Genomic DNA, 144,179 nt, shown 5'->3' with positions numbered 1-144,179 from the left:
GTTAGGTGTTAAGGACCCAAAGATAAACAAAGCAAAATCTCTGCATCAAGTAGTTTACCTTCTAATAGGTAAGAAGGAAAAGTGAAACCAAGATTAGCACAGAGTGAGATACATTTCATAATGCAGATAAGTATAGCAGATGACAGAGCTAACAAATTTGAAGTTGGAAGCAAAGAGAAAATCAAGACTGGTTTCTCAGGTGAAAAAAAATAACAAATGTATATCTACTAGCATACTGATACAACATTCCACCTAAACTTATTTTGTTTTTTGGCCCAGCCCTTCAGAGCATATGTTCTATGAATTTATCACTTGGTCAAATTCTTCTAAATTTGGGGAAATATTATAATCTACATTTGGAATTACCAGTTAAAATACTTTCCTCCCTTACCTTCTATTCAGTCTGAATTTAAACAAATTTGGTGTTTATTTAAACATAACCTGAAGTTATATTTAAGCTATTACTCTGCATATTTCTTTTCTTACCAAGGAATTTTTAGAGTCAAATACTATAAATTATATGGCATTAAATGTTGCAGATAATTATTTACAAGTTAAATTTCATTTTAAGCTGATTCCACTTTGAAGTAACTTTCTATGCCCTATTACTTTCATTTCTGCATTTCTGAAATTATGAACATATTCTGGTTTTTTAACAGATTAGAGACTCAGTTATAAACACAAAGGATCATATTAAGTCCCACTAACATATTCAATAAGGTCATTCCAGACAAATATTATAAGGTCAAAACCAGAACTAAACCAGTATTGTTTGAGTAAAAGGCCAATGAGTAGAAAGCAATTTTGACTAGGTTTTTAAAGTTCTTATATATTTCAAGGAATCCTGAAGTGTCCTTCTTCAGAACAGTCAATAAAAACAATTTATCTCCACTGAAACATTGTAATAAATGCAACGGAAATAAACCTGCTGCTTATAAAAAAGTTTTAGAAAAAAGTGATTGTATAGAAAGAATACAAGTGGGAACTAAACCTCCCTGGAAAAATCTTCAAAAAGGTATAAGATAACCCTTATATTGTTGATTCCATTCAGGTAGTTGCCTTGTTGTGCACATAAGCTTATCGGATGACAAATTTCATTATTAATTTCAATATAAAAACCCTGCTTTTGTTTGAGTCTGGTCATCAGTGAAACAAAGAAAACCCCTTCTCTGGCAATGCACTGGCCCAGCTTTAACTAGCAGGAAATATAGTATAAGTCACTGCTTTTAAACAAGAAAACAATGAGGCTAAAAACAGAATGAGAGCCAACAATCACAGTGTGTCTCCTAGGATGAAGAGCTAATTTAATGCTGCTCTTTCACAAGTAAATAGTTTTCATTCATGCTTTAATTAATCAGATTAATGTAAGCACTATTTGGATGGAATAAATGTTTGTCTTTTCCATTCTTGTGTGTTATGATTTGCTTATTGGTATCTCAGCTCCATTTCAGATAGCTTAGAGGAATAATTCTGCTTATTCAAGCATGCTGGCAGAGCTGGTTCCAAGAAGAAATATCTCTGCATTCAGAGTATGGCTCAAAGGTATCTGCAGAAAAAAAATACCATTTCTATTCAATCAGGCAAGAACATTTTTCCCAAAGTGATGAATCAAAAAAGTAATCTTTTATAAGGCTCAGACTGCATGTTCTAAGAGACTTTTTTCTTATACTATGATATTCTTTATGGTAAAACACCACCATCATCTCTATTTCCTCATTAAGTTTGCTTTAAGAGTCACCTCTTTCTGAACTTGTCCTGACTACCTTGGTCCACTTTGACTTCCTACTTAAACAATGCATTTTTTTTTCTTGCATTGATCCTGACAACAACAGCATGAGTATATGTTCAATACGTTGATGTGTGCTAAGGCTAAAAAAGAATGTGGGCTTTGGAGCAAGATAGTGCTTGAATGAAATCTTGGTTCAAGTATTTACTAGGCCTGTGACCCTGGACATGTTACTTAACCTTTCTAGTGCCAGTTACCTCCTCTGTCATATTCATCTGTAACTATCTTATAAGGTTGCAAGTTAAAAAAAGTATGTAGCATACCTAGAACACAACAGATATTCCATAATGTCATCATAGTTTCTATACAAATGATGTCATAGACTATGATAGAGAAGGTTTATTCATGTTAATTATATATATAAATTCTTTGAATTTCAGTGAGTTAATGTACAGTGTAATATTAGTTTCAGGTGTACAGTATGGTGATTCAACACTTTGTCCACACAACACCTCATCACAACAAGTGTACTCCTTAATCCCCACCACCTAATTAACCCATTCCCTTACCCCATGTTAATTATATTCTTGATTAGAGAAAGAATATATTTTTAGGTATAATTCAAAAATCTATTCAATTCCCTGAGTCTTCCAGCAAGACTATATATTAAATATTCCCAAATGGCCCTTCTGAAATATTAACAGATTCACTTACTTGTTTCTTGTTTAAGAGACTACTATTTGAACCCTAAACCAAAATACAGGAAAAGCAAAGTTTGCCGTACGCTCACTCTTTTTTGATCCACACAAATTTCACTATCATGTCCTACCCTCTCTCTTTCCCCTCAGTAGGACCACTTTCTTCATTGAGGCACTCAATCCTTTCCACATCGTATACTTGCTTCCTGAAGAACCAATCAAAATGGTGGTTTCTAAGAACTCAGTCTCACAATTTTTGATAACTGAAGAACTGCTCTTCAAATGATTTTCCTTTTAAACATTTAAATCTTTATAGAAAAGTCTGTTTCATGAATAAGAATTTTAGACACCACACAAAAAAACATGGTGATTTATGTAGATGAGATTAAATACACACACACACATACACACAGACACACAATATCTAGATCTAATGTATACCTTATTAGTTCTCATTGTGCCTAAGTCCTAACTAAGGCAGAGGCAACAGGAAGGAAAGAAGAACAGAAAAGAGAGATATTAAAAATACATACTGCACAGTATTTAAAAGCAAGACAAGGGTACCAAGAAAATTCATTGATCCTTTCAACAAATGGTGCTGGGTCTACTGACTATCCACATACAAAAGAATGAAGTTGGACCACTTCCTTACACCATGAAGAAAAAGCAACTCAAAATATGAACCTAAATTTAAGAGCTAAAATTATAAAACCCTTAGTAGAAAACACTTAAGTAAATTTTCATTACCTTGGGTTAGGCAAGGCACATGTAACAGAAGGAAAATTTTAAAATTCCACTTTGTCAAAATTAAAAACCTTTGTCTTTCAAAGAACGCCATCAAGAAAATGAAAAGAAAACCTACAGAATGGAAGAAAATATTTGAAAATCATATATCTGATAAGGAACTTGTATCCCAAATATACAAAGAACTTAAACAACTTGACAATTAAAAAAAAAAAAAAAAACAATAAAAAAACCTCCACTTCCAAATTGGGCAATGGACAAAGGACTTTTACAGATATTCTCCAATGAAAATACATAAATCATCAATAAGTACAGGAAAAGATCTTCAACATCATTGATTATTAGGGAAATGCAAATCAAAACCACAATGAAATACCACTTCACACTCACTAGGATAGCTACAATAACAATTAAAAAAGATAGACAAGTGTTAGTGAAGACATGGAGAAACTGAAAACTTTCATGTGCTGATGGTAGTGTCAGATGGTTTTGGGAAACAGTTTGGCAATTCCTCAAAAAGTTCAACATTAATGTACCATGTGATCCAGCCATTCCATTCTAGTAAATATACTAGAGAAAATTTTGTATACCATATAAAATCTTTTACATGAATGCTAACTGCAGAATTATTCACAATAGCCAAAAAGTGGAAATAATTCAAAAGTCCATGAACTGAGCAGTGGATAGTCAAAATGTGGTAAATCTTTATAATGGACTATTACATGATAATTAAAATGAATGAAATAGTAATACATGCTCTATGATGAATGAATCTTGAAATCATTATGCTAAGTGAAAGAAGCCAGTGACAAAAGACCATTTAATGTGTGATTCCATTTATATGAAACATCCAGAATAGGTAAATTGATAAAGTCAGAGAGTAGGTTAGCAGTTGCATAGGGTTGGAGATACAGGGGTGGAGGACTGGGGAAAATGGAAAATGACAGCCACTAAATATGGGGTTTCTTATTAGAGTGATAAAGATGTTCTAAAATTGATCGTGATGTAATTGCACAATTCTTTGAATATACTAAAAACCATTACTTTGTACATTTTAAGTAAGTGAATTGTATGACATGCAAATTATTTCTCAATAAAGTTGTTTAAAAATCAAATCAAATATGTTGGGGAAGGAATATATATGAGGAATAAGTTTAGGCTGCCTCTGTTTCTGGCTTAGATGACTAGAGACCTGACACTAAAAAACACCAAGGTAGGAGAAAAGTCATTGAGATAAATGTTTTCACCAAAGACAACAGAGAGTAGAATTCTACGGAAAAAGAAGTCAAGAGTACAAAATGATAGAAACATCAAATAACATAAAAAAAAGGAATATGCCCATACATTTGGTAATCATAAGACAATGGTGACCACAAGGAAGCTGGTTTCTGAGGAATGAATGGTAGGGTGAAATCAAATTGCAATAGTCAAGTATTAAACAAGGACTTGACCAGCCATTTTGCTATCCTTCGTAGACTGAGAGAACACATAGGCCAAACATAATGTCTAGATGATACTTAATCTTCTTTCCTTCTCAACCTAATTTAATCACTACCTTTGTTCCTCCTCCTCTGCCACATTGCACTCAGATGTCAAGAATTAGAGGCCTTTCTTTCTATACCCCTCCTATACTCTTTCTATACCCTTCACAATCCTCAACTTAGAACCCGGTCATAAATCCTGGATCCAAGAATTCTAGGGTGCATGCCACCAACCTCTGGCTTTGGGGATGGGTAGAAACCCTGAGCAGAGAGGACTGTGGTATAAGATGAACAAAACATTGAAGCTTAATTTTAATCCAAATCATAGAAGATGAGATGTTAGAGGGAGAGGGACAGAATGGTTAATAGAGTTAAATAAACAATTTGGTCTTGGATATAGTAAAGTCTAAATTTAATCTTAGGATGAGGTGGATTGGTTTTAATAAAATCATATCTGAAAAAGAAAAATGGAGCATCTGGCTTCTTAGAATAAATCTTCAAACTAAAACATTATAGTGATCGTTCTCTTTGGCTCTCTATATTATCACTTTGGTATTAATGCAAAGCAAGTTTAATTTACCTAATAAAATGAAAAACTCCCAGGGGAATATTTCAGATGAAATGACAAATGGAGAAACACCCTAAGAATTGCAATTTCTACATACAAGTATGTTTTTATTGTTTTTAATCAGAGGTATATCAAGACATAGGAAGATATTGCCTAACTGAAATAGAGTTTGGCTAAAAATTGACCTGAATTTGGGATAGGGAGAGGGACTGTCACTTATTTGGGTGTTCAGCTGCCACATACACATACCCTACAAGATATAATCTTTCATAGAACTATTTCCAAGGAATGTAATTTTAGTGGCTTTTAGATGTCACCACAAGACTCCCTGTCTTTGCTTCACCATCCTCTTCCTAGACTGACCAACAGGAGAAAACTCTACAAGGGGTACTTGCTGTACTTGCCACTCTGCACATATCACCTCTTTATGCCTGTACCCCAGTCTTTCTTTAGAGATCTTTCCCGCCCAAATTTTTGGTACTTAGATTTTGTCAAGATCCTGTATTCTTCTGGACACCAAACCTCATTCAAGATGGGACATGAATCTCAACCGGAGCCAATGGATTGAAATATCAAAGTTTTAGAACTGTCTGAAAAGAAGGACACTTCCTTTTTAACTGGAGTTAACTTAGAGTTGTGAGAATGTAAACCTGGAGCTCCTGGAAGCCATTTTAGCGTAAAAGAAGAAACTATAATCTATGAATAAAGCCAGTAGTGGAGAAAGAAAAGGAGAGAGCTGGAATAGAGCTTGGGTCCAGCCAATTTCATTTGATCCCCTGGGCACAGGCTTGCCTCAAGTCATAGCATCTTCTGGACGTTCCAATTCTCTGAGCCATAAAGTATTTTTGCTTAAGCCAATTATGAGTATTCTATCACTTGAAGCCAGATAATCCTGACTGATTTCTACATCACTGCTTCTAAAATGCCTGCTTCTTGGCAGGAAAAACAAAACTGAACAGTCTTTTTTATAGCCAGCTAAGGACCCTATGTAAAAATAAATTGTAAACTCAGTCTGGCTTACCAAACATCTTTTCTTTCCAAATGATATTGATTATTAATATGATTGACTTAACTTTGTATAAAACACATAAATGGAATAGCACAATATTAAAGAAACCTTTTTATTTGCAAGTGCTCTGGGAAAACATTATCAGATATCAGATAGGTCTCAGAAAGTAGTTTTAGTTCTAGCACTTGAAATTCGTGTACTCAATTACAAATTTGGTTTATTAAATGGCAATCTCATTTTACTTGCTTTTACCATGCACTGGGCTTTGCGTTTGCTGGTGCTTAGGACACATCCCATGAATCAAGCTTTAAGGAAAATGTCTTCTATGCTTCGATTGACCTCCGTATTCAAAATGGAATGAGGACGGTCCAATAGACAGAATGTGTTACCTAAATGCAATGCCTTCAACTTGTGAAAGAGACATGCCAGACAACCTTGCTTTGTCACCTCATTTATTTCCCCCAATTTTATGACTTACAAAATGAAGTCTTTCAATGCTTTCTTTATTAGCAGCTAGCTTGCTGTTGTGTGGTAACACAGAATTGTAGGACTCAGGTTTCTAGAAGTTACTTAATATTTCTCTGTAGTTAAAATTGTGTGTATGTGTTTGTGTGTGTATAATTGTAGTTTGTCTACAACTTGAATCATTAGTCTTTCTCCATGTCACTGACCCATCATAATCAGAATAGACTTTTTTTCTGGCAGATCTTTTCTGTCTAGCTTATTAAGGGTGATCAAGAACTTAATTGATTTAAGTGACTGTGTGCTTTTAGTTCTGTCAAACTCTGGGGTTTGGAAGTGGGACTTTTGGAGATGAGAACTCTGGTTTATGAATATGGCTGTCTTTTGCTGGTTAATTTGTCTACTTTTCATTTAATGCTCTTTATCACTCATTTACTAAAAATTATCAAGTACTTTAAGAAGTAAAATATACTTCCTTAATCTTTATTTGTTCTTAAAGTATTGCTATAAGTTCGGGAATTTGTAGGACAAATTTCTTCAATTAATGAAGAAAAATTGCTTATGCTACTCCATCTTAAAAAAAAATGAACTGGGGTGCCTAGGTGGCTCAGTGGGTTAGGGCCTCTGCCTTCGGCTCAGGTCATGACCCCAGGGTCCTGGGATCGAGGCCCACATCGGGCTCTCTGCTCGGCAGGGAGCCTGCTTCCCCCTCTCTCTGTCTCTGCCTACTTGTGATCTCTGTCTGTGAAATAAATAAATGGAATCTTTAAAAAAAAATGAACTGCATTATTGGAAGTTATCCTTTACATCATGTTGCCTGTCAGTGATGATAAAAACAATCCTAGTATAATTAATTCACAAGAGAACTCTGAAAACAGGAACACAACAAGGACAGGATTATTGGAGTGTCTAATCAGTTTTGCTAGTGAAAAGTTTGGCGGATTATGAAAATACTGGAAAATAAATGAGGCTTTATAAAGATCCAACAGCTCACTACAAAGGATTTGGAGATAAAATAGGTATGGATTAAACAGAGTAGGTGAACCAAAATGTTTAAATTGGAAAACTGAAGAAATAAATTTAATGTTATATTCCAAAGAACATTCCAGACATCCATATCTGAATGAAGTTTCATGACTCTTACAATCTTATACCTCAAAGAAACAAAATTTGGTCTGTGGAAATTACAGGGGGTTTTTGAAAAAAAATTATCTTTGAAACTCCTATTGATTAGTTTCTAAAACACCTTCCAGCAAAAGAGAAAGATGGAGGTAACCCCTTCTTCACCTCAAGGATAGTTGTAGGCATTTCAACAGAGTCAACCAAGGAGCTTGATACAAGTCCCCAGGATTTAATCAGTGCACAGAAAAATCTAAAATGCTGCTTTGCAATTGTTACTCTTCCAAAGCATGAAAAGTGGTTTCTGCACTGGAATTGGAGCCTATCCACAGAAATTGTTAGGGGAAAAAAAAGAAAGTAAGAGTTTCCAGGTGGTAGAGACAGTTAATGTGGAATCAGTTTTAAATCTTTTCAATTGTTCACCTGAAAAGTCAATGAGATATGGACAAATAATCTGCATGAGGTGGGTCACCAAACAAACAGGAGCTGAGAAAGCAGTATTTTTCAGGGGAAAATACATGCTTTGTCCTTGTGAAGGGAAGGGCAGTCAAATATTCTCAAATATTCCCTTTAAAGAAGCACTCTCAAAAGAAAGAATTACCTCTAACCACTTGGCAAATTCTTCAGATGATGATACGTTGAAGCTGTCTTACAACATTATCAGCCAAGTAAGAACTTTCCTTCCACTTTCCATCTTTCCCATCTTTAATCCAAGAATGGCATGCTAGAGAGAAGAGGTGGAATCATAAGGAGGGAAAAGAGGACTGCATTCCTGTTTACACCAGATAAGGAGAAAGTTTTGTTTCAATCAAGTTCAAAGTTTTATTTTCTAAGTGGGTCTAGATATACATAGTGAATTGAGAATGTGTTCATTACAAAATGAGACTACAAGATTTTAAGTATCTTAAAAGTGACCAGAAAAATTATTGAGCACGTCCAAGATTTGAACCATGAACAGAGGAAGAAATTTTTCCACTCTGTATCTTTTTAAAAAAACATTGAAGATGGGTCTGCTGGGGGTCTCAGTTGGTTAAGCGTCTGCCTTCAGCTCAGGTTATGATCTTAGGGTCCTGAGATGTAGCCTCACACATCGAGCTCCCTGCTCAGTGAGGAGTCTTCTTCTTCCTCTCCCTCTGCTGTTCCCCCTGCTTGTGCTCTGTTTCTTGCACACTCTCTCTCAAAATAAAGAAATAAAATCTTTATAAAAATTGAAGATAAAAATGCAGTTCTCTTTGATATCATATGTTGTGAACCCTGGCTTTTCAATGTATATTCTGGCTATGAGTATTCTGTAAACATATTGATGGTCTAGCATTTACAGTGTCATTATGTATATAAACATCCTTACTCCTAAAACTCCTGAATGTAAGTTTTTGTATATAATTTGTTTAGGCCTTTCAGTAGCCACCGATCTCCAACAGAATGTTTATCTTATTTCGAAGGCTTCCAAACAATGGAATAAGTATGACTAACTTTGGGGTAATTAACAAATAAACAATAAAAAGACATTGGAAGAGACTAGAGGAATCTAGGAGTATGAAAAATCCAAATGTTAGTTTTCTTGATAGTATAGGAAGCTAAATTTCCACAATAGATGTTGATTTTTCTAATGTTTTCTATGAGTATATAAAAGGAAGATGTAATACAGTAGAAAGAAATCTTTACGCAAAGTTGAGTAAAAACATATGTTTGCAAAATAAAGTCTGTGAAGAAATATAGTGGTTGACAGTTTAAAAACAATTCTGTCCATCTATTTATCTTGCCAACAATCCCATGAAAGAGGTAAAACCAGAAAAATCACTACACTTAAAAATGATATCAGGGCTGATCCTGAGATTTTCACTAGTGCTCCCGGTAATTCATTCTCACTATTCATAAATCTGGTTGGCTATAAGCTAGGACCTGCAGGAGTACACCATGTGCACACGGCCTAAGAAAGAAAGCAGCATAAAAGAAACTGAGTCAAAGATGGAGGGAAAGATTCCAGAAGCCATCATTTCAGGACATGCACCTACATGCACCCAGAGCACCTCTAACTCCTACAATTTTTAGTTCATGACCTTGTTATTGTTCCAACTGTCTTCTTTTAAATCCATAGTGCTCTAAAATGCAACTGGTGGCAATATAGACACATGATTTCCTTAGACATAGTTTTCTAGAAGCACCCATTAATACACTTCACAGAGATCATTCTGTGTAAGGTGACCGACTTCAGGACATTTACACATTTTAAAGTCTGCTATCCCATTTTGAAGCCATTCCTATGTAACATAAAAAAGAAGGAATGATTTTTTCTCTGAAGGGCAATTCCAGTCATATGTCCTCTAGCACCTGTGCAAACCTCTATCTACTAAAACTGCTGTAGGGGCGCCTGGGTGGCTAAGTCTGTTGGCCGTCTGCTTTCAGCTCAGGTCATGATCCCGGGGTCCTGGGATCGAGTCCCGTATTGGACTCCTTGCTCAATGGGAGTCTGCTTCTCCCTCTGCCAGTTCTGTCTGCCACTCCCCTGCTTGTGCTCTCTCTCTCTCTCTCTAGCTGACAAATAAATAAATAAAAATCGTAAAATAAAACTACTGTGTTGTCACTCTCTCTCCCTCAAGCTCCTTGAGGTCAAGGCCAGGTTTTATACTTATTCATGTTCCACCATCAAGTAGAATGAGCGGCATATCTTAGGCTTTCAATAAATGCTTGTTAAGTAAGCTTCAGTATTTTTTTTATTTTTTTAAAGATTTTATTTATTTATTTGGCAGAGAGAGAGAGATCACAAGTAGGCAAAGAGGCAGGCAGAGAGAGAGGGGGAAACAGGGTCCCTCCTGAGCAGAGAGCTCAATGCAGGGCTTGATCCTAAGACACTGAGATCATGACCTGAGCCGAAGGCAGAGACTTAACCCACTGAGCCACCAAGATGCCCCAACTTCACTATTTTTAAAACATCGAAAAACATCAAAACATCAATAATTATTGCAAATAATTCCCTTTTAAAATGTTTTTATGTTACATTAGTCACCATACAATACACCAATAGTTTTTGATGCAGTGTTCCATGATTCATTGTTTGCGTATAACACCCAGTATTCCTTCCTTAACACCCATCACCAGCCTAACCCATCCCCCTCTCCCCTCCCCTCTAAAACCCTCATTGTTTCCCAGAGTCCATAATCTCTCATGGTTCATCTCCCCAGCTGATTTCCCCCACTTCATTTTTCCTTTCCTTCTCCTAATGTCCTCCATGCTATTCCTTACATTCCACAAATAAGTGAAACCATATGATAATTGTCTTTCTCTGCTTGACTTATTTCACTCAGCATAATCCCCTCCAGCTCCACCCATGTTGATGCAAATGTTGGGTATTCATCCTTTCTGATGGCTGAGTAATATTCCATTGTGTATATGGACCACATCTTCTTTATCCATTTGTCTGTTGAAGGACATCTTGGCTCCTTCCACAGTTTGGCTATTGCGGACATTGCTACTATGAACATTGGGATGAACAATTGGGTGAATGTGGCCCTTATTTTCACTACATCTGTATCTTTGGGATAAATACCCAGTACTGCAATTGCTGGGTCATAGGGTAGTTCTTGTTTTTTTTTTCTAATTAATTAATTTATCAGACAGAAATCACAAGTAGGCAGAGAGGCAGGCAGAGAGAGGAAGGGAAGCAGGCTCTTTGCTGAGCAGAGAGCCCAACATGGGGCTTGATCCCAGGACCCTGGGATCATGACCTGAGCTGAAGGCAGAGGCTTTAACCCACTGAGCCACCCAGGCACCCCGTATAATTCTATTTTACCTTTTGAGGTACCTCCACTCTGTTTTCCAAAGTGCCTGTATAAATGATTCCTTAAGCTTCGAAGGTGAGGTTCCTTCTCTCAAGGTACTCTTTTAACAGTGATATTACATATTATATTCTTTACACAAAACACCCTGAGCATGTCTCTGATCCATTATAATAATCAAATAGCACAGATGAATGATGTGATTCTTATCTTGATGTTTCTATTCCCAAGAAATAGAGATAATCTGGCTCTACACTATTATTTATGTTTACAAACCTGCCCAGATCAAGTGACCCACAGCCTTGCTTTAACATGTTGCTACTTCCTCTGCTGTGTTCTTAAACCTGCACAAATAAATAAATAAACAGGCTAGATGGAGTAAATTAGTAGTATCTACCTGAAGGCTGGGAAACTGACACTCTTAAAACAGTGAGAATAAATCAACAACTAGTATTTATCCAAGTGCTTACAATTGTCCAGCCTAGGCAGAGCACCTGCCTTGGTGTTAACCAGCATTTAACTACTGTGTAAGTGGCTGCCAAGCCCTACTTACTGCCAGGAATTATTTTAGAATCTAAAGTCTGTGTTTGCATTATCAGTCCTTCTATTTGGCTCCCTCCTGAGCCTCCCAGAGCCATGCCTGCCCACCCACTCAGCAAAGCTGCCTGGCACAGGAGCAAAGCACTGTGCTAAGTACATTTATGTCCCGCAGGACAGCCCACCCTCATCCCACCTGCTCTACTTGAGACTGAACAATTGGGTCCAGGTGTGCAGTGACCCATAGCAACAGGGACCAAAGCCAGCACCACCTGTCTTGCTGGTTAACAGAAGGAAAGATTTTTCTAGAAGACTACACATAGCCAATTTGGGTAAAATTAATGTCTTTACCTGGAGGAACACTTTGCAAGGGAAGTAAAGGCACTACTACTGTCCAGATAGAGATTTTTTTAAAAAGAAGAAGAAGAAGAAGAAGAAGAAGAATTAGTGTTGCTAGAGATAACCTATTGCAAGAAAAAGAAGTATGCAGTTGTCCTCCAAAAAACTTTAAAAATACTTAGTGTTAGCTATCAAAGGGGAGATAAAAATCATTTGGATCTATCCATACAGTTGAGTAGATCTATGGTAAATTACAGTTTCTCTCCACAGAACCAAACTTTGTATGCTTCAAGTTACTTCTTTGTCTTTCTGTTCTCCAGGCTTAAACACTATTAATGTAGTTAACATTTCCTAATAGGATTTGTACTCTGTTAACAATTGTGTGTGCTATCCTTTTCATTTTGGTCAATCTTGAGAATCATTATCCATAAACTCTGTATCTTCCACTTTTTAAATTATTTGTCTCCACACTTGGCAATTAAAAATTTCTGATATAAGCACTCCTGCTGTCTATGGTTTTTAATTTTACCACTTTTTTCCCCAAGTTCCTTAATTAGGTCTCAGATGAAAAATGTTGCAGCATTACAAAATGCATTACCTACTTTGTCATCAAAGAAGTAATCATTGTTTCAGAGATATCTGATTGTAATTTGTTTTATGATTTTGTCCCACTCATTTCCATAATTGTTTAAAACATACACTGTTGTGTACAGGGGACCCCATTAGAAAATTTAGAGATTATTAGGATAAGTAAGATATTTATGCTTCCATGAAACTTACAATCTACTAGGTGATTTAGATATTTAACAATTATAACATATGTTTATACATAACAAATGCAAAAAGTGAAGTTTTTCTAAATCCTTTACTGTAAGAATCAAAGCACAGCGGCACCTGGATAGCTCAGTTGGTTAAGCATCTGACTTTTGATTTTGCCTGAGGTCATGATGTCACAATTATGAGACTGAGCCCTACCTCGGGCTCCCTGCTGGGTGTGGAGCCTGCTCAGGATTCTCTCTCTCTTCCTCTGCACGTGTTCTCTCTCTCTCCCTGTCGCTCTCTCAAAAGAGAAAAAAAAAAAAGTCAAAGCTGTAACTTTGACATTCCATTTCAAATTCACCACCTGTGTAATCTTGGTCCAGTTACTTGACCTCCTAGAGCTTCAAATTCTACATCTTTAAAATTAAAATGAAGGCAACACCAACACTTAACAGAGAGTTATGAGATTAAGAGAAAATAATACATGTGAAGCACTTAACACAGTGCCAGTCACTGTGTCCACTAAAATGATTAATATTATGGTCATATATTTTTATACCAAATTATCAGAGAGGTTAAAGTTCAGATACAAGAATCAAGGAAAACCTAAGAAGCAAACTGATTAAATAGAAAACTGATGGCATTGGGTAGGACCTTGGAGACATCACTTCTGTGTGATAGGGGAGGGAGACAATAAATCCTAAAAGTAACAGTTTGAATTACCTATCACTGCAGTGGGATGGGGCACCAAAATCAAAATAAAATATGTACATAGAATGTAAGGAAATGCGGTATTTCTTGCATGCCCAGTTTGTAGACACTCAATTGAACTTACTACTTTTGGTCAAGGTTGATGTTATGGAAAGCTAACTACCTGTATTTAGGGTTGCATCATCTAGTCACTCAGCAGCCATTCAGAAAAGCAGATTCCCCCTAATTTGAATATTGTGGTGTTTGTTTCAAGTCCAAAGGAGGGAAACCTGGTCTAGTTAGTTAGGTATCAAGTAAGAGAAAGGAGAGTTGCAAGGGACTCTAAGAAAGGACACAAGATCTTCAGCAAATGCCTCCCAAAACTTGTCACAACTGCTGAAGCTAGAAAACCAAATAGAAAATAGTAGTTTATAAAAGTACAGTGTGAAGGAACAAAGGAACAAAGGAACAAAGGAACAAAGGCTGGCGTTTGAAAGAATGAAGACAAATTTAAAGAAGCAATTGGAAATGAGAGGTTTCAACAGAGATCCCTTGAAATGATGTGTAGATTGAGAGTAGTAGGTATTTGAGAAACAGGAACTTGGGCCCTTTTCTCTAGTAACAGCCTGAAGAGGGACCATGACTTTAAAGAGGAATGGTTGATTTTTACCATCCAAAAGATGTAACCCAGGCACCTAGATTCCCAGCTTCATAAAATATTTTGACAAAATTTGCCAAAGACATGAGCCATTGCTTAAATGTTATCATCTTAATAAACCCTCTTGCATGATTATCCAACTTCAAATTACAACCTCCTACCCCATTGACTATTCTAATCCATTTCACTACATTTTAATTTTTATCTACTCAATACTAATCATCTTCTAACATATTATATAATTAATTTATTATAATTATCATTTATTGTCTGTATCTTCTCTACCTGTAAAAACAAGCTTCAGGAAGGCAGGGATCTTTGACTTTTTCACTGACATATTCCAAGCACCAAAAGCAGTTCCTATCAAACAGCAGACACTCAATAATATTTATTGAATAACTGAATTATCACAACCTATGCAAATATATAACCAAAGATTGACCCCCTCACCTCCGTCTTCATGTCTCAGTCCCATACAAGACTCTGGAACTTTGATAAGATGGGTAGAGGTGCCCTGGTAATCACTGAAGTTGAAATTATAATCAGTATTATTTTTCACATGCCTGAACATAGATTGAAATTCATATATACAATATAAACTCTGTAATAGCTTTCAAATCCAAATTCTTTTGTCAATCTCCACTTTCATCAGCTTATGCATACCATTATCTCTCTCAGGTCTACAACAGTAACATTCCATGTTTTCTCTGCCTTTCATCTTGGCCTCTGTTTATTAGATGCAGTGGTCTAGCTTCTTTTCCAGATTTTTCTTCATTAGCATCTCCCAATTCCTCCTCCCCATCGCCCATCTTCATACTTTTCTTAACAACTCCTCTCCCTGCCCACAGCACATTGGAAAGTTGCACTAGCCTCTCTACTTTTGTAAGCTTACAGCAATTTTCTGAAATGTGAATATATAATTTCAATTATGATTAACCTGATTAAAAAATAATTTCTTTGATTTCTTTCCTCCACTAATAAAATGAACATACAAACTGTGAAGGATTTTTTTGGGCTAAATTCCTCCTTTAAAATTGATAATCTAAATAAAAGGTTTAATAAAATAAAGTTTTTATAGGCTTCCATAAAATAAAGTTTTTCAAAGATTTACACTCTCTAAACTTAGAAGATATATTGTCCAAGCACAGTTTCCTATTTTTAGTTTCCTATCTTATGAGGTAACACTGAAAAATGTTAAATAGTAAAAATTTAACATAAGATCAAGTAAATGTTTAAAAAAAATGAAAGAAAGCCTTTCAAGTTAAAATTTTAATTCTTCCTATACTGACTTAATCATGTATAGATTTGAACATAGTTACCTGTATGCACCAAATTTTAGAAGACAGAATGAGAGATTGTATAAGTGAATTTTCTAAGTGCTTGCTTATAATTAATACTAAATGCTAAGAGCTCATGGAAAAAACAACACTACATTTTTTCCTTTAGCTTAGCTGATCTGGTAGACTGACAGTGTCACACTAGCAAAGTTTGTGTAGGAAAAAAAAAAAAAACAACAACTGTTGCTTAGTCACAAAGCCCTAGAGTGCAGAGTGTATGTGCATATGGGTAATTGTCCAGTGATCTTTCCTGAGAGCAGCAGAAAGATCTATCTCCAATACCCAGCCTTATCTGCTTCACATCTGTCTTTTCCTAATGAAACCACATGGTAAACAATGGGCATTTGCAAGCATCTAAGAGTATTTAGTCATCTGAATGGATGACACATTCTCACTTCCAATAATTTGTACAATAGTATGAGAGATAAAAGTTATAGTTAAATTGATACTTTGCACTTAAGTATAGGTACCACAGTTGTTACACTATTAGTGAGGTGGAATAAATTTGCCTACCTTTTAAAAACAGAGTAAAATCTTATTCTAATTCTGGTATTCAATGATAAGGCCTTCCTCACTACTGGCTTTCTGAATGGAAGAGGTAATTAGTACACAAAGGTATTCCTAGTCACACAGTACCATCCTATGTGTAACAGATATTTATTGAGCACATGTTATGCGCCAGGCATTATATTAATAAAGAAAAGGATATAAAAAGGTATAATGCTTGCTCTCAAAGACCTCATAGTCTCGTATAGGAGTGTTGAAGAAAATGACTGGAAACAGATAAGCCAACATTTACAATACAGTATGAAAAATGCTACTATATAGTATGACAAAATATAACCAAGTAATAAATGCTACCCACATATTCTGAAGAATGCAGATAAGGATTTGTAAATCATTTATGGAGAAAGCAGGACAGGATATCAAGTTTATTATCTTAACTGAATCTTTAAGAATAAATAGTAGTTGGCTACATGCTGGAATGAAATGTGAATGAGAAAGGCAATGACAGCAATTTCAAACCCAGGAATAGCAGGTAAAAAGGCACAGTGGCCAACATACCTTCTGAAAATTGCAACTACATAGTTGTATAGCAACAACATGGAGGGGAATCTATATTAGAAACCACTTGAAAATGGAATATTTTTTACTTTTTTTAAATAAGGGTAAAAATATTTTACTATATTTTACTGAATCAAAGCACACCTTATAGGTAATATTTTGACAGTTAATGTATCTGAGATATTTGTATCCTTGATATAAAATCACTTTGTCTACTGAGTAGACTTTAAATTGACAATTATCTTGTTTTTTAGACTGATTTTTACCACCATGTAATTTTGCTTCTCTGTACTAATTTTTGCCACCTTAAAAATGTGAAAAGTAGCTATACTTCTCAACTTTTAGAGGTGTTATAAAGTAAAAAAAAAAAAAAGATGTAATGAATGTAAAAATATTGCATTATCTCTTATCAGAAAAAGACCATTATTCCTTTTTATAATTTACAACACCTTATATATGAAACACTGGCAAACATGAGTTAGTTTCAGTATTTATCAGCGGAAGATTAAGATCTAAAATGGACTCTAGAGGTATAAAGGTACAGAGAACATAATGTGAATTATGTTTACTTAAATTAATAATAAAAATAAATGCAAGCATAGTGGTAGGTAGCTTTGTTACGAAGGTGACTAAAGACAGAAGCACAGGAAGCTGAATGTAAGTATGAATGAGCCCTTCTGGAAAAACTCAGGTTCCAGGATCTCTCAAACAACAAAAAGGATCCATTCCAGACTCCAAAGGGAACAACTGAGGGACAAATAAATGTAAATGGCATGCAGGTATATATTTAATGTTTTTAATATCTTAAATGTTTTTAAATTACGCTAATAATGCACACACATGTAATTGCACAAGGTTCAAACAGAACAGAAATATAGACAGAGCAAATCCTGAAATTTCCATACATTTCATCCTTCATTCCCTTCCTCCCATGAGAAGTGACAACTGTTAAACCCTTAATGTGCCTTTTAAAAAATTTCAGTATAACTCACATACAAAACAAATGCCCCTAACATAAATGCTGGACTCAATTAATGATTATGAATTGAATCTCTGTGTTACCTCCACCCAGGTGAAGATATAAGATGATACCAGCTCCCAGATCAGCCCCAATCTTAACCAATTCTTGCCAAAGACTACCTTATCTCAAGGTGATTCACTATTCTTACTTCTAATATTAAAATTCATTTTACCTGTTTTTAAAATTTAATAAGAATAATCACAGTGTCTTAATTATGTGTGTCTGCCATCTTTCTGCTCAGTGTTATATTTGTGAAATCCATCGTGTTTCAGGGAGGAGTTTTAGTTCCTTCATTTTCATGTATGTACAATATTATGGATTAAGAATATATCAATTTTGTATCCATTCTCTTGTTGATGGATGACGCGGTTCTACTCCTTTGAACAGTTTTCAATAATGCTGTACTCTTGCATTATACATTATTATATATATGCACACATTTCTGTCATATATATACCTAAGAGTATAACTCCCTGGCTCACAGGCTACATTTAGGTTCAGCTTTAGTTGATAATATCAAACTGTTTTTCAAAGTGATTGTACTAATTTACATTCCCATGAACAGTATATGAGAGTTTCTGTAGCTCCAGGTCCTCACCAATACTTAGTAGTATTAGTCTTTATAATTTTAGCCATTCTGGTAGGTATAAAATGGTACCTCATGGATCCAACAAGATAATAGTGTTCCTTTAAACACTGTTTTGGAAATAATAGTCTAGGAAACAGGAAAATGTGGCCTGGGTCTGGGAGTTTTATTATAAAGTTTATAGGTGTTCTGAAAAAGGGTTATTTGGCTATAAAAGCTTATGAAATTGAAACAGAGCCAGTAGAGTTAGAGCTCTATGCACAAAGTTTTTGAAGATCCTGAGGAACCAGAGGCTGAAGGAAGAAAGAGATCAACTCAAAAGTCCTAGCTGACAGTTATTAGCTCTATTCTGTTAATAATACCTATGATTTATGCAGGATATGTTTACAAAGTGTTGTTAAATACCACCAAGGTTCCAGAAGCCCTATATTTGTAACCAGTAACTATTTTTTTAAAGATTTTTTTATTTATTTGACAGAGAGAGAGGTCACAAGTAGGCAGAGAGGCAGGCAGAGAGAGAGGGGGAAGCAGGCTCCCTGCTGAGCAGAGAGCCCAATGCAGGGCTTGATCCCAGGACCCTGGGATCATGACCTGAGCTGAAGGCAGAGGCTTTAACCCACTGAGCCACCCAGGTGCCCCATAACCAATAACTATTTTACCTAAACCTCAGGACCCACTTATCGAAGACCTGAAAATCACCTGTCCTTCCACCTGCAGAAGGAAAGCATATAAGCCACAACAAAGCTAGAATCATAGCAAATTATATCACCCTTCTGGTCACTTCTCCTTTTTCTCCTTTGTATTTAAAGTGTTAATCCTGCTCACATAATGAATTCCTATAGCAAAAAAAGAGTGAAGATCTTTTTACTGACATTTATTTTTCTTTTTGCTGTAAGGTATATTGGCACAATAATTATCATTTCTTTTTCTTGTCTTATTCAACCAATATTAAAATGTGGCCTACATCAGTTCAACATTCAAAAATGAATTAATGCAGGGTGCCCGGGTGGCACAGTTGATTAAGTGTCCGACTCTTGGTTTTGGCTCAGGTCATGATTTCAGGGTCATGAGATCAAGTCTCTCATCAGGTTCTACACTCAGCACAGAGTCTGCTTGCGATTCTCTCTCCCTCTCCCTCTGCCCCACCTGCTTGTGTGCTCTCTTACCCCCACCCCAAAATAAATAAAGAAATCTTTAAAAAAACAAAAACAAAAAACAAAAATGAATTAATGCAATCCATCACATCAACAGGCAACGAAAAGGAAATAATCATCCCATTTGTGTTTGATACTTACATCAGATTTCCTTTGTGGATATCCTTTGTTTCCACCTTATAATGTGGACTGACTTATTTTCAGCCTCCACAAAAATTTGATTCTGGGATAGGATGTTACTCCTCACTAGGCAGATTCACAGATGAATTTGAATGTTTTCTGGATATCGTGTCTTTGTCTTCCTTGGTTTTCTTTTTCTTTCTTCCCTTTCCTTTTTTTCTTTGGGGGGGATAAGTTAGCTGGAGTATATGCTCAAATGACTTTTCAAAAAAGGACATAGAGAAGCTAAAATTTTATTGGTTAGATTATCTCAAATACCTTTATTTGGTTCTCATACGAGATTTGATTTTCTAGCTTGGCTGGAAACAAAACTATAAAACAACGTTCTCTACACCTTCTGATATCCTTCCTTCCTTGTTTCCTACTATCACTGTTAGTAAGTCTGAAGGTAATCTGATTTTTTGTTTTCTTATTTTTTATGTTTTGAAATTTTATAGTGCATCTTAATGTATGTTCTTTTACATCAAGTGAATCCTTAGTGAGTCTTTTCATTTCTGGAAAATTTTCTTGTAATACATTTACTCTTTTTTTTTAAGATTTTATTTATTTGACACAGAGAGAGAGATCACAGGTAGGCAGAGAGGCAGAGAGAAAGGGGGAAGCAGGCTCTCCGCCGAGCAGAGAGCCAGATGCAAAGCTCAATCCCAGGACCCTAAGATCACGACCTGAGCTGAGGGCAGAGGCTCAACCCATTGAGCACCCACAGGTGCCCCAATACATTTACTTTTTTTTTTTCACTTTGGGGATTGATGCTTTTTTTTTCTTATCATATTTTCATATCCTTATGTTTAGTTCAACTTTCTAAAAGGTGTCTTTAATTTTTCCTTTCAGACTTCTTGTTTTTCCTCTGCTTTATGTATGGTATATATAATTTATGAGCACTCTTTATTATATTATATTATTCTCCCATGACTTCCCATTCCTGCTTCATAGATGCAATATGTTTTTATTTCTCCAGGATACTGATTATAGTACATATATATTTACTGTGTCTCCATACATTGTCTTGATTCTTCATATTTACATTTATACTATTTGTGCATTTGGCCTAGACCTAGGGGACTACCTTTACAAATTGTAAGGTAGGGATGGAAATGAGTAGGAGATATCTAGAAACACTTTATTTTTTTTAAAAAGATTTATTTATTTATTTGACAGGGATCACAAATAGGCAGAGAGGCAGGCAGAGAGGCAGGCAGAGAGTGAGGAAGGGAAGCAGGCTCCCTGCTGAGCAGAGAGCCTGATCCCAGAACCCTGGGACCACGACCCAAGCCGAAGGCAGAGGCTTCAACCCACCGAGCCACCCAGGCGCCCCATATCTAGAAACACTTTAAGGTGAATTCTGAATTAGGTTTGGACATTGCAATAATAATTGTTACTCACTGGCAGATCTAGTGGAGCAATTAAAAATATTAGCAATGAATATGTAAATCAGAGGAAACTAATACTACCTGTAAATTATTTTAAATTTGGCATTATAATATTTTTATTTTATATTAATGTTTATTATACTTAAATAATTCTATTAAATTTTTAATAATTCTATTAAATTTGTGTAATTCTATTTTTTATAGAACTGCATTGTTTTTCTTTTTTTTCCTCAAAATTTCATCCTATGATAATCCCATCTTACTCTGCTTAGAGTAGTTTAAAACACACACACTTACATACTCATACAAAAATTAGCTCCCCATAAAACACTATGAGAAAAATCTTTGGAGTATACAGATATGATCTTTTGCGTATATGCCCCAAATTGGGCATCAGAATGAATATACTTTTAATTATTATTATTGGTGGGGAAATTAGTATAGGGTGTTAGGGACTGGCAGAATTAATGAACATTTAGTAAAGTAGTGGTAAGCAAGGATGCTTTGGCTGTGACTAGAGAAAAAACATAAAACTTCCCAGAGAATAGAAATATTTCATGACAGAAAACTTACAAAATGAAAGAATAAAATGTCAAGAATTTTCATTAAATGTGAGTAGCAGTGGTCGAAATTAATAAAAGCTCATTTCCTTTATGCTTCTCCAGGACTCGGTGCATACTGGTGTCATACATCTGGTGATATGACATATGAAGTACTAATTAATATATTTTTACCTCCCTCCATAGTTTTTTCATCTGTAAAATGTGTATAGTTCTTCCTATAGGTGAGGGTTAAGTGAATATACTCAAAGTTCTTAGAAGAGTATTTGACACATAATACTGCATAAACATTGGTTTTTATTATTGTTATTATTAATGAATTTCTTCATTATTGCCTGAAGATCTTCCCTCCCCCTCCACTGCCCCCAAATTCTGGCCAGATACCAAAGTTATTATTTCCTAAGTGAAATTATCATGGGAAACAGATAAAAGAATCATCAGATTCTTGCATTTTAAATTCAAAGGTTTTGGTCTTAAGCGTTATAAGCTAATTTGTGTCTATCCTTCTCCTCAAAAAAAAAAAAAAAAAAGGTATGTTGAAGTGCTGATCCCCAGAGTCTCAGAAAATACCATTTTGTGGAAATAGGGTTTTACAGAGATAATCAAGTTGACATAAAATCATTAGGCTGGACTCTAATCCAAGATGACTGGTGTCCTTACAAAAAGGGGAAATTTGGACACAGAAGCAGGCATAGTACAGAAGAAAGACTATGCCCAGAGATGTAAGGAAAACAGCATGGAAAGATGCAGAGAATGCAGTTATGCTGCCACAAGCCCAGGAATGTCTGAGCTGCCGGAAGCTGGAAGAGGTAAGGAAGCAGCCTTCCCCTACAGATTTCAGAAGGAGCAGGGCCCTGCTGACACCTTGATTTAGGACTTCTACTGTGAGACAACAAATTTCTATTGGTGGGAGCCACTCTGTGTGGTATTTTGTTACAGGAGCCCTAGAAAACTAATCCATTATGTATAAGACAGAAATATTTGAGAGGAAAACTTACAGAACCAGTTCATTACTGGCACAGCAGGAAGAGAGATGGAAGCAAAACTTTCGGGGGGCTGGAAAGGAAGTTTGGGGAAAAGCAAGGGAACCCAATTGAAGAGGGTCCCTAATGGGGACCCTACATAGCTTGCTCACCTAGGATTAGCTAAAAACGTAGAGAGATGAGAAGTTGGAATATTCCAATGGAGCAGACATGGTGCCTCACTTGGCTGAAGCCCGCAGAGCACCTATGCTCCACGAGATGAAAACAGTAATAAGAGATTGTGGTGTGGGGTACCTCAGATATGGGACTTTGTCAGTCACTTATAGCCCAGAGTGATCTGGAAGCCTGCTTGTTTTATTTCTTCCTTCCTTCCTCAAGGTTAGGAACAAAAGTTACCTGAGAGGTGGAGCTGACAAACCTGAGGTAACTAATGCCTATGAAAGGGGATGCTGCCATGCAAAACCAGATGGATGGTGTTTTGGGGACCATAGGGAAATGCGGGTACATACATCCTGTATGTAGAATCATACAGGATTCTACACCTCATTGGCTGCCCACATAGAAAATCAGGAGTCTGGGAACCATACTCTGCTTTCTCCACATAGGTAAGCATTCCTGGACTTAAACCATTCCTGTGTAAGAAGATGGAAAAGGAAAACTGTACATTGGTTTAGTATAAACTTGAAATCACTGCGAAAAGCCTCAAGTGACTCAGTCTACCTCTAACTGACAAGATTTATTTTCTGACATTAGGCAAAATATGGATGGAATAAAACACTAAGTAAATAACACTCCTTGAGCACATAGCTTTCAAATATGGTACCAGCTATATTTGTCTCTTCATTATACATAGGTTCCTTGATGGCAGGCACTGTATGTGTTTATCTTTGTCTTTTCACAGCTAATATAGCTCTTAACATATATTAGGCTCCTCCATCAATATCAATATACTTTGACCAATTAATGACAAACTAATAAAATTATAGTTGTTTGCTCTAAAGTAAATATAAAAAGTCAAATAAAATGGAGAGTTTTCTTAGTTGACAAATATCTTCAAATAAACTGACAAAAATCTTTTTCATTTTGCCTATGTATTGCATGCTTCAGCGTTCTTATAAACAATGTTTTCTCAGTATTTTAAAGACATAGATAATAACTGATTTGAATTATCTCATGTAAAGTGAATTTAACTGTTCCTCATGTCATATACACACGCCAAAATAATCCACAGATCTAAATTAGCTAGACCTCGCTAAAGTTTAGAATACTTTTCCACATTCAGATAACATTTCTTGCAAATGTTTTACCAAAAGCAACACAAAGACTAACAGTAAATGTGTATTACACTGTTATTTACTCACTCGGAAAATAATCCATCCCGCGAGAAGAACAAATTTTCAGAAGACCAGCACAGACCACAAGAGAGATTTTTGTAAAACTCTACATGCAGAGTGTAAGGTAATCTAAAAACACAATTTTCAAACAGATACTTGTAGGTTTTATGTTCATTGTAGTAGATTATGAGTGAACAACCTTTGTAAATTTATAAAAAGTATTGGTGAGGTGCAAATAAGTGAGTATGGGAAAGAGTCTTTTTGTACATACTCATATGCAGGGAAATGTTACATTTTACCTTATGCTAAAGAATAATGAGGATGTTTTCCCTTTTGTTCAATTTTGTGTGTCTGCCAGTAGATGGCGGTACCATGTTGAGTGCTGTCAGCCTTTTTTTTTTTTCTTCCCCCCCTCAAAGCTGTTTTCTGATATATGTTGGGTACCATAGAGTGAATCTCAGAACAGGAAGCGGAGGCATAAGCAGAGAGGATTCTGGAAAGGTCTCTTTGTTTTCTTGTCCACAGAGAAAGCAAAGAAAAAAAACACTGTAATTAATTTGTAAATCTCTGTGGCCAAAAATCTGAACAACCGCAGAGGAAGGCACCTTATACTCTAACCATCTTGGATACGGGGCTTTGTTATGCTGTGATCTGTAAAGCTCTGTTTTATCAGGTAAGCTGGCAAAACATTTAATTATCTGCACCATAGAATCTAGCCACCAGATCGTTTTTCTTACTTTAAACTTATCTTCATGCTGCTATTTTTAACATAATGCTGTTTTAATGTAAATTACAGGAACCAAACTCATCATTTGATGGGTAAACTGCTTACTATTCCTTTATCTCTCAAAGGAAATAGAGCCTCTGTTAGAAATGGTGACTTATGGTAGAGACTAGGCATTACTGATCTCGTGCTTTTGAGACATGCAGATTGTTATGATTCATTGTATTCAAGGAAAATATTTTTTATTGCACAAAGCTGACCTAATGGATTTCATGGCTGTACATCATTTATTTGAATGTCCAGTGTGCCACTATTTTTAAAACATAAATGTATAGTGAAATTGGAACTATCATTCTTGTGCTTTAGTCTTTTATTTAACATCTTTGCAGGGTCCATGTGTATAGGGAGTGATAACAATATAGAGGTGTAATAACCTATTTTCATGGAGGGAAGAAGATAACCAATACTAACCATTAAAAAGAGATTTACCTTTTAATGATAAAATGATCCCTATGTGCTCCATAATGTGTTATTTCTTTTATATTTTAATATGTTCTTTTTTATATTAAGTATTTATCTTTAAATTTATTGACTTAAAGGGAATTATATTTTCTTGAATTATCTCAAAAGCTTGATATATTTCTGTTTATTTTCTTCTGTGTAGATTTAACAACTGGTTGTTGTTATTATTATTATTAATTACCAGGGAGAGCCACTTCAGCTATAAAACAATTACTTACTTAAACTATAATATATATTTTCTATAGTTTTCTTTAAAATATTTTATAGCAAACCACAAATTCTGTATTCAGTTAGCAATCACATACTTAGAATAAGAAATTATTCTTATAATTTGTAGGTATTAATTGAAAGAAGGGTTTTAAATATCATAAAGTCGTTATTTTTTAATACAACAGGTGGTGTAATGTAGCATATGAGGACAAAGATAAAGGCATAAGTGCTTGTAGGAATTTGCATGGAAAAATTTCAACACAACCACTCCAAGTAGTGTATGTCCTATGTGAAATAAAGACCTCTGATTTTAACCTGGGCTTCCAGTCTGTATGGTCAAAATGGCCTAAGGATAGAACTTGAGTATTTAAAAACAATTGTAATTCCTAATGATATGGCAAAATACTGACTTCTCAATATTTTACACTGAGTATCAATTATACTCCCCCTAAAAACGTAAAATAGTGGTTGCCTCAGAGAAAAGCCCTGAGTCTTATGTATTTCGGAAGAACTCCTACCATAGAATATGAAGAAAACCATTTCTTTGAAAAGGGTTCCCAGAAATGGATGTTAATTGGCTTCAGTGTATTGTATACTCCGTGCTTCTCTACAGGGGACTGCATTTGAGTAACTTTGTTCTATGTAAACACAAGAGCTGGTCTTGATTGAACTGTTTTACATTTATGAATGAATGCTTATATTTCAGCCCTCAATATCAGCAATTTTGTCAGTATAGTTGCAATAATCACTTATTTGTCTATATATGTAGTCATGATGTGAAGAGTATATGCACACAGAGTTCTTCACAAAACTGGCTCTTAGAAAATTTTTGGAAATCAAACCTGTTTTGAGTAAGTGATATATCAAGTAAGTTTGGGCATCTTACTCTCGAGAAGAATCTAACAGTGACTTCATTTGTAAGATCAAGAAGAATACTGTAATTTTCAGAAGACCAGCACAGACCACAAGAGAGATTTTTACAAAACTCTACATGCAGGGTGTAAGGTAATCTAAAAACATAATTTTCAAACAGATACTTGTAGGTTTTATATTCATTGTAGTAGATTGTAAGTGGATAAGATTTATTTATTTTAGAGAGAGCACAAACAGAAGGGACAGAGGGAAAAGGAGAAAGAAGCTAGAGCAGACTCTGTGCTGAGTGTGAAGCCCAATGTGGGGCTTGATCTCACCACCCTGAGATCATGACCTGAGCCAAAACCCAAGAGTTGGACACTTAACCGGCTGAGCCACCCAGGCGCCCCAAATAATACTGTACTGTAATTTAATGATGCAGTAGAGATAAATAAGTTGAGCACTGAGCTGGAAGGCTCAATTTCTGATTCAAGTTCTGCTACTCATAAGCTATATCACCTCAGAAAAGACACCATATATCACTGAAGTACATTTTCCTTGCTTGTATGGTTATTAGAATAAAAAATATATAAGAACACTTATCATTTTTAAAATTTTATGGTTCTATTTTATCTGCATTTTCTTCAGTTGATTTCTCAGCTTAACTGTAATATGATATATCTTTAACACATACTGAGTTGTATATTACAACTAATGGTGACAGTGGTAATATACACTATCTAAGGAGATAGAAAAATAGAGGACTAGAGATGTTTTAAAGGTCCTTGGCCAATTCCTTCTGTGGTGGAAATGACCAGGAAGCATTATGGAGAAGTGAAGAAGAGCAGAGCTGACAGACTGAATCTTAGCTTCACTATTAAATGACAAAGTATTTAAACTTTCTAAGCCTCTATTACATCATCTATAAAATAGGAAGGAGGGCATCTAATGCTGCAGGACTGTGTAAATAAATAATATCTGTTTGGTGTTTATTATACATCCTGGGACAGGACTGAATGCCCACCCTCCCCTTTTCCCCGGCTCCCCCATTATTAGTGATGGTGATATAGTATCCTCCACCACAACAGGAAGGACAGACTGAAACTGCCAAGAAATTCCGTAGCTGAAAATGATAATTCTCATCCTGGAAGAATGCCCTTGCTGAAACAACAACAACAATAACAAATGTGCTCCCTACAATAATATCTATTAGTGTTAACATCCTGAGCATTTCCTGCGAGTTTAAAAAACTTCCATAATACCTTCTAGAAAACCATTCTTTGGCCCAATGATATATTGTCATGAACTCCACTTCAAAGTCTTTCTTTTTTTAACAAATTAGGGGCAAGGAGCTTTTTTTCACTTGTGCCTTAACAGATACACTTATCAGAAAAAAGTCCTCTTTGACGATTCACAAAGAAAATTTAGATTTCACCAAGCACATTTAAATACCCCAAAATTTCTACTATAGCCATCAAATTACAGAGCCTAAATCCCAGAAATGACCACATGTGTTGGCTATGTGATCAACTCACAAACTCTCTCTTGCTTAAGTCCTATTAATGATACAATAAAAGGTGGAAAGGCAAATTGTGCCTGATGAAATTGTGGACATACTGCAAAACCTCTACTTCCCTCCAAAGGTTTTCTCTACATGCAGTTTTGTGCTCTTGACAGCTCTGTGCTCCTGGGATCTTTGGGAGCTACAGCTGGGGTGCCCATTCAGCACCCCAGGCCTCCTAATCCTGCCCTTCAGCCACCCTGGGCCTCTCTACACAGACTCAAGTAACTGCACTGTCATTTCATCTTTATGGCAGGCAAGATGACTTAATGGGCTCATGACTAGACAGTTGTGAGAAAGTTTGGGAGACTTAAAGATATGAGGGGAAATTTTCTCAATTAAACTGTGCTCTGCCTGGAATTTGTGGGTTAGTCTGTCTGCCTTGATTCTAGGTAACTCCAGCCTTTGTGATTCCTTATCTTTAGGGTTGAAATTAACTGAAAGCACTCATAAATATAAGGATATGAAGACAAATGCACCTTTTTTTCCCACTAAAGAATGAACATGTGACTAGATAGTGAGATTTCTTTGTGTGAGTGGCTGTACAGATTACTTTTTCTCATTATCATTCATGTATAGGAATACTGTGAACTCACTGAAGGTTGGGAATTAGTGCTTTGTCATCTAAAAATATATTATTCATTCTACCTTAATACTGATGGTTGTTTTCCAGATTTTCCAAAGCTATGAAGATTAATTACCTACCTGCCCCTGAAATATAATTTAAGATATTAACAGTACACTTCTGCACTTTCGGGATCTATTTTTAAATTTTGATTAATTTCAACACTAAGTTGTCTTTGGTTCCACTTGAATTTTACCCCAGAAACAACTTTAATGGCAATTCAACAGAGAACCTGGTATCCAAACTGTTACTTCTTGAGGTAGATTTTTGTTTGAGGTAATTAAAAAATTTGGGAAAGACAAAACCCAATTGGATTATTGCTTGTGCCGCAAGGTCATAATATTTATCTTTGATTAGGATGCTACTTTTTATTTCAGTTTTACCTGATGATATTTTTCACCCTGGGGTAGAATTAACACATTCTTCAGATACATCTTAATGGAATATTAACAAGTGTAGATACCTATATCAGAGCAGAATAGTGTTAATTTTCTTTTACTTGATTATGTGGTAATAGAGAAAATCTGGCTCTCCTATTATGCAAAGACATACTTTGTTCTATGAACTGCCTGACAAGTATCAACTCTTGGGGTACCTAAAATATGAAACTACACCCAGACGTATAGTTAGCCACAGTAGAAAAATTCTTTAAAATTTGTATGAATGCCTCCTGGATACCGCAAGTTTTAATGTGCCCTATTTATTGATTTTTTTATACTCTACCTCTTTTCTTCAGGATTTGAAGTGATAAAGGACCTTGTAGAAAGAATTTTAAAGATATATGACTAGAGAATAACTGCAAAGTAGCTTATAAGCAGGGTTTACAATATTAAATATATGTATTCCGTACAAATAAAGTGCATATAAACATATGCTAGCTGGTGGTTTGGATAAGGGAATTCTCAGGGGTTGTTTCAGTTCAGAGAAACCTTTTAAAAGTCTGGAGTTATTTCTGTAATAATTGAATTAGGTGTTCATCCTTTTGGAGACTGCACATAGGGAGCCCTTCATGTGATTAAGCTCTGTGCTGGCGCAAAGTGAAAGAAATGATGGTCCTTAAATTATTAAACGGTGGTTGAATATTGTTTTATTCAATGGGTGAATTCACAAAGATGGGAAGTCACTCTTTAAATAACTTTGGCCATTTTCTGCCAAGAAGCTCACTTTGGGGAATTTTAATCTCCTAATATTCAGAATATTCTTACTCGGGTTGTACAGAACATTGTGTCCTTTCCTTTCCCAAGAGCTCTGACTGGAATAATTCACTAAATCCCGGTTATTATTACTAAGTGACATTGTGATTCTGATCTAGAACCCAAAATATCCTTGCATAGGGCTTAACAGGACACGTTTTTAAGGGCTTAAGCCTCTAGTTAAGAACCAGTCATCTGTTAGTTTCTCTGTCTCCTCGGTGTTTTTGCTTGTGACATTTATTTTTCTCTCTGTAAATTATTTTTGTTCTACCTAATGAAGTGTTGAGCACTTTCTTTTCATGGAACTTATATCATGTTGGATATAACCTTGCAAATAAATTCTTAAGGAAACAACTCCAAATTTCTACATAGGCAGAGTGGGTAAGAAAAAGAGTGAAGCCAGCCAGGTTGAGACTACAGAACTGGACAGCCATAAACAACCGTATCCTTTCCAAGGACAGGAAGCCCCATCTTAGGGCTAGGAGACTGATGAATCAAACGATTTCTCTAAAAAAGCTAAAAATCCAAATTTTTATTAGAAATCTCCCTCCTGCTGTCAAATAAATAAATAAAATCTTTAATAAAAAAAATCTCCCTCTTATTAAATGTTGTCATCTATTTCAAATTATTTACAATACTGGGTATATCCAACAAAACATACCTATAGGCAGGATATGGCCAAGGGGTTTGGCCAGGTTTTTTTGTTTTGTTTTCCTTTTGCCAATCCAACCAGTATTTTCACCAGTAAGGAAAAATAAACCTGATGGAGAGGAAATGGCTTGACTGCATTTCGAGGCACAGCCACAATAACACTCATATTTCTTATCTACTATTCTAGGCCTTAACCAACTGCCTGTGATTTTCCTATTACATTCATTTCAAACCGTTGAATATTCTGTGTATTGCCTTCCATATTTCTGTTTTTCCTGCTGATATTTAAGTCACCAAATTTTACTTATCATCATAGTCATTTTTATCCCAGTTTTGTTGTTATTAGTGTCGCTATCATGTTACTGATATGATAGTTGACATAGTATGTAAAATTCCCACTTCTGCCCTGTTCTGAAACTACTGAATCTGTCTTTGAATTAAAATTCAAAAATCAATCCTTTAATAGGATATTTACATGTTCTTGAGTCCCATATGGTCTCAAAGTTCTAAAAGATCATATTAAATGATCTTTAATCATAGTCAACAATGATTATAGTTCAAGTAAATCCATTCTTAACGTTAGTTTTCAACCACTGTGTTGGGCTCCACTACCAATCTATTTATACCAAAAATTAAAGTATATTATTATATCAGCTTTGGAAGAACAGACAAAAGTATAATTCACAATCATTTTGCATTGTCTTTCATTGACATGAACATTTGGTAGCAGGGTGCCTGGGTGGCTCAGTGAGTTAAGCTGCTGCCTTCCGCTCAGGTCATGACCTCAGGGTCCTGGGATCGAGCCTCTCATCGGGCTCTCTGCACAGCAGGGAGCCTGCTTCCCTCTCTCTCTCTGCCTGCCTCTCTGTCTACTTGTGATCTCTCTCTGTCAAATAAATAAATAAAATCTGTTTTAAAAAAAAAATTGGTAGCATCAAATAAGAATACAAAACAGATACATGCTCCTGGAATGAGAAATTCTTGGCCAGTAAATGGAAAATGGGGGGGGGGGAGGCAAAATGAGAAATGACAAAAAATTGATTTTTAAAACCTCATTAATAAAAATGACAGAAGAAAAGAACAGTTGAAGGGAAATAGATATGCAAACATTCTGAGAAAAAACAGAAAAAGGTACAACATGATAAGCTTTAGCTGCACACTGGATTCACCTGGGAAGCTTAAAAAAGAGCAATGCTGGCTCCACGTTAGACCAATTCAGTTACATTCTCTGGGGCTGAGCCTGGGTATCAGTGTTTGTTTAAAAGCTCTGCTAGTGTAGTTCAAATATGTGGCCAGGTTTGAAAACCAGCTGACTGAAGGAAGGCGGAGAAAAATAAGAGAAGCTAATGAAAGGTTGGCTGGTGAAGTAAAAGAGAGCTGAGAAATGACTTTCAAAATAATTTGAAAATTCTAGTAAGTGGGCGTGTTAGGTAAAAAGACTATGCAAATACTTAGGAAAATAACAAAAAATATATTCGTGTCCACTTCTTTGGTTAGCAAGGCTAGTATTTATTCTATATGTTTAAGCAGTTTTATATTTCAAATTGCTAATTTCCTACCCTTACCTTTATCTGAAAGTTGACCCAGCTGCTGGCTATGGTATATTCAGCAAGTTAACAATACAAACAATTGTGCAGGCTCAGAAATAAGCATCTGTGAACTGCGATTTGTACAACCAGAGATTCGCTCTCTTTTTATTCTGTACCTCATAAATTGTTCTTTTGAAAATTAAGTCTTAAATAATCAAATAAGAGTTTCTATTGAAAGATACTCTTTGAATGTCCAGGTCATCCAACTGGGAAAAAAAAAAAAAAACATATTTGATTTCTATTTTTTGAAACAGCAACTGTGACAGATTGAGAGGAAAGGCAGACCAGTAAACCAACAAATTTCTTAAATTCAAAACGCATTCAAAAGTGTATTTTCCAGAAAGCGATATTTATAAGAAAGAAATGAATTAACCTAATAGCTAAGTGGAATTAATAATGAATTGTATTTCTTAAAAGGAATTCCATTACTAAGGTGAGTCAGCTTTTTCAACTCTTTAAGAAGACATTTGCAGGGTTAACACCCCAGTCGTTTTTTTTAATGTTGGCTTCTTGCACTGCAGTCCTTTCCACAGCTGGGAGGAGACTGCGGTAGCCTTTAATAAAACAATCTTCTATGGCCTCCAGGGCAAATTATACCCTAAAGTCTTTCCTCTAGATAAACATCATTTAATATTTACTACTTAACTCTGTTTTCTTCACAACCTCTACCATTCTGTCAACCTGGTCAGTAAAATTACCCCATAGAGAAAAGATCTGTTAAATCTCAAGATGAGAATATCCATATTTTAAGGCAGGAGGCTGGTGCTTCTATAGTAAACTGAAGAAATACAATAGTATGTTTGAGGCTAGATTTATGATGGATGTCTGTGAAACAGTGCCTGGGATCATAAACTGGCATCGGATCATTTACTTAAAAATAATTGATGTGCTATCTTTCCATACAAAGTACTTGGGTAGTAAATAACAAAAATATAAAAAACAAACCAGGGAAATGTTAATAAGAATTAAAGCCTGAACCAGAGAAGAAATGTTTTTCAGAGAAGGGTCACCTTAAATTATTCCATGAGTACAGAAAGTGAAAAATTTATCATTGATATAAACATTCCCTCCACCAACATGGTGACAACTGTGATAACTAACATGATTCTTTGGGGAAAAGCATTTTAACATGTCATTCAAAAGCATTTAGTACAATTGAAAAGGGAAAGAGTAATGCTTAGGAGTAAATAAAAAGTGGCAGAGCACATCCAAATTGTGATGCAGATCTTTATGCAAATTAACACAAAGGAGTTAAGCTACACCACCAAAGCCACAAAAGTGAGCTCTCTCTCATACCTGTGTTAGTCATGTTGTTTACTAGGTGTCTTAAAATTACTTGAAGACACTATAAGGCACGTTTCTTTTAAACGTCCATTAAATGTACAATAGCGATGACATGCCTCAGACAACATACTATGAGATCAATTTAATCATGAAAGAATACACATTTTCTTTCAACAATCCATATCCCTCAGGAAAGCTAAATTTAGAGAATTTTATGCCTGAGAAAATACTTTCTATTTATTCTCTTGAATTCTTCTCGAATAAAAAGTCTCAGGGCTAAATATTTAAAGCAATTAAAAGGCACACTTAATGTGGGGTCTCTTTGTACCTTCACAACCAGTTTTTTTGTAAACCTAGAATGGCTCTAAAAAGAGAGAGTCTACTAATTTTTCTAAAAGGGGGTGACTTGAAGAATTAGTGAATTCAATGCCCAATATTGCAGAGGCAATTTTATCAGAATCCTGAATGACCCACCTCTTTGAGATAATTCAGGGGCACACATGGAACACTGATGGAACGCAACCGATTCCAGTTCTGTCCTTCCTAGCATCTTCTCCCTTTAGCTTTTACATTTCTCCTTGTGATTGTTGTCCTCTCTAGCCAGGGCCTTACTTGCTAGATCTTCCACCCTGGGGAGAACTAGGATGGACAAGCTACACCCATCTTGGCTCTCATTAGCTGTTTGGTTGCTGCAAATCCTTGCCTGAAATACAAGCTTGCATCACATGTAATTTTTTCTTACCTGTGGCATTCTGGTTGTCTTTAGCCTCAACAGAACTGAGCACTAAACAGCATCCTTCCTGCCTTTACATGCAGAGACCTTCCACTGTGTGTTCCTGCTGCAGTAAGTGGCATCATTGACACCTAAATCAGGGCACTGCACTCAGGCCCTTGCTCTAATTTTGGTGCCAATGATGTGCTCAGTGGCTGGAAAAAAACATTGACTTTTGGGGACCCGAATTCAGATCCTAGAAAAATATTTTCAGCTTCTCTTTACTTCAAAAGCCCCTATTTGGGCAGGATGCAGGGTGGAGGGGGATTTAACCAAGTGACTTGTCATATTCACTGAAAACTAGACAATGTTTTGTGATTTTTTTTTTTTTTAGACTGCTATTTGTATAAATTTCTCATCTAGGAAGAAATTACATATATAAGAGTTACATGAAGAAAACACAGGAAGAAATCATGTATATAGAATTGAATATACAGATTTAGAGAGGATGTAAGGGGTAGTTCTTTTCAGCAACCAACCTCCCAGCTATGTTGTACTCAGGCATTCATAATATTTGTTTATCAAAAAAACATGGTTTAAACTTGATCAAGCCCTTACTTCATGAAAGTATTCTGAAATGAAGATAGCCTCTAATAGGTATAGTCCAGCCTAGCTCAGTTACATGATTAGTCCAATATTCAATAATCCTTGCTCAGAGTACAGGACTATTGCTGTATCCATCATTCCTTCCCAGAGGGATGGATGTTGGAGTGTATCTGGTACTGAGTTTCAGAGTCTGGACACTAGAACTAGAGTTTTAGAAACCAAAGAGGCACTACAAATGAGCTAGTCAATTTTCCTCCTCTACATCTCTTTTGTAGATGTGGACAATGAACACCTAAGATTTGAGCATTCAATATTTCATAGCAAGTGATGGCAAACACATTTGTATCTAGAATACAGGTTCTCTGAATTGCAGCTTCCATTCCCCTCGTGTTTTCCTCTCTCTCTTCCTTACCTTTTCATTAAGTCTTGTTTCTAAAAAGATTAAGCAAAGCAAACTTTTCCATTATGTTACACTGTCTTCTGTGGTACCATCTTAGGTTGATCAGAGTGTAAGGCATTATAATTATCTATTCCTGGGGCATGCTTAATAGAGGAGGTCCCTCACATGGCTGGGTTCTGATGGATGAAGAATCACTTGACAGTCAAAACTCAGCCCTGCCTAAATCAACCTGTGTTGCAGTGGAGTTTACCCGCAGAAGTGATCTGAAGGCAGTGATTACAACCTCTCTGCTCCAGGCTAGGTAAATCTCAGTCCTCTGTATTTTAAACCTCAAAAGAATGCAGGTAACATGTAGAAAAGTAAGCATCACCATCTTGAACGAACGCAAGTTGTACCTCAAGATCCTCGTTCTAAGTTCCCTCAGGTTGCCAAGTGAAAAAGGCAATCAACTCTTAACACTCGGTTGTGAAAACAGTGTGCTGTCATTTTGATTACATTCAGTAAACAGTCTGTGGTTGCCTGGAAAGAAGCTGCCTAAAGCACACGGCACCAGCAAGCAGTAGGAGAAACGTGGCTGAGGGCAACTCAGAGAGCTCTCTGTTATGGCTGAAGCAGCACTTGTTACCCTGATGTTAGGGATCAAGGATTTATAATTGGTCTGAGAATGCGGTTTGCTTTCTGTTTGCCATGATGCCAATTTATTTCAAAATAGAAAGCTTTCTATAATTCTGCTATATTCAGATTGAAATGTGGTCTCCTCTCCAGAAACACATGTGCCACAGGCACACACCCACACAAAATATTTGCTTATGGACAAGTAACTTTTTCACTATAGCGTTTCTTGGTCCCAAATCCTATGACATAAGGACAAAAACAACAATCTAAGTAAAATAGAAAAATTATCCTTCCAGAGAAAGCCCCCCACCCCTTTCGAGCATCAGGAAAGAGGATGGCCTCCCTTTTTACTTTTTAACTCATGTGTAGGTTCATGGGTTTCATCACTTGGAGGAGGATTGGGGTGGGGGGGTGGGAAGGAGAAAGGGATATACCAGACCAGCACTATTCAATAGAAATATAGTGAGTCTAAAAATGTACTTGGAGATTTTCTAGGTGCTAAAAAAATAAGGCAAAATAAACAAGGGAAATTAATGTTACTGATGCTATGTTTTATTTAAGCCAACATGCCCCAAATATTATCATTTCAAGATTTGGCACTAGCCACATTTCAAGGGCGCAATTCCTGCATCTGGCCAGTGGCTACCACACTGGACAGGGCATTTGTAAAATTTGTAACTTCCTGCTTACTAATAGCTAGTCAATAAAATCTTTATTGACTCAAGGAATTTAACAGTGATGTTGAAACATAATAATCCTTATTCCTCAAGGAATTTGATACGTAAAGGTAGAAGCAATAAGGCACATCCTTAAGAACAACAGAAGATAGAATATTGTAATTATTATATGAATTTTAAAGACAGTATATGTGTGCTCTGGGAGTTTAGAGGAATGCAAAATCACTTCTGGCTTTGGAGTGAAGGTAGGATATTAACAGGCAATGACTGGTGGTAAACGATATTTCAGGCAGAAGGAATGTTTTTGAAAGCCCGAGGCCAGAGACTGGGAACTTTCAGGGAATGGCAAATAGATCGGTTTGACTAGAGAAGAGCATATATATAGGAAAATATGTAAGATGAAACTGCAGAAACAGATGGTAAAATATTTTTAGAGAGAGAGAGACTCTGATTACTTTTTCTAAAGAAAAACAACACTGGATTTGGTAGCACCATTTACTAGCCATGCAATCTTGGACAAGTTACTTATCCTCTCTGGACCTTATAGCTCCTTTATCTGCAAAATGAGGGCAATAATCACATTTATCTCATAGGGTTATTGTGAAGATTAAATGAGCTAATCAGTGCCTATCGCACAGTAAGTGCTTAATGTTCTTTATTATCATTATTATTTCTTCTCAAGGCATTCTGGAGTGGGCAATTCTTTGAGTAAAGCATTCAGTCTTCATTTTGCTTTGTTTTAAAGAGAGTCTAGTAAGCTTGGCCTATTTATACAATTACCTTTGAGGTAAACAAGATTTCAATGCATGTATTTTGATCTAGATTAAACAGGACTACGTAATTAGGAAGTACAGTATCCATAGAGAATTTGGCTTTCATTGCTGTCTTTTTGTTTTATCTTGTTAATGGTTGTGTGATACAAAACTAAGTTACTTTATTTACTTGTCCAATCTCCCATTAGCAGACATTTCAGTTTTTCCTAGGCTTTGTTATTATAAAATGTGCTGCCCTGGGTAGAACACAAGCCTTTTTAAAGGGTACTTGTAGGTTGAAATAAAAATTACTAATCTGGGGGAGGAAACCAAAATTAAAAATCCGTTTATTCAAAAAAATGTCTGCTGAATACCTACTATGTGTCATACACTGTTCTAAGTACTTGGTTTTCACCAGTGAACAAAATAGGCCAAGAAAGGCCAATATTCTGCAAGGCTTATATTCTACCCAGGAGAGACAGAACATGAATAATAAACATTACAAATAAGTAAATTATGTAGCACATAATAAGGGGACATGCTTTAGAAACCAATAGAATGCGGTAAGAAGCTGGAAGGGTAGCATAGTAGGCCTCTTTGAGAAAGTAAACGTTTGGCAAAAACCTAAAAGAGATGGGGGAGTTAGGCATTCATCTACCTAGAGAAAGAACATTCCTGAGAGAGGGAACAGTATATCTGTGCCTAGAAGTTGCAGAAGACAGACAGAAGCCAAGCTTGACTAAGAAGCAGTGAGGGAAGGGGAGAGCAGGAGGAGATGAACTCAGCTAGGTAACTGTAAGCCCATATCATAAGGCCTGATAGGCAACTGTAAGGAGTTTGGCCTTTTCTCTGGGCAACTCCTGAAGGCTTCTGGTCAGAGGCATGACATGATTTGATTTCAATTTTTCCCAAATTGCTCTGACTGCTGGTGAAAATAGGCCGGGAGCAGGGAGACAGGAAGCTATTGCAGGCTTTTGTGAAATACTGCCATAAATCATTCCAAGGTTCTGGGTTCAGAGGATTACACCACAAGACATTAAATGAATGAACAAATGAGACTGAAGAAGCTATGACTGTCTTCTCTGAGAGATCCTAAAAATGAAAGCAATATTAATGGCACATATATTTCTAACTTCAAAAAGCAAATAAATAAAATTATGGTTTCTGTAAGCCAGTCATTGTCCAAGTGTGATTCCTGGGACAGAAGCACCAGCATCATCTGTGTGCTTGTTAGAAATGCAAAAATGCCTCACTCCTATCAATAGAATCAGCTACTCTGGGGTGAGGCCTGGCAAGCTGTGTTTAAACAAAAAGCCTTCTAGGTGACTCTCATGCTAACTATGAAGAACCACTACTATAAACTTAAATGGTGAAAATAGATGGACTGACAGATCCTTTTCAATTTTAGGATACTGGATTTCCAAGTTTAATTTTTAACATTTATTTTCATAATAAAATTAAGTATATTCCTTGAGAAAAATAATTCATTGTAAGAAGCATAGACCCAATCTGAGGGTTTTGAAGAGGTGGGGGGTGGGAGGTTGGGGGACCCTGATGGTGGGTATTATGGAGGGCACATATTGCATGGAGCACTGGGTGTGGTGCATAAACAATGAATTCTGTTACACTGAAAAGAAATAAAATAATAAGAAAAAAGAAGCATAGACTCAGGCTTACAAAGAAATAAATCTTTTAAATCATGTAGAAAATTTTGACATTTATTATATCCCATCTCTTTATACAAATATGATGGGAAGTGGTATATTATTTTTTAAATCCATGTGCAATAAGAAGTTGAAGACAAGGAGAATGGACAAAATGGAGGTGATAAACTTGTTAAGACTGTGGATTAATGAAGTTACTCTTTTGGAATATACATTTAGCTCTGGGCCTCCTGGACGCAACATTTTTAGAGGAAGGCAGGAATGAATTTTATAGAACTCAAAGAAACAGATACCAGATTTTAGATTAATGTGAATCACCATGAAGCCTTCTGATGGTCAAATCTGATCTAGGAGAATCTTTGGAGTACCCAGAGGAGTGGATGTATGGTTTAGTTTATAAACAACCTTCTGTGTTTCATTTCATAGTATCTTGGTGATTTGGCCATTTGGAATTGTCCCCTTGATAAGGGCCTCAAGTCTTAAAACCAAATGAGCAGCTGGTAGGATAGGATGATTACATACATTGGAGAGCCAACCAGCATTCCCACCCAGATGGAAGGCTGCCTCTTCCCTGTGGGGAAATGCTGCCAGAGACCGGCTGGCAATGTCTTTGAGTTCCTCAATAAGAGGCTTTGGATCTGCTTCAGCCTTTGCACAAAGAGCTAAGTCCCCAGAGTTTCACAGCTAATGCTTGACAGAAATGGTTTTGATCTGGAAAATTCTAAGACAGGTACATCATATTATGAGTATAAAGGAAGATGGATGTACTGAAAGAAAATAGGTTAAATGGTGAAAAACAGTGAAAAGATAAAGATAAAAAGGAAAAATGATGGTCAAAAACAATGAACCTGGAATAAGACAAAAAATTTTTTTAAATCCTGGGACTAGGTCTTAAAGATAGACCTAAATAGAAAAGAAAAGATAGAAAAGATAAACTAAAATACCACAAAAGAGGAATATAAACAATTAAACTCACCTCTATAAAATTCAGTTGTTGACATTAGTATTATAATTAATAACATTAATATAAATTGGTTAAGAAAATTAAAATCAAAGCAACTTTGTCCAATTTTCATCAGCTGGTGATGCCTACCCTTTTCAGGGTAAAGCCTTATTGCATTCTTTGATCTATCACTTCCTCATCCGTAGCATGAAGAACTTCCCCTTAATTTCCAAAATGCTGATATTCTATGAAAATGATTTCAAACTTTGGGGGCGCTCTCCTGGGCCAATACTTGTATTAGATAATCTGAAAGTAAAGTTTCTGAACTGTCTTATTTCAGTAACTTTTTAATGGATTACACCAAGTTCAACTAATTTTAGCCATTTGTAGAAGACTTATTTGATTTAACCTTGTTTGGCTCTTTTGTGCAATTACATTCAGAACATCTGGTAAGCATGTTACCTAGTGTTCCTTGTGTTATGTCCTAAGCAAGATTTCTTTTCCAGGTTTAGTTCTCAGAGAAAGTTTGTCTTTTTATACACAGCTATTAGGAATTGTTTTTGTTTTTTCCTAAATCCAGTGTGCTTCCACTTTTTCTTACCTATTGGGAACATTAGAGCTGAATTCCAGCTTTACTGTGTAAAGTACCCACCTCAAATTTCTAGTAACCTCAATTCATTTCCTTCAGAGCAGCTTCCTCAAATTGTAATCCACATGCTACATGCACCAATTTCATTTAGGGAGCTTGTTAAAATGCAGATCTCCTGGCCATGCCCCAGACCAACTTTTTCAGAATTTCCAGAGACTGAACACAGAAATCTGCATCTTTGACAAGTACCCCAAATGATTCCTATGCTCAATGAAGTTCAGAACTACTTTAAGGAATCCTCATGCTCTAAATAACTAGATTAGGCCAATTTTGTATTGGTGAATCTGTAAGCCATGGTCTGCTTTTAAAGATGACTGAGAAGAGATCTGAATAAGACACAATGCCATTTGAAGTATGAGGCCTAAATTGGAGCGTGAGGCCATATACAGAAATCGCTACTATTTCCCATGTGTATTTGGGGTTGGCAAATCTTTCCTATTTGGAGTCCAGGCCATAGGATATATTCTCTCTGATCCATCAATCAGTGATTTTCACAATAGAGAGAGGAGAGAGAATTCAAGCAAATCAGAACTTTTTGGGATGTTTTCTCAAACTACTTTCCTGTTCCTCCTTAACTCCTTGGTTTCCATGGATATTCACCTTCCCTACCCCTCCCTGTTCCCATACTAAAAGATGATAAATAGTTTGGAAATATATCTAAATTGATATTCTGGTTTTTCAACATCATGCTCATTATATGTCAGGCTGGAGATTAAGGTATTTAAACCCAGTTACAGTTACTTGTGTTCTGGGGAGGAGAGGCAGCATTTATTAAGCTTGTGGCTGTAAAGTAGAGGGAACATTTATCGAAGGGCTATACATTTATTTAACAAATCATTATTTCAAGCTCCAATGCATGGGTCTGTCTGATGTGTATTATTAGTAGTACAGTAACAGCTCTAAGACTATTATTACTATTATCGCGTCTTCTTTTTTTTTTAAGATTATTTTATTTTATTTATTTGACAGAGAGAGAGAGAGACAGCAAGAGAGAGAACGTAAGCAGGGGGCAGTGGGAGAGGGAGAAGCAGGCTTCCCACAGAGTGGGGAGCCCTATGCAGGGCCCGATGCCAGGACACTGGAGGGTCAGAATGGAAGACAGACACTTAAAGACTGAGCCACCCAGGCACCCCGAAGTATTGCTACTTCTAATAATACTAAAACCTCCTGCTTTTATGGGAAATCTACTTTTGCCAGCTCTTGTATGAGTGACTTACAGCCATGTACATGTGTGTGTGTATGAAATATAGATCTCATTTAATTCTAACAACAGCCCTGTTTCATGAGGTATTGAAATCCCCATTATCTGATGGGAAACTAAAAACTCGATTGGTTGGGTAACATGTTCATTGTGACTTAGCTAGTGAATGACAGAGCTAGATCTGTGCTATTACCAAATGAAAGGTAAGAGAGGAGGCAGAGGGAAGGTCATAAAGGTGCCTGCATACTATAAGTCATTGAAGGCACTGACAATTTTTAATAAGGGTAGGATATGTATTTTAGAAAGATCACTTTGATGACAGTAAAGAAAAGATTGGTGGCTTAGGAATGAGTTCACATCTGAAGACAAAGATTTTAAAAGACAGTGTATAAAAGAAAAAGGTGAGACTTAATGGTTTTGTTTATTTGTCATAGTAAATTGTAAAGGGAGATTTATTGGTGAGAATCCATTACCAATTCAGCTTATGAGCATTGAATAAGTGAACTGATGTAAACATTGTTTTAAATATCAATTGCTGATTTAAAAATTACATATATTGTCTTTCAAAATAATGACCAGTTTAACTGGGTTAAGTTATTGCTAACAGTTATAGCTGAAAGGAATATGATATCAGACTGTTATACTTAGGTTAATATTATGTCTTGGCTTAGCATAATAGTTTTTTATTTCTGTCTAAAATTTACTCTTAGAAGCCACTGAATAAGGCTTATTGGTCTTATCTTAGCTAGCCAATCAGATGGGGTTTTAGGTGGAGAGGAAAAGGAGCGAAAAACAAACTAGAATAATGACCCACAATACCACACACTCCACTGGTCTACCTCTTTGGTGTTTTGAGAAAGAAAGAAAGAAAGAAAGAAAGAAAGAAAGAAAGAAAGAAAGAAAGAAAGAAAGAAAAAAAGAAAGGAAGGAAGAAAGGAAGGAAGAAAGAAAGGAAGAAAGAAAGGAAGAAAGAAAGAGGGTGCAAAGAGGAAAGAAGGAAGAAAGGAAGTAGAAAGTAGAAAGATACTCAGGAGCTCTGGCATGTCTTCAGAAAGAGTAATTAAATCAAGGCTGCCCAAGAAAAGAGGCCCATCCCCACCCCAGGATTCTGGCAGTGGTTCCTGGCCCCATCCTTCCTTGAGCACATCAGGGCTTTCAGATCCAGACCCAGACCCAGAGCACCCATTTCAATCCAAATGCCAAAGATGCTAGAATAACTTCACCTGTTTCCCTTTCTACACAGATTATGGAGCAAGAAAGCTGACACCAAGTCGCAACAGAGTACATCAGGGATGAGATATCTGTCAAGGATTTGTGGCAGAGTGGCTTACAGGAATAAAAATACAGAATCTCTTCTAGAGATAGTATAAGAACAAATGAGATAATTCCCAGAAGTGGCCTGAAGTTTTTCCAGAAGAACGTGCTGTAATTATCTAAGGTATCTAAACTACCAGTGGGTATAAATTTGTGTTTGTGAAGGTAAACTAAAATCTCTATCAGCTAACAAGGTCAGCTGTTTCAGGGGGCAGGGGGACAGGAGGCAAAAGACTGATTACCTCCCTCCCTGATAATTTGTTCCTCCAAAGAGGCAAACACTTAGATACATGGCAGAGATGACCTACAAGAGTGGAATGGTGCCAAAGGCTATTGATTTAAGAAAGAGAAATTAACCTAACTTTTTATTTCTTTTTCTTTTAAGAGAGACATGCATTCTGTGCATTTAGTAAACTAACCAGGGCTGTATTTACTTGCATTTTATCATATTTATTTGGTGATTGGATGCATTGCTCATCTGTTTGCATGGGATAAAGGACATCCAAATATGTGGTTAGTATTTATTTGGTTGTAAGGTGGCTTCTGAACTGGTCAAGTTTTTGTAACAACCAAGGAGTATTTACTTGTCTGGTGTGTCATCTGCAACTAACTAGAAATACTGTCTAAAACTGTCTTAGTCAAGAAAGATGCTTATTGAATATAACAAGAAGTGCAGAGGTTGTTTGGGTCCAAGAGCTGAGCGGCCCATCAAGAGCCCAGGGATAGATCTGTCTCTGTGATCTGACACCCTCAGTGTGTCAGCTGTGCACTTAGAATGGCATCCCTTCTGGATATAAGTTGACTAAAGTAGTCCCAGTATCATACCGCAATGCAATAAGGTCCAGGGAACAGAGAATTCTGTCCCTCCTTATCTCTTTATTAGGAGGAAAGAAAATTTCCATAGACATACACTTAGCAGGCTTCCCCTCACCTTTTGTTGGCAGAACTAGGCCACAAGACTATTCGTGAACCAATGATTGGCAAGGGGCTTAAAGAAGGTATTTGGAGTTGAATGGATATTGGGGAGTTGAACATGCAATTGTGTTCACTTTGAAACCATATAGTAGAAAAATTGAGGAGCTAATAAAACAATTTGTCTATTACAATGTTGGCTTACTTGTTATTACTTAGCAGTTGTCTCTCTGAGCTTATAGTTGTTTGATAAGGAAAAAGTCACTGAGAACATCAACACCTAGAAACTAATTATTAATCCCAAGATAAAGATTGTTCTGATGACAGAAATGAGCTCATTCTTTCCTACTCAGCTACCCCCCCCCCCCCCCCCGGAGGTATGCCATTGAGTCCAGGTAGAGAAAGGCAGAAATAGATTCTTTTATTAAAAAGTTAGCAAATCAATTAATAACACTTATTTGTGGACAATCATGAGTTTAGCTAACAGGAAGGGAACAATGACAGTGAAAGTTTAAATTTCATTTATATTTGGCCATGTCATAGTGATATCCTTGCCATACAGTTACTTTCTTGATAGGTTTACTCAGACCAATAGTATTGCATAATTCCTTGACAGAACAATGAGAGCAAGAGGTAATGATATATAAGAAGCTAGCCTAGGCTTTCTTTTTTTTAAAGATTTTATTTATTTATTTGGCAGACAGAGACTGCAAGTAGGCAGAGAAGCAGGCAGATAGAGAGGAGGAAGCAGGCTCCCTGCTGAGCAGAGAGCCCGATGCAGGGCTAGATCCCAGGACCCTGAGATCATGACCCAAGCCAAAGGCAGAGGCTTTAACCCACTGAGCTACCCAGGCGCCCCTAGCCCAGGCTTTTAATTTATCTTCAAATAACTCAAAAGTACTTAAAATATATGTCAATACGTACCCATTAGATGTGGGTTTTATGTTTGTTATTAATTCATTCCTGTTTATTTTCTACATTAAAAACAAAGGTGATGACTATATTGCTCTGTTTCTTAGATTGTACCACTCCATTCTTCTTTTTTTTTAAGATTTTATTTATTCATTTGAGAGAGAGAGAGAGAGAGAGAGACAGAGCACAAGCAGGGGGAAGGGCAGAGGGAAAGGGAGAAGCAGACTCCCGGCTGAACTGGGAGCCTGACATGGGGCTTGACCCCAAACCCCGGAGATCATGATCTGAGCCGAAGACAAATACCCAACCATCTGAGCCACCCAGGTGCCCCTGCACCACTCCATTCTTAACATGAGGCTGTATACATAGTAACTTCCCAGTGAGGTAGTGGACTTATCTCAATTCCATTTCAGAACACATGAACTAAAAATCTCATTCCAGAGGCTTAGAACCCAGGCTATTTCCTGAGCTATTTGAGTTTAAATCCTGTCTTCTTGACTTACTTCTGGAATTTGGACAAGTTATCCAACCTACCTGTACCTAGGTTTTTTGATCTCTAAAATGGGAATAATAAGGTTAAGTAAGATTAGATGATTAAACTTCATAAGATTAAGTGAGTTAATGTATATAAATTACATGTCAGAGTATCTGAGACATAACAATAGTGTAACAGTTTTATCTATTACTATTGTTTAATTCTCAAAGCCACCTAGTTAGGTAAGCACACCAATCAGATGTTATTTCAAAAATCTTCTAAAATATGGAAAATAATGTTTAATTCTGTCTTGGAGAGTGTCCAGTGGTAATCATTATAATTGCCAGATGCTCTGTATATGCCCTTAATAAATTATTATTCTCTTTGTCACATATGCTACCTGAAAATATAGTAAATACCAGATAATCACTAACCCAAAATGAAAACCCCTTTAGAAAATATTAGTGACTTTATTTAAAGGAAGGGTAGTTATCCAGTCCATTTTGTCTTTTAGATTATGTCCTTCATACAATAGTCTCTCATTGATACCAAGAAAACATAGCATCCTTTCCTTAGCAGTGGACTCAATCTTTTCCCAACAATTTGCTCTTCATCATCAAGGACATGAAAATACATTGTGGGGATTTATTTTCTGATCTCTCAAGTTGTATGACACAGAGCAGCTTTCCATCCTTGAAGATGGCAAATTTACAGCCTCTGACATAAATTTTGTCTCCATGGGAACAGACCAGAACTAATTGATTTTTGTCTGTAACATAATCATAAAGATCCCTACACAGGGAGAGAGAAACTATTGATATTAACAGGTTATAGGCCAATGCAATTTTCCAAACTATCTACTATTCTTGAAATTAGGCAAGATGAGAACTCACAGGCTATATAAGTAATGGGGAAAATAGTACTTCTGTCCTTGCCATGTAATGTCATGGCATATTCCAAATGTTAACCATGCCCCCTTTTTCCAGATTCTGATTCATTAACAAATATTAGCTTTGTATTTGTATTTGTTGGTTTCATATAGTTTTAGAAGCTTATGTTAATATCAAAGCATACAGATATGTGTATATGTGCCTGGAAAACTGAATTGAACTACATAAATCTATTTTTCTGTAGTTATTTATATAAAGCTTAGGTCTTTAAAATCAAATCATACAATAGTAAGATTCAAGATAAAAATGTCAACTATAATAGGAAAAGTCAGTCAAGAATAGAATGTGTGGAAAATGTTTTGCCTCAGAGCAACAATTTGTGTTGTCAGTAGATGTTTTGGTGAAGGTTACTTAGCTTCTCTGTTCCTGTTCTTCATTTATTTTAAGTGCAGGGAGTTGACTAATTGTCAAATCCAATATATGCCTTTTAATTAGCATCTTCAAAATTCCTCTTTTGGCATCTATGTAACTGTTCTGACTTCATTGTCTAATTTTCCTCTCCTTAAAAACTGGTAGTCACAGGAGTCCTGCCTTTTCATCTTTCCAGTTTTTCCTAGACAGTGTACTTCATATTCTTATTTTCAGTTTCAACCAGTGACTCTTTAATCAACATTTTCCCAGCCCAGACAGCTTTCCGATTCTCAGACCCATATTTTAATTACATACCCAGCTGTCTCACAGATATCTCAAACTAAATGAATTCCAAACAGAATTTATTATCATGCCCTACAACCCTCTCTACTTCTCTGTTGGGTTAATGACATCTTGTGGCTTAAACCATTCTGGGATTGAGCGTGACCTCATATGTCTTCATCAAGCCACATATCAAAACATCATAAAATGTCGTTGATTTTCTAATTTTGCACTGAATACAGTCCTCTGGCTATGGTTTGTTTTCTAATTTATTGATGGCCTACTCTCTTCCAGGCATTGTGTTCACCTTCCAAGAGGATTTTCTCATTTAATATCACATTAACTCTATGAAGTATGCGCTATCATTGTTCTTATTATGCAGACAGAGAAACTGAAGATTATGAAGGATAAAAAAAAAAAAAACCAAAAAAAAAAAAAAAAACCAAAAAAAAAAAAAACCTACCCAAGGTCACACTGCTAGAGAGTAGCAGACCCAGGGCTTGAATACAGTTCTGATTGCCAGGTCTAGGCCCTTAAATAGTACAGCTATAGTCACATTTCCTCGTCCTCTCCTTTAGACTCCTGTTGTCCATCTGTTTCCTTCTAGGGAAGTCCTCAAAGGGTGGTTTGTGGACAACTGGGGGTTCCTAAGTCCCTTTCAGGGGGACAGTAAGTCAAAACTATTTTCCTAATACTAATCCTAAGAAGATCTTTGCCTTTCTCGCTGATGGCACAAAAGTCATGGAGTGAAACAGTTCATGCCTTAGTAGGAAGCAAGGGAGTGGCATCATTCTGTAGGGTGAATCCTTGTTTTCTTCACCACCACACACTTTCAGTAAGAAAAAAGTGCCAGTTCACATAAGAATGTCTTTGATGAAGCAGTAAATATTATTCATTATATTAAATCTTGACCTAAGGAACATCTGTTTTTAATATTCTGTATGATGAAACTGGAAAAATACATGAAGCATTTCTGCTGTGCACTACAGTACCATGGCTGTCTCAAGGAAAAGCACCTGCGTGATTGTGTGAGTCAGGAGGTGAAAGAGCCACTTTTTCTTTTGTTCATGGAACACCATTTTCACTTGAAAGAAGAACTGACAAACTATGGAAAAGCCTGTCACTTCAGGAAAAGCAAATGACAGCATTTGTTGTCGATGTTAAAATTGGAGCTTTCAAGTGGAAATTGGAATTTTGGAAAACTTCTACCTGCTGCTGGGAACTAGACAGCCTCCCAATATATTATGACTTTTCTCATGAGATCAATGGTGATATTAACACATGTGATCTTTGAATGTTAATGAAATTTGTCAAAGTTGGGGAAATCTGCAAAACACTGTGCCAATATTTTCCAAATGATCCATGCATGAAGGCACAAAATCCATCCAAGAGGCAAAATCAATACAAGTTCCTGATACAGATTCCATACTGAAACTAATACAAAAATTATCATTTGTAGAGTTCTCGTGTGTATCAAAGAATATTCACAAGTGCCTGAAAAGACAAGTAAAATACTCCTTCCTTTTTCAGTTACATATATATTTTAGGAGGATTTTCTTCATGTACTTCAATCAAAACAACATATCTCAACAGATTGAACTTGGAACCCGATAAGAGATTCTGGCTGCATTCCATTATGCCAGACAGTAAAGAGATTTGCCCAAATTTAAAATAAATTCCTTCTTTTCACACCATTTTTAAAATTTGTGATAATATAGTTATTTTTATTAAAAATACATTTTATATGTAGACATACAAGGGCTTATTATTACATTAATAAAAGTTATAAAATCTTCTAATTTTTAATACGGTAAATATGAATAGATAAGTTGCCTATAAATAAAAGCTCTTTGACATTGTAATTTTAAGAGTATAAAAAGGTCCTGAAACCAAAATGTTTGAACCATTGTTCTAGGATCAGCCCACCTGTTTACCCTTCATTACTGCCACTCTTTCTTCTAATCTTCAAGTTAATTCCATCACTCCTATCCATGGCTTATGAAGTGTGCTCTATAGAGCTCTAAGGAGACCTTTGGTGATTATATCCTGCCAGTATTTCAGTCCTTGCTCTTAGCAATCCCTTTTGAGCAGGTTGTTCTCTACCCATAATGAACTTCTTTTTTTTTTTAATTTTTAAAAATTAATATATAATGTATTATTAGCCCCAGGGGTACAGGTCTGTGAATTGCCAGGTTCCGTAGAACTTCTTAGTTATTCCCAGGCCCTCCCTGCTTTTTCCCATGCGTATACTGTCTCCTAGTCTAACATGTTTCTACTGATAGGTCTTTGTCCCAACTTTGTCCGAACTACTACCACCACATTAGTTGGTCAAATCCCAACCAGTCTAATAAAATTTCCTCAGGGAAATACCCTGATTTCCCTTCCTATCCTTACCTGGGCAGAACAAATTGCTCCCATTTATGGAACTCAGACAATAACCAGCAGTACATAATTGTATTATAATTATTTGTGTCCACATCTCTTACTCTGGATTGTCAGCTCCTTAAAAGCAGGGACCATGGGTGTTAATCCAAACATAGTATTGATACACAGTAGTCCCTCAATAAATATTTCTCAAATAAATGATCCTTATCCTTCCAGGTTTAAAATTCTATGGTCCATCCTATAATAGGATTTTTTGAACTACAGTATTCTTATTGATTAAGAGAGGGATGCATTTCCTTTACTCATCCACATTCACAGACACACTTTGGTTTTTAATCAAAGAGATCACCTCCTTAGTCTTTTTTTATCTTTTTTGTCCTTGTAAGGAGAGTTCTGGAGAAAATCTGGCATATTAAATTTGATGTATTTTAATAAATTATAATGCATATATATTCATTAATAATATATATCCCACACCAAGGCATCAGTAGGAATTAATTTTTTAAAAGTCTGCTCTAATAGGAATATAAAATTATGTAAGAGGTCTATATAATAGGCTTGCAAAGAATAAGAAGGAAGGGGGAAAAATTAAAATAGAACTGCCATGGAACTATGAGATGTTTCTAAAAAGCAAAGCTGCAGAAGAAGCCATGAGAAGCTCCCCTCACTGTGATTTTTTAATGTCTCAACCTATCCAAAATATTGGGCAAACCTTAGTTCACCTTAAAGGAAAAGCCAAGAGTCTGGAACTGGCCTACCTTTTCAGGATTTAGAGACAATAGTGTGGCAGTTTCAAAGAGACTTCTTTACCTCTTTTTGACTAAGACTCAAATTCTTTGTTCTAATCCTTGATAAGTGAATAGGAAGGTAAAAAATTATTTCTGTTTAAATATGTTTTTACAATTTTTTGATACCTTGCTCCATGTCATCTCAAAGAAATCAAAGTAATCTATACAGATTATTAAAATAGCTCATTAGATATTTTTAACCTAATTTCATTTTAAAAGTTAGGAATTAGGAAACTCCAGTTAAATGAGTATGATTGGTTATTTCTTTACAGCAAAGTGTTGTCACATATTGGTAAGGTATTTCAATGACACTGAGGTTGAAGGGAGTTAAATGTCATAAGCAAACTGTTAGTTACAGCCTCAATATGAACCCAGAACTCAGATTCTGATTGCTGCATGTTTTTCATTCCATTGTTAATAAAGAAACAAAAATTAGTTTAACTAAATGCTCAAATACAAAAGTAACCTTTTTTTCCTCCCATAAGAAAGCAACCATGTTTCATAGAAATGTCTTAAGATAGCTTTGTCATGCTGTTGCATTTTTTTTCTCACCATAGCACATACCCTCCCTAACGTCCATCACCCAGCCACCATATCTCTCCCATTCCCCCCCAGTCCAGCAACGCTCAGTTTGTTTCCTGAGATTTCATTTTCATTTAGCACTTGGTAAGAACCAAATCCATTCAGTTGATGAAAGGTGATGAGAGATAGGTGGATTACACATCTCTGGGTATTTAAGGCTTGCAGTTAATGTGCAAACTCCTTCCACATTCAAAAGTATAAATGCGATTATCCCATACAGCTTAGTGCTGGGTTATGTGAACATCAAAATGGCCATAAAATGGCTAAAAATTTTAATTCTAGTTTGTGCCATCTGCCATGAATTTGGAAGGTACAAATTAAATAGCTGAATTAGAAGGTTTGAGAATACTTTTTCAATTTTAATATAAAATGAACCAACTAATTTATTTTGTGCCTTCTAAATTCATTTGGTAGGGTACAAAACAAAACAAAACAAAGCAGCCCCACCCCACCATAAATCAGAAGTTATTTTTCAGAGCTAGTGGCAAAAATGACATGGCTTTCTGATATCTGATATTTTATAACTTACTTGGAATATACTTTCATAGTAGCAAAAAATACAGCAATGTCATATTATAAATACTAATTCAATGAAAAGACACAACTATTAAAAATACTTTAGTCATTGGAATAGACCAGGGAACTAGTAATTCAGATATAAACTCAAAAAACTTATATAATAATCTATAATCATTTTTAGTCTCTATCATTTTTCTTACATTGCTATAAAATCTAGAGTTCCTCACTCTCTGTAAGCTTAGTATATCCATGAAATAAACAGCTAAGAATTAAAAGGTCATTTAGGGATAAACTACTATGGAGACCAGAATAAGTGTGGGAGCAGAGATGAGGTGGGTGGTTGGGATAGGGAGAATGTCACAGATGACTTTGATGATTACCCCGATGTCATGGTTGTAGACTGTTCTATAAGGGACTGATGTACTCACTGTATTTTGTTGTTACTGTTTCTTTTTTCTATCCTAATTTTTTAAATGTGATTTTTGGCACAATGCAAAATAAAGTTAACTGTTAACTTAGATTTCCAAATACAAGAAAAATACAATAATCTAGCTTGGATTTCTGGCATTTTTGACAGTTCTGTCACATTTCTAGCAGATTTTTTTTTTTCCCTTTCCTGGAGAATTAAGCAGGTGTCTGCCTTCTTTCCTTTCTAATCCCAGGCAGTTGCTTGGCATGGGTGAATATGACCCTGTACTCTGTACTTCCTAGCCCACTCCAGGAGCTCACTGGTCAGCTGTGGTTCCACCAAATAAGGGCCTTACTTAAAGGAGAGTGGCTTGAATTGTGAGAATGCCTGAAATCACAACAGAGGAAATACTGAAGGAACGAAAGATAATTAGATTATGATAGATGACACCAACACAGTGCACTAATCCCAAAACGATTCTAGACACTTAATGTAAATTAATTCATTTATTCCTTATGATAACCTGGGAGGTCAGTTCTCATAGCATCCCCATTTTATAAATGGACACTGAAGCACTGAGGGGTTACATTCTGCAAAGTCATACAGCTCATCAGTGACAGAGCCAGGGTTAAGAACAGGGGCAGTCTAGCTCCATAGTCCATGCTTCCAACCACTACACCAAATGGAAGATTCAGAAAGAATATGAAAAGTGTCTTAGAGTAGTTGAGTAACAGCAGACTGGAAAAGGAAATACATTCTGCATTGCCTCAGAAGATGCTTCAGAAGGATCCAAGGTGAGAAGCTGAAAGGAAATAGTTTTGGGGGTACTTGGGTGGCTCAGTCAGCTAAGCATCTGTCTTTGGCTCAGGTCATGATCTCAGGATCCTGGGATGGAGCCTCACGTCAGGCTCTCTACTTAGCGGGGAGTCTCCTTCTCCCTCTCCTCTTGCTCCTTCCCCCGGTTCATGCTTTCTCTCTCTCTCTCTCTCTTTCAAATAAATAAAATCTTTGAAAAAAAAAGAAGAAAAGAAAATAGTTTTGACTTCTCTGTCGCTACTGACGGTCAGGCTTTATTTGGATAACCAATGCTCACTGATGATGATGGTGACAACCAGAACAGCAGTTGGATTAGGCAAAACTTCTTTTCTTATTCTGAGATTTTAGGAGTCAGGCATATACCAGTGTATTTCTTTATTTGGAGAGCTAGTAAGATGTGATAAAAGGTGTGAGGGTGGGGAATGATGGGTCCTTAAGTAATTTCACTGACAAGCATTACTGACATTACTCTTTTTACCAAAGTATACTATAATATGTTTTGGTTCAAAGGTCTCAGACCAGACTTTGATAGACTTATAAAACTAGTTTATTGAACATTAGACTGGATAATGATGCTTCCGGGTTAAAATTTGTAGTGCAGCCCTAAGATGTTTATACTTTTAAAAAGTCACCAGAAGAATCCCCAAAGGAACATTGTAAAATGTTTATACTGCATACTGAGAAAGAAAAGAAGTCTATGCATTGAAGAAGAGAAGTTTTTTCCCACCAAAAATAAATATTCATTTATTAATATACTACCAAAGAAATTGCTAGAAGAAACATTAAATGACATCTTGGCTGATTTTCTTAATCCCTCTCACTCACTTGCTTTCCTATCTCTCATGCATTTTTTTCCCTTGGTAGGCAATTCTTATGCAAGAAGCTAAACGTAATTAAATGTGCAGGATGAAAAGATGGCACAGGCACTGCTGGTACCCCCGGGGCCTGAAAGCTTCCGCCTTTTTACTAGAGAATCTCTTGCTGCTATCGAAAAACGTGCCACAGAAGAGAAAGCCAAAAAGCCCAAGAGAGAACAAGACAATGATGACGAGAACAAACCAAAGCCAAATAGTGACTTGGAAGCTGGGAAGAACCTTCCATTTATTTACGGAGACATTCCTCCAGAGATGGTGTCAGAGCCCTTGGAGGACCTGGACCCCTACTATATCAATAAGAAAGTGAGTGTGGATTTTATACTTTCAAAAGTTAAGTTATATTTCCAAATTTAAGTCTTTAAACATTAATGTTAATATACTTTTCTCTGGCTCATATACATACTGCATCGTAAGTTTTCTACTGTTAAAGACTTTGTACTTTTTATTTCCACTTACTTTTAAGCACAGTAGCCAAAGTCAAGATTTGGCTACAGTGAAGAGATATGATAGATAAACAAATGCTTTCTACAATTTCACAGTAACTGAAATAGTCAAAATGAAAATTGATACTTACAAAGCAAAATATGTTATCACTGACATATTTCAGCACATGGTAGACAACAGAAGAAGAGTCATGTAAAAGAAGAGTTATGGGCATATGTACTTCTTATTTTTTAGTTATTAATTGTCTTGAAGTTTGCTCACAAGAGATTTGTATTCTAGAGGATAATAATCTTACTTAGCATCCTCCTATAAGAAGATAATACATTGACAAGCACAGTCACACCTACTCAGCGAAAAAAATGTCAAGAACAAAACACAAAAACCCCTCAAGTTTTCTCTATCTACATATGACTTTAATCAAGTTATGACTATGCCTTCCTAATGCTATAATAACAATATAATTCTGTCGGAATTAACTAGTTTTTGAAGTTAAACCAGCTGTGCAGAGTTTTATAGCAAATATTTTTTTCTTAAATGGATGATAGATACTGCACCATCTAATTGGGTATTTTGGCATTTTATAACACACAATTTATATTTCACATTCATAAGCATAAAAAAAAGGTCTATATAGAAACTAGAGATAAATAAATATCACCATAAATTGATAGTTTGTGGTTTAAAGAAGATACTGAATGCCTTTATTAATCAGATCCAGTCCTTTTAGAAAGAATAGCTAAGGAAATTGCATTCTCTAAGCACTATGTGATTTAATCTTATAAGATCAGTGATGGGTAAAGAACCTGACAGTTAACCATCCAAAGGTGGAACTAGCCCTATTGCCCTCAAGGAGGGCTTCTCAAACTTGCATGTGTATACACATCATCTGAGGATCTTGTTAAGATACAGATTCAGATTCCAGAGTTCTGTGGGGCCAGAGATCCTGCATCTCTAACAAGTACTGGGGTGAGACTCCTTCTGCTATAATACACGGGCCATACTTGGAGGAACAAGCTCTAAAATGCTTTCTATAAGTCATAAAATAAACTTAAATAGTTAAACAGGCCCTTTCTTTTTCCTTTGAAACTAGTTTCATGAAAGTGGCATTTAATTCTGATTCACACATTTTTGAAAGTCATTTGTTCCAGTACTCTACTATAGAAGTGATAAGGAAAATTTTGAAAATTTGAAATTTAGTTACTGTTACTGTTATACATGATGATGACAGTGAGACCTCCCCCCAGAAACTAGAATAAAATTCTCCTTAAAATTACTGATTCAAAGTATATATTTGCAAAGATGTCTTTAAGAGACAGGGATATGCTCACTCTGACATACTTAGAAGTATTAGCTACTAAAAGAAAGGAAGTATCCTTAGGAAAGGAAATTGGTAAGATTAAGGGGTGGGGAGAATAAAAGAGACAAACACTGGCATTTTCCAAAGGAAACAGGTCTTTAGAGTAGCCCTGAAAGCATTTTCCTCCCCAAATCAAGGCTATTTCATTGTAGACGAGCTACACGGGGCTACCTAACAGAGGTGTCATTAAACATTGTGCAGCATTTGATTAAGTCGGCTTGTTTGGACTCCACCCTCTGCAAAGAACCTTCTTATTATAATTTGTCTTCCCACAGATCTGCCTGAAAGGAAAGAAAATGCTGGTTATGCCACTGCAATTATTTCAGTCCATGTGACAGTAATACATCTCATTGTAAATAAGTAGATTGGCATTCTGATTTTGTATGTGAGGCTTTCAGGCTTGGTTACTGTGAGTCCGCTGCTAAGAAACAGAATTGTTCTGTGTATGCTAACAAAGTCAGTTTTTATGGCCTTCCTGTCTGAGAACCAGACTTGGACCTTGATTTATTCCTAGTGGCCATGGCCCATCTTGCGAGACATCTAGACTATTCACTTTTTACTGGTGGTGCACTGCCTTTCTTTATGAAGTACCTATAAAAATGAAGACTGAGATACTATTGAAGAAAAAGGTAGTTTGTGATTGTTAGGATTGAAGGAGCTAACGTTAAGAAGCTAATGGAAAAGTTCTGGAATTAAAAACATGGTATGAAGTTTATGTTAATTATTTGAATAACGCAGGTAAAAGGCACTTCAAAACTGTAAAGCATTACGTAACAGTTTGTTGCCATTAATTATGATATATTTTACATACCTAATTTAATCAGATAATCAGATGAGCCACCTCACAATGCATTTCAATGGTGTTTAAATTGACCAGGTAACAACTGAGGAATAGTGACGCTGATAATCATAAGAAGCTAACGTTTGTTGTGTTCCTACTTTGTTGGGCACTGTTTCAGTGCTTTAAGTGTCATAATTCATTTAATATTCCAAGAACCAGTCAAGCAGTACTATATTAGCCTCATTTTACACACAGGAGGTCAAGCCCAGAGAGGTTAAGTAACTTGCCCAAGTCACACTCCGTAAGTGGTGAATTCAGGGATTGAAGCCAGGCAGTCAGAACTCTTAAGCACTAAGCAAAATTATATATGGCATTTATTAATAAAATGAAAGAAAACGTTAAAAAATTGGTTGTATGCTGTTTTGAATTCTCTATTTGATAATGTCCTATTCGCAGATATAAAGCTTACTCTTGCCTCAAATAGTAAACATTTTAGTGAACCTGTAAGATGTATATTCATCTGGGAAAAAGCAAGCAGCATTCCAAAGTGAACAACAACTAGTTAGACATACTTACATTATAACATTCATCACCTTAGTACTAATAGGTAATAATTTTTTTAAGTCACATCATTATTTATCATTACTTGAAGACCAGATTTTGGACTTGACACTATTTATCCCTCCTCCAATTATCTGTCACTCTCTCCAGTAATTTTCAGTTTATGCCCATCTCTCAATAACCTGAGTCCCAAACTTCAAGTGTCTTCCTTGTAATTATTTCACTATACAGGATATTAGTATTTTATTCTTCATTTCTCAGAACTCAAGGTTTTGTGTTAGGTGGTGTTCACCAGAAATAAACTTGAAATTGTGCTCTTAAGGCCTGCTCTGTTCCAGAACCTGCAAATTCAATGAAGATGCCCTTGACATGTCATTTTTAATCCCATTAGTTCCATGAAGGCTAAGGCTAATCTTTCGGGAGAGCAGAGGATTTCATGTTTAAAGGGACATTTCACTCCTGTCACTCTGTTTTTGGAGATTTTTCAAAATAAATTCCTCTCCTAGCTTTACAAGTGGTAACTGCTTTTTCAGGGAAACTGCCTCAGAATGAGTAAACGCACTTTTAATTATTGTGAAGTTTACATCATTGAATGCCTAAATGTATCTAGATTGTTTGTAATATTAAATGATCTAATCCTGTGAATTCAAGAAAGTCCTTTAATGCATTTGTGCTTCGAGGGCAGTTTTCCTAATATCCAAAATCCCTTATGGATGATCTCAATGCTCATAAAAAAGTTTACTTGCCCTCCTCGTAGAATTGTTCAACTTTATAGATTGCTATTCATGGAAAATGGTTGGTTAGGTAATGTTTGGCTCCATGGTCTTGAATACAAAAGGGTAATGTATGGAGAAATTGTTTTCTCTGTCCTTTATACTCAAAATATAAGTTTTTCTGTCTACCTATTCAAACACTACCATGTTGTCAGTGAACATGATTGTAGGGGATACAGACCTTAGTTTAAGAGTAAAAACATATTATTAAGCAAATGGATGTACTGATGTCTTAAAGGTAAATGGCATCTTAAAGGTAAGCCTGCCCTTAATTAAAACAAGTGTTTATTTACAAACCACACTATTAAGTACTGTGGGGAAAAATGGAGAAAAAGTAGATTAAGGCTTTTATGCTCAATAGGTTCCAACAACTTCTAACCTAGTCCTCAGTGGAGTGAACCCTACATGTAAATTGCTACTTGACTGTAATTAAAAGCAACATGCCAATGTGTGCAAATTAATATACTAAGACTTACTGGTAAAGGGAAACAATTAGAAGTGATCAGAAGGCAGTGATTTATCTGGAAAGGCATGATGGAGGAGGTGATTTTGATAACTGAGGACATTTTTGAAAGTAGGTCTTTTCAAACCTGGCTGCATATTAAAATTACCAGAGGAAATTTTAAAAATAATACCCATGGGGCGCCTGGGTGGCTCAGTGGGTTAAACCTCTGCCTTCGGCTCAGGTCATGATCTCAGGGTCCTGGGATCGAGTCCCACATCGGGCTCTCTGCTCAGTGGGGAGCCTGCTTCCTTCTCTCTCTCTGCCTGCCTCTCTGCTACTTGTGATCTCTCTCTGTGTGTCAAATAAAATCTTTAAATAATAATAATAATAATAATAATACCCATGTCTATGCCCATCCTCCAGAAATTCTGACTCAATTGGTTTTGTGTGGGACCCAAATATTGGCAAATTTAAAATCACCTCAAGAGAATCAAATATACAGAGAGGACTAAGAACTTTGATTAAATAGTTGGTAGGACCTCATTGTCAGGCCTGTTATGGACCTGAAATGGGGGGAGTTTATATTAGATGACCTCTCAGGTACCTCCTTCTTCTAGGATTTTATGACACATTTTCAGAATCAGAGGGCGAAGCTGACAGGTTGTGAGTTAAATTGACAGGTGGACAGTCAATTTGTTGGAGAAGAGACGGCTTAGTGGGAAAAACTAAAAGTTGATCCTGGAGAGATGTGGTGGGTAATCACTGAGTAACATGGCTTAAATGTTAAATTGATGGTTACAGGTTTCAGGTCATAGAATTTTAGCTACAGAATGCCCTTTGAAATGATGTATTGAAGGCTAATTCTCAATGCAGCTTTCCCTTCTTAGTATTACCAGCAGATCTACAGAATCAGCAAAACCAGGTTACTCAGCCTGTTTGAACATTTTAAAGTAGGACAACTTCCATAGGGAAAATAGAGAGGATTCATAAACTTTAGAGTTCAAAGACTTGAAATAATTAAAATAAAAAAGATTATTTTTGTAGCAATATGTACAGAATAATCTGAAAAAGTTACTAAAACTGGAGACAGATGGTAAGCTTTAAATAAAATTGGAATCTGTAAAGTTACAATTTGATAAAAAAAATTTGTGTAGGATCATCAGTTTATATCAGAAAGTTGGAACTCTAGAGACAAATTAGGTAATAGTAAATCATATGTTTACTATGTTAAGTCAGGCGAGAAACATCTAACATGTTTATAGTTACAATAAACCAATTTGTTTAAACAAACAAGTTTGAACAAACAAATCAGGTAAAAAGTTCTTCATCTGTTTAAGCTCTTCAAGTAAGCCACATGTCTAATCTAGTAATTTTTTTCATATTTTCTTTTTCAGACTTTTATAGTATTGAATAAAGGGAAGGCAATTTTCCGATTCAGTGCCACCTCTGCCTTGTATATTTTAACTCCGCTAAACCCTGTTAGGAAAATTGCTATTAAGATTTTGGTACATTCATATCCTTTTCATGTGATTGAATGCTGGTACTTGATTTTATAGAAAATGTCATTCTTTTATACATATTTTTATATATTTATATTTTACGTATATTGTGTTATATATTATATATAATTTCTTTAATATTAATTGTGACATTGTTATTTAATCCTTTCTCACTGATTTTTCTGCCACTTATTAAAATATTAGTATAGAATGACTATTATGATCCTAGAAGTAAAAATGAACTATATTAGTGAATGTGTAAATGAAACATACTGTGTAGAAGGAACAACAGCAAATCTACTTCACACTTTTATTATCCTCCAGACCACACATAATTATTGCTAAAGAAACATAGTCTATTGTGGTTAGTATTATTATCCATATTACCAAATATTCTTACTTTTATGCCTTGATTGGTTCTGTATCTTCAGCACCTGGATCTGTCCATCCTTCTTTTACTAAATATTTATTAAACTATATATGTGCCTAAATATCTAATATATATTTAAAAATAACTGAACTTAAGACTACTTACAATGATAGTCAAAAACCATCAAACAAGGACAGAATAGGTGTGGATTTCAACAAATTCTCCAATAGGTAATGATAAAATAGAAAGGTATTCAGAGGCTGTGTCTAAGAACGGACATTTTTTATTTTTTTTTAAGTTTTTTATTTAAGTTCCTGTTAGTTTAACATACAGTGTAATATTAGTATCAAGTGTACCATTTAGTGATTCAACACTTCCATACTGTACCCAGTGCTCATCACTAGTGCACTCCCTAATCCCCGTCATCTATTTAACCCACCCCCCACTCACCTCCCCTCTGGTAACCATCAGTTTGTTCTCTGTAGATAAGAGTCTATTTCTTGGTTTGCCTCTTTTTCCTCCTATGATCATTGGTTTTGTTTCTTAAATTCCACCTATGAGTGAAATCATATGGTATTTGTTCTTCTCTGATTGACTTGATTCAATTAGCATTATATCCTCTAGCTCCATCCATGGTGTTGTAAATGGCAAGATTTCAATCTTTTTTAAGGCTGAGTAATATTCGCACACGCGCGTGCGTGTGTTTGTGTGTGTACACACACACCACATCTTTACTCATTCCTCGGTTGATGGACATTTGGGCTCTTTCCATAATTTGACTATTGTAGATAATGCTGTTATAAATACTGGGGTGCATGCATCCCTTTGAATTAGTATTTTTGTATTCTTTGGACAAGTGCCTAGTAGTACAATTGCTGGATTGTAGGGTAGTTCTATTTTTAACTTTTTGAGGAGCCTCCATATTGTCTTTCAGAGCAGCTGTATGTTTGCATTCCTACCAACAGTGTAAAAGCGTTCCTCTTTCTCTACATCCTTGCCAACATCATTTGTTTCTTGTGAGAAGTTATCATTTTTTTTTCTTTTTCAAATTTTTATTTAAATTCTAGTTAGTTAACATACAGTGTAATACTGGTTTCAGGGGAGTTTAGTGATTCATCACTTACAGGAAGCTCCAATGCTCAACACAAATGCCCTCCTTAAAACCCCTCATCCATCTAGCCCATTCCCCGCGCACCTCCTATAGTTAAGAGTCTCTTATGGTTTTTTTCCCTCTTTTTCCCCCCTCCCTTATGTTCATCTCTTTTGTTTCTTAAGTTCCACATATGAGTGAAATCATATGGTATTTGTCTTTCTCTGACTGACTTATTTCGGTTAGCACAATACACTCTAGTTCCATCCACGTCATTGCAAATGGCAAGATTTTTTTCTTTTTGATGGCTAATATTCCATTGTGTGTGTGTGTGTGTGTGTATACATACCACATCTTCTTTATCCATTCATCAGCTGATAGACATTTGGGCTCTTTCTATAATTTGGTTATTGTTGAGAATGCTGTTATAAACATCATGGTGTGTGTGCCCCCTTTGAATCAGTATTTTTTTTTTAATCCTTTGGGTAAATACCCTGTAGTGCAATTACTGGGTCATAGGGTAGTTCTATTTGTAACTTTCTGAGGAACCTCCATACTGTTTTCCAGAGTGGCTGCACCAGTTTGCATTCTCATCAAGAGTATAAGAGGGTCCCCTTTTTCTACATCCTCACCAACAACTGTTGTTTCTTGTGTTGTTAATTTTAGCCATTCTGACAGGTGTGAGGTGATATCTCATTATAGTTTTGATTTGTATTTCCTTGATGATGAGTGATGTCAAACATCTTTTCATGTGTCTTTTGGCCATCTGTATGTCTTCTTTGGAAAAAGTCTATTCATATCTTCTGCCCATTTTTTAATTACATTATTTGCTTTTTGGGTGTTGAGTTTTATAAGTTCTTTATATATTTTAGATACTAATTCTTTATCATATACATCATTTGCAAATAATCTCCCATCTGTAGGCTGCCTTTTAGTTTTGTTGACTATTTCCTTTGCTGTGCAGAAGCTTTTTATTTTGATGAAGTCTCAATAGTTTATTATTGCTTTTGTTTCCCTTGCTTCAGGAGACATCTAGTAAGAAGTTGCTATGGCTAATGTCAAGGAGACTACTGCCTGTGTTCTCCTCTAGATTTTAACGGTTTCCTGTCTCACATTTAGGTCTTTAATCAAGAATGGGAATTTTATACAGATAGATTCAAAATAGCCTCATTAAAAAAAAAAAAACTAAAAGAGAGACAAAAGACTGGTTAACCTAGAGATAGGGTAAATAGGACCGAACTTTTCATTTGAATTCTTTTCATTCTATGGTTTGATATTAGCAAGCATTTATATTTTTAAATTAAAGATTTACCCCCAAAATAACCATAATATTCATTAGAGTGAGGTCTGATTGAGATCCTAATAGAAATTAATTACAGCTAATTCTCAGGAAGTTTTCAAAACAGCACTCATCTGTTTAGGAACAATGTGGACTAGATACAGAAGGATATCTAGATGGTCCATTAAGTTCTCCCACAGTCTAAAGAGAAAATAAAAAGTTAGAAAACAATATTAACTTATGAGCAAAAAAATTCTCTCTTCCTTTACTCTTATAAAACACTGAAAGAATGAGTCACATCACAATAAGATTATTAAAAGTAACTGATTACAGTACAATTCTCAATCAATGTAATCCTTGAATATACTGGGGTATTCTTTCTCGGGTTTTTATATTGCATTCATTAATGTTTTATCAGTCAATGGTGATTTTAAATTATATCTGAAGTTTGTACTTCAGATGTAATAACATTTATACTTTTCACACTTTTATTTTACACCTACATTGTGAACTTACTAAAGAATGGTCATTTCTCCTTGCAGTGCTATTTCACATAACTAATTGGAATGCAAAATTCCCATTGCTTGAAACAGAGATCTCTTTCCATTAAATTCAGTTCTGTGAAGTTTTACATTTCATGTAAAATGAAAAAGAGTAGACCAAGGATGTATGACAGGCTTTGAAGCTTCTTATTACTTTTGCCATTGTTTTAAAACAAATAAGACATATTTCACAGTAACTTTGATAATTTTTTTTGGTATTGGGTTGTTTGTAAATGGTCTTGATAATATACTAGCATTTATTCCTTAACTATAATCTACTTTATTCAGCATGCTTATCATGTGCACTATTTTGACCAACTGTGTATTTATGACCTTGAGTAACCCTCCAGACTGGACGAAGAATGTAGAGTAAGTAGGAATGACTTCTTCGAATGAGAAATGCACATTCAAATTACCTAGCTTTGCCTTATGGTTATGGTCTGACTTAAGTTTTACACGTTTCTGGAGTCAGGCTAAAAACTTCTAAGAAAGAGTTATTTCCATAACATGAAAGAACATAAGGGAAGTTCTTTGGGGGAGCTTCTCTTCTATGAGGTAAGTATTCTTTCCAAAAAATGCATGATAGTATCTGTTTAAGAAAGGTTGTAAAGAGTAAATACACTAGCTGGTAAACTAAACCAATCATTTAGCATAAAAGTTAAAATTCAATAATAGGTATGCATTTTAGATTTTTTTTTTTAAAATGACCATTTTGGGCACCTGAGTGGCTTAGTGGGTTAAGCACCCAGCTCTTGATTTCAGCCCAAGTCATGATCTCAAGGAGCTTATGCAGAGCCCCACATCAAGCTCTGCACTCAGCAGGAAGTCGGCTCGTGGATTCTCTCTCTCTCAAATAAATAAATATTTAAAAGAAACAACAAAGCCATTTGAGTAATATGAAGAATAAAATTATTTTATGCTGGTATATTACTATTATTGTTATATTCCCATAAAACAGATTTAGGTGTTTAGCATAATATTATTATAGTAGGTATTTTGGTTATATGTTATATCATTATAGTTGGGAAAATACATTTAGGTGTTTAAGTAACTTAGATATTTAGTTATACTTAGATATGTAGTTTATTCAGACACAGCATGTGTGCTAAAACACCATAGATGTGTTCCATAAAAGAAATAAAACATCTCTACAAAATCATAGCTCAAAAAATAATAGGGCTTAAGGGGAAAACATGATTAAGAGCAGATCACTCAAAACTTAGGAAACTTTGTAATTAAAACACTAATAAAAACCATACAATCCCAATAAAAATACTGGCCAAGTGAAAGCTCTATAGACATTTGTACTTAAAATCATAGCCAGAAACTCCTTTGCAGTCTCACAACCAGGTTGTGGCCTTTCTGCCTTAAAACGAAGACCTGGGGACATTTCTATCATGTCATCAAACTATTTGATGTATTATTTTAATACAAAGGAAAAGGTCTAAGCACAATATTTCTTGGGCATTAAACTAGCCCCTGCTTCCACTAAAGAAGACTCTTATATGTCTGCATTAGTACTTAGGTCTCCCTTTAATGCTAAAGATGTTTTATTTAAATGTAAGGATAAAAATGCCATTAATTGATTCAAAACATCAATGTGCTGAGGAAATTTTTGCATTAACTAACATAATTTCTCCATTATAACAGCATTATTTCCCAAGTTTTCTTTCACATGTGAGATTATTCATGACAGAGAAACATATTATTTAATGAAACAGAAGGTGTTTATGTTATGTAGGTTATTTATGTATTGTATAATACAATGATAACATTTGGTAAAAAAAGGTTTTTAGTATGTTCTTTTTATTGTTATATTTTTTAAAAGTAATATCTAATAGGAGATAAGTTATTACAACAAATATTGCCACTTCTATATATTTTTATAGACTTCTATTGGGGATTTAATGCACTATTCTAAGCCATCATTTGTCAGTTTAACACATTAAAGATTTTTTTTATAGTAGCTTGGAAATGTTCCTTAGAAATAATTTTAGTAGAGAATCCAGTTCTTATGCTGAGGTAAGCAATTTAACAGAATTCTTTGTTATCATTTATAATTTGTGGATTAACAAATGGACATACCTATATAAAGCCAATCTATATCTACTCTTCCTAGAAGAAATTACTGAAACATTTAAACATGTACAAATCACATTTATTTGTATAATATTATTAAAAGAAAGGTAAAGAGGACATTTGAATATTATTACTTGAATATGCACGTCTCTCTCTTTTCTTTCTTGGAGGCGGCAAAAGGGAGGGGTTAAGGGAAAGGGAGAGAATCTTAAGCAGGCTCCACATTCAGCACAGAGCCCAATGTGGGCTTAATCTCATGGTCTCATGAGCAGAAATCAAGAGTTAGGTGCTTAATTGACTGAGCCAACCATGTCCCTCAGCAAGTTTCTCTTTTTAAGGTCATTTTTAGAGATAACTATATCCATTATGAAAATGGTCTTATGCGTACAAAAGGTTTTGACTTCGTTTGGTGGGAAAACTTTGTACAATTATTAGGGTCATTTATCACTTGACAGCAAAGTAGCAGGAAAACAACCAAAATTAGTGGTTATAGCCTGTAAGCCAAACCAAATAAACAAGAGTGCAAAGAAGATAGAAATCAGTTATGACATGAAAACAGGTCACTGATAGCATAAACAGTCCTGGTACAAAGAGGCGATATGCACAGAATAGGCTGAGGACCACATGGTATAGTGAGGGTCATGTTATGAAAGGTAGGCACAGATCTACAGACATCATAATTACAGGAAAAAAAAAAACTGGGTGACATGGACAGAATCAACAGTATGATCAGAAGCCTAGTGAGGCAGAGGTAAGAAAGATCAAGGTCCCCTCGATTCTCACTTACTTGTTTTATCTAGTTTGCTAATAGGCACTTCTGAACACCTGTTCTGGGCAAAGCTCTGTCTCACATGTTAAGCTCCAGGACACTCTTCCTTGGATAGGTATCCACAAAAACAGGGTAGGGACTTTAATATTAGATAACTTAGAATTGCCTAAGCATAGACCATAGGGCATTAACCATTAATGTGATAAATAAAACATACATTGAGCTGTCTCTTATGGCTTTTCACAAGATAGCTCTCTCTGAAAGGCAATGTCATGGTGATTATGTGTAATGTACAAAGGTCCAAACTAAAACACAAGTAAATATAAGCTTGGCATTGTAAATTATATCTTTTTCTAAAGAGGTCAGCTACTTCATAATAAGTAAAAATAGCAATTAAATTTATTCCTCAAAAAATCAGCTGACTTATTTTAAAAAGGAGGAGGGGTGTTCTTAGGAAAACTTGATGTGAAGATCTCTACGTAGATTTTCCTCTTATTTCTTTGTTCCCTCATCTGAGAGAAATTTCTGCAGAAAACAATGCAGAAATAACTCTCCTAACTTTATTCACATATAAAATACTAGTAGGTGGGAAATACAATTAATTTTAATAAGAGTAAATCAAATCTTTGTAGCTGGGGTGAAATAATCTGAAGGATAATCTAAAATAGCACTTTTTAAAAGAACACAATGTTGAAAAACAAGTACTCTTTCTCAACTGTTTTTGGAAGAAATAGAGAATATTGTCAACACTCGAAGGAGAGAGGGCTAAATATGCACTATATATCAAACAGTAAATGGAAAAGCCTTTCACCATTTTGGAGGCTGAAATTTGAATGTGAGCATGTTTAAATGATTTGGCTCAATTGTATAGAATTGGTAGCTGATGCAGATAAGAATCAGAAATTTGCTTTTGCTCTGAGCTTCGGTAATTTGTAAATGCACATATATAAAATACTAATAAATTATAATTTTCCTTGTATAGATATATATGAGAGAAGCAGTTTAAAACTATATGCCTGACCCTTAAAGATAAAAAGGGGAAGCATATTTTCTAGGTTAGATATGTGAAATATGCCTAAAAATAATTCTAATCATTAATAAATTTGAATGGAGTATTTTATTATAAATAAATAAATCCAAGAAATTTTTACCTATAGAGCTGTATTGTCTAACAAGTGAGACACTAGCCACATGTGAAACCTGAAATTTGGTTAGTCTTAGTTGTTGAAATAATATTTTAGCTACGTTGGTTTAAATAAAATATAATATGAAAATTAAACTCAACTGTTTTTCCTTACTTTTTTGTTTGGTTACTGAAAATTTGAAGACTACATATTTAGCTGGTATTATATTTTAATCAAACAGTGTTGCTCTAGAGGGCCAAGCTTGATGATTATCCATAAAACACATGAAATTATTATTCTAAAGTCTAAATAGTTAAACAAGACCAGATTCTTTGGGGAAGATACTATCTCTTCACTTTAACCCCTTACTCAGGCTTACGAAATTAATTAAACTAGTCAAGTCTCTGTAAATAGAAATAGGAAATAGGATTTTAGCAAATAAAAAAAAAAAAACACAAAAGGATACATTTGCCATATTTGAAACCATTTGTATTAACAGCTCAAATGAAACTGTTAATTTTTATTTGGATGCTCTTCCTAGGTACACATTCACTGGAATCTACACCTTTGAGTCACTTATAAAAATCTTGGCAAGAGGGTTTTGCTTAGAAGATTTTACATTCCTTCGTGATCCATGGAACTGGCTGGATTTCAGTGTCATTGTGATGGCGTGAGTATTTTTGAAAAGTTGTTAAGCTCAAAGGAATGAAAACAGTTGTAGCACAAACCAAGTGGTTGTGACATATTTTAAATGCAGAGTTTGCTTATTAGCCAAATTAACTATACACCTCATATATTTTGAGAATACACATTACAATACATACAGTAAGGTAAATCTATCTGGTAAAGGAGCAATAAACAATTACTGTCATGCCATATTGTCTTCCATTTCATCAAAATGAAGTATTCATTGAGCATGATACCTCAACTATACTTTGATTTCTTACAAACCTGTTCCTATTAGTGAAAATTTCATTGAAATAAGGCAACAAAATTTTATTCCTTAAAAGCAGCTTTCAGGATATGGCACCCTGAAGTCTGTAGCAAGTCCATTTGTTAAACTCAAGGGGCTCTATACACCAAGCCCAAATTTCATTCTTTATTTAGTATAAACTTTGTAAAAACTATCAGTAACTCTGATTTAATTCTACAGGTATGTAACAGAATTTGTAAGCCTAGGCAATGTTTCAGCCCTTCGAACTTTCAGAGTCTTGAGAGCTCTGAAAACTATTTCTGTAATTCCAGGTAAGAAACTGGTATAAGAAGATAGGCTCCTTGTATCTCCAACTTTTCTTGTGTATTATTGTGTTGTGTGTGAACTCCCTATTACAGATACGTGACAGAGTTTGTGGACCTGGGCAATGTCTCAGCGCTGAGAACATTCAGAGTTCTCCGAGCACTGAAAACAATTTCAGTCATTCCAGGTGAGAGATAGGTTAAACACTGGGGCTGACTTTAAATGCACTGTAATAATATTTAGGTTCAAATCACACTTGGATCATTAGACTTGTTTATTATTCTTGTTTGTCAACTTCAAGAATGCCAAATGATGTTTCAAAGCAGTTCAGTTCCTAAAATTTTAGAAATTACACGCTTATTTGTAAAGTCAGCCTTTGAGTTTAACAGAGAATTGCATGAGTTGTCTATAAAAATACTAGTTTTGTGCACATGTGTGCACTCTCTCTCTCATGCTTTCTCTCTCTTTTTGCATTTATGATGTCAAGTTTTCTCTTCTACGATATGGAAAAAGCTTTGCTACCATGCCTTTACAAACTTAGTTGGGTTTTACCATTCACTGCAGATCTATTCTGAAAATAGATCTCCTTTTATAAAGGAGAAAAGATTATTCTTGAACAGCATGGCTTAGGATATTTAATACTTTAAATTCTTTTCTCCTCTGAATTATTGCTACTTGGAGGCTGGTGTAAGAATGGGTTGGAGGGAGGTGCCTCAAGAAACTCAATCTGAAATGAAAAATAACTGCAAGTTCTTTAGATGTTCATGACAACACATTAAACCACACACAAAAAAGCTTCCCGCCTAGATATTTACACTTCCATTTTAAATCTCCAGAAAGCATACTATTCATAAATAAAATCTGCTTTTCATCCATCTCCCAAACCATCTGGCTATCCATAAAGCTTTCGTGTCTAAATAGCCAAGCAACCATTTACAGGAAAAGATAATGTGTGTGACTAAAAAGATATTGCAGATTATGACACTCTTCTTTGGATGACCTACTTTGTCTCTCCTCAGGTTTAAAGACCATTGTAGGGGCCCTAATCCAGTCCGTGAAGAAGCTCTCCGACGTCATGATCCTGACTGTGTTCTGTCTGAGCGTGTTTGCTCTAATTGGTCTGCAGCTGTTCATGGGCAACCTGAGGAATAAATGTTTGCAATGGCCCCCAAGCGATTCTGCTTTTGAAACCAACACCACATCCTACTTTAATGGCACAATGGATTCCAATGGGATATTTGTTAATATAACAATGAGTACATTTAACTGGAAGGACTATATTGAAGATGACAGTAAGAAATATTGCTACATTGTTAACCTTAGTGTTGCTGAATGAATTTTCAACTATAAATAGCTAAGACTGTGGGCTTGAAACCATCTCTGTAAATACACTTCATTTTGTCATCCACTTTAGAAATAACTGAGATAGTCAAACTCTCATTTATTCCTAATGTCAGTAGGACAGATATGAAATGAAATAGTTTATTCTTTATATTAATAGGTCACTTTTATGTTTTGGATGGACAAAAGGACCCTCTACTCTGTGGAAATGGCTCAGATGCGGGGTAAGAAACATAATTTTTATGTTGGAACACTTTGAGAAAAATCAGATGGGAAAAATACAAGGGTATTCTTACATATATGTAATAATGATGCTACCTACTTAGGAAGTACCTTCTCTGTGTTAGAGGGCTGCTATCAGTTCTAAACTTGTGGTCACTAAAATCACCCCTCTGGGTAAGGACATTTTCTCCAGAATTTCATAGTTAAGATGTACCTGATTTTTACCCCAAAGTGTGAAGACCCATAGTCTGTCTTTTTTGTAAACTCATTAGAGCTGTTTAATAAATACAGGGAACATTTTGATTGATGTGGATATGTTCTGATATAATAAGTTTTGCTGTGGCTGGAAAAAATCCAGAATATAACATGATCTTCAGCAGTTGGGAAACTATTTTTGAGAGAGTTAGGTATTCTTGAAATAGCATGAAAACCCCGTGTGCAAAAAAGCCAAGGGATAGATATATGTCAAAGGCACATGTAGGTCTGAATCTGCATGCCTAATAGTTATTTTTGGTCACATTCTACAATAAGAGACACTTTAGTGTCTTAGTCATCCTGCTGGTCACTCATAATTAACATATTTTCCCAAGAGTATTATAAATTGATTTTAGGTCAGGGTGTAATATTTTTGGAAGCCAAGGACAGCAATAGTTGTTGACTCTTAAACCACAGAATTTACACAGAAGAATTTTGAGTCATCCTAGAAAATGGGAAACTCATGTAGCCATAAAGATCCAGGAGTATTATTGAAAATGTATATCAGTCCTGGAGATAGTGTTTTGGTGGGGGGGGATTGTTTTCCTGATATTTTCCCTAACCTTTGTTAGGAGAATGTAGTGAATAAGAGCAATAATTCTAGAGTTCATATATATCTGGATTCAAATCCCTAACTCCACCATTTACAAACTCTGACTTTAGAAAAGTGTGTTCTAAGCTCTCTTTATCTGAGTTTATTTATTTCCAAAATGTCGAGAGTAATATTATCTCTTAGGGTTGTTCTGGTGATTAATTACTTAATACACATAAGCACTTGGTTTAGCACCTGGTCCACCATAAGTGTGTATTGCATTTTAGGTATTATTTTTTATTATTAATAGTTAATCTAAAAGCCTGACAAATTTTTGGATAAGGCTGGAAGATGCATACTTTATCATTATTAAACCATAAAAATCACTTCTATTTATTGAGTACTTAGTATGGGTTAGGTGATTTACATGATAAAATTAATAGCCACTCTTGTTAAATATCAAATAAAATTCTAAAGAAATCTACCCATTTTGAAGAATTCTTACAAGTATACAGTAATCAAAACAGTATGGTACTGGGGAAGGAGAAGATAAATAGATCAATGGAAGAGAACAGACACCCCATCCCAAGAAAAGTAGACCTACACAAATGTAATCAACTAATTTTTGACAGACAAAAATTCAATTCAGTGGAGATAGGAAAGTTTTTGAACAAATCATGCTGGAGCAATTGGAAATCCATATGCAAAGAAATGAACCTAGATACAGATCTCACACCTTACACAAGAACTAACTCAAAATCAACCATAGATCTAAATGTAAAATGCAAAACCATAAAACTTGTTTAAGAAAGTAAAAAGTAAAATCTACATGACTAAGATTTGGTGATAAGTTTTAAACAACCCAATTCAGGAAAGAAAAAATTGATAAGCTGAACTTAAGTAAAGTTAAAAACTTCCGCTCTGCAGAGACACTATAAAGGGAATGAAAAAAACCCGCCATAGTTGGGAGAAAATGTTGGCAAAATATTTATCTGAAAAAAGACTTGTAGCCAGACTATACAAGGCACTCTTAAAACTCAACAACAACAAAAAACAAATAACTCAATTTAAAAATGGGCAAAAATCTGGACACCCTACAAAAGAATATATACAGATGGCTAATAAGGATATATAAAGATGCCAAACATCATTTGTCATTAGGGAGTTGAAAACTAAAACAACAATGAATTACTACTCCATACCTATTAGAATGGCTAAAATCCAAAGAAACTAGTAATACCAACTGCTGGTGAGGATGCAGAACAACAAGAATTTTCATTAAATGCTGGTGGGAATGCAAAATAGTGCAACCATTTTGGAAGGACAATTTGGCAGTTTCTTGCAAAATTAATACAGTTTAACCATATGATCCAGCAATTTGCCTACTAGATATTTAGCCAATTAACTTGAACATGCATGTGAGTATTTATAACAGTTGTATTCATAATCATAAGAAACTGGAAACAATCAAGATGTCCCACAACAGGTGAATGGATAACAGTGATGTATTCATCCAATGAAATATTATTCAGTGATAAAAAGAAAATGAGCTATCAAGCCACAAATAGACATTGATGAACCTTAAATACATATTAATACATGAAAAGAAAAGAAGCCCATCTGAACCTGTATTTGTCTGATTCAAATTACATGACATTCTGAAAAAAATAAACAGTAGAAATGATTAAAAAAAAATCAGTGTTTTTCAAGGGTTCAAGGTAGGAGGTTGACTGGGTGATGGGGGATTCTTTAGGGTGGAGAAACTTCTGTATGATTCTGTATTGATGAGCATTAAGCATTTGTCAAAACTCATAGAACTTAACAGCACAAAGAGTTAACAATGTATGCAAAAAAACAACAACAACAAAAAAAAAAAACAAGAAAACCCCACAACATTGTATGGTTGGAATATCCCCAGTTGAAATACAGAATGCAACAAAGGGATACAAAATTATTTATAATGAATAAGATAACCTTACTGAAGGAGTATGAGAATAAGTGTTGATCTAAACCACTTTGGAAATGAGTGGAGTCTATAAGGCAAAGGAAACAAACAAACAAACAAACACAACTGTACTCTAGTTGATAAAGTTTTCTTCCCATGCTAGTATGGATTAACAATCCTGAAACAACTAAGCATGTATGCTAGTATTGAACAATTAAGCATAAATAGTAGATGATAGAAGCCAGTCACTTTTGGACTAAGAAGTTACAGATAAGCAAAGGTGGGAGTCTAGAATGGTATCATGGTAATGAAATAGGGTTGGAGACAGTATGACTTCCTGTTTAGCTTAATAGAGGCACAAATATTTACATATACATACACATATTCATATACATATATACACATACTTGTTATTAGAAACCAGATCTAGGTGCTATGTTTATTGCTAAGGCAGTGTCATTGCTTCTAGGCCCTCAATTGACAAAGCAAGGAGATATATGTGTATACACATACACACACACACACTTGTCCTGGGTTCTAATACTGTTCTCCAATAAAAGAACGAGGACTTGTTGGAGAAATCACTGATTCTAGAGCAGGAAATATAAAAGATGAGTCTAAAGCATCTTGTAGTGCCACAGAGTAAGAAAGTGTTAAAAAAACAAACAAAAACAAAACACACAGAACCATGGGGTTACATCAAAGAGATACTGGAGTCAATGAAAAAGCTCCCAATGGCCAAAACTGGGACAATTTAAGCAATAAAATAAATAAAACAATTAAATTGGAATTCAAAGTATGAAATGAATATCTTAAGTACCTACTCATATAAAGAAATGATTGAATAATAGATAAATAAATAAATGAGAGATAATAGACAAATCCCCCATGCAAAAGAATTCCAAGTAATTTGTGTACATGCTCTACTCTTAAGAAGGTGGCTCATAACTCCCTGTTCCTAATAGGTGGGCTGCATATAGTGACTTTATTTCAAAGAATCCACTACGGGAAAAAAAAAGAAAGAGTAAATGTACAGTGGGAAAACCTGACAAACATTATAATCAGGTGATGAAAGTTAGTATCAACAGTGATAAGTCATATTCATCCTATGTACCCTTGATATGATGTGACAATAACGGTATTTTACCTCCCCCCAAATCCATTCCCAATCTAATTATGAGAAAAATGTCAGACAAATCCCAATTGAAAGACATTCTTCAAAATACCTGAAAATATTCCTCAAAACTATCAAGATAATAAAAAATGAGGAAAGTCTGAAAAACTTTATCAGAAGGAACCTAAAGTGACATGGTGACTAAATGTAATGTAGTATCCTGAATGGGATCTTGAAACATAATAGGATATTAAGGAAAAACTGAGGAAATCTGAACGAAGTACGGGCTTTGGTTAATAATAATATATCAGTATTGACTGAAATGTACCATACTAATATATTAACAAGAGAGGAAACTGGGCATGGAAGCAGGGCATTTATTCTGGGCCCTCTTTGTAATTTTTCTGTAAATCTCAAATTACTCTAAAATATAAGCTTTATTTTATAAAATTCTACAGAAGTGCCTACTGAAATAGCTCATTAAGTGGTTCCCTATCCTTTGTTTCGTGGTTCCCTATCCTTTGTTTCCTGGCCTTTCCTTTTTAATTATTGATTCTTGCAACTTTGTATAGAGCAGAACACTGATGATCTCAGAGGTAAAAGTATGTGTTGCTGCCTCTTTGCCATTCTAAATGTCTGCAAATCTGACTCCTTGCATCCCAGTTTTCTATTGGTTTTCCTAATAAATTTCATCTAATAACAGTATCACTGTAACCAATTACCTAAAGTGCTCTGGAAATGAACGCGAGAAAATCCATCATAGCAACCCTGTGTTTTGACAATTCCTATAAATCAACATCGATTGAAATAGCTGTAATTGCCAACCTAACACTAGCACCATTTCTCTCTCTTATAGCCAGTGTCCAGAAGGATACATCTGTGTGAAAGCTGGTCGAAACCCCAATTATGGATACACAAGCTTTGATACCTTTAGTTGGGCTTTCTTGTCCCTATTTCGACTCATGACTCAAGACTACTGGGAGAACCTTTACCAACTGGTAAGTGTCCTGTCCATTAGGGCTGTTACAACAATATACCACAGCCTGGATAGCTTATAAATAACAGAAGTGTATTGCTTACAGTTCTAGAGACTGGGAAGTTTAAGATCAAGATGCCAGCCTTGCTTCATTCTGGCAAAAGCCCCTTTTTAGTTCATAAACTGTCATCTTGCTATGCCATCACCTGCATAGAAAGGGCTAATCCCATTCATGACAGCTCCACCTTCACCATCTAATCACCTCACAAAGGCCCCACCTTCTATCATACTGGGCATTAGATTTTCAACTTAGCAATTTGGGGGAGACACAAGCATTCAGACCACAGCAGTAAGGCTCAAATTAACACATGTGAGATTTAATTTTATGAACATATATGAACCTACAAGTATCAATATTATTAATAACACTGTAGAATACAGAGGAGTGTCCAGTACAAAGCATGTATGCCTATAATCCCAACTGATCATTCAGTCAGTACTTGGTACAATAAAAACTTTTTATATGAAGGACATTCTGCTAGGAAGAATGGATGATGCCAAGATTGTTCAAGGCTTTAGTTCATAATCTATTTGTAGTTATAAAAAGAGCATGTGAAATATTTTAAAAATCAATTATATAAAAAATTTCAAGTTAAACCCATGGTTAATTGGAGCTAGGAAAATGGGAAAGAAAGATGTTGAAAGATGTAGAGAATAGGCTGCCATGGAAAGAGAACTCCATGAAAAGGAATTAAAGATAGTGTTCTTATTTGTTAATAGTGCCCCCCATTATGGACTCTAAGATTTTAGTGAGGTTTTGCATATATATATCCAACATATACTCATCTGAAAAGTGTATGTTTGTATCAAATGACACTATAGTTAAGCCTCAGATAATTTAAATATTATTTGTGTATATGTGCGTGTGCACGTGTGCACTTACATGTGTTCACTTTCATACCAAACAAATATTGGCCAAAATACAATGGATGCTAAAAAGTATTCACCTCCTCACTATCTAATTATGGAAATCAAAGGATATTATAGAAAATACTCATGAAATTTGGGGACATTATAGAAAATACTCATGAAATTATCCTTTGCTTCCCTAGACATTACGTGCTGCTGGAAAAACATACATGATATTTTTTGTCCTGGTGATTTTCTTGGGATCTTTCTATTTGGTGAATTTGATCCTGGCTGTGGTGGCCATGGCCTATGAAGAACAGAATCAGGCCACCTTGGAAGAAGCAGAACAGAAAGAGGCTGAATTTCAGCAAATGCTGGAACAACTTAAAAAGCAACAGGAAGAAGCTCAGGTACTGAGTGATAATAAGCAAAGTTTTATCAGTATTGTTATTACTACTGTAAGTTTTAAGAATATTGTTGTAGCATAGAGGTCAAACTGGAACCAGCTTTTCATTTGGTATACAAGCACTAGCATTAGAAATAAGAGAAAGCTATTCAAACCTAAAATTGTTTCTGAAGTTGAAACCAAAGGAATTTTTTGACATTATATATAAAGAAGTTACTTTGGGGTAGAAAACACATTCAGGATAAGGTGGACTATGAAAGTGTATCATGAAACCTGAGGGGAGAATCTGACATTCAGTTTAATGTGAAAAGGTTCATAACTGATATTTCCAACTACTCATGTTTCACCCCTAATTATAAAATTTAAGGTTTTATTCTGAATTTAATTTATCTCAAATATTAACAAGAAAACATTATGTATACCTATTCTTAACCACTCTTTGGGTTTTCTGCAGCATAAAAGGTATTTGCTACAGCCCCTATCAGGATATCAGGAAAGCATCTGCATTAAATGACAACTTTAAATTCTCATTAATATTGATAGGTTATTTGAACTCAGGGCATGGTGAATGGGCCATCCATGTCTTGAGGGAAGAGACAGAATAGTATCTGCTCAAAAGGAAAATAAATAAATAAGTAAATAGATGAAAGTCATGCGAAGACAGTAAAATATGATACATGGTAGTAAGAGTTTCTCTACATTTTTACCAGTACTTGGTTATGGTTAGTCTTATTAGCCATTCTACTAAGTACCTCATCATTTTATTCGGCATTTTCTTAATGACTAATGATTTTGAGCATATTTTCACGTTCTTATTTTCTATCTGTGTAGCTTCTACTGTGAAGTGGTTGTTTAAATCTTTTGCCCATTTGTTTTTTAAACTGGGCTTTTTGTTTTCTTGAGTTTCAAGCAGTCTTTATATATCCTGGGAATAAGTTCTTTAGTCCTTAATGATATATATGCTTTGCAGATATTTTCTCCTAATCCTTAACTTCTCTTTTCATTCTAATACAATTTTTAGATAAAAATTAAATCTGGATGAAGTATACTTTACCAAGTTTTTTTGTTTGTTTAGTCATGCTTTTGGTGTTGTGTCTAAGATACTTTTGCCAAATCTACATCATCAAGATTTCCTATTCTTCTTCCTAGGAGCTTTATAGTTTCATGTTTTATTCTTAGGCCAATGACCTATCTTATGCTAATTTTTGTGTAAGTTGTAATTTATATGTTGAGATTTTTTTCTTTTGCATATGGATATCTAATTATTACAGCACCATTTGTTTTTCTTGCTGTTGTTTTTCTCTTTTTTAAATTTAAATTCAATTAGTTAACATATAATGTATTATTGGTTTCAGAGGTACAGGTCAGTGATTCATCAGCCTTATATAATACCCAGTGCTCATAACATCACATGCCTTACTTAAAGTCCATCACCCAATTACCCCATCCCCCTACACCCCCTCCCCTCCAGCAACCTTCAGTCTTTTTCCTATGATTAAGAGTTTCTTATGGTTTGTCTCCCTCTCTGATTTCATCTTGTTTTATTTTTTCCTCTCTTCCCCTATGATCCTAAGTTCCACATATCAGTGAGATCATATGATAATTGTCTTTCTCTGATTGACATTTTCACAAGCATAATACCCTCTAGTTCCACCCACTTAGAAATGGCAAGATTTCTTTCTTTCTTTCTTTCTTTCTTTTTTTTTTTTTTTTTTTTTTTTGATGGCTGAGTAGTATTGCATTATATATACATACCACATTTTCTTTATCCATTCATCTGTCTATGGACATCTGGGCTCTTTCCAGAGTTTGGCTATTGTGGACATTGCTGCTATAAACATTGAGGAGCAGGTGCCCCTTCAGATCACTGCATTTGTATCTTTAGGGTAAATACCTAGTAGTGCAAATGCTGGATTGTAGGGTAGTTCTATTTCCAACTTTTTGAGGAACCTCCATACTGTTCTCCAGAGTGGCTGCACCAGCTTGCATTCTCACCAAGAGTGTAAGAGGGTTCCCCTTTCTCTGCATCCTCACCAGCATCTGTCATTTCCTGACTTGTAAATTTTAGCCATTCTGACTAGGGTAGCACCATTTGTTGAACAAAATATTCTTTCTCCACTAAATTGCCTCTGAACCTTGTCAAAAAAGTTGTCCAGGTGTGAATGAGACTATTTCTAGATTCTATTCTTTTCAATTGATTTGTTTCTCTTTACAGGAATACACATTCTCTTTATTACTGTAGCTGTTTAATAAATCCTGAAATCAGATATTATAGCTCTCCAATTTTTTTTTCCCAAAGCTGTTTTAACTATTCTAAGTCCTTTGCAGCTTCATGGGACTTCTGGAGTCACCTTGTCAATATCAGTTCCATTAGTTTCCATTGCTATGTCTTCAAGTTTCCCATGTTTTCTTCTGTAGTGTCTGCTATACCACTAATCCCATAAAGTGCATTTTTCATCTCAGTTTTTGTAATTTTCATCTCTAAAACCTTTACCTATATCTCTTTTATATTCCCCATGACTCTAATATTTTGAACATACACAATATAGTAACTATTTAAAGTCCTTAAAGTCGTTTTCTTCTAATTCTAACATCTGTGTCAGATCTTGATCAGTTTTAAATTTTTTCTTCATTAATGGTCATATGTTCCTGATCTTTCTTTCTTTTTTCTTCTTTTTCTTCTTCTTCTTCTTCTTCTTCTTCTTCTTCTTCTTCTTCTTCTTCTCCTTCTTCTTTCATTCCTGACAATTTTCAGTTGAATTCCAGACACTGTTAATTTTACCTTTTTGGAGTGCTGGATATGTTTGTCTTCCTATAAAGATTCTTGATCCTTATTTGGGGACATTAGTTACATTACTTAAAAACAGCTTGATCCTTTTCCATCTTGAAACCTTTGAAGATTTGTTAGGTAGGACTTGTAGAGCATCTAGTCTAAGGCTCACTGTTCCCTACCACTGAGTGAAGATGCTTTTGAACACTCTACCCAGTGCCCCATTAATGATGTGTCTTCAAAACCAGTGTTACATACATTTTGTCCATTTTAGTGGTTGTTTCAAGATGGAGAGCAAATCTATCTTAGCCAGAAGCAGTAGTCCAAATAACTTTTGTACATAGTGACTTTTTGATAGTGATTTTTTTTCAGATAGACAGGTCATTTAAAGCATTATTTGAATTACAGTAGATTTGTAGATTCAATGGGTAGAGTTAAAATTTAAGTTTTTAATAATTCTGAGTTACCCTTAAGATGCACACCATATAGTATTAAGTCCTTTTTTTTCTGAGGCATTTTTTGGTGAGACAGGGATTTGACAATGAATTGTTTAGCTGGTTACACAGTCCAACCATATTCTTGGCATTTGTTAAACATACTGGCTTTGCTATTTTCATCTTACCACCGGGTACAGAGTAGTATCATGGTTATAGTTTAGTGATTTTACAAGGAAAGCTTTAAATATGTTTGGTGATACTTAAAAACCTCATAAAATATACCTCATGCTTGGCAGAAAGTTCTACTATATTTCAAGTACTTAAAAGTTTATTTCAGATCACTATAAATAAAACACATTTGTAAGATAATGAAGTACATTAGCTATTTACAGGACTAATTATTTCAAAGTTTTAAATAAATATAGGAAATAATATTTGTAGGTTGTATATAAATGTATTTTAAAGCATTGGATTATTCTATTATCAATTATAAAAAGAAACAACAATGTGCTTGAAAAATACTATAGTACAGGAGTAGGAATACATTCTGAAATTCAGCCACTTTAGGGTAAAATATAGCATCAATTAAAAGAGTAGAAGATTTTAAATTTAGAAGTAAAAGTGCACAATGTCTATTAGAAGTTTAAAGAATCTAATTATCTATATCCTAATTAGGTCAACTAAAAAATGTGCATTCTTTTCACTTAAAAGTCAATTATTGGATTCCAGTGATCAAATCATGATTTGGCTCAGCTTTAGCTTCCTATGTACAAAAATTTATGCTGATCCTAGAGTGACTGATCCCAGTGTTTTAATTTGGACTGAGATGACACAATACCAATCCAATTTTACCTCCTTACTGAGAACACAGATAACAATGCCCAGTAAGTAACCAATATTGAAACAGAGGAAGGTGTTGGAAGCAGACAGAGAAGGAGATGTAATCTACCCACGAGATCATCGGTGCTCCACCATAACTTCCATCTTACTAACCACCTGTCACTCTTCAAAGGTACCATCTAGCCAATGACTTCATGAAGCCTAGCATCACTTCCATTTTCATTTAGTATCTGTTGAAGGGCCTCCTAAAGCTAGTCATTGTTTAGACATGAAAAAGTAACAGTAAGCTCAGTGAACTCACAAGTCAAGTGTAACTTTAAAGGATGACTGAAGACAAAACCCAACAACAAAAAAAAATGTTTTATACTGAATCATCATAACCGTGTTTTGCATTTAATTTGTGATCTTTAATTTGTTAATGGGGCCTAACACAACATATCCCATAGCAGTTTATATAGGTCTGATAGGAAGAATTTTATAGTAAGCTTTGGGACAAAATTAGAAATATTGGCATTTAAGAGAGCCAATATAATTAGAAGTAAAACTGAAACAGGTATTATAGTTAATGTCTTGTAATTTTGAACAGGTTTGTTAAACTGGATTTATGTTTAAAGTGAAGTATAATTAGAAGCAGTCATGTGGATTTATTTCTTAAGGATACACACATACAGTGAGTTATAGAACTTATGTTGAATCACACAGAAGTGTTATAAGGAGAACTAAATGTTACTCCTTGAGTAAATATTAAGCATATATTTGTTATTTGTTATGAGAGGAATTCATCAAGAGGCATCTGGGTGGCTTGGTTAGTTAAGGGTCTGCCTTCAGCTTAGGTCACAGTCCCAGGGTCCTGAGATCAAGCCCCGCATTGAGCTCCCTGCTCAGTGGGGAGTCTGCTTCTCCCTCTCCCTCTGCTGCTCCCCCTGCTCATGCTCTCCCTCTGTCACATAAATAATTTTTTTTTAAAAAAAGAGCAATTCATCAAGCCAGTGAAAGCAATACTCTTAGTCTAAGTAAGCAGAACATTGGTCTTGTCACAGAGATGGGTAGAAGCAGGTACAGACATAAGAGGTGACAGGAAACATCTGCCTTTGAGGGAATTGGCAAATCACTGGCAGTGGAACAAGTGACAGATTGAGTTGATATGTGACACAGAAAATGTGTTGTGTCGGGAGGTTACCATTGTTGCCTTAGAAATGCTTTAGTTCTGAGTTATTTGAACTGTTATCCAAAATAGGTAGGGAAATCACGTCTTATGCAAAACAAATTCCGGAAGTGATTTAAATGAACAAGAGTTTCAGGATTACGGCAAAGGAATATTACCACCACTTCCTTTGTTTCTAACTAGAAACAAGTCAATAAATGACTAACACTATGCATTGCACTGTGTTACTGTGTATACAAAGTGGAAAGAAGAATTAAGAACTTTATTTGGATAAAAATAAATATATGTATATTCATTCTTTCAATAAGTGCTATATATTATGTATTTTTTATGTATTAAGTACTAAGCAACTATATTTAACTTGCTACAAATAAGTGCCTCATTTATTCACTTTATTTTATATATATTTACATTAGCCTCATTTGACAAAAGGCCTTGAATCTTTATCTTCCATTACTGACATTAAAAATGATATTAACAATCAAGAGTTCAATAAAAAATCTGGTTATATGACTGTATGTAATTCCATAAATACCCAAATTCTGAATTACTGTTCCATTTAATTGCTAGGCATAGTCCTATACTGAGTCTTAAATTGAATATAGTATTCAATATGAACAAATATCCATTTTACGTTTTATGTACATTTTACATTGCTTAGCCCAATACACATATTTATTACTTATGTAGTACTATGGTTCCCATCTCTGGGATCACAATAATCTTAGAGAATTTGTATTTATAGTACCTTTAGTCTAAACCTTTTTTTTTTTTCTTTGTAATTGTAGTTGAGATGAGATTCAGAAATGGAAGCTACTGTGGAGGGTTTGCTTCTCCTCAGGAAGAAAAAAACAAAAAGCATGTGTTGTCAAGCTCATTATATATAGTTTTATCTTCTTTCCTAAAATGTTTCTGTTATACAGACCATTCTGACATAGAGTCTTTTATGAAACCTTGAAAATTCAAGTCTATATAGGTCTTCTTCTTCCCCAACGCCATCCCAGTGTTTGAGACAATTGACAGCATAATGCCTTTTTCATTTTTATTCACTAAACATTCACTGGACACTTTTCATGTCAGGTGACATACTAGACAATATGTACAAACCCATTTGACAAAATTCCTACCTAGCATACATCTAGTGGAGAAAATAAAACAAAGTGGGTAGATAAATTAGAGCTGTCTGTATTTAGTAATGACATATGTAAAGAGTTGAAACAGTATTCTCATAATTAATTCATTTCCACTTCCATGATTATATTTAAAAACAGGAATATGCTTAATGAGAACTCAGCTTTGATAGGAATTATATCACTGCTTCATATCCTCTAGTCATGGTTAGATCACTTCCAGTCTAAAAATACTATTCATTACAAAACAATCTGCCGTGTTTCACCTTAGAGATGGTTGTTTCTTCAGTATATACAAAAATTCAAAATGATAAAATATACTTAGTGCTGAAACATAAAAAGAAAACATTTAAAGAAAATCTCATAATCCCTTAAATGATTATTTCAAGTACTTATTGATTGATATGTTAATCATTTGTTATTTTAATAATAATAGATATTTTGTAAACATTAAAAAATTAAAGCTAAACATGCAATGTAATAAATTAATCATGTTCATCTCTGGGATTAACATAACCCCAGGGATGTGAATGACAATACTAAGAGAATTCAAATGGAAGTAGAGGTCAAATGAGCCAATATATTCCCACTACTTCTATCTACTGGTAAAATAGTAAACACTTTAAATTCTTTGAGTTCACAAAAAGGGAAAAGAGAAAGTCTTAGACCTAGATTTAGAAGGAAAAAAATACCACTCAGTTGTTAGGATGGAATTGGAACAGTAATCAGACCAGCAACCACCACTAAGAGAACATTTGTTTTTAAAATGTAGAAGATATTTTTAAGAGAGCAACTTTTCTTGAAAATGAAGCTAATCTCAAAAGAGTTGTTTTTTTTTAAGCCTCTCCAAGAGATGTGCTAAACCAGACTTTTCTTGCCTTAATGCATAGGTTAACATATTGCTTTATACTGTTTTAAATTGTCATTATTAAGTAAACTCTCTAAGACACAATGAAGTGACCAGAAGGCACAATGTTTACCTATTGTTCACAGTCTTAATGACAACATTTGTACCACAGTTGACTGTTTCTAAAAGGACTTGGTGTAAACAGTGCCTGGCTTTGTCTTAAACAGGCAGTTGCAGCAGCATCAGCTGCTTCAAGAGATTTCAGTGGAATAGGTGGGTTAGGAGAGCTCCTGGAAAGTTCTTCAGAAGCATCAAAGTTAAGTTCTAAAAGCGCTAAGGAGTGGAGGAACCGAAGGAAGAAAAGACGACAAAGGGAGCATTTTGAAGGAAACAACAAAGGAGAGGGAGACAGGTTTCCCAAATCTGAATCTGAGGACAGTGTCAAAAGAAGAAGCTTCCTTTTCTCCATGGATGGAAACCGACTGACTAGTGACAAGAAATTCTACTCCCCTCATCAGGTATGGTTTTCTTCAAAGAGCTCCAGTTTGTTCTGTCATTGCTATTGCTTTGTAATTACTGTATATTGTTTTGGTATATTTTTATAATATCTGATATAAATGAAGGACGGGGAACTATCATTTAACATGATTCTTTAATTTGTATCATAAGCTGTCTTTAAAAGAGACTTTTAAACCATTAATAACTTTTAAGGCAATCAGCTTTAAACAACACTATTTTGAGACCATGTTTCTTAATTTTCAGTTTTTGGGGGGTGAGAGGAGTAAAACTTAGCTATTGGAACTCAGTGAGAGTTTTGCAATCTCCTGTTTACCTTTTTCATTTTGAGACCTCAAATGAACTTAGTATCTCTGCATATGGGTGTCTGCCTTTATTGTCTGAGTTGTAATTGCCACATATGCATGAATTAAAAAAAAAATCTCTGGATTTTGCCTTGATCTTTTGATATGTGAACCATGCTGTCATAAGTCTCCATTATGCTGACATGGTGTCACGCTAAGAGACATCAGAATGAAATGATGACCTAAATGCTCTTGGAAGAGACCTAAACTGAACACAGTCTATTTTTGCTCTGACTTAATGCCAACTACATAGTTCTTCAGCATATTTTCAAGTCAAAGAGGGAAAGGAGTTTTGTTTGTTAATACATTTTATGGGTTACATAATGTAAAGAATAAATAATTATGAACTCTGTGATAAGTAAAGTTTTGACTTTGAACACTATTTGTTTCCACTAGAATTTCATGTGCTATGAATTATTAACTCTTCTAATCATATTAATCTGGGTCAGAATTATACCCTAAAAATAATGCTTTGAGGGATACTATATAATTAAGATAAAGCAAAAAACTATATATCAACCAAGAGGTATGATATCCTTCTTATAAAGAACAAAAATCTTTTTAAAAATTGGAGTGATAAGCACAAATTCAGCATAGTGTTTAGCTCTTGGTTAGGAGGAAGGAGCATATGAAAGGTATCAATGAGTGTTTATCATTTGTATTGAATATGTAAATAAAATTTTAAAAAATAAACAAACACATTAATAACTTGAATTCTCATAGTAGGACAAAATAGATGTGTACACATGAGAAGTTGAAAGATAAAAACCATTTTCCTCCAGATAATGCCAATATCAAAAGGTCCGATTATTATCTTGCATAAAACAAATATAAAGTATGGTTTAAATAAATACAACACATTTTGGATTAACTGGAAGCTCTACTGGGCAAGTTAGTTTCTTTGACCAGATTTTTTTGTCACCTTGATTTTAGCATTATTAGGACTATAAGAGTCATTAGGATTAAGAGTATTTGACATTATACCATAATGACTGACATCATAGAAGCTTGTGTTCATATCTCAACTCCCAAGTGAGTTCTGTGACCCTACTCAAGTGACTTGTATTTTTGTAAGATTTCTGTCATAGGGGTAATAATGTCTACCTTAAAGAGTTGTGAAAGATTAAGCAATATATAGAAACCTTATATGACAAATAGTAAAGCTCTTATTAAGTTAAAATTGATGAATGATTCCAGATGAGGGAAACTAAAAACTTTTGAATAGTTGCAATTACCACAAAGGTGTATGCACAGTAGCAATATTTACATAAGCATATTTATAAGCTTATATTTTTGCATATTTTGCAAATTTAAGCATATTTTTTAAAACAGTACTGTTTCCATCCTTGTTTCATTACCACGCTCAAATAGAAATTGGATTAGTTCATTCAGCCAATCAACAAATATTTAATGAACACCTACTATGTGGCAGAAGTATTCTAGAAAATGAAAATACTCTGTGAGCCAAAGAAGGATACAATTCACCGACCTCATGGAAATTTATACTAAAGAAGAAAACAGACAATAAATAAGATAAATAAGTTACAGACTATGTTAGAGGGTGATAAGTGCTATGGGAAAAAATAAGCAAATCATGAAAAGGGAATCAGGAGCACTAAGTGGATGTAAAAATTTTAAATAGGGTGGTTTGGGAAGTCTTCACTGTAAAGGAGACATTTAAGCAAAGATTTGTAAGGAGGCAAAGGAAGAGATTATCTCATTGAAGAGTATCCCAGACTCATGGAAGAGCCAAATGTAAGGCCCCGGCAAAGCAGTATGCCTGGAATGCTGAAGGAGCAGCTGGGAGGCCTGTGTTGAGTGAACCACAGAGAGAGCAGAGAGAAATTAGGTGGCAGATACAGTTTTAATACTAAAAACAGAATCAGTATATACATATGTTATATGTAGTTCATTTTACAGTATTTGTAGATAGATAAGAGGTAGGTAGATAAATGGAGAGATACACAGATATAGAAGATATTTCAAAAGTAAAAGAAAGATCCTATGAACACCGATACTTACAAATCCCAATAAAGACAGGGAGCATTAACACAACTCACAAGCAAATATATACCAGAAGCAGTGTACGATTTCTGGCTATATAAACAAAAAAGTGTTCTGTGATAGTAAAGAGAATCAATGAAGGTAGCATAGGAACAGGAAGCATAAGATGGACATGGCATGCATTTAAAACAAATTTATCTTCTGAAAATGTCAAGGCCACAAATTATGGGAATGCTGCCCTCTACTAACATAAATTTTTGAATGTTGTTTTACATTTACTTTATTATTTTATCTTCAAATAGATAAATCATGTTCATAGTACAGCATGGAAATGTACTTAAGGGTGTACAATGCAAAGTGAATCTCCTCCAAAGATTTTAGCTATGTTGTTTGGACACACCGAGACAATTTATTTTAAACCAGAAGGTTTGCTGCTATAACCAGTTATAGTTGTTGATTTATTGAAAACTCTGATAGGTACAGACAGTTAACTTGAAATTCTATTAAGTATTTCCACTAGAACATCTTTACATTCTCTGCATCATCTTCCATCTGGATTCTTCCCAACTGACTTCAAGTTCAATCCCTACATGCAGGACTGTGTATTACAGGCCTAATTACTTCTATTTTCTTTTTTGTTAATGAAAATTATAAGAGAGAAAGTTCATATTTACTTTCTCAGAACAAGGCAAAACATAAAAAATAAAGATACCTGGGATTCATGTTTTGCCATGCCTGAGGCAAAGAAAAATGGCCTTTTGGTCCTTAGAGCATAAAAGCTTGTTTTCCTTAGAGAAAGGGCTGCCACAGCTGTGGGTATTTCCTCTACTTTGCTGCATCTTCTAGTGTGTTATTTTTGGTTTATTTTCTCTGAATACTATTTTTGTTATCTTCTTTTTTGGTCTCTGTTGCCTTGAAAGCTGTGCTCATACCCATTATTATACTTTCCAAAGAGTGAACAGAAGTTTCAAATAAACTTAAAATTCTGGAACGCCTTTGAAAACACCCCAACATAAAAACATTCAAATTAAAGGCACGTACCAGATACATTATAAACACGCACATACACCGTATACTCTCAACCAATATCATACAGACTGATTTTCAGTTTCCAAAGATAGTCGCTGAACATATGCATATTAAGATGATTACACTGAATCATCCTAGGGGTTAATGCAAGACAAAGTTAGGATTCTTCTAGTACCTGCATTAGAATCACCTGGAATGTGTATTGAATATTTAGATTCCAGAGTCCTATCCCCTACTTATTAAATCCCAAGTAAAAAACAACAACAACAACAAAAAAACCCTGAGACTAAAAATACACACTAAAGTTTTGAAACACAAGTCTGATAGTAGCCAGTATTATACTGATAATTGATAAAATTGAGTCTAAGGAGAGTAAAACATTACCATTCTTTATTACTGGGGGTTGAGTTTAAGTCTTCATGATATCTGATTTCTTGATCACTTTGATTAACTAGAAAATCAGTCTAACTACTCTCTGACATTGGGTAGCCAACTGTGTGCAAACTGAGTGTCAGAAAGGCATAGTCTCAGGTTGGACAAGCTGGATAACAAATAATAGTTCCTGTGGATATTTTAACTAAGACCAAAACAAGAGCACATTTCTTAATGAGTAATATCTTTCCAGAACATCACTATGACAGAGGGCAACAACGATTATTCTGATCCTTTGCAGTCTTGGAAAAGCCATAAAAATAAAGCTAAAAATGGGGCCTAAGAAAATCAGCATGACCTAATTAGGCAGAGGATCCAAAAATAAATTTGATGGAGTCTGTCTTTTCTATGTTTTTTTCCCCACTAAAATCATTTTATTTGGCTTTATATACTGACTTTTGGAAGAAGAATGGGAAGGTACAGGAATATTTGCTGTGGTCATATGGATATGTCTGCATATGTGTGTGTACATATATATACATATATAGGTATATATACATACACGCATACATATATATAAAACCCTGGCTATGAAGACAGGTGGGGGAGGTCACGAGAGTCCAAGCAGGGGGCGCAATGGGGACTGTCATTGTTAAGAAAGAGGACAGTAAACAAAGATTCCACAGACTGAATAGAGATATTTTTGAAAACTATGACCAAGGCTAGAATAGAGATATTTGGTGCTGCTGGTTTAAAATTCATCCAAAAGGTGAAAGAATGGATTTCATGTTATATCTTCATTTTCTAGTACCAGAAACCATTTGCTCAATTTATTTGTGAACTCATGTAATAAAAAAGTTCTGAATCATCCAGTTCCTTCTAATAAAATTAAAGTGAGATCAGAAGGATAAGCTGTCTTCTACATCACCCTCTTTGGTAAAGTCATGTACATACGTCTTGCTTTTTTAATCTAGTGTTGAATTTTAAGTAATAATAGCAACTTATATGGCACTTCAGGAATTCTCTCTGTTGTGTTTGTTAGTACATATATTCTCTTAAGGTGAATCACTAGTAGCTATTTGGGAAACTATTAGCAAATTCAGAAGACAGCATCATAGGTAAGTTTCATAACTTTTATTCCCACGTGGACAGAGACAAACAGATTCAGAAAAAGAGTAAACTAATTTCCTTTTAGAACTCAAAAGAAGAGAATAAGAGATAACAGTTTTGTTTTTAAGTCAATATCTAGAAGTAACACATTTGATACAATATTTTAAATTTGAGCCAACACTCTCTCTTGAGGCATAATTTATATTCCAAGTTGCATGCCCTTCAGATCATAGCAACTCTTAGTAAAAGCCATCTACTATTTGTTTAACCACCACTTCCTCCAAAAAGAATCATTTGTCCTTTCCAGCATCATGTTCGGACCGGTAACATAATGGTAACAAAATCCACCTCACAGTATTAGAGTTAAGATCAAAAATGAAATGGTTGTGCACTTAGCAAATTGCAAATTAGGATTCCTAATCAGAAAAGAAAAAACAAAACAAAACAAAAAAACTCTTTATACTTAAACTTGTATTGTGATCTTTAATAAAAATATCAAAACATATGTGTTCTCTATAAACCTGATTTATATATTTTAAGAGCATAAATAAGAACTATTTATATAGTTTAAAAGCAAGACTATTCTAATCCAAATGCAAATCGATTCTGCAATATTAAGACTTTGGTTAAGTAACTGTGTTTCTGTCCCCCTCCCCTGACCCCGCAATTCCTTTCTTCCTTGCTCTCTCCACAGTCTCTGTTAAGTATCCGTGGCTCCCTGTTTTCCCCACGACGCAATAGCAAAACAAGCATTTTCAGCTTCAGAGGACGAGCAAAGGACGTCGGTTCTGAAAATGACTTTGCTGATGATGAGCACAGTACATTTGAAGACAGCGAGAGCAGGAGAGACTCACTGTTTGTGCCGCACAGACATGGAGAGCGACGCAACAGTAACGTTAGTCAGGCCAGTATGTCATCCAGGATGGTGCCAGGGCTTCCAGCAAATGGGAAGATGCACAGCACTGTGGATTGCAATGGTGTGGTTTCCTTGGTGGGTGGACCGTCAGCTCTAACCTCACCTACTGGACAACTTCTGCCAGAGGTGATAATAGATAAGTTAGCTATGACATTACACACCAATTTGAAATATCAAAGCCTGGGCGATTTAGCCTGTTATACCACCCTGCTTCCCCAAAATGAAATGTCTCAAAAATAATATACAATTTATTGAGTGAAAAACAACAAATCTTTAAAACCAACTGAATCGTATGGGACCATTAGCTTTCAAATGCCTTAGAGTTTTTAGAGTCTGAGAGAAAACATACCTGCAAATTCAGTAAACCTACCAATACAAAATAATGGGCACTGTGACAACTAAATTGTTATTATAAATGTATGCTCACATAGAATTATATAATTATTCATACTCTGTAAATTTAATATACTTAAAATTTAGTATTATCATGACCAATATATGGGTAATAGGCAGTTTCCACACAAATATCAGTATTATATGCTAAAATGTTTTTATATGTATTAAAATGACTCTAAAATGTCTTGATTTCTTGTAGGATGGCATATAGAAATAATCAAAGAAATCTCAGGAAAGCACACACATTTCATTGTACATCTGTGTTTGTGCATGGAAAAAAATTGGCCCATATATGTCTGTATTGTCAGTACAGCTTCAAAGAAAACACTCAAGCCTTGCAACATTATAACCCTATTATTTTGGGGGGGAGAAGATTGATCTGATTATTAATCATTGTGATAAGCTGAAAATAATCTGCATTTGAGTGAAATGAAACAATATATGACTTTAGCATGCTTATGAAAATTTCTCTGAAAATTCCAACAGGTTAATTAAAACATTCCTGCAACAAACTTGCCCTGTACAATTGCATCTAACTGGTGAATTCTTGTTACACACTATCACCTGTGATAATTTTTCAAAAGGGTTTATAACTTAATAAACGCAATATATTATTATTACTTGAAAGTTATTACCTGGAAAAACTGCATGTAGCATGATTTTCCAAAGAAATGCTATGTGTTATTGTATTATTCATTGAAAGGGTGGTTTGAACCATTAGTATTTGGTTTGCAGGGCACCACCACTGAAACAGAAGTCAGAAAGAGAAGGCTAAGTTCTTACCAGATTTCAATGGAGATGCTGGAGGATTCCTCTGGAAGGCAAAGAGCCATGAGCATAGCTAGCATCCTAACCAACACAATGGAAGGTAAGAAGCAAGACATGAGATAGTCAGCTTTACATGATTATATATGCTTTGTGGAACTATTTATTTGTCTCATAGAATTATCAAAGTCAACTACCCAAGATCAGAATGGTGGAACAGACCTAGGTAGATGATACACAAAATATAGTGTTATCACACTGGTTACAAAAACTAATACTGTTCCTTTTTCTTTTAAACTCCTTATCTTGTCTGCACAGTGGTAGTCCCCCACTCCATATTATGTCAGTGAGTTTTTATCATTATGTTACATTATCCTTAAACAATCAGAATATACATTTCCCTTCTTAAGTTTTGTATGTAAAAGCGCAGGAAACATCTCTTTCAAGCTTTAGTCTGTTCTCTGGGCCATGAGGTAGTGATATGGTAGGGGGAGACATGTGAATAAACTGAACAAATGAAAACTTGTGTTCAACACTGACCCTAAGAAAAGACCTCTTCTCCATCTTCCACATACCCAGAAAACATTACATTCCTCCAAAGGAGAGCTTAAACAAATGCTTGTTGATTTTGACACATGGGAATGGGCAGCAACTATTATATTATTCCCCTGTTCATTCATTAAATAATTCTCCACTTCATAAAGTTTGGAGGATATTTCATTAGTTCTGCAATCTTATAAGTCTTTTATATAAGTAATATTTAACATGTGGTCTTCAGAAAATATCACTAACATTTTGCATCTTGTCCTATTGGTGTGTATGATATCTGAACAGTCACGTAATAATTATAACAAGTTTCACCTACTAAAATTACTAGCAACTTTTAAAAATATTTTATGTTAAAATTCTGAAAGATATGGGTAATATGAATAACATAAGTAGATATGGGTTTGAATCTATACTAAAAAAGGACATACCACATACTCATTGTGTGCAAGATTAATGTTGATGGGGAGACAATCAGAAGAGAGCATTGGTCCCACACATTAATAATAAGGATCACAGCTTTAGACAGCATTCTTAAATAGACACTTTCAACAGAAATAATAAGTGTTTGATACTTTTAATATTTCTATAAGGCTTATTTAAAAATTGTTTTGGGACACCTAGGTAGCTCAGTTGGTTAAGCATCTGCCTTCAGCTTGGGTCATGATCTCAGGATCCTAGGACCCAGCCCAGCATTTGGCTCTCTGCTCAGCAGCGAGTCTGCTTCTCCCTCTCTCTCTCAAACTAATAAAATTAAAAAAAAATAAAAATAAAAATTATTTTGATAAAAAGAATATGGCAATATAATCAATAATTACCTAGTTATTAGGTAATAAATTTAGTTAATTTGAAGCAAAATTACATTGATGGTGTTTATTTTCTATATTTAATTAAAGGAGAAAGATGTTTATATGTTTATATGAAATTTTAATGAATATTTTGTGAAAATATCTAATGGGATTGCCTTCTCAAGTGTTAAGCTACTTAAGTAATACGAACGTCCATCCCCAGGTAGAAGCACTGATTTTACAAAACAATGTATAATCTATAGCAACAACAATTCATTTTTATTGTTATTTACTATTCTTCCTCTTTATTATTCCCCTAGAACTTGAAGAATCTAGACAGAAATGTCCACCATGCTGGTACAGATTTGCCAATGTGTTTTTGATCTGGGACTGCTGTGATGCATGGTTAAAAGTAAAGCATCTTGTGAATTTAATTGTTATGGATCCATTTGTTGATCTAGCCATCACTATTTGCATTGTCTTAAATACCCTCTTTATGGCCATGGAGCACTACCCAATGACCGGTCAATTCAGTAGTGTATTGACCGTAGGAAACTTGGTAAGTTCATTTAAAGTTTACTTATTTCCTTTGGTAGGAGTGGGAGATATAGACCAGAGGAAAAAATCCATTTATGCTATGTAGGGAATCTGAGCAATAAGATCTAAAATTCAACGTGTGGGGGCAACTGGGTGGCTCAGTAGTTAAGCATCTGCCTTCTGCTCAGGTCATGATCCCAGGGTCTGGGATTGGGCTCCCTGCTCAGCAGGAAGGCTGCTTCTCCTTCTCACACTCTCCCTGCTTGTGTTCCCTCTCTCCCTGTGTCTCTCTCTCCCTGTCAAATAAATAAATAAAATCTTTTTTAAAATAATAAATAAATAAGATTCAACTGGTATGAATGCTGATTGCTCAAACCAATGTCCGTGCTAATTGACCATGGTGTCTTACCAGTTGCAAGCTCATTAAAATTTTTACCATCATTCTTGCTGAAATATAGGTCCAGAAAAATCATAATCTAATTCTGGCTAAAAATACAGTTTTAATATACACAGCCTCTGAAGAAATCATGTCCACTGAAGGAAATATATAAAGATTTATTTCTGTTAAAAGAGGAGAGTTGTTTCAAACTGAATTACTTAATAAAATCCTTCAGTAGAATTCACACAAGAGAAGAAAGAGTTGGTGAAAATGAATTTGTAATTTAGCCATAGTTTTGGTTCAAATTATTTGGGCAGGCATCTATGTAGGTGTATGTGGACATGTACATTTCCTCCTTTATATGAGAAAATTGAAATGGATAAACAAGTAAGAGAAGGATTACTCGAGAGCTTCCTTTTTGGCACAAGACAGAAACAAACTCAAACTAGCTTAAGGGAAAATTAAAAACTGACTCCTAGAATGGAAAGAAAAAGATGAACTACAAAACCATATAAAAGGTAATTTTGCAGTTGGGCTTCAGGAAATGCTTTAACCAAGAGCTTGGAAGTAGGCCAAATGTTCACTTCATCTTCTGTCTCTGGGTCAGGAAATATGCTCAGCCATAGCTCATTGGTTTTACATCTTGTAACCTCTGCACTGGAAAAAAACTGTCTCTTTTTCAGTTCTAGTTCAAACACTCACAATAGGACTCTTGTTTGGCACAGCTTAGGTCAGATACCCACCTCTGGTTTAATCAGGGGCAGAAGGTAGAGCCATGTGAAAACATGACAGACTTGAGCAATCATACAGGTGGAGGAACAATTCCCAAGAAAAGCTGAAAAGGGAATACTGGGCAGACAATTACATAAATGTCTACCTAGTAAGTGACCTCAACGTTACTCCATTGTTTGACTTAGTAGAACACCTACCAGATTCTTGGGATTTTCTTCGTCTTTGGCACCTGTGAATGGATTTTTTTAATGATTCTTCACTGATCTTTCCAATCACTCCATGTCTGCCTTCTTTTCTGGACTTCTTATGTCTACTAAGGCTAGTACTCAACGTTTTTATATACTCAGCAACTATAGGAATTATCTACTCTTGTGGTATAAGCTGTGCCCTGGTCCTATATTTCCAACTGTTACAGAACATGGTTTAAGGATAACTTTAATCAGCAACTGTAGGAATTATCTACTCTTGTGGTATAAGCTATGCCCTGGTCCTATATTTCCAACTGTTACAGAACATGGTTTAAGGATAACTTTAAACACAACATGTGACAGCTGTAAGATCATCTTTCTCACAGCTTATTGAAAGTCCTAACTCAGTTCAGTCTTGTGTTACCTCTAGTAGCAGCCTTCCAGCTTCAAAGAGCCTTTCAACTTCAAAGATAGAAATCTGATAGCCATTTTTACTTACTTTTCCTTTATTTTTTATATACAAGTTGATAGAAGACCCATTATTTCTTCTTTCGAGGTACCTCTTTTTTAGTCTTATAACTACAATTAAAATAATATTTTTAACACTCTGCACTCAATAGATTTGCACTGTGCTGAAGTATTTATTATCTGTATTTATGGTTCAACAGTCCTATCTGATTTTTAAGACTCCCCATCTGATCCCATCCTTCTATACCATCTTATTGTCCATTGTTTCCTAACCAGCCACTATTGGCCCATCAGAACAGCCATGTCACTGTACCACATAAACACCACATATTTATATATTTACATATGGGAAAATATTCACTATTTTCTACATTCTCATCTAGAGTGTTCTGACTCAAATCCCCTCAATTCTTCAAGGTTATGTCCATTTTTGCTTTGTATCTCTTACAGTGATTACATGGTTGTAGCTCAATAAACAACCAACTGGTTGTTTCCTACCCATATGGGCTGCTTAAAATAGCATGTTTTCATGAAAGAATATGGGTTTTGGAGTCAGGTGTAACTGGATTTGGCTTCATTGCCAATGCTTACTAATAATGTAGCATCTGGACAAGTCTGATAAAAAATCTGAGTCCTTGTTTTCTGTTTTGAAATGGATATAATGATACCCATCTCCCAGAGTTGTTGTGAAGGCCAAATGAGGTAATGTGAAAACAATACTGAGCCTGGCATCTAGCATGTGCTCAATAAACTATTTCCTTCCTCTAATATATGCTATTAACCTTTCTCTGAAATACTGATGGAAAACAGTTCTTCTCTAGCTCCTGTATTTTTCCCAAGATACTGTACAGTTAGGGAAGTTGAATAGTTGGGAAGAAATTTTGGAAATTTGCCAGAGTGAAGCAGGAAATTGAGGTTTTATAGAATTCCAATGTTGAAACACAAGAGTTTGGAAGCACAGGATAAGAGAGGTTGGATTATAGGAAAATCAAATGGAAAAGCACTAGACTAAAGCACCAAATCTGGGTTTAAGTCCTATAGTCCATGCTAAATAACTGGGTGCTCTTGAAAAAGCCATTTAGATCTTCGTTCTGTTTTCCAATGAGTAGAATATATTGAACAAGATGATTTTTTATGTCCATTCCAGTTCCAAAATTCTGTAACTTAATGTGTAGCAATGGAGATAATGAAGTACAGAAGCAGGATGGAAGACTGGTGACTGACAGATTATGGTAAAACCACTGATATGCTGAGGTTAGCAATGGGGATACAAGGCTCATCAAGATAAAGAGTGCACATGATAGGAAACAGACCTGAGTTAACTATTTCTAACCGTAAAAGTAGGAAAATGTGTAAACTGTTTCTATTAGCTGAAAGCTCCTGTTATTATTAATAATAATATCATACATATAAGGCATTTCATAGTTTCCCATTTATCTTATTTTATATCCATAACAAGCTTTATCATAAATATCAATGTATAGAAAATTTTATCTATGTTTAATTATACATTAAATAATTAAAAAATCAATACATAGGGAGACAGAGAGATAGACAAAAAAGAAAAAGAGAAAAAAATGGGAGGTGGGGGAGAGGGAGAGAATATATTCCTTATATCATGGGTACTTAGCTAACTCTGGACTATATTATCCACCATGGATGGTTGCATTGCATATTTTATGGAGTTTATAGGTTGCTCATTTAAATAAATTTAGTTTCTATGGAGTAATTATTACTACTCAAATGATTGCAAAATACCTTATAAATAAGGACATCTAGGTTTGGGTTGAATTGTTAACAAACGGACATCTTGTAAAAGACTTGTGGAACTTTCAGGCTTATTTAGATCAATGTGCCCCATCTGTATCCTGTTTCTGGAACACATAAAAATTACATCAGTCCTCTACTAATTGGATTGACTGATCAAATTTGAGTATCAGGAGACCTCAAATATCTGTTGAGTTTCTCTAAGATGCTCTATTTTGTTTTTGTTATAACCATTATAAGGTGAACCCACCTTAGAGATTTTATAAGCAAGAAATCTTCCATGAATCATAGCAGGTTAGACAATCTCTTTATCATACAAACATTCCCAACTAACCAGTGACTCTTTCTTCAGGAAATACAGATAGAGGTTTGTAGTTCCTTACATTGATTACTATTCTTACTATAACTCTCATTGTAACCAGTGATTAAGAGTTCATGATATCCCCTTATTCTGCTGGACCCTGAAGGGAAGTCAGAACACAGTACCTGTACTAAGGATCTTACAGGTCATTTGCAAATAAAAGCCTAAAGAAACACAATTAGGAAAATTATTTCAATTAAATGGTGCAGTATAGGATATGAATTTAAAATCTCAGGAAAGGGACATGATAACTCTTTGAAGGAAAAAATAACTCTTGTTTATTGAATGATAAAAAACTGAGGAGCCAAACCCTAAAATTCACTTGGAGACATCTTGCATCAATGAGAGTGCTATCCAGCCATCTAACTCCTTTCCTACTATAATATAAAGCTATCTTGTCTCCAAACTAACAATTTATAATGAGGGTCTTGTGTAATAATTGTGTGTACACCAACTTCCGAATAAAATTTGATAGGCAGTACATTGCTGACAGAAATCCAAGAATTTTTGATGCAGACCTTATGTCATCTCAATTAATATCCTCATTTGACAGATGAGAGAAAAGAACACCATAAATGTTAAATCATTTCCCATGATTTTTCTTTAAGTACATTTCAATTTCACCTTCCCCACCCAATCAACAACAACAACAAAAAATATTTAAAGACGTGTATCCAAAGGCATGGGAATAATAAAACTAAAACCATTTTTAAAAGAGGTTAATAATAATATAGTAAAAGTAGACTACAGTTACATCAAATTCACTACCAAAAAAAAAAAAAAAAAAAAGGAACATCAGTCTGGGCAAGTAGAGGTTCTGCAGAGTAAACTGACCAATACTCGGCCTTCAGAATGAAAATTTCTCCTTTTAATGTACATCAACAGAATTTTCCTCACTAATACTCAATAGGAAAACCTTCCTATTCCTGAAATAAGAACTTATTCCCCAACATTTGATCATCCTAAGGGTTGTGCCCCCCATAACAACTCAAAATGCCCTGAATTTCTTTATTCTTGGTCTAGACTCCCAGGCTGATTCTCATCTCCATCCTTAAAACTTACACTTTTGCTGTTATCATGTGTCATCATGTACAGTAGGTTAGGAACTTTTCACTGAACTTATCTCCTCACTAAAGAAGCTGGCTTATTAAAGGAAGCCTATAAATTCATTGTCCATAAGAAATTTATCAGCCTAAATGAACAGAAGGTTTATGCAGTGTTGGGTTTGAATACCTTAATTACTACTATATTTTCAAAGGCCAGCAAAATGTCTTCCATTTAGGTGTTCAACAGACTTTTTTCCGAATGAATGAGTGGCTACAGAAGCATATAAACTGGGTTTCAAGAGACAAAAAGCTTCTTCAAGAAAACAAGACAGAGTTAGGATATTTGATATATTAAATTGTTTATTAATATTTGATATATTAAATTATTTCATATTTATTATATTACCTATAATATGCATTATATTGTGTATAATATATAATATATTCTATTTATTTAATATATTATGAATATTAATTAAATATTTTATATATTAGGTATTTCCCTAAGGTCTTTCTTTGTTTAGGAAAATAATATGTTACTGGATTAATTTCTTTTTTAAGATTTATGTATTTGAGAAAGAGATAGGGCACGCGAGAGGGCATGTGCATTGGGGAAGGGGCAGAGGGAGAGAAATCCTCAAGCAGACTCCCTGCTGAGCTCAGGGGAGGGAAGGTTCCACTTCTCCCAGGACCCGAAGATCATGACGTGAGCTGAAATCAAGAGTCAGGCACTTAAACTACTGAACCACTCCACTGTCCCTATGTTAGCTGCATTTGTACATTTTTAAGAGCGGATAATGATTTATTTTAATTAACATGGTATTTTAGGAATTTAAGTAACTTTGATACTGTTATTTTGACAGAGTTCCTTCAAGGTAAAGGCTGACTTACCTTATAAATGGTAAGCTTGACTTTATAGTCATAAAATGCAGCTTTTACCTATTGTTAATTAGGTTAATTGCTTTAAAAGATTTTTTGCAAGAGTAATTTCATAACTCTTCATACCCTTGGGTCTCTTAGCCTGTGGTTCTGAGTTAAAAAACAAATTCTGAATTTATTTCATTTTATTTCTATTGTCAAACGACATTCATCCAACCACTCAAATAATTTATTAATTTTAATTATGGGTATATGCATACTGAGAATGTTCTCCTGCTGCTTTCAATTAAGTATGCAGCTCCTTGCTCTATTAATCCATTAACCTTAATTCTGAGGCATGCATCCAGAGAATATTATTATAAAACATCTGTGGCAAACTCACTCTTATTTTAGGAATACTTATGAAGTTACAGAAATAAGATGGTATCCCTTTAAAAACCCACAAAAATCAAGAATAAAATATGGTTTGTACCAAATTTAAAATAAATTTAGAGTAACTTCAATTAATATATAGATTTGTTCCTAATCAATAATATGAAAAACAAAATTCACTGTGACTATGGGAGAAATCTGGTGTACCAAAAAGGGCAGTAATTCAGTTATTACTACTCAGTATTACATTTACAATATGAATGAGGAAATGCTTTAAAATCAGGATTTTCTTGGAGATCTAGCTCCTGGAAAAATATGCTAAACCTTGTATCAGTTTGTCACATTTCTCCATTTTAAGTGTTAAATATTTTTATTCAGGACTATTTAATATTCTTTACAGATTCTTACAGTGTCTAAAGTTTTTCAGTGTTTGTGATCTTTATTTTACTTCAGGTTTTCACTGGGATCTTCACAGCAGAAATGGTTCTCAAGATCATTGCCATGGATCCTTATTATTATTTCCAAGAAGGCTGGAATATATTTGATGGAATTATTGTCAGCCTTAGTTTGATGGAGCTTGGCCTGGCAAATGTGGAGGGATTGTCTGTACTGAGATCATTCAGACTGGTATCTACTTAGACTATGTTTATATTCATCACTGGCATAAAATTTATTTTGAAAATGAATCAGTGCGTATCTTACATTTACTATTAATAATATTTTAAATCTACACCAATACACGTGATACTCTAAGAAGATACATAAACATTCTCTTTAAAGCTAAGTGTGACTATTTTCTAAGAATGATAAACATGGTGGAAATCATTGTTATAAAACCATGATAAAACTATGTTTTAAATTCACTCAAAAAACCTTTTTGCTTCAACTCTTTAAAGAAATGCATATAATAATTCTAGGCCTCAATTAACCTTTGCTTTTTATCAACCTTACTTATATTAATGGGAACTACTTTAAAGGAACTTATAGGAAAATATTTGATACCATTAGCATTTTAAACAATAGTCTAACAAACCTTTTTAAACTTGGCAAAAAAATTATTTAAAAATGTATAAAATTTAATTGCAAACTAAATGTGTATTTTTTCAAATTGAAAAGAAGCCTTTAAGTTATTTTTCATCAAATTAGTTTATTTTAATTTTATAAATATCCATTAAAATATGTAACATACTTTTCATATTTCTTTTTACTCTAAAATATAGTCTGAGGGTGACTTTAGTTTTCTAAATTCAATTTATATGTCTCTAATCAAAATATTAATGTGTTTTCAGGGATATATCTGTTGATCAATCAGAAATGTTTTATTTATCTTGACATATTTTATCTTTTTAGTTTTGCTTTTAATGATTTGATTTACAATTTGTGTATTACTAACTATTTTTTCTGGATTTGAATTTTAGTATGGTTTGAGATTTTATATCCCTCAGAGGTAGGTCTACAATATGGCATATTAACAAAACACTAACTAACTTCCAAAATTACATTGTGATTACTACTGAGGGTATGTTTTCACTTAATTACAGCTTCGAGTTTTCAAGTTGGCAAAATCTTGGCCCACGCTGAATATGCTGATAAAGATCATTGGCAATTCTGTGGGGGCTTTAGGTAATCTCACCTTGGTGTTGGCCATCATCGTCTTTATTTTTGCCGTGGTCGGCATGCAGCTCTTTGGTAAGAGCTACAAAGAATGTGTCTGCAAGATCTCCAGTGACTGCCAACTCCCTCGCTGGCATATGAATGACTTCTTTCACTCCTTCCTGATTGTGTTCCGCGTGTTGTGTGGAGAGTGGATAGAAACCATGTGGGACTGTATGGAGGTTGCTGGCCAAACCATGTGCCTTATTGTTTTCATGTTGGTCATGGTCATTGGAAACCTTGTGGTACGTATATATTACAAATGTGCATAATTCAGAACAAGATCACACAGTAGTCTGATGCATTGGACAGCTCTGGTTTCATCATCAATAAATTAGACTCAAATCCCAGGACTAGCACTCTGAGCTTGGGCAAGTTACTTAACTTCTTTGAGCCTGAAGTTTCCCAACTATGACAGCTAAATAAGAAAGCTGAAATCTTATGGTTGGTTTGAGGATTAACTGAAGTGTATTTGTGAAAGTTTGGGAACAAAAATACTAGTTTTTTTCTTTGTTTTTCAAGAAAATATTTTTATGAAGACTAATTTTATCCCCATATTACCATTATGGCCTGAACTATTTTTTACCCTATTACTACTGTTAAGAAAATGATCTCCAGTAAATCTAAAATTTTAACTGTCTATTCCATATTGAAATTGCTCCTTACACATTCATAGTTCATACTGTTGGCTTATTCAAAAGCATAAGTTGCATTTCACCAAATTTTGAAGATAAACTTCAAGAGAATAGAGTATTACATTGTAGCTATGTATTGTAATTATTCAAATGACTTGGAAGGGGACAAAATGTATCCTTCCCTGAATTTGCTTTATTAAAAGAAAATAAATTATTACAGTTTAAATTATTCACATATATGGACAGTGCCCAGAGTTAAGAAGCTACTTTTAGTTCTGACTTAAAAGCACTAATGTAAAAGCACAATTTGTATTTTTATGTGTTTTAATGCTTACATTTCTCAATTATGTGTGTACATAGTGTTCTTTATGCCATAATACTTGAATCTTTCCTTTGAGGCACACTTCAAATAAGACCACTTGAAAGAATGTGGGATAACTATAGACATGCAATTTTTTTCAGAATAGTAAATTAGGAAGCTCTAGATTCTGAACAAAATCTGATATAGAAATAAGGAAACAAACTAGGGTTCTTGCTTTGATGGGAAATGTGTTAACCTTACACAATTCACATTTAGAAATTTTCATTGTTACAAATTTTTAACCGTTGGACAAGGGAATTTACATTAAAAGTATACTGTTTTAACACATATTGCCAGGCTATCAAATAAATAAATTCATGATTTATACACAGGAAGCTAGACATTCTCCAGGGAAACCGATAATATGAAGTAAAATGACTAAAATGATCTTTTCTCATTGGCCAAACCCATCAAAATGGAATTTTTTTCCCTTCACTGGCAACCCTGAGTAGACAACTTTAAGTCTTAGAAGTTCTGGTTTCCTGTTGTCCTCTTGGTATGAAAGAAAAGGCACTTGTTTTTTCATATTGCCCTTATAGCAGGTAGACGGTATCGGGTCCTTTAAATAGTGTGTGATTAAGACACTTGTCTAAAATACAGTAAACATTCAAGAAACATTTGTTGAATTAATTTTAGCAAAGATCTATGAGTTCCCTGTTTAAGTTCTTATTTTATGCATACTTCATATTAATGTAATAAATTTTCTTTTTTTCATTTAGGTTCTGAACCTCTTTCTGGCCTTACTGTTGAGTTCATTTAGCTCAGACAATCTTGCTGCTACAGATGATGATAATGAAATGAACAATCTCCAGATTGCAGTAGGAAGGATGCAAAAGGGAATTGATTATGTGAAAAATAAGATACGAGAGTGTTTCAGAAAAACCTTTTTCAGAAAGCCAAAAGTTATAGAGATCCATGAAGGCAACAAAATAGACAGCTGCATATCCAATAATACTGGAATAGAAATAAGCAAAGAACTTAATTATCTTAAAGATGGGAATGGAACCACCAGTGGTGTAGGTACCGGAAGCAGTGTTGAAAAATACGTAATCGATGAAAATGATTACATGTCATTCATAAACAACCCCAGCCTCACTGTGACAGTGCCGATTGCTGTCGGAGAGTCTGACTTCGAAAACTTAAATACTGAAGAGTTTAGCAGTGAGTCAGAACTAGAAGAAAGCAAAGAGGTAAGAATGCTTTTAAAGTTTTTGTCACCTTTCCTGTAATAACCATCCATTATGGTTACTTGGGTTTTTTATTGTGTTTATGTGCATTATTACAAAGTATATTGAAAGTCATACATATGACTTTCCAAGAGCAGTGCTAGAAAATTATGAGATATTTTTTATTGGGAAATCCACTCATAGAAATTCCAGCTTTCCAAAGGAAATCATCATTCTCAATAATTTGTATATTTATCTTCTTGATAGTTTGAAAATCTGGCTAAAAATGTGTCCTGCCAAAAAAATAAACCATATTTAATACCTTCTATTCTATACACTGCATTATACTCTTTAGACAAATAAATGAACCATATTTTATTGATCGTTGTGAAAGTATCATCTCCTTACTGTCTATATTAGGTTTTGCTCTGAATTTTTTAATGTGAAACTTTCATGTAGTTTTTGTTCACCTCTGAAAGTTTTACTGACTATGATAGAATGTTATACATTTATGGAAGTGTTACACATATTTGGAAAGTGCAAGTAGCACTGACTGAATTTTGCCCAGTCAAGAGTAAGCAAATCCACCAGGTGTTCCAGATTAACTTGAAAATGCTAAGATCTACTTAGAAAAGCTCCACTTGAGGATTACAGTTAAGAGGTAAAAGTTGAAAAGCTGCTCTTACTTACATTACAAGTTGTTCAAAACAAAACAAAGGAGAAAGGGAATTGTTCTTACTGTATGATTAGAATTCACAGAATCCCATAATGGCAGCTTAATGGTATTAATTCTGCAATTTTGTGTTATGGAGAACAGGATTAAAATTTTTTACTATTACTTAATTTTGGACTTCTAATACACCAGTGGGAAGTAAGTCTAGCACAGAGTTATAAAAGACAGATTTTAGCTTAAGGGTATGATATTAGCACCACAGGAATCAGACCAATGGTGTCTGATTTTGTGAGCATATTTTAAAACTTCTCTTTTTAAGAATGGTATCTGTAGAGTTTGTATAAGTAATAAGTAGTTGACAATGACAATGTCATAACTCATAGCTCCTGACCCTTTCTTTCTAGCATTTTGGTGCTGCTGAGATGTATTTTGATAGTAAATTTGAAAATATTTTTTAAAGGTAAAAACATATACAAAATGATGTATAATATTCCTGGAATTCCACCCGAAGTCCACTTACTGAGCTTTCAATTTTAATGTATGTATTGCTCATTCTGAGAAAATAAAAATTCAGTATAATTTTATTTTTCATCACTTAAAAGATTTATTTAAGAAAAACAACAATTAGCTAATGAGCAATTATTGAACGGTTTTTTTGTGAACTTGGCATTCTGCTGCATACTAAGAGTAAAAAAGAGTTAAAGGAGAGCTCTACAATATATCTCCCTTTGGGAAATCTCAACATCTTTGAGGAAGCCAACACTAATTCTCAAAATCATTAAAGCGCTATTAAAAAGTTTTACCCTGCAGGACTGAATATAAAAATTACAGGTACTAAGAACAGCAAGAACATAGCAAGTTGCTAAATGGAAGAGATAAAATTGAAATAGGCTTCCAAGTTTGGGTCAAATGTATGATTAAAAAGTCATAGCAAAACCCTACCGAAGGAAAGCCACAGTTGAGAATGAGCTTGGTAATTGAGGTACAGCAGTGGAACAATCAGCATGAATAAAGTATTCGTTGAGAAGACAGTGGAAATTTGTTTGGGTGAATCAGGTATTTTCAGATTGTAAAGTCTCTGAAGTTAAGTAGAAAAATTTAGAATTGCCTGCATAGTCAATACAGAGCTATTTGTTCTGAAGCAGGGGAAGGGCAAAAATAAAGTGAAGTTTTAGCAAAGGTTATTTGATATCAATGAGTAAAATAGAGTGAGGGATGAAAGGGTTTATCTTGAGGAATGTGTTAACAACCATTTGATAGCAAAGAAGTGATGAAATTTTGGGCTAAGATAAGGTAATATGTATGGGCACTGAGACATTCTGGCAATCTGACACACTAGTGAAGACTAGGAAATTGGAAAAAACAGTAATTTCACTCTCCGAAATGGCCTTTTTAGGAAGGTTACCAGGTGTAAGTGGTAAGAGGGAAGAAGTCAATTGGAATATACTGAATTAGAAGTGAGAATGTTGGGGGGAAAAGGCTGGGTGAGAAATCGGGGTTTAAAGACAGATTTGATAATTACCTGCCTCCTTAAAAATAGACGAGTTTACCAAAGAAAGAATTATAAAGAGAAAATAAGGGAAGATTAGGGACAAGAGTAGGGGTCAATCTGGGGTCAAGAAGAGGCAGAAAAACCAAAAAAGTAGAGAAATTTTGTTACATTAATATCACAGGTTTTATCACATTGGGTTTATGGAAATTAAATATTTAATTACTTTCTACCAAAAAGTTGGTTTCCGGAATATTTCAAAAACTCTATAATGCCTGCAGATATTTCAAATGACTGCCTGGAAAAATACCTCCTCATTGCCATGTCTTTTTAATGGCTAGAAAATCATAAATTTGGTATGCAGAGACACACTGTCTAGAAAACAGTTTATCATCTGAACAAAAATTCCTTTTTAGGTGACTCTTTATAATCATTTTATCCTCTTCCAAGCTAAATTTTGGATACATGGAAACCAATTACAGAGTGTAATGAAATTGTTTAAAATGTATAGATAGTGTGAAAATTTATCAAACTAAATATAAAATCAAATACTTTTACAAAGCTAAGATAAAACTTCAAATTATTTCACATGGTAGAAATAAATTCAACAATAAATTTCATATGATTTTTAAAGTTAGCACAAAAAAGTTAACAGGAAATTCTCATATATGCTCACACAAAGATTAAAAATACAATGTTTCTAAAAAATAAAAAGCAAAAAATCAGCATTTTCTAACATTATACAGTAGGCTTAGATAAATTCCAGAAAAGTTCATTTTAACCTGGAACTTCTGAAAACTGCTGGCACTGAACACAGGTCATGTTTCAGATGCATATTTATGTTGGCTGGGTTATTCTTTTTTAATAATTATTGCCCACACATATATACACACAAATGAAAAATAACATATCCATAAAGTAACACTTGGGTTCATGCTTCTGAGTTTTTTGACCATAAATAGAAAAAGAACATTGAGCTATGTTTTGAAGAACACAGAATATCCTTTCTTTTTACTGACAAAGTAAGAAATCATACAAACTAAACAAATGGAGTGATACATTTCTCACTAAAAAATTAATAAGTAATTTAAAAAGCTTGTAATATATCTGCTTTAGGGGACAGTAAGTTAATCATTAACTTAGTATTTGAAAACTCTAGTCACTCTACTCTTTACATTCATTTTCATAATACTGCATATCTAGCTATAGTACAATTAAGAAGAAATGATCCCTAAAAGTTGTTAGAGATAAAGATAAGAATTGCTGTTATTATTTTTATAATATATGTGTTTATATATCTATATTCATTACATCCACATATATGGCTCGCTAACATAAACAGGCTGGTATGAAAACAACTACAAAGCTTGGCATGAAAAAATGTAAGAGAATGAAAGGTATGAAATGCAAAATAGTGATCTTTTTATCGTGGGAAAACTTGGAATTATACAAATCTTGTGACAAAATAAAAAGTAGAATTTTGTTTATTTTCGTATTTTTAAAGTTCATGTAATCATGATTTCTTGGAATATTTATAGAACTATGAATTTTTACAGGTTAGTTTTTTAAAAGATTTCATTGTCTTCCTAGATGAGGATATGGAATAAATGTTCTTAAGAATCGTATCTGAAGTTGAATTCCAAAGCACAATCTAGCAATATCATACCGTGACCTTCACTACTTACCGTTCTTACTTCTCACAGGGGTAAAATCAAGCTGGAGCCATCAAGAGTGCAGCTCTGGTGTTTTTTAACCAGCCAGAGGCTCGGGCCACCACTTTTACCCAGGTTACCCAAGCAAGTGGTACATGTACAGTCACTTTTGAAGTGAATTTTGACTGGCCTGCATGCTACTCAGCTGTTCCTTCCCCTGCCATGGCAAGGAAGCGCTAGATGTGCCCAGCTGCTCTCTGCTGAATTGTGTGACACATCATAGCATGGTCAGGAGAGATGAGCAGTCCCATATCATATTTGATTCTGCTAATGAGTCTTCCAGTGTAGTCTTTTAAACTCTGAAAAGCAATAATTGCATGCTCTATAGGATTTATAGCTGTTTTAAAACATGATAGGAATGTTTAAAGTACAATATACTCAAGAATTTAAGAGAGCATGCATTTTTTTTTATTTCTCTGCTTTTATTTCATTAAAATGAGACCACAATTTTTTGTTGTTGTTGATTCAGCCCTTATAAGTAAATTGTATTACCAAAATGAGCCTCATGGGATTTTTTTAATAGTGCCATTTTTAGATCATTATATTCAGATTCATGAATATAATTTTCAACCCTTATAATTCATTTGCTACAGACGGAAATGTGTGCTTTCATGGTTTTTTTTTTAAAGGCTCTATAAAAAATAAAAGCAGGGTGATCATAAGTTTCTGGATATGAAGGGCCATAGTCTGTATGTATTTGGGCACCACATATCTTGGATTTCATATAGTTTAGGAAAGTTTTTAAGTCATATTGTAAAATCATAAGTGATCACTGCAAAGTCCTCAGAAGAAGGAAAGCATCATGATATGGGTAGTTCACATCTTGTCATTAATTGGTCCAGTGTACCCATTTTTCAAAAAATTTCCCTAATCTACCTTAATGTTCCCTAAAACTGAGCAGCTAAAAAAGAGACACAGAAAATGTCCTGTTTTTTTTAGTATTAATTATGGTTTTATGACAAGTAAAGGGCATCTCCCAAGATTACTATACGTTTATGGATTAAGCCTTTAGTTTATTCTCTTCGTGCAACCTTCTCTTATTGATATCAGTGCTTACTGGAATCTCAGCCACAGTGTGGGGTCTGGAAAGAAAATTACAAAACCAAAGTAGAATAAAGTTCTTGAGTATTGGCAACTTCAATACTTTTAGTGAAAAAGAGTATCTAACTAGAGTTTGGGGTTGTCTCTAGGTTTAATTCATACCTTCTCTCTTCTTCCTTAGGGATAACTGAGAATTAGCTGGAGAATGCAATAAATTCAGAAATAAAATTATTAATGAAATGTAGAAAAAGGAATATAGGTCCCTGATTTATGCAATTTTTACTTAGCAATTACTTTTAATTTTGCGGTGTAAACCAACACTGGCCAGTTGAAAAAAATCTAGTTCATTCTTTCTTCACAAGCAGAATAGAATTAAATGGTACTGCAAAATTATCTTTTACATCAAGTTTATAGCAATATTCCCTCCTTTACAAAGCCTTCATAGAACTGAAAATAGATACTTGATTAAGATCCCAAGCACGTGCCCTTCTGGAAAAGGCACTGTGTTCTGTTTTCAGAATCTGGAGAGCAATGGAAGTACCTCTGGGCTTTCCCTGTCTTGCTCTCAGCATCTTCCAAACATTCTTTGCGAAACTGAATGTGAGGCAACTCTTCCAGAAGCACAGATGAGTATATGAGTACCATTTTAAACCCATATTGACCTTCAGAGAACTGTTTTGGTGCTTTCATGTACTTCTGTTGAAATAAAACCTAATTAACACTAGTTTAGATTTAAATTTTTGTGTATCTTCTCAAGATAAACCAGCTTTTTCTTTTGGCTTCTTGATGCCCTTTTACCTTACTCTTCAACTACCACACAGTTATTTTCACTTTCAAATATCAGGTTGTTGTTAAGGCCACTTTAAAATTAAAGAAGCACCAGGGCTATTGCACATTTAAAATATGTTGAGGCAAAAACCACATGCATGTGGTTTATACACTTAACCATTCAATAAATGGTCTAGAAAAGAGAGCTATTGATTTTAGTCTTGTTCTTCCTGCCTTGGGCAAGCAGCCCAATGGCCACCTGGTGTGTCTACCTATCCTTTAAGTGAAATATTATAAGTCAAGATATGGATATGCATATCCAAAAGATCAGACTAAGGCCCTAATAGTATGTGTGACCAAAAGATTTTCCTCTTCTACTTGTAAGACAAAACTCCGAAGTTGTGAGAGAAATGGCTAGATTTTAAAGGCAATCTGTAATGGCTGAATCTTTTATTTTTGCCTCTTGAATCATACAGCAGTTTGTGAGAGTCAAACATTTGACAGCTGATTGAAAAAAATGAAATGTAAGCGCATTTCAGTGGAAGTAGGCCAGTTGCTAACATTCTCTTCTATCTCTGCAAGTTAAATTTCATTATTTAATTGGATAAAAATCAAGAGCAATATGCATCACAATGGGAAATTTCTAAGTAAGTTCATGTTATTAGAGGGAAAAATTGTCTCGTGGCATTTATGGGTACTGATTCTGTCATTTGTTAACGAATGGTATTTGCAGTTAATCTTCTCGAAAACTCCATATTCAGGGACCATGTCCTCGAGAACATGGTTCTTGAATCAGCGTGCGGCTTCCACAGTATTGCGCCAGGCTTCTGCTATAGCCAGGCATGTTTTCTGTGGCTGAATTAGGCCTGGAGAATGTTGCATCTTAAAACCTGCTTTCCAGTGTGCATTTGTAGAGCATAAGCCATCATCCCTCTGTAGACTCAGTACTTTCTACAAGGGATGGAAGAATCAAACCTTAAGTGCCATAAAATATATTGGAGGGGTAAGGAGAAAATAGTACAAGAACACAAGTTTGAGCTTGTACTATATGGTTTTATATGGAAGCTTTCTATAGATATGCCTATATAACTAATTACATTTTTCTAACTACTTCTGAATAAGTATTAATTTAGTTATTTAGTATAGTATTGAGTTCCTTAATATGGAAAATTTCATTTCAGTTTTCTTTGCTTTTTTTTTTTTATACCGTTGTAGTATCACAGCTATGGCAATATAAAGAAAGTAAGTTATTCTTTGTGTTTATCATCAGTCACTTGCTTTATATCAGTTACATGCTTTTAATAAATACGGAAGTCATTTTGGTATGGCTATGATAAAATATATCACAGACTACACTCTGCCAAAGTACTGAAATTAATTAGGAACTGCTTAGAATACACAGACGGTATTATATCAACATATAGGATTTTAAATGCTTACATAGTTTCTAGGGCAGAAATGAATTATTTAAAAAGACAGTTGTAAAATTCTTTATGTATACAATGACTAAAGCATATTAAGCAGTATATCATAATTGTTAAGTTATTATACATTAATAAGAATACACTCTAAGGTTTACTTTATAAAAATGTAAATAAATTCATGACTTTTGAAATTTTATACAGTTGATACAAGATTTTTGTAACTTCATAGAATAAAAAGTATGCACTCTCCTATGACCCTCCCTCCCCAAAAAGTGGCCTAGGAAGGTTACAACATGAATAAGCCTGATTCTCCAAGTTAAGAATTAACTTTATGTCAAACTTCATAAGGAAAGGAGCCCCCCACAAAACACTTAGTGAAATGAACCCTTGCCTACCAACTACCTTTTAAGCTTTGGTGCATGAGGATCTAAAAGACTCTGAACATTTCTTAAGAAGCTTCCTTAAGAAGAAGTGTAAGTTTAAAAAGCTTATCCTTATATTCAGAAAAACTCCTGAATAATAGTGAAGAAATTCTCCATGTAAAATGGGTTCTGTTCATTTGAAAGAGCAGAATGCATGTGGAGTTTTGGCAAGGGTTCAGAGATGTCTGTTTTTAAAACACAAGTTATGCCTCATAATACCATGCAGATAGGGGCAAATGATTCACTACTGACCCTCTACTTTACAATCTTTACAATATATAAATGCATGACCTCACATAGCTATTTAGAAAATTGAAAGTATTTCTATCCAAACATGTTAACCACATTCACAGAAATATTTATATCGAAAGACAGTACTAATAACAAAAATACATCCAGAGGTCAGTAGTTGATAAAGAGTAGATTCAGTTGTCATTCAGGTTAGTGGCTACTAGTAGTTGTGCCATTTGGGTTTGTTTTATGTAAATATTTGTATTTAAATATAAGACACCTGTAGACTATATGGCAGACTATTATAATGCAAAAAATTGAACATTTCACCTTATATTACAGTGGTAAAATGAGAACAGTATGTTTTCTAGAGGTTTCAAATGGAAAAATATACATGTATTTGTGTATATATACACATATACTGATTACTTTCTTCCCTTGTATTTCTTTATTGACTGTCTGCCAGTATTTTAGAAAAACATTTTGGAAATAGCATGTGTTTTTATTGCTAAAATATTATTAACTAAATAATTCCTATTCATTAAAAATGTATTTTCTAATACAACTAAATAAATTTCTGTCAAGAACATTATTGAGTTATACAACAAAGTAGAGAGATGAAACTATCTAAACACTATAATTCTCTCTATAAAAGTAATTCAGAAATGCAATCAATCATTCATTTATTGGCTCTCTATAAATTTGATATAACTATTTTGTGTCCATTCTATGCTTGGGTCTTTTGGTATATGTATGTGTGTGTATTTTTGGTATATATGTTTACATTTATGTAATAAATATATAATTTGTACCTATGTATAACTTTATGTACATACATAATTTATAAATATTCATGAGAATATCTGATCAAACAAAAAAGCATAATGGCCTAACATTCTACAAAATTTAGCATGGAGAAATCATGCAAGAAAGGCTTCATGGAGGAGGTGGTCCAGAACTAGGCTCAGAAGAAATTATCCAACTTGGTTTGACCAACAGGAAGAAGAAACATGAAACTTTTTATAACTAACCTCAAAATAATTGGGTTTCTCACTGGATTCATTTACACAGTGGTTATTATTGCTGCCACTCATCAGCTGTCATAGTGTTCAACCCATCCACCACCAGTGAAATTGGAAGGGAAGAAGAGTTAGTTGCTGAGTTCAAACAGCTATTCTGCTTTTTCTTCGTTATATCAGAAGCTGTTACAGTTCTATACAGTGGTAGCTTCCCTGGGATTTTCTTAAAAGAATAAAGATACTCTGGTTAAGAAGCAGAAATATCCTGGGGGAAGAAAATATGTCGTGGCCTTTCTCACCTCTCCAAAAAAGTAGAGGAATTTAATGGTAAAAACTCTCGCACTATAATGATCCTAAGAACTATCAGCCAAAAATGATGGCCTAGCTTCTCTCATTAGCATACTCCATACTAGGAAATATTTTATTTAATATTTTATTGAATTCAATTTGACTTATTTTTCATAATATATTTAATGTTCATAATATATTTAGTTGGACATGATTAACCTCACCTTCGAAGTAACATCACAGAAAATATTATCTGGATAATACTTTCCAAATAGTTCACATTATAAAATATTAAACTACATTTGTGTTATGATATTAGTAAATCAAGAATCTTGAGCCAAATTTTCTCCAATATGACCAATGTTTAGGGAGTCATTTGGGGATTTTTCAGTAACACATTAACTCTTTCAGAAGGCTAGGGCAGAGCGACCCCTACCACTTAAAAGTTAATGGGGACTTAGAAACCATTACCATGTCCATGTGCTGTTTTTTCATCCTAAAAGCTTTACATTGGCCAGGCTGTGTTGTATGTCATGTCTTTGCATCCGTTTTCATAAAACACTGCAAATCCATAATGTTTTCACAAGTGATCTCCAAGTACTTATATATTTATTTTTGTATCATTAAAGAGGTTCTTCCTAACCATGTGGCATGCTGCAACGATTTATTTAAAGGAGAAATTCACAGCCTGATAACATGTTGAATTCAGAATGTGCTCCTAACAAAGGTCTATACAGATTCTGCCCAATGCCATTTATGAAGAAATTTCCATTTCATTTAGAATTCTTTGGCAATATTGAATTCATTTAAGCAGTTCAAAGAGAGAGAGAGAGATCCATCATTTTTCTGCTAGTAAAGTTAGAAGATTATGTAAGCCAGAGGAAAAATATAGCTCAAAGTTGAAATATAATGACTGTGACTAATGTTAATATGCTGCTCTTCCTTTCTAAAATTACAGAAACATGGACAGTAGTTAGAGACAACTGGTAATGGTCTTTGCTCTGAAAAATTCCATCGTAAGAAGTGGAAATTACAATTTAATTTAATATATTTTAATTAATATAATCAGTAGTGAATGTCAGCATATCAAACTTTCATCAAACTATTTTTGATTTGGCCTGAGAATTAACTTATTAAACTATTTCATATGACATCCATATACAAATAGATATCATAAAACAAATTAACCAGTACAGTTCATCCTTTCCAAATCACCCACGTTGAATGCTGTCTAACCTCTTTCTGTCTGAATCAGGTCAGTAGTTACATTGTTTTAAATATTAGGACTTTGATTATGTTAAATTATTAGTACATAATTTATCAGAAATGTTAATAGAGTCAAATGTGATCGCTATCATTTTTTCACACTATGACAAAGAGTTTCCAAATAAGCTGAATAAAAAGGGAGAAAAATCACAATTTGCAATGGGGTTTCTTTCTAGAAATTAAATGCAACCAGCTCATCTGAAGGAAGCACAGTTGATGTTGCTCCACCCCGAGAAGGCGAACAAGCTGAAATTGAACCTGAGGAAGACCTTAAACCGGAAGCTTGCTTTACTGAAGGTAAACAAGCTCTAATAGGATTAAAGTTCAATCTCCCCTCTTTTCTTACAGTGACCAAAAATACCCCACTTGAGGGAACTATTTCAAAGAAATGGTAAGGGCATGTTTATCTTTGCTTTTTCTCTTTTCTTCTGAAAAGTTAACTTATCTATATTTCCAGATTATATTATAGCAGTGACTGTGCCTGGACAATTAAGATGATCTGACCTGTCTTTTTTGTTGTTGTTTTCTTTACCCTTCAGAATGTGGAGAAGCTAATCCTATGAGATAAATGGCATTCTGGAATGTCATCTCATTGATAATGACTGCAATCCCTTCAGACCTCATTGGCAATTTGATTTATAGATGCTGCAGTAATTACACACCATCCTTCACAGTTTCAAATGTGGTTAATTTGTGCTGTGATCAGAGCTGTTTGGGGATGCAGATATACTGTAGAGCCTTGACAGGCAAAACAGTGCTCTCGTAGTGATCAGTACAAAGTCTTCCACACAAATCAATAAAGATTTGCTGATTCAATGTGATTGGGTTCAATCCAGTGAGTAGTAGCTCAGAGAGTTAGAGCAAGGAATGGATGGAAATGAGAAATAATATGAAATCTAGGAGGGGGAGGACAAAGGAACAGTGATACTGACTAACAAGATGAGTCATAGGTATAACTAAGGAAAGCACTGAGGGTGAAAATAAATTAGCTTGGGAAAACTGACAGTGGATGATACCTAGAAGACAGGGGTCTTTTCTGTGCATGAAAAGAAGGAAGTGAAAAATTCAGGATCACATCAAAAGATTAATAAGCAATTTGAAACATGCAGCTTTTCCCCAGACCTGAGAGGTATTCTTGGACCCTATTTCCATCAATGGCCTTGAGGCAAAGAGAGATTCTAACTAGTGTTAATAATGAAACTATTTATATTCATACAACCCTCGATAAAGTAATTCCTTGAATTTTAGGAGTCTAGCTAAATATATAACACTGAGAATGAGTCATTGTATAGGTAGGATGTTGAGATGACTAAGGAATGAAGTACCCAGTTACCCTGTAAATGATGATCTGGGATTGGCATGGAAGAAAGCAACCAAGTTTACTTTTTCCTATCTAAGATTTAAGTATATTTTCTAGAAAAGATGAAGGTGGTTGGGAAAGCAAAGTAGGTGGGTAGGGTGATGGGCAAAATAGATAAAGGAGATTAATAGGTACAAACTTCCAGTTACAAGACAAACAAGTCATGGAGATGAAAGATTTAGCAAGGAGAATACGGTCAGTAATACTGTAATAACTTTGTATGTGACAGATGGTGATTACACTTACTGCGGTGAGCACTTAGTATGTATGCGATTGTTGAATCCATAGGTTGTACAAAACATGTTTTGTACAAAACATGTTTTTTTCTAACTTCTTCTATTTAATGCTATATTTTAGGATGTATTAAAAAGTTTCCATTCTGTCAAGTAAGTATAGAAGAAGGCAAAGGAAAGGTCTGGTGGAATCTTCGGAAAACCTGCTACAGCATTGTTGAACACAACTGGTTTGAGACTTTCATTGTCTTCATGATTCTTCTCAGCAGTGGTGCTTTGGTAAATGAAATGCAAAGTGATAAGAGTCAGGTTCCAGTGAAATAACTTATTTTCTGAAAATACCACAAGCAGACACTGAGTTTAAGAAGCAAAAGGGAAGGTATATCTATGCCTGGCAAGGCATGGCACCCAGGGTTTAACTATGCAAAATGAAGTACATAATAAATCAAAACTATGAACAGCCAGATGGAATTTCTCATCTGGTATTTATCTAATAGATGTTTTCCTCACTGAGACATCCATTTACAGAGACATTCTGTAACTACGTTAACTTCCATGTTAAATACCATCCAGTTTGCCCTAATAATTATATTAACATTTCTGGACTAAAAGCGTATTTTGTTTTCTTTATATATAATTAATTTACTCTTTCAAAATAAGCCAAATCAGTCAGGGAATCATTGAAAGTAATGTTGGAATAGGCCAAGTCTATCCCTCATTACCAGAACTTCTAGTTATTTCTTGAGTTCACATTACTTCTCTAAAATCATGTCTTTATAGCAGTAATTGAGATAGAGATTTGGGGGTGAGAGGCAGGAAAAAAAAAACATACTATATCAGTAAAGATATTGACATTTCCTTGCCAACATTTTCTGTTAGTTTTAGTCTCTAGCTTTTGTCTGATGTTTGTCAGATATTAGCCAATATTTATCAAATTACTGCTTTGTATCCGATATTATGCTAAGCAATTTCATCAAGTACTTGGGGGATGCCAGCCTTTCAAGTAAAATAAAAACATTCTTGATTCACAGGCTTTTGAAGATATATACATTGAACAGCGAAAGACCATCAAAACCATGCTAGAATATGCTGACAAGGTCTTCACTTACATATTCATTCTGGAAATGCTCCTCAAATGGGTAGCTTATGGATTTCAAACATATTTCACCAATGCCTGGTGCTGGCTAGATTTCTTAATTGTTGATGTAAGTATCCTCAGTGGTTTTTATGAAATTACTTTTTAAAGAGGCAAGTTTGACATTTCATATATTCCTATGATTAAAACCTTGATTTTGAGAACCTAGTTTTACTAATGCTGACACAACTCTGCACCTAAACACACACACACACACACACACACACACACACACAAAACCACACACACACACACACATTTATTACACAATAAATATAAAAATTAGGAAAGTTTCATGGGAAAGGGTAGAAGAGGTCCAAAAAATGTGGACAGTGGTAAGGAAAACACAGAGTGTTCTATGCCATAAGCAGACAGTTCTTTTTTCCAAAAATTAAGGACCTCAAGGTAGGAAATAGCTAAAAATCTGTTGACAGATCTAAGCACTTAGCTTATTAACAGTTACATTAAAAAAAAAAAAAAAAACACAAAACTCCAGGAGGTAAAATTAAGAAAGATTTGGGACTCCTGGGTGGCTCAGTCGGTTAAACATCTGCCTTCAGCTCAGGTCGTGATCCCAGGGTCCTGGAATCGAGTCCCGAGTCAGACGTGCTTAGCAGGAAGCCTGCTTCTCCCTCTCCCCACTTGTGTTCTTGCTATCTCTGTCGCTCTCTCTCAAATAAATATATATATATATATATATATTTAAAAAAAAAATTTAGGGCCACGAATTGTGAGATTGCATTTTAATCCCTTACAAGAGTACTGTTACTAAATAATGTTAAAACAACCGATTTACTGTATTTATTCAGCCACATACCCACAGAGACAATAAAATACATTTCCATTCTTAAATCAATAGTTAGATACCCCAGTAGCTATTCAGAAATTTACCATGCAAATAGTTAGGTGTAAGAGCCCTGCTTTGAATCTGATTACCCTGGGGTGAGTAGTCATAAAAACATTACCAGTTATAGGATCTGTCTGACTTGCAGCCTATTTTCTTATTCCAAGCAATGAAGAAGCACTGGGGCAAAATGACAGGCATCTGGTTCTTTGTAGTATGGGATATTCCATTGCACAAGGCTTTACAGCCTCCCAACAAAACTAGGTACTTTAAGCACTATCTCTAGCTGTTCCCTAGCAATCATAAAGCACTTTATTTTTAGCTCTAACACTTGCCAATAAGAATCAATAATTGCTGTATGTGTACATTCATTCTTTTTATCATTTTGACCAGTACGGGCCTATCTAAATTCTACTCCCCTTTCTGACACACATACATACTTAGAGTGCTATAACCAAAATGTGTTTAACTCTTTGAGTTGATAAGAAATCTGCTCCCAAGTCACTTTAATAGACCAGAAATGATTTCCAATTTCCATGGTCGGCTTTAAATGGATAATAGAGGTGAATTTTAATGTTATCCTGAAAAGCTATCCAGAAAGGGAAGTTTAATGTTCTTACAGTCTGCAGCCGGAATGAGCTTCAAAGAATATCTAGGCTTTATTCTAGACATTAGGAAACTGAAGCCTGAGTTTAAATAATTTTCCTAAGATCAAACAACTACTTAGTAACAAAGCTGAGATCAGTGTCCAAATTTCCTAATTCCCAATTCATTTCTTCTTTACTCCAGGGGTTTCTTATCTGTTATAAATGTAATACTGTATTTTTGGAACTGGCTTTGGGATTTAGCATTTGTAATCTCCAGCTTTTTCCTGAAATGATGGAACACTGAATACATTTAAGAATCCTCTCTGGTTCAGAAAGATTTTGTCATGCATTGAAGATCATTTACAAATGTAATAGAACTTCTCCAGAGAATTCTGAAATTTACTGAAGTATTATTTACTAAAAATTTTACATTTACTGAAATACTACATTGTACTTCAAGTACTTCCATATAGTTGGCCCATACAGAAAATATGAGTAAGATGTAAAACTCTCTCAAGAGCAGGGGTTTTGTATCCTGTTTGTATCCTTAGAGACACCTAATATAGATACTTAAGTATCTACTGAAAAATGTCTAAATGAATAAATTTAATTTCAAAGAATATGCCCCAAAAAATTACTTCCCTTTTAGCGAGTCTCAATTAGTAGACTGAAAGTGGGTAATTAAAGCCTTCTACTTTGGGGCAAGTCATGTTATCTTAAATGGGTCTATTCTTCTTTACAAAGCCAGGGCAGAAATATGTGGATTAATATAACCTCAGTAAATGGAGTGCTAAAACTGTTTTTAAAAGTACAAGTAAAAACATACTTAAAAGAGTTTCACCAGTCCATCAAGTACATTGATGTAAAAAAACTAAAAAACTACAGAAAGCGTATCCAAAAAAAAAAATCTGAGGTGTAAGTGAAGTACTGCAAACCAGAAGGAATATGCTTTCAAACCTTGAAAAATTTATTTGTATAAAAAAATATAATCTGAGGGCTCCTGAGTGGGTCATGGGATCGAGCCCTAAATCAGGCTTTCTGCTCCGCAGGGAGCCTACTTCCTCCCCTCTCTCTCTCTGCCTGCCTCTCCGCCTACTTGTGATCTCTGTCTGTCAAATAAATGAATAAAATCTTTAAATATATATATATATATATATATATATATATATATATAAAATCTGTTCAATTCCTTACCTAAAAGTAGACTGCGGTGGACTATCTATCCAATCTCTTAACATTGATTCATTTATTCAATAAATGTGTTGAGCACCTAAAAAGGACCATATGCTATTTTAAACAAAGGAGGTATGAACATGAGCAGACCAAGCCCTGTTAGAGCTCACACCTTGTGGAAGGAAGGAACAAACAGTAAAGAGGCAAACAAGTAAAATTTAAAAATAAGCTATTTTGTCACATGTGATGTGATTGTTTTTCCTATTTGGGTTTTTGTTTCTTGGCTTTGGTTTTTTTTTTTTTTTTTTTTTTTTTTTGTCATGAAGAAATATTTCATACTGATTTGGTCAAATCTATCAGTCTTATTTTTTCCCCTTCTTGGTTGGGTCATGCTTCTTAAGACCCTTTCATATCAAAATTATTAAAACATTTTTCCATGTTTTTCCCCAATTTTACAATTTGAGTTTTGTGTTTCTTCATCCATTTTTATTATGTCATTTTCATTTTTAATCAGTCTGAAATTTGTTTTGGTGTAAGGTGTGAGGTTAGGATCCAGTATTATTTTCTTCAAAATGGTTTCTCATTTATTTTTTTCACCTCTAATTTGAAATGCTACCCTTATGTACATGCTAAATCTTGGCAAGTCTTAGGTAGAATATGGACTTTATTTTGTTTCATTCATTTCTTTGTCTACTAATATGACAGCTTTAATTATTGCATATTTATAATTGCTTTTAATATCTGGTGGAGTCAGTCCTCTTTGTTCTTCTTCTTAAAATAATACTTAAGTTTTGGTATGCCTGGGTGGCACAGTCAGTTAAGCGGCTGCCTTTGGCTCAGGTCATGATCCCAGCATCCTGGGATGGAGTCCCACATCAGGCTCCTTGCTCAGCAGGAAGCCTGCTTTTCCCTCTGCCTCTGCCTGCCACTCTGCCTGCCTGTGCTCTCTCTCTCTCCGACAAATAAATAAATAAAATCTTTAAATAATAATAATATTTAAGTTTTACTTTTTCATGTTAATATTTTAAAGTTTATCCAGTTACAAAAGACTCCTACACAACTTTTTAAAAAATATATGAAAAAATATATTGGTTAGCACCTAAAATAATTATAGCATTGCTTATAATAGTTTTTCACTTTTTCCCCTTGGTTTTTTGAGGTCAACAACAATATATCTGCAAATAATGAATTATTCTGCTTTTCAAATTCATACAGCCTCATTTCTTTTTCCAAAAAATGTTTAAAAAAAGAAAAGAATGTTGGTAGTGGGCATTTCTTTTAGCCCACTTTAAAGAGAATGCTTCTAGATTTTGCTATCAAAAATTATACAAGTGTTTGGATTGAAATGTCTCACTGGAATGCATGGAAGTAATTGTATGATTTTTATTTCAACTTGCTCATACTGAACTTAAAAAAATTATATTTAGCCATTTTAAAGAGAAATACATTCATATTATGTGGTTCAATAAACAATCACAGAACTTATAGGGTCTTCTTCAGAACCATCAAATCCCTCCTGCATTATTTCTCTTTCTCAATCTCACTGCCATAGGAATGCAGAAAGGTGTGGATTACAGCCATCCCCCTGAAACTTCTAACATAGACAGTTATATATTCGCTGTATTGTGAGGCACCTAGATTCATATAAATTTATACTAAAATTTCAGTTTTTGTCAAAGGGCTTCTGTTAAACGTTGCACACATTAGCAAGTGCCTTTTATGTTTAGCACATAAGAGATGAGGATAAAAATACTATATATTGAAAGGTTGGGGACCTGTTTGTTGAGGTGGAAGACACACTGGGCTACAACTCAGAAGACATAAATTCTAGTTACAGCCTTGCCCCTTGTTACCTTTTCTTAGACTAGTCATTTGGCTACTCTCAGACAGAGATAATAAGTAAAACAGCACACTACCAATATGTGTTGGTATCTTCAAATTTTAAGTACATTGCAAATCTTTAAAAATATTTATTTCAAAATTGCCTTTAAGGTATATTAAGTTTTTTGCATTAGTTAACTCAATAAATGAATTTTTGTCCTACACAAAATAGGATAAGGTCTATTAAAAGAAATTCACTAATGTCCCAATTCTCTAGAAACTCACAGAGTCACTCCACTGTGGGGTGGTTATATGGAAGTGGTGTCTCCCAGCCTTTGAATCTCGAATTTCCTATCCATCCAGTACTCTCTGATTTTGGCCATTGCCTTTCTTTTCTTTTCAAACCATAAGCTTTCTTACTTCAGGTTGTGAGGAATTTGCAGCCACTTCCCTTTAAATGCCCAGTTCTCCAATAAAGGACTTGAAGAGCATGAGGGAAGTATTCTGAAAGAAGCTCGAAAAGCCTAGAGCTGCTGCTAATACTTCCGAGGCAAAGGAGCCCAGAAAATATAAGCCCACACATTCTCTAATAACCTTTCCCATCTTTCCAGTCTTCTGTGGCAGCGAACAGTAGACAGAAATGAATAGCTCAATAAATTATCCTGCCACTAGTCATTTATTTTTCTGTTAAATTCTCTGAGATGTATGCTAAGTTAAACAATGAGGGAAGAGTGGCTCCATTTTCCTCTAAAGCTTCAGTTCTAGTTTTTACGTCACCCTTTAAACCATGTGTTCTTGGGCAGATTCGTTTCCATCCTAACTCACAAGACTCTTGGAAGGAAAAAAAAAAGACTCTTGGAAGGATTCATTTAGATAGATTCATTTTCAATGACCCTTCTTGCAAGAAATTAAGCCCCAATGCCTTTAAACCTTCCCATGGATATAATGAATTAACTCCTCCCTATGCCTCAAGGAAAGTCCTAGATGCATTTGTACTGCCCTTGCAAGAACTGAAAAGATAGTCACTCAAACCATTTTCCATGTTCTGTGGTTCAGATAAGGAACAAATTTTTGATCATGTATGCAAAAGGTTAAGATATGGTTTTGAAGTCAGATCACCTGGGTTCAAGACCCACCCAACTCCACCTCTTATTACCATACATCCCTTTTCTCGGGGTGGTGTAAGGAGGGTGCAGGGGTGCTCAACGCCCTCACCAGTGAAAAGGCAATAGTAATAGTACCTACTTCTTAAGATTTACATGCATAAGGCACTTAGAACAGAACCTTGCATACAGTAAATGTTCAATAAATGTTATTATATTGAAAGAAAAAATAAGCAAATAAAGTCTCTTCCTCTCAAAAAAGGTATGTCTTCTTTAACCTTTCATATATCTAAGTAAAATTTAGTATATGTGTAAATATCAGAAGATGTATTATCACTATGAATTATAGGTCCAGAAGTTCAGATAAACATTTCTTCATTATCAGGAAACTACAACATAGTCTGATAAAATTTTTTTCAGATAAAATTATTTTATTTTTATTTATCCAACACATATTGACTAAAGCTTATTTAACCAGACAGTATTAGGCACCATAAGAGAAGAATGTTTCATCCCAGCCCATAAAAAGTTTATGTGACCTGGCAGGGGGAAAGAAGATACATAATCAATTGATTCTATTAAATGGGAAATGCTTCCAGTACACATAACCAAGATACTACATAAGTTCAGAAGAGGAAACATGATTTCCAACTAATGATATTAAGCACAGATCCATGGAGGATCTGGCTTTTGAACCAAATCCTGAATCACCAGTGGTATATCCACAGGTTGAAAGGGATTCCGTGGGTTGAAATATCTAACTGGAAGGTCTCACATGTTTATAAAAATGGGCAGAGGGGCGCCTGAGTGGCTCAGTCATTAAGCGGCTGCCTTTGGCTCAGGTCATGATCCCAGGGTCCTGGGATGGAGCCCTGCATTGAGCTCCCTGCGCAGTGGGAAGCCTGCTTCTCCCTCTCCCACTCCCCCTGCTTGTGTTCCCCTCTCACTGTGTCTCTCTCTGTTAAATAAATGAATAAAATCTTTGGGGAAAAAATGGGCAGAGATTATTTTCATTGGTAAGATAAGCAATAACATGAATATAAAATGAACCCACTATGTGGAAGATAAAGGCTGCCAAGATATGTCTGAATTTTATTTAGTTGGTATTAAAGAATAAACACCATATCTTATGCCTTCAGTCAACAGTTTATTTCCAGGTGAACTATTAATATCTTTTCTTTTTTGTAGGTTTCTTTGGTTAGCTTGGTAGCCAATGCTCTCGGCTACTCAGAACTTGGTGCCATTAAATCCCTAAGGACATTAAGGGCTTTAAGACCTCTAAGAGCTCTATCCCGGTTTGAAGGCATGAGGGTAAGAAGAATAAAATCTCTCTGATGGGGCGCCTGGGTGGCTCAGTGGGTTGGGCCGCTGCCTTCGGCTCAGGTCATGATCTCAGGGTCCTGGGATCGAGTCCCGCATCGGGCTCTCTGCTCAGCAGGGAGCCTGCTTCCCTCACACTCTCTCTGCCTGCCTCTCTGCCTACTTGTGATCTCTCTCTGTCAAATAAATAAATAAAATCTTAAAAAAAAAATATCTCTGATGATTCATATCAGAATTAAATGTAGGTAAAGATTTAGATACAGATGGGTACCATAGTCCTCTGATATTTACTTCATGGAATTATAGAATTTCAGAGCAGGAATCTTAGATATCACTAAGGCCAGCCACCTTAAACCGAAGTTTATTTCAACAAGTCCTCAGAAATTGTTTGTGGCAGAACTAAGACTGGAATCCAAGTCTTCTGACGATAGTTCAAGGGTGTTTCCACAACATCCAAAAAAAATATGCTGCCATTTATTTCTTTTCATTGCTTATTATACATATTTAAATGATTTTTTACTACAGACATTCATCCTACTAGGGGTTTTTCTTCCTCCCAATAGGCAGTTTGATTCTTCAAAAATCACTGGTAATGAATGAAAGGTAAATGGTTTTTGTCTGCTTTACTTCTTCAATTAGTATCAGTAACAAAAATACTTGTTGTACAAGAAAACAACTCTAAATTGTAGTCTCTGATAAAATCTGTACATTCTAATAAGCAACCAAAATAAAGGGTTAGAATAATTAACCAGGCATTTCAGGCAACCCCTGGAGTTTGTTTTAAAGATTGCTCTTTTAAGTAAGCATTCTGAATGAGGTTCACTTTTTCCACAACATGTATTTTCCTCTTCACCTTAGTGTATATTTTTTGCATTTACACATAAAGTACACACTTATTTAGATACACAACCACTTGTAACACCCCTCGAAATACTATTTCAAAGGACAGGTTTGTTTAATCCAGCATGCAAATGCACAGAGATATTGAATTTCTCCCTGGCCATAGGCTTTTATGTTAGAAGGTTTGTTTAGAGCAATAAAAACACTTCAGCCTTGACTTAGAGATTCACCCATCACGGAAAATGAAACCACTCTCTAGACTTTCCAGAAGCTCTGTAAGCAAAGAAATATTTGGTTTTATATTCTAATTTCATTTCAGTGCTACTTGATAAAAAAAAGTCACAAAATTCATAAAAAATTGTTACAAAATTTCAAGTTCTATTCAAACCAATTTTTGCCATTACTAACACTACTTAAGCCCTCATTTGCTTGCATGGTTTCACTTTAGCAATTCCTTTTTGAGGGAAGATAGCAATGAACAAAATAAGAAACTTATAAATTTGCTCTAATCTGAAAAAATATTGTTTGGCATTTTTAATTCAATCATATGACGGAATTAATGTTCCAGCTATGAAACATGGTAAAATGTACCACACAGTTATTTGATAAGAAAATTTGTGGAGGTCATTTTACACAAATTGTAGTAGCAAAGAAACTTGGCAAGTATTATATAACTTAATTTCTAAAAGAAATCAAATTCATTCAAGTAGTATATGAAATTTTTACAATTTTGGATTTCAGATTTTGATGTCAATTTAAAAATTTTTGGTATTGATTTCTAACATAATATTTACATTATTTTAAAACAATAGTTTCATTTAACATAAATGCTTAACTAAAGAGTCCACTATTAATCAGATTAAATTAGATAAGTAAAGATGCTATCAGCCTCCCTAGGAATTTCAAAATACATCTCAAGCTTTTGAATTTAATGAGAGAATAGGTAACTTGATTTCTTCTTCATGAAACAGGTCAGCTTAGGTTGATGAAGTAACATGTACACTAAAGTGAACATTTGAGAGATTTAGAATAATAATGAGGACATATTTGTTATTTTTATGTCCAGAGATAAAGTCCATCTCATTTAATATAGTTTTTTAAATTGGGATTTACCAATAGAGAAAAAAAGAATTTACCTTGCAAATTCTTAACCCTATCTTCGTAGTGATAAAAAGTTGACTTGATCTGAGGAGGCAGATTTAAGGCATTACTAATACTTTATTTGCAAAGGGTTTGTTTAACCATGTTTTCAGTTCATCATTCATTAACACTCCTAAAAATTAAAATGTATTGCTGAATGACGATTATTTCTTCTGTTGGTATTTAATGCGTTTTTTTTTTTCTTTTTTCCCCAGCATACAAACATTTTCTGACTCCATCTTACTATATATCAGGTTTTTATTTCTTTTCACACTTTGGTATATTTTGCTTTCCTTAAATCCTTTAGCTATTTAGTTGTGTTACTGTTTATTTTCCCTTTTACATATGTCCTAGAAAACATGACGAGAAACAACTTACCCACCTAGATTTTTATTTAACTCTTTTTGCACCCATTTTAGTATTAAATAAATAAATGAAAGGAATGGTTTTCATTCTAGCAATTTGTAAGTGGCTTTTTCTCTTCTAGGTTGTTGTGAATGCTCTTGTTGGAGCAATTCCCTCTATCATGAATGTACTCTTGGTATGTCTCATCTTCTGGCTGATCTTTAGCATCATGGGTGTGAATTTGTTTGCTGGCAAGTTCTACCACTGTGTTAACACGACAACGGGTAACATGTTTGAAGTTAGTGAAGTCAACAATCTGAGCGACTGTCAGGCTCTTGGCAAGCAAGCTCGGTGGAAAAACGTCAAAGTAAACTTTGATAATGTTGGCGCTGGCTATCTTGCATTGCTTCAAGTGGTAAGTTACCACTGTATGAATTCTGGAAACATTTTCAAAATGTTTCACAAAAGATCATTTCTCTGATGTTCTTTGCTTGAATAAAATTATCTGACAGTACAAAAGCAGTTGGTGATAACACATATACTATTAGCTTAACTTGACTTTAAGATGTTTTGCAGTTATTTTAATGTGTATTTCCCCAATGTTCAGCTTTTAGTACGTTAAATATGGCCTTATTTTCCTGCTTCCTGGTTTTTTTTTCTTATTATATTATTGAGTGCTATTGTATTATTACTGTTTTTAGTTTTCCTTAGCAATCATTGCCAAAGGAGCAATTTTATATGTTAAAATAACAATGTACATATTTTAGTGATTAATTAAATGTATAAGTTATTAGCCTAGGGGGTGCCTGGGTGGCTAGTCGTTAAGCATCTGCTTTCAGCTCAGCTTATAATCCCAGGGTCCTGGGATGGAGCCCCGCATCGAGCTCTCTGCTCAGCAGGAAGCCTGCTTCTCCATCTCTCACTCCCCCTGCTTGTGTAACCTCTCTCTCTGTCTCTCTCTCCCTGTCAAATAAATAAATAAATGAATCTTTAAAATATATATTAAAAATTAAAAAATAAATTATTAGCCAGAAAATTTATTGTGCCAACGTCTAAGGAGTATGGTTCTACTATTTGCAGAAATACAAATCTTATGGAATAGATTTCAAAATGTATAATGTTAATAATTTTGGCTTAACTGACCACATATTAACTAATCAGTAACTCACTAATGAAAACAACTGAGCTGTGTTTAAACACACCATAGGTTTGAATAACAGAGCTTATATTTCAGTATAGAAAGGATTTGAGACTGAGATGGGTTTTCTATGAATCAAGCCTCTAGTTAAATTTTTGTAAGAAGAAAATTAATATCTTCCAAGAGAAAGAAAATGAATTCCAGACTCTAAATACAATCATATTCTACTTCAATTCGATTTCTTGATTCAATTCATTTCAATCTCTTGATACAGAATTTTATGATATCATACAAAAACCTACTTGTAGTAACACTATCAGAATTTCATATGGTAAAATGCCGCATTCTTAAATTAGGTTTTTATGCAGAATTCAAATATGTATTGTTCACAGGCCACATTTAAAGGCTGGATGGATATTATGTATGCAGCTGTTGATTCACGAGATGTAAGTATCACTCAAATACTATTAATAATTAGAAGATTTTCCGTAGTGAACATTTGTAATAGTTTAAGTGAATGACCAACAATTTCATATTAGATGCAATCAGAATATTTATAATTACATACAGAAATGATCCTCTTAAGCTAATGTACTTCAATAAAGATGGTATTTTGGTTAATATATGTCTGATATATCTATCTATATGTAGATATCTACTATGAAAGGATATCTAACTGCATGGGATCAGAAGACATCAAATTGGTCTATAAATGAGACTCAAGATTGGGAACATTGCTCATGAGAAAGTAACTTGCTTCTCCTTATCCCTGGAGAGTATGATAAATCAGAGTTTGTGAAGCAACTTCCAAAAATATCTTGAAAAAAAAAAAAAGCAAGTTTCAGGGAAACTCAATTTTGAAAATAGGAATTTAAAAAAATTCCTCAGAACTTACCTGTTTATATGACATTCCCCTTAGAAGCTAATGTTCTATTATTAAAGCCATATCTTCAAGAACCAATCCAGACCCAAATTTAAAACGCTGCAAAAAAATTTATAAAACTAATAATAGGTTCAAAATATTTCTTGTTATACCACTGTTATTTACTCTAAAGAAAATGTACAGGTAAGCCACAAAGGAAAAATAGATTCAAGAACAAGCATAAAAATTACAAACTTCCATTATCCTAGATCATACCAGTTTGAAAAAACAACTTCTTTGCAGAACAGTATCTCAGGGCAAAGCAAAAATAGCTCTAGATTAAGCAACAACACTCACTAAATTGTTAACTTATTTTAAGTATTTATTATGTTTTTAAATATTATTTAATATTTTCAATACTATTTAGGTAAAACTTCAGCCTGTATATGAAGAAAATCTATATATGTATTTGTACTTCGTCATCTTCATCATCTTTGGGTCATTCTTCACTCTGAACCTATTCATTGGTGTAATCATAGATAACTTCAACCAACAGAAAAAGAAGATAAGTATTCCTCAGCTCTCAGCTTTCCCCATTCTGAGATTCTGTCTGTTGTACATCCACTAGTCAGGATACTCATAGTCAAGACAGACTTAGATCATTTTTATATTCTTTTCAGTTCACTATGTGGTCAGTTCAGCTGCAGTTTCCAGCCTCTAGTTGGTGGCTCCTCTCTAGGTTGTTCCTCTGCAGAGTTGCTTTAGTGTCTTTGTGACCACTGCTTCAAAGCATCCAGTGGGCCTCCTCTAATGCTTTACCCTTGCTTACAGAGAATTTCGGGAATTATTTCCAGCCAGTTTTCTAGCCTCATTTTCTCCCACACCACATTTCTGTATCTCCTTCCCTACTCCTCAGTCAATAACTGCCGTCACCACTATCATACGTTACACACATAGCCACATGGATTTTTTTTCTTTTTTCCCTTTCTAAGCAAGCCATGCTCTTGTACCTCTATGACTTTACACAGGGTATTTTCTTTACCTGGAATGCTTTGCCTAGCATACCTCTGATCATCTGTTAAGGCCTAGCTTATAAAGACTGTTTCTGAGTCTTCAGGGTTTATTTTGGTCTCTGCAATACTTTTTTATATATCCTTATGCATTTTCCACCTGTCTTCATTTTCCTATTCCATACGACAAGATATTGTATCTCATATTATCTATTTAATTCTGATAACAGTCACATTTTCTAGCACACGGGAGGTACTTAAAATTATTGAATAAAGAAAGAAAACTGCCAAAAGTGAAATGGACTAAGAAAACACTTTTTCTTTCACAAAAATATATTTGAGATCTCTGAGCCTCCTTCTAAATATAATATAATCAAATTACAATCCTGTACTAATCAGAGATTTATGTGATTATAGGTTTTATATAAATAGTAAAGTACTCCAAATTTTACATAAATGAGAAAAGCAGAATATATATATATGTATATGTGTGTGTGTGTGTGTGTGTGTGTGTGTGTGTATGTGTGTGTATGAAATGGGAAAACTTCCATTTAAAAATTGAGAAAAGACTAAAGACTCAGAAATATTTTTGTACTGGTGCTCTTGTAATACATATTGAGATTGTAACTGGTTTTATACTATATCTTTACTTTGGAGGTCAAGACATTTTTATGACAGAGGAACAGAAAAAATACTACAATGCAATGAAGAAACTTGGATCCAAGAAACCTCAGAAGCCCATACCTCGGCCAGCAGTAAGAATTACTCATCTCTTTTAGTATTCTAAAACCTTACTTCCATATGATGAAGTTGGGAGTGCTTTGGATGAGAACATACTGAGTGACATTACCAATATATCATAGGCCCTAATAGTGAAGTTCATATTGTTTAACACCATTCACAACTGCCATACTCAATAAGAATTACTAAATTCTTAAAAAGGAGGTAATGTTCTTTATAGTTTGTCAGTTGAAAAAGTCCAACTTGAGGTTCTCAATAACTATTTCCAAAGCAGCCTTCATATTCCTGCTGCCACCTACTGCTTCCCGGAACGTACCCAATCTTGTTACATGGCACCGTGTTGCCATTTAAATAAATGGAGTCTGGAAAACTCCCATCCTACCCCAGTACTTCCCTCTATACTATTTGTTCTCTCCATTCATATGATTAGAAAATACTCTTAACTTTCTTAAAAAGGAAAAGGGCATCATCAAAATAGTTTGTTTCACCAAATACACAAAAAAGAAAAAGACTTAATCAGAATGCATACTCTGTAGAGCTTCATAATATATGAAAAAACATAATAATGATGGATTATGTTCATAGAGCTGTTTGTACTATAACTTATCTCTTAGATGGGTAAGGAATAAGGAAGCTGAGCCCCCCAAAAAATCGTACCCAAAGTCAAAGCCTGTAATTGCCAGAATTGGGACTTGGCAAGCCCTCATGAAGCCCATCAATGACTTGACTTAATCATATTTCTAAGAGTTTTGGAGTTGAGGTTAGAAGCGACAAAGCGGGGAGGTAGAGCAGGAAACACAAAAGGGCATAAATCTACTTTACTGAAGGTCATTTAAATATATTTAAAAGAAGGAAACTTGGTCAATTCATGAAATTGATTTTTAGTAAGTTGTGAAATTTCATTTGATATTTTTATTCTAAATTATTAAATATTTATCTTCCTAACAGAACTATATTCAATGACCATAAGAGTACAGTAATCTTTGAAAGTATGTGACTCCTGAGATGATTGCTAACAAAACGAAGAAAAAGTGTCATGCATTTTTGTTGAAGCATAGATAAAGAACAGATCTTGAAGAAAGACAGATAAATAACAAACACACAGACACACATAGTTAGAATAAAATAGACAGTGACTGATATATTTTGAAGGAGGGAGAGATGGAAATAATATATAAACCAAAATTCCTGAAATATTGACAAATGAGTTAGGGTATTCATCCATCTAAAAGTCTGTCTGTATCAAACTACTTTGTAAATCTTGTTTCCATAATTTTTTATGAAAATTATCATAGTTTTTTTTTTTAAATCAAGCAAAGCCCATGCATATTAACAGCCAATTGTCACCAATTTATGTCTTACTGAGTTTTGTCTTTCCGTGGAACTTAAATATACCAAATATGTTTTGTTCTTATCCAATGACTTTTTTCATTTCCTCCTCATATTTTAATGTGAAGAGAAATGGAGCACAAAGAATTGTTTGGACTAATGTGAGAAGGGCGTACATCTCGTGGCCACATATGGAAGGACTTCACTTGCAATTTCACTGGATCATTATTTATTAACCTTCTCTCTGCTCTCTCTCTTCCTAGAACAAATTCCAAGGAATGGTCTTTGATTTTGTAACTAGACAAGTCTTTGATATCAGCATCATGATCCTCATCTGCCTCAACATGGTCACCATGATGGTGGAAACTGATGACCAGAGCAAATATATGACTCTAGTTTTGTCCCGGATCAACCTTGTGTTCATTATCTTGTTCACTGGAGAATTTGTGCTAAAGCTCGTCTCTCTCAGATACTACTATTTCACCATAGGTTGGAACATTTTTGATTTTGTGGTGGTGATTCTCTCCATTGTAGGTAAGAATAGTTTAATTACAGAGAGGTACCATTGTAGGTAAATTTTTCCAAAGCCCGACAGCTGTACAACACAGAAATTAGATCTGAGAATGTTAATATATATAATTCTAAAGTTTACACTTTCCTTTTCCTCTAACTGAAGAATGTCGGTATTCAAAAATAGAAAATATATTTAGAGATTTCAGAAATAATCTTTGTTTGTAATCAGCACATTTCATGTGTGCGGATAACTCCTCATAGTAACCAAGTGTATATAATCTTAAATTGCCATGACATTCTGAGATTATTTAATTGTTGGATTTTCTAAAAATCTATATCGGTTTTTAACATTAAAGAATCATTTAATAAAATTCTGTAATCCAATCACTAATACTAGGGAGTGGACCCAAATATTTAGTAAAAATTTATACTCATAACAATCCTGCTGTTTTCATAAATCTTGCAAGGACAAAGCATTCATATAAACATAAAATACTCACTGTTTAGCTGTTTTCTATATTTTTCCACAGGCATGTTTCTGGCTGAGCTGATAGAAAAATACTTTGTGTCTCCTACTCTGTTCCGAGTGATCCGGCTCGCCAGGATTGGTCGAATCTTGCGTCTGATCAAAGGGGCCAAGGGAATCCGCACGCTGCTCTTTGCTCTGATGATGTCCCTTCCTGCCTTGTTTAACATCGGCCTCCTGCTCTTCCTGGTCATGTTCATCTACGCCATCTTTGGAATGTCCAACTTTGCCTATGTTAAAAAGGAAGCTGGAATTGATGACATGTTCAACTTTGAGACCTTTGGCAACAGCATGATCTGCCTGTTCCAAATTACCACCTCTGCTGGCTGGGACGGGCTGCTGGCACCTATTCTCAACAGTGCACCCCCTGACTGTGATCCTGACACAATTCACCCTGGAAGCTCAGTTAAAGGAGACTGTGGGAACCCATCTGTTGGGATTTTCTTTTTCGTGAGTTATATCATTATATCATTTCTGGTTGTGGTGAACATGTACATCGCTGTCATCCTGGAGAACTTCAGTGTTGCTACTGAAGAAAGTGCAGAGCCCCTGAGTGAAGATGACTTCGAGATGTTCTATGAGGTCTGGGAGAAGTTTGATCCTGATGCCACCCAGTTTATAGAGTTCTCCAAGCTCTCTGATTTTGCAGCTGCCCTTGATCCTCCTCTTCTCATAGCAAAACCAAACAAAGTCCAGCTCATTGCCATGGACCTGCCCATGGTCAGTGGGGACCGGATCCACTGCCTCGACATTTTATTTGCCTTTACAAAGCGTGTTTTGGGTGAGAGTGGAGAGATGGATGCCCTTCGAATACAGATGGAAGACCGGTTCATGGCATCAAACCCCTCCAAAGTCTCCTATGAACCCATTACAACCACTTTGAAACGCAAACAAGAGGAGGTGTCCGCTGCTATCATTCAGCGTAATTTCAGATGTTATCTTTTAAGACAAAGGTTAAAAAAGGTATCAAGTGAATATAACAAAGAGGCAATTAAAGGAAGGATTGACTTACCTATCAAAGAAGACATGATTATTGACAAATTAAATGGAAACTCCACCCCAGAAAAAACAGATGGAAGTTCCTCTACCACATCTCCTCCTTCCTACGACAGTGTAACAAAACCAGACAAAGAAAAGTTTGAGAAAGACAAACCAGAAAAAGAAAGCAAAGGGAAAGAGGGCAGGGAAAATCAAAAGTAAAAAAGAAACAAAGAATTATCTTTGTGATCAATTGTTTACAGCCTATGATGGTAAAGTCTATGTGTCAACTGGACTCCCAGAGGAGGTGTATGCCAAACTGACTGTTTTAATAAATACATATGGTCAGTGCCTATAACAAGACAGTGACCTCTCCATCACTACAACTCTGTGAGTCAGGGTATCAACAAGATTGACAAGAGGTTGCTGTTTTCATTACCAGCTGACACTGCTGAAGAGAAACTCAATGGCTATCTAGACTGTAGGGATAATTGTGCAAAGTGATCATTGTAACTACACCAAACACCTTTAGTACAGTACTTGCATCCACTCTATTTTTAACTTCCATATCTGCCATATTTTTACAAAATTTGTTCTAGTGGATTCCCTTGCTCCCTAATTCATAGTTTATTCATAATACTATGTCACTATTTTTGTAAATGCTATTTAAGTTGAGAAAAAAGCGTATAAGAGCCCTGTGTTCCTACTCCATAAGTCTCTCAAATAACTTTCAAAAGTGTTTTGAGAGATAAAGTTCATGCTCAAAACAAGAAAAAAAATTCTAATGTCAATAATTTCAGGTACTTCCGTTTTCTAGATGGCTTTAATTTTGGAAGTGTTTTAGTCTGTTACATTTGTTTATATCTGAACAGTTATGTGCCTGTAAAGTCTCCTCTAATTTTTAAAGGATTATTTTTATGCAAATATTGTTTCAGCAAGTGCAGATTTTATTCTAAGTTCCAGAGCTCTATATTTAATTTGGTTAAATGCTTTCCAAAAACAAAATGAAAAAAATCTAGAAAAAGTGTATCTAAAGTGTCACTTTAGAATAGTTGTCCCACTTTCTGCTGCAGTTTTGCTTTGCCATCTTCTACTCTCAGCAAAGCTGACATTTTATGTCAATTCAACACCCCCTGTTATGTAAATAGTTATTTTATCCTGTGGTGCATGTTTGGGCAGGAATTGAATATATATATATATACACATATATATTCAATTATATACACACACACACATATATGTGTATATATATATTTTTTTTCCTGCTAAACAATATCTATTAAATCAAATATGTACCACACTGTTACGTGTCTTTTGCAAGCTTCCAACAGGGATGTATCCTGTACCATTCATTAAACATAAATAGTTTGAAGACTATCACTAATGCATGTCAATATTGCCTATGCTGCTCTATTTTACTCAACCCATTCTTCACAAGCCTTGGTTAGAAGTCACATGTCGATAGAGTGAATTCAAAGAGCTCTATCGAGTATGTCAAGCAGAATAGTTTGCAGTTACTTAAAAGTACCTTTACTTTCACATTTTAAATTCAACTTGAGTGTCATATGATGTCTCTCTATATTTCAAAGAAACACACTGCATACTGCCTATTGTCAAAACCTATACTTCATATTTTGCTAAAAATATGTCCAAAATTTGTTTAAATATAAATAATGTAAAAATATGATCAATTTTATTTGTTGCATTTTGTACATAAGAAAATTATTTTCAGGTTGATGACATGGCAATTTATTTTACTTTATGCTTTTGCTTTTTATTTTTAATCACAACTCCAAACTTTTGAATCCATAAGACTTTTCAATGGATAATTTCCTAAAATAAAAGTTAGACAATGGGTTTTGTGGATTTCTTTGTTATAATATATTTTCTACCATTCCAATAGGAGATACATTGGTCAATATTCAAACTTAGATCATTTTTTACCAACTATGGTTGCCTCAATATTACCCATTATTCATGGAATTTTTTTTTTACTCAAACTTTTGTAGTATTTGCTTATGCAGACTAGTCTTATTTTTTTAATTCTTGCTACATTAGAGCTATTAGAGAAATAACATGGGCTCGGTCCTTTTTAGCCATGAACAAAGTGGCAAAGTTGTGCAATTACCTAACATGATATAAATTTTTGTTTTTTGCACAAACCAAAAGTTTAATGTTAACCTTTTACAAAACTATTTACTTGTAGTGTACTAATGAACTGCATGCAGGGAATTGCTATTACTAAAAAAGAATGGTGAACTATGTCATTATTGAGCCAAAAGAATAAATATTTCATTTTTTATTATATTTAATTTGTTGGCCTCTTTTATTTTTATTGATGGACGTTTGAAATAATACATATGAAACCTGTACTTGATCTGACATTTGTACACATAAAAGTTCACATGGATTTTATAACAGCCTAACACATGATCCACCAAGTAGTAAAAGCTATCAAAAGAAATTTTTGTGAACTTTTTTGTGTGCAAAGAATCAAATCCACATGTTCCAACTTACAGTTTCAGCAATAATAGTAGTCATTGACAATGGTGGTCAATACCAATCACCTCCCTTGGCTGTCAGCATTTTAATCTCAACTCCTCTCAGTGTTATTGATACCATGGCGGAATTTCTTGGTAGGTAGCAAAGGTCACATACTTTATTATTTAAATGTGTTTTACCAATTCCTATTTACATATAAAGTACTAATGATGCAGTGATTGAGAATTTATGTTATCTTTTTTTTTTAAGATTTTTTTATTTATTTGACAGAGAGAGAGAGATCACAAGTAGGCAGGCGGAGAGAGGGGGGGAAGCAGGCTCCCTGCTGAGCAGAGAGCGTGATGCGGGGCTCGATCCCACGTCCTGGGATCAGGACCTGAGCCGAAGGCAGAGGATTAACCCACTGAGCCACTCAGGCACCCCTGTTATCTTTTTTTTTTCAAGGCCCTTCGATTTATGTTATCTCAAAACCAAATGTTTATACTCAGTGAAAAACCCCAGTTGTAAGGCAAAGTTGATCTAAATAAGCATTTAATAATTTCCTCAATGTAAATGACATAAATGACTTCAGAAGAACTCAATGGCTTCTTTCTGCTAAAGTCAGTTTTCAGATCTTCCCAATAGCATAGAGAAGTCAAGTACTACTTTGTAAAACCCTTAGCCTTTTTATGCATCCCATCAAATAATCTTAGCCAAGTATTCTATTAACTGATATGCATTATAACTAAATGATTATTTCTAAAATAGTCACAAGAGCCTTCAGCTGAGAAAACTTTTAAAAATATACTTATCTAGCTAACAGATAAGCTGAAAATACTGTTCAGAATACTGTTCAGAACATAAAGCTGTTAATAGAGTTTAAAGGATTTTTTAAATAACTAATTCCTCAAGAAAAATCCTTCTATTATTGAACTTCATGACAAAATTCTGTTTAAAATAACATAATAGAAAAAATTTTAAAGATAAAATAACATACTAGAAATAAGCAACTTAGACATAGAAATAACAATACTATGAAATTAAGGAAACTTAAACACACCAATAAGTGATACTGAATGGCTGCCCTTCAGTAAGGGAAGAACATTTGTATGGAGGAAAAAATGGGTATTCCAGTTTTTAAATATTATAGCCAAAAGATAATAGCTATATAAATTTATGTGCTTACTAATTTTCAAATAACTAGAATATTAAAAAACAAGCATTTCAAACCATTTAGTAGTAATCATAAAGAAAGTTGCTGCTGACCATTTTTGCAGAAATGGAAAATACCAAAAGACCAGACCAGGAGTTCTAACGCTTGTCTTTCAGTATCAGTTCTGGCATCAAATTAGCAATGTAATTCAGGCAAATCAAATTCTGGTCCCTCAGATTTCTCCTCTGTTGAATAAGACAACATATTGTCTCAAATAGGTGTTTAATTCTAAAATTCTATCTTCAAAGGCAACTTGTCTATTCAAAGTGATTAATCTCTATACAGGTTAATACTTCTCTTCAGACTTCCTAATGTGATCTGTGAGGGTGTGGATCACACTGTGCTGTATTACTTCCTTTGCATTTATCTCTTCTTAATAGACTGTAGCACATCCAATGTATGGGACACTTCTCATTAATTTCATCACCCTTCTTTCCTTTAGGACTAGCAGAATATGTGACTATCAATATTTAGATAATATTGCTAGTAGAATTGATTCTTGCAGAAACACACAGATATATTTAAGTGTCAAAGAAGAAATACTAACAAAATTTTCAGTCTTTATGGAAGATAATTCTCAAATTTATTAACATGTAAATTCAGACAATCCACCTTTATAATCAGTTGAAATATATACAAACATCTTGAAAATAATGTACACCTAGTAACTATGTTTACAAGTCAAGTTTTTTACCTAACAAAAACTACTGAAACAAAAACTCTATCAGTGAAATAATTAACTCTATCAGTGAAATAATCTTATTGAGATATCTTTAGTAGAAATATGTTGCATAGATAAAAACAGACTCAGGTTTTATCTCACTATCTTGATGTAGATATTCTTAACTTTAATAGTTCCGGAGTACACCAATAATACACTAATAACTTCAGAAAATTTGCTGGATAAAGGCATATTTCCCCATATAATGGTACAACTATTGTTACCTACCCCTATCATAAAATATCTAAAAATGGAGGGTAAAATATTGTTAAAAGACCATTTATTACATATAGTTGGACTTACAAAAAAAGCAAAAGAAATTCCCTGGGACTGATGGAGAAAGGCAAGCAAACACTGAAGTCAGATGATACTTAGTGGTCTTCTATTGATCCCAGTGACCTACATCTCAGTTTAAATTGCCTAGGTGCAAGAAATAGAACACAAAGATTTGGCTCCAGTATGGGTTAGAGATCCTGAAAAAATTCACGACACATAAAAAGTTACACGCTTTTTTTCCCCCCAAAAGCTACACACTTAATAAAAACATTTTCAAAAATCAATTTTGCAAAAGCTGACAGGAAGGTAATTTGGCAAGCAGATTTTCCTATCTTGTTTTAGGTCTGAGTATATGCAGAAAAGCCTCTCTTGAGACTCATAGCTATTGGTCCAGAATTCACCTGGAATTTATGGCACAAATTTACACTATCTGCCTAGTACAAAATACTACAAGCCAAAAATTCAAGTTGCTAGTGTTTCGAGGCTTCTGTGAGAAACTAACTGAAATCCTTTTTGAAAGACCACACCTCACCACAGGCCTCAAAGATTTCCCACAAATAAAGTCCAAGAAACATGAAATCACAATAAGAGAAATAACAAAACAACAATGAGAAAACAAAGCTGAGAGATGAGAGAGAGAACATATCAACAAATTCTTCAGATATAGGATAAAAGTATATTTAACAGCATTTTAAAAAGAGGGATTAGGGGCACCTGGGTGGCTCAGTGGGTTAAAGCCTCTACCTTAGGCTCAGGTCATGATCCCAGGGCTCTCTGCTCAGTGGGGAGCCTGCTTCCCTTCCTCTCTCTCTGCCTGCCTCTCTGCCTACTTGTGATCTCTGTCAAATTAATAAATTAAATCTTTAAAAAAAAAGAGGAATTACAGTATGAATAATGGTGAGAAATAAAAATTATAAGGCACATTTAAAATAGAAAATTATGCTAGTTCTAGAAATAAAAAATTGAAATTAAAATAATCTGTAAGACTTAAAGTATCGGGTTACATGACACTGAAGAGAGAAATCATGAATCAGAATCTGAAAAACTTATGAGCAAAATAGCAGAGGCAAAAAAGCTAAAATATATGAAATCCATAAGAGAATTTCAGTAAAGGTGAGAAGGTACAAAATACCTGGAATTACAAAAGAAGAACTAACATATTAGGGGGAAGTGAATATTTGATTCCAAAATGATTAAGAATTAATTATTATTGATAATGGACACAAATCCTAACACTCGGGAATCACAAAAATCTTAACTAAAATTAAATATATATATATATATATATATATATATATATGTATATATATATACATATATATATATATATATATATATATCCAGGCAATTCTTTATAAAATTTCAGAACAATAAAGTACAAGAGAAAATCTTAAAACTAAAAAGACACAACAGAACAGTTCAACTATAACAGCAATAACAAAAATGTTGTAAGAAAATGTCTGTTACTGCATGGCCTGCAAAGTCTGAAATATTTGCTATCTGGCCCTTAAATAAAAAGTTTTCAATCCTATAAAAAGGAAAATGTCTGGGGGCACCTGGGTGGCTCAGTGGGTTAAAGCTTCTGCCTTCAGCTCAGGTCATGATCTCAGGGTCCTGGGATCGAGCCCCGCATCAGGCTCTCTGCTGAGCAGAGAGCCTGCTTCCCTCTCTCTCTCTCTTCCTGCCTCTCTGACTACTTGTGAACTCTGTCTGTCAAATAAATAAATAAAATCTTTAAAAAAAAAAGTCTGGTAAAATTAGTACTTTATACCCAGAAAAAAAAATCCTTAAGAGTAAAAAGAAATGAAAACATTTGTTATTGGGAGTTCAAGAATTCTAATTGTATTGTTCAGGAGGATTATAAAAATAGTAACTTCTAATTTTGCTTAGAATGCTTACTAAAATTTCAAGGGTATACATGGAAAGATAAATGGGACAAAATGATTAAAAGAGTACAGAAGAAAAATGAAATAGTTTGACATTTAATAAACTTAAAAGCACAAAAAGGAGGCGAAAAATAAGACAAATGAAAAGTATACAATACCTGGTAGAAATTAATAATAACCCATTATGAGTGCCTATTACCTTTTAATCATTTTTTCAAATACCTTACATGATAATTCTCATATAATCCCTATTAAGATAAGAACTATGAAGAAACTAAGACATTGAATATTTTTAACTTGTCCATGGGATGCAGTGCTAAGGAAGAACAGCAACAGAGATATTAATCCAGGAAATCTGGCTCCAGACACAATCTATTAATCACTGTATCATAATACTGGACACCAAGAATGATTGTGTTACACAACTCTACATGAAAAATCACACTGTAAGGGATGCCTGGGTGGCTCTGTTGGTTAAGAGTCTGCCTTCAGGGGCGCCTGGGTGGCTCAGTCATTAAGTGTCTGCCTTCAGCTCAGGTCATGATCCCAGGGTCCTGGGATGGAGCCCTGCCTGGGGCTCTCTGCTCAGTGGGAAGCCTGCTTCCCCCTCTTCCACTCTCCCTGCTTGTGTTCCCTCTCTCTCTGTCTCTCTTTCTGTCAAATAAATAAGTAAAATCTTTAAAAAAATAAAAATTTAAAAAAGAGTCTGCCTTCAGCTCAGGTCATGATCCCAGCGCCCTGGGATCAAGTCCCACGTTGGGCTCTTTGCTCAGCAGGGATCCTGCTTCTCCTTCTGCCTGCCACTCTCCCTATTTGTGTGCTCTCTCTCTCTTTCTCTTTCACACACACAAATAAATAAATAAAATCTTAAAAAAAAAAAGACAGAAAGAAAAAACACACTGTATTCTAAAAATGGTACACTCTGAAGAACAATTCCAATGTAAAATACAATCTAACACCATGGCATTGGTGAGATCTATAAAAACATATCAATAATATGTGAAAAATTACTAGAAAGTACATTGAACTGCTCAGTTAAAAGGCTAAAATCAGTTTAAAATCAGGTTGAATCAGTTAAAATCAGGTTGATTTTTACAAGGCAGCTATTTAAAATAAATAAACCTAAAACATAAAAATTCAGAAAAGTGAAAAAGTCACAGGACTGGAAAAATATCAAATACTAACAAAATAAATATGCATGAAAGAAACTGAGGACAACACAAAGAAATGGAAAAACATTCCATGCTCATGGATTGGAAGAACAAATATTGTGAAAATGTCTATGCTACCTAGAGCAATCGACACATTCCGTACAATCCCTATCAAAATACCACCAATATTTTTCACAGAGCTGGAACAAATAATCCTAAAATTTATAGGGAACCAGAAAAGACCTCGAATAGCCAAAGGAATGTTGAAAAGGAAAATGAAGGCTGGTGGCATCACAATTCCAGACTTCAAGTTCTATTACAAAGCTGTCATCATCAAGACAGTACAGTACTGGCATAAAAACAGACACACAGATCAATGGACTAGAATAGAGAACCCATAATGGACCCTCACCTCTACAGTCAACTCATCTTTGACAAAGCAGGAAAGAATATCCAACAGAAAAAAGACAGTCTCTTCAACAAATGGTGTTGGAAAAATTGGGCAGCCGTATGCAGAAGAATGAAACTGGACCATTTTCTTACACTATACACAAAAATATACTCAAAATGGATGAAAGACCTAAATCTGAGACAGGAATCCATCAAAATCCTAGAGAAGAACACAGGCAATAACCTCTGTGACCTCGGCTGTAGCAACCTCTTACTAGGCACAGCTCCAAAGCCAAGGGAAACAAAGGCAAAAATGAACTACTGGGACTTCATAAAGATGAAAAACTTTCGCACAGCAAAGGAAACAGTCAATAAAACCAAAGGACAACTGACAGAATGGGAGAAGATATTTGCAAATGACATATCAGATAAAGGACTAGTATCCAAAATCTATAAAGAACTAATCAAACTCAACACCCAAAAAAACAAATAATCCAGGAAATGGCAGAATACATGAACAGACATTTCTCCGAAGAAGACATACAAATGGCCAACAGAAATATGAAAAAATGCTCAACATCATTCAGCGTCAGGGAAATACAAATCAAAAACATAGTAAGATACCACCTCACACCAGTCAGAATGACTAAAATTAACAAGTCAGGAAATGACAGATGTTGGCGAGGATGTGGAGAAAGGGGAGCCCTCCTACACTGTTGGTGGGAATGCAAGCTGGTGCAGTCACTCTGGAAAACAGTATGGAGGTTCCTCAAAAAGTCAAAAATAGAGCTACCCTATGACTCAGCAATTGCACTACTGGGTATTTACCCCCAAAGGTACAAATGTAGTGATCCAAACGGGCACCTGTACCCCAATGGTTATAGCAGCAATGAATGTCCCCAATAGCCAAACCATGGAAAGAGCTGAAATATCCACTGACAGAAGAATGGATAAAGAAGACGGGTGTATGTATATACAATGGAATATTTATTACTCACCCATCAAAAAAAAGGAAATCTTGTCATTTGCAACGAACTAGATGGAACTAGAGGGTATAATGCCAAACAAAAAAAGTCAATCAGAGAAAGACAATTATCATATGATTTCAGTTATATATGGAATTTAAGAAACAAAACAGAGGATCATAGGGGAAGAGAGGATAAAATAAAACAACATGAAACCAGAGACAGAAACAAACCATAAGAGACTCTTCACAGGAAACAAACTGAGGTTTGCTTGGAGGGAGGGCAGGGAAGTAGTAACTGGATGATGGATATTAAAGAGGGCTTGAGATGTAATGAGCATTGGGTATACATAAGACTGATGATGGGGTGCCCGGGTGGCTCAGTGGGTTGAGCCTCTGCCTTCGGCTCAGGTCATGATCCCAGGGTCCTGGGATCAAGCCCCACATCAGGCTCTCTGCTCAGTGGGGAGCCTGCTCCCCTCTCTCTCTGCCTGCCTCTCTGCTTACTTGTGATCTCTGTCTGTCAAGTAAATAAATAAATAAAATTAAAAAAAAAAAGACTGATGAATGACTGAATTCTACTTCTAAAACTAATAATGCACTATATGTTAATCAACTGAATTTAAGTTTAAAAAAATAAGGGAAATAAATAAATAAATAAATAAATACTTAACTATTTTCATAATTAGAGTCAAAATAGGTTTAAAACACCAATACATGGGCACCTGGGTGGCTCAGCCAGTTAAGTGTCTGCCTTTGGCTCAGGTCATGATCCCAGGATCCTGGGATTGTATCCCACATTGGGCTCCCTGCTCAGCTGGGAGGCTGCTTCTCCCTCTGCCCCTCCCTTCCCACTCATGATCTCTCCCCCTTCCCCCCACCCCCCACTCATGGTCTCTCTCCCTCTCTCTTGCAAAAATAAATAAAATCCTGGGGCAGCTGGGTGGCTCAGTGGGTTAAGCTTCTGCCTTTGGCTCAGGTCCTGACCTCAGGGTCCTGGGATCAAGCCCCACATCGGGCTTTCTGCTCAGTGGGGAGCCTGCTTCACCCTCTTTTTCTGCCTTCCTCTCTGCCTACTTGTGATCTCTCTCTCTCTCTGTCAAATAAATAAATAAAACCTTTAATAAATAAATAAATAAAATCTTTAAAAATAAATAAAACTCCAAGATACAACTATTTCAAATTGGATCCACCTATTAAACTGATCTTTAAAATACACAAGGCAAAAATCCGTTCAATCGCAAGGAGAAATAGACAAATCTATCACATAATAAAGAAACTAACATACTTCCCTGAATAACTGATAGCTCAGGTGGATAGAAAAACCTAAAAGAATATGCAAATTGTGATTACAATTAACAGCTTCACCTATTAGGCATACAAAGAACTCTACAACATTTGAAAAAGTCTCTGGATTTTTTTTTTAATGTACATGTTACATTTGTTAAGATGCATTAAATGAAAGACCAAAATGCATTTCATATAATTGGTATCAAACAGAGAACACTATATTCTCTAATTCGAATACAATTAGGGGCGCCTAGGTGGCTCACTGCTTAAGCATCCAACTCTTGGTTTCAGCCCAGGTCACGATCTCGGGGTTGTGAAATCAAGCCTGAGTCAGCCTCTGCACTGGGCATGGAGCCTGCTTAAGGTTCTCCCTCTCATGTGGACAAAGGGGAACCCTCCTACACTGTTGGTGGGAATGCAAGCTGGTGCAACCACTCTGGAAAACAGCATGGAGTTTCCTCAAAATGTTGAAAATAGAGCTTCCCTACAACCCAGCAATTGCACTACTGGGTATTTACCCTAAAGATACAAACGTAGTGATCCGAAGGGGCACGTGCACCCGAATGTTTATAACAGCAATGTCCTCAATAGCCAAACTATGGAAAGGACCTAGATGTTCATCAACAGATGAATGGATAAAGAACATGTGGCATGTATATATGCACAATGGAATACTATGCAGCCATCAAAAGAAATGAAATCTTGCCATTTGCAACGACGTGGATGGAACTAGAGGGTATTATGCTTAGCGAAATAAGTCAATTGGAGAAAGACAACTATCATATGATCTCCCTGATATGAGGAAGTAGAGATGCAACGTGGGGGGTTTGGGGGTAGGAAAAGAATAAATGAAACCAGATGGGATTGGGAGGGAGACAAACCATAACAGACTCTTAATCTCACAAAACAAACTGAGAGTGGCCAGGGGTAGAGGGGTAGGGAGAGGGTGGTGGGGTTATGGACAATGAGAAGGTTATGTGCTATGGTGAGTACTGTGAAGTGTGTAAACCTGGCGATTCAAAGACCTGTATCCCTGGGACTAATAATACATTATATGTTTATAAAATATTTTTTTAATTAAAAATTAAAAAAAAAAAGATTCTCCCTCTCTCCCTCTCCTGCTGTCCCTTCCTCACCTCTCAAAAAAAAGAAAAAAAAAAGAATGCAATTAAATTAAGAATCTAACTTTTTGGAATATTTGAGAGCTTAAAAATGTACATCTAGTTTCCAGTCCTAGAAATGGTGAGGTAGCTAATATCAGACCAGTGCTCCAAGAGGTAACAACTACAATTTTGAACAACATACACTTATCTTGAGGTACTAGAGATTAACCCCCCAAAGCCAGAAAACTGGAAAAGAAATGGCACTAGATGAGCTTCCTGTTTATTATGGCTTTTGTCTGAGTTCAGGACCAGTTAGTAGCGAACTGAAATTCAGATAAAAATCTGCAGTCTTACTTACTGACAACTCAGAGGACAGAATTTAAAACAATCATAGCAGCTGAAGAATTACAGAAGCATAGGTGGGGAGCCCCAAATTCAGCATATGAACTGAATTATCTGGCTGATTCTTGAACTTTGCATAAGTGGCCTAGATTTAAAGCAGTCATTGCCAAGGCATACAGATTCAGAGTTTCCAGTTATTGTCCACTTAAGAAGATAGAGTCTAGAGTTAAGTTCAGCCAATATTCTTCAGAGGAACAGAAGAGAAACCAGATAATCTGCAAGACCTCTTTCACAATACTCAAAAGAAAAGGCAAACAATGGAGGCCCAAATATTAGATTTAATAGGCAGGAATTCCAAAGGGATTTAATTACCATCAAGAATTGTAAAGGAATACATGCTCATAATGAACAAGCAGATAGGAAATATCAGAAGAAAAAAATGCAAACTATAAAATGAATCTAAAGAAAATTTGAGAATTGAAGAATATAATATCTGATATAATCTAGGATATTAAAAATATGAGAAGAAAAAGGCAAGGAACCTGAAGATCAATAGAAATTAACAAATCTGAAAATACAGTTCTTTATAACTGAAGAATATTAAAAGAAATTAAATGAAGGTTCCTTTTTCTCCACATCCTTGACAACACTTGTTTCTTGTGCTGTTGATTTTAGCCATTCTAACAGGTATGAGGTGATATCTTACTGTAGTTTTGATTTGCATTTCCCTGATGATTAGTGATGTTAAGCATATTTTTATGTGTCTGTTGGCCATCTGTACATGTTCTTTGGAGAAAAATCTGTTCATATCTTATGTCCATCTTTTAACTGAATTATTTGGTCTTTGGTGTTGAGCTGTAGAAGTTCTTTTGGATATTAACTCCTTATTGGATATTTCATTTGGAAATACCTTTTCCATTCAGCAGGTTGTCCTTTAGTTTTGTTGATTGTTTTCTTTGCTGTGCAAAAGCCTTTTATTTTGATGTAGTCCTAATAGTTCATTTTTGTCTTTGTTTCCCTTGCCTTGTATCTTGAAATCTTACATTATGATACCTCCAGTTTTGTTCTCCTTTTTCAACACTGCTTAGTAATTCCACCATTGGATATTTATCCAAATACAAATTCATAAAGATACATGTACTCCTATGTTTATTGCAGCATTATTTACAACAGTCAAGATATGGAAGCAACCCAAGTGTCCATTGGTATATGAATGGATAAAGAAGATGTGGTATACACATAGGACAGAATATTACTTAGCTATAAGAAAGAATGAAATCTTGCCATTTGTAACAATATGGATGGA

At 34.8% G+C, this 144,179-nt stretch overlaps 1 protein-coding gene across 11 annotated transcripts; it reads left to right on the top strand.

Moving 5' to 3' along the window:
• The first annotated feature begins 53,195 nt into the window (after window positions 1–53,195).
• On the top strand, window positions 53,196–131,314 carry LOC111144135 (sodium voltage-gated channel alpha subunit 3). Of its 11 annotated transcripts, none has more exons than XM_022505549.1 (26): window positions 53,196–53,459; window positions 58,912–59,030; window positions 62,577–62,666; window positions 66,811–66,939; window positions 67,602–67,693; window positions 68,526–68,798; window positions 69,008–69,071; window positions 73,772–73,913; window positions 75,004–75,210; window positions 82,623–82,913; window positions 88,465–88,665; window positions 89,818–89,950; window positions 91,502–91,740; window positions 98,364–98,537; window positions 99,452–99,808; window positions 101,279–101,749; window positions 112,235–112,355; window positions 113,776–113,930; window positions 114,683–114,856; window positions 121,503–121,625; window positions 124,102–124,374; window positions 125,490–125,543; window positions 126,387–126,524; window positions 127,620–127,724; window positions 129,303–129,573; window positions 130,083–131,314. In XM_022505549.1, the coding sequence occupies exons 1-26, from the start codon at window positions 53,196–53,198 to the stop codon at window positions 131,276–131,278; spliced, it is 5,856 nt and encodes a 1,951-aa protein (XP_022361257.1). In that variant the 3' UTR covers window positions 131,279–131,314. The 11 variants fall into 11 exon arrangements, with proteins under 11 accessions (XP_022361257.1, XP_022360468.1, XP_022356764.1 ...); XM_022504760.1 differs by having other exon boundaries at window positions 88,465–88,761; XM_022501056.1 differs by having other exon boundaries at window positions 88,465–88,812.
• Window positions 131,315–144,179: the final 12,865 nt, after the last annotated feature.

This window comes from Enhydra lutris, unplaced genomic scaffold, assembly GCF_002288905.1.
Source record: "Enhydra lutris kenyoni isolate GAN:26980312 unplaced genomic scaffold, ASM228890v2 scaffoldscaffold1, whole genome shotgun sequence".
NCBI classification, from domain to species: Eukaryota; Metazoa; Chordata; class Mammalia; order Carnivora; family Mustelidae; genus Enhydra; species Enhydra lutris.
The sequence above is the reverse complement of the archived record's forward strand: the minus strand, read 5'-3'. Positions and strand labels throughout refer to the sequence as shown.

Coding starts and splice junctions, on each gene's coding strand:
- LOC111144135 (XM_022498669.1), top strand. CDS start 53,196: ATGGCACAGGCACTGCTGGTACCCCCGGGGCCTGAAAGCTTCCGCCTT. Junction 113,931..114,682: donor TTCTCAGCAGTGGTGCTTTG/GTAAATGAAATG, acceptor CTTGATTCACAG/GCTTTTGAAGATATATACAT. Junction 127,725..129,302: donor AGCCCATACCTCGGCCAGCA/GTAAGAATTACT, acceptor CTCTCTTCCTAG/AACAAATTCCAAGGAATGGT.